This window comes from Cornus florida, unplaced genomic scaffold (genome assembly GCF_030987335.1).
Source record: "Cornus florida cultivar Cherokee Brave unplaced genomic scaffold, ASM3098733v1 CherokeeBrave_3.0.0_Hap2_Chr08, whole genome shotgun sequence".
Classification (NCBI taxonomy): domain Eukaryota; kingdom Viridiplantae; phylum Streptophyta; class Magnoliopsida; order Cornales; family Cornaceae; genus Cornus; species Cornus florida.
This window is the reverse complement of record NW_026775578.1, coordinates 26,553,246-26,697,424: the sequence shown is the minus strand read 5'-3', so window position 1 is coordinate 26,697,424 and position 144,179 is coordinate 26,553,246. Positions and strand designations below refer to the sequence as shown.

Sequence of the window (144,179 nt, the reverse complement as noted above, 5' to 3'; positions counted from 1 at the left end):
TACACAAATAATATGGAATTTTTTTATTTTTTATTTTATATAGGTCACAGTTTGCAACAAATAGTTGTTGCTAGGAAATTGCTTACTTGTGTTAGAGAAGTAGGATGTCAAGGACATGGAGGTAAGACGGAACACCTAAATAAAGAAGAGGTGCACGATGTATGTGGACAAGTTGTAGCTAGTTGACTTTTGATTAATTGAATTACTGATTGACTTTCTATATCAGTAAGTTTGTCATTGATCAAAATATAGGGATTAAGTTGCAGAGTTAGCTTTTGATGATGCTCCAAATTAAACAATGGGTGCAAATAAAAGCTGGTGGTACCAGACTAATGGTAGTTTCTGTATACAAATCGGTAGGAGGATGAAAAGACTGAGGTTCACAACTCTTAGTTCTTTATTTATCCTGGTGAAAATATGATGCTTCACGGAATGAAGCAGATGTTTGGAGAACAGGCAGAAGAAGGGACACAATGCTTTTGTTTCAAAGTCTAGTATCTATTAGACAATCCAAATGGACCATTAGAGATCAATAGATCCTTGTAGTTATCTTTATACTGAAGTGGAAATGACAGCATTTTTCCACAGATTTCGTTGAGGGTTTGCTGATTCTACGGAAGGGTCAGGATTCTGGTTGGGGGATTGCTTGACTGATAAAATTAAATCAACATCATTTTGTCTATTTTGGAACTGGTAAGATGTTACTTCATATGAATAGTACAGATCATGAGACGGCTTAGATGGATAGATGTGGTGATTCACACTTTGCATTAAGTTTCGTCTGGTGGAAGTAATAGAGAGGAGGATGGTTTTTTCAACCGATATGGTAATTGAACCTTTGGTGGTTATTGCGAAGTCAGTTAGGTTTTAGCATGTGTAAAAAAAAAATAACACTTGCTGTTACCAAGGAAATTGAAGAGGTCAACTTAGAATATTGGAGCTGACCTTGGAGGAGGTGGTACCTTACTCAGATGAGCTTAGGGTACTGAAGGAGGATTAGTGGTTTTTCTTAATGATGCTAGGAAGGTCGGAGTGACTGAGATGTAAAATTCATAAATTTTTACAGTGTAGTCAAATGGTTAAGAGTTGCATCACAACATACAATGTTAGTTTTGGTAAGCGGTATGGATAAAGGCATGTACATAACTGTCCCCATGTGTATCACTTGTTTGTAAGGTGAAAATGGATACTTGGGTATCATTGAAGGTTTTGGCCACTTCCTATTTCAAAATGGGAGTAGGACTAATCAGGAATGGATGGTTGGTAAAAATTACCGACATTGGTTGGAATTTTAATTCCATATGGATTAAGAGTGGTGGATAGAGCACATTCGCTTGTGGACATTACCTCTAGTAGTATTTACTTGGGAGTTTCTTAACAATTCTACATTGCAGTGATAATGGAGTTATAGCATGTGGTTATTTATTATAGTATATAAACGATACTATGTTAGAGGAATTTTCTAAAGGTGTTGAAGTAATAACTTTGTTTTGCATCTCTAGACGGGACATTTGGTCGAGACATTATCTTTGATCATGGAGGATATGCTTAGGACATATATCCTAGGTTTTCATGGGTAATTGAAAGTGTTACTTTGCTTTTCAGTTATTATCGGTGCTATTGTTGGCACAAGGAGGTTAGTGTGACAACGTTTGGGGTTTTGGATATTATGTAGTGCAGATCTCTCACTTGTTAGTCTGATATGGAAGCGAGGTTATATATTTAGGCCTTGACTTTATTTTAGGATACATTGGAGTGAAATACTCTCTTTTGTAGAGGATTGCGCGCGGTTTGAAGGCGGCAGTCGGATTTTCTAAATGGTTGAACTCGTGTATCCGAGTTTTCTATCAGGAAATGGTTGGTTGGGATGTCTTCCGTATAGGAAGCAATGTACTTCTTGGAGGAAGGTCAGTTTTACCTTTTAAATTGACTTTTCACGGATTTTGTTTATCAGTTTAGGCAGTAGCCTATAATTTATCATTATTAACTTATTAAGTGCTGCCAGCCTCGGAATTTTGTGCGTCTTTAGAGGATTATGGATTTATACCCTGGTATAGATACCGAATGCAATATAATTGGAGTCCCCGAGTCATTTTGTCGACCGTCGGGATTAAATTCTTTGGAATAGGGTTATCCTTTAGTGCGTGTTAGGTAGGGTCATCACAATGAGGTTGAGTCTACTTAGAAATAGGAGGATGTCATTCGCTCATAGTTTCCTAAAATCAAAGAAGAAGGTAAGAGTGAATTCCGAGGACAGGATTCCTTTTGTTAGGGGGGAAGAATGTAATACCCCTAATTTTAGGAAGGATAATTTTGGGATTTTAATTTATGATTTTAGATTTTTATTGCATTTTTAAGAATTATGTGCTTATTTGCTTAATTGAATAATTGTAAATTTATTTTATTATTTGCTTAATTGATTAATTGTAAATTTAATTTAAGTTAATTGTTTAGTTGTATATTTTTAAATTACATGTTTAATTGTTATGTAATTTGCTTAGTTAACTAATTGGTGTTTTTGCTGACGTGTTTTATTTTACGGCTTGTATAATTTATTTGTGTTAAATCTGTATGCTTAGGTGGGTGTGATTGGTTTAAGTTTTGTATGTGTCGTATATAGTTTAGGTTTAGGGTTTTACTTTATAAAGTTGTGGTAGCCAACGTATAGTTTGGTTGGAATTAGAAGTAGGGTTAATAACAGCCTATGTATATAGAAAAATATATGCCTGCTAGGGTTGGAAAACCCTATTCACGTAGTAGGGATTTGAGAGATAAACAGAGAGGGTTTTAAGTGATTGATAAAGGGAGTTGCTCATGGGTTGAACCAAGAAGCAACAGAGGAAGAGAACAGTGATCAGAGAAGGAGAACTGTCTTGGGGTTGCCGGAACTTAGAGACGGTGGTTTGGGTTTCAAAACTGAAACCGAAGGCAAGTTTGATTCTATCTCCTTCCTGCAAACTTGTGTTCTGTGCATTCTATATAGTCTCCAAGAATCTAATTTAAATTTTAAAATGGATGTTGATGCATAATGAATCGAGCTGCAAACTATTTTTACGTTTTATGTAACTGTAATTATTTTCTTGCATAAACCGTTTCGATTTTGTTTTAAATTTTTTTCAATTAATTTATAGTAGAATTTGAGGAGTTTCTAGGATTGTTAGGACTTGGATTGAACCTAAAATCTTTTAAAAAATTAGGACAGACAACTGGAACTTCGCTGGAAGCGAAGAAGAAGACCAAAGGCGGAGAAGCTGAGGTCTCAAGGATAGAGTCGGCTCCCTAAGGGAGGGAGCTGGCTCCTTAGGTGAGAGAGTCGGCTCTCCATGAGGGAGAGCTAGCTCTGGAAGCTTGAGAGCCGGCTCCTATGATGGGGGAGCCGGCTCCCTTGGTTAGTGCAACCCTACGGGTGTTTTCTGAAGGTTTTTGGGTTCCAGGGGCTTGAATATGATTTTTGGAAAGTGAATGGGGGTTTTAAATGTTTAAAATTAACCTGTTAAACCCTTAAAATAGTTTGTATATGTTAGTGGGCTAATCTTAAGAGACATCATGAAAAATAAACATACAATTGGCATGCTATCAAGGAAGGAGGAATATTTAATTGGCTAGTTTGTTTTAGCAACTTAAATGGACTGGTAAGAAATTATTTATGGGATGTTATATAAATGATATATGTAATTTAATGAAGGCCAGAAAGATTGGTTTAGGATATGGTTATAATCATTATGAGCTTTAGATACTAAGTTACATGCTGTCAGGAGTTGAGCAAGTTTTACTCGCTGGTTTTGTTTTAACCAATTTAAATGGATTAGTATAAAAATACTATTGGGAATTCATATAATATGCAGTTTAGACTACTGAGTGTCATTATATCATGCACAGGATTTATAGTTAAGGATTAAATGGGCGTTGTGAGATTTAAATTGTAACTTGTATGCCGTCAAGGGTTGAGGAGGATTTAATTGCTTGTTTTAATTTAGCAAATTAAATGGATTAGTATGAAGGTATTTTTTGTAATTATAGTATAATGTACTCAGTTTATGATTCTGAATATCATTATATTATGCCATGGATGTTAATTGATGAACTGTTTTAATTTATGTTCTGTCAATTATATGGATATGGATGGTTTAAATTGTTTATCATTACTTTAGCAATTTAAACAGAGGTTCTATGATTATAATCATATACTGGATGCATAATAAGATCTTGTCTATATTTGATTTCTATTATATTTATCTCTGGATGTATTTAATATTCATTTAAGTGTGCATCATTTATATATCATATGCATTATATGCACCGGCATAGGACGGTGGCATATTGGGAATGGGTTAGATCAAAACGCTAAGTCCTACCTATTCATACATACAGAATGGATTAACTAAAACAGTTAAATCCTAAATGGATGCATGTCCTGTCAACTAAAACAATTGAACGACATAACGGATGTTAGTTTTATTTTTCTGTATTAGGAATGATTTATATATATACTTATGGTACTGTGATATGAGCTTAAATCTCAGGATCATGGTTAGGGTACGTATATCGCAAAGGATGGGTAACTGGATATTGCTGATGTTCCCTGATAGGTCTAGGTGTACATGGTCACTGTAAAGTGTGATTTATATGTTACCTTCTATGCAGGCTTTACTACACTATAGGCTAGTGAGCATCCTAAAGTGTGTATGTTTATTTATGTGGACTATTTCAGTTATTGCTGAGCTGTCTAGGATGTATCTGCATATCGAGTTTATATATGGATTGAAGTAGGATGGAACTTGCATGTGGGCCTGACCCACTCTTATTTTTCAGGTATTCGTCAGTACCAGGCTTAAGCTTGATCGTGATGAAGCAGATATAGTCACTCACTCTTCCGACTACGTAGGACTTCTTTTCATATTTTAGTTTTAGGTTTTGGTTCTGTAATTATTTTCTTTTGGAATTATTAGGAGTCCACTGGATGAATTCCCGAGTTGTACATATTGGAAAGATTGAATTATATTAATCTAATGTTTTGGAGGATTTTTTATATTTAGAATTCTTTTCATCGTATTATTTTATTTTTAATTCTTTTGTACTCTTGCTTATTTACATATTAATTGTTTGGTATCCCTCGGATCTGTGCTCGAACTTGATCACCCGTGGCTCTAGAATCGAGGAGTATCACAATATATATTGAATTTGACAGAAATATGATTGTGCAGTGTAAAGCTATTATACTAGCTTCTGATTGATTTTTCAGTATTTCTTTGCTTTTTTTTGCTTTGAAATAATTTGTATGGAGATGATTATTCAAGTATACATGAAGTATTTGAAACCTTTGTGTGGAGGGAAAAATCCCCCTACCAATAAATATCAGCCACGTCATTTAATAAGTCATGACCTATTTCTCCTAGGCCACATGATTTTTAAGCCCAGCCTAACGAAGCCCAAAAGAACTATCATAAGCCCAACACCAGATTAACTCTATATATCTTCAGTCAAATATGCAGCTAGGATAAAGATTATCCATGATTCGGATCAAGTCAATTACGTTATCAAGGGAGCCTCACAAGGAAGAATCTATATGAAGCAAGTACCCTGTATAGAAAAAAAACTTCACATGAAAGAATTTTATACGAAAAAATAATCTTATATAGAAGAAAAGCCTTACAAGGAACATAATAACGAAGGATAATGGTGAATAAAACGTGACGAACAAGTAAGAAGAGCCTTACTATAATTTATCATTTAATCTTGTATAAATATAGGCATGAATTTTCAATAAAGATTATCGACAAATTCTCTGAATATCTATTGCTTATGGTTTTTATTATTTTATTGAGTGTTTTGCTTTTATTCTTCAATTTATTATAATTGACGAATTTTTGCACCTACACTTTGGCGCCGTCTGTGTGAAGCGTATAGAAATATACCCCCACTAGTGATTAATTGCTTATTTTGTGTTACTACATTCCGGGATGTCAACTGAAGGTGCCGCAGATAGTCAACAAATAGAACTAATGCAAAAGATATGAGAAGAGTTCCTGTAGTAATTTGAGGCACTCAGACAGGCGAATGGAGTCAGCACAGCTCAGATCACCTTGCTACAACAACGAAATGATTTTCTCCAGACAGCCATGGAACAAATCACCACTCAACCACCATCTGGCAACGTCACCTTGCCGAATAAGACCCCGGGAGTCCTTCTCAACCATGTTGCGCTTGCGGAGGCCGGGGTCGAAGGAGTCCTTGCCAATCTCATACTATTACCAAAAGCCGAAGTCAACGATGGTGAACAAAGGCAGAGGAACGAAGTGAAAGCTTCAGAGAGCCATCCCATTCAGCAGACACAAGATGAACAGGTTTAATCCACACAAAGGCCTATGATGTTACTGAATGGAGCCTTAGGAACCTTTAATGAGAAAAAAACTCCTGAGGATCCGGACGCCAATAGAGATGGCCAAAGAACACAAGGATTCTTTGATGAAGACTCCATTCATAGACGAAATAAATTATGTTAAGAGACCAAAGAAGTTTACCATACCCGTCTTCATATAATTTAATGATACGAGGGATCTTTCCCATCACTTGGATCATTATTCACAGAAGATGGCAATGGATAATCATAATGATCCATTCATGTGCAAGGTGTTCCCAACCAGCCTAACGGGAGTAGCTCTAGAGTGGTTCAAAAACAGGCCCTACAGATTAATCTCGAACTATGAAATTTTGGGCACTATGTTCTTAGCACAATACTGTGGCAATAAGAAGCAAAAGAAGATTATCGCTAGTCTCTTCACTATTAGGTAGAAGAGGGGAGAACCTCTTTAGGATTTCTTATCTAGGTATAACATGGAAGTCTCTGCACTGTCATCCAGCAACAGTTGTGGAGGCATTCAAGATTGTTATGATTCAAGGGTCTATGTTTCACACTTCCTTGGTTAAGTACTCTTCTGAAGACATGCAAACTCTCAACGCCAGGGCACAGACCTACATCCAACTTGAGGAAAACATAGCCAATAGATCTCAGCATGCTACCCTCGTTATGGTGGAAAATAAACCCCGAGAGAAAGCTTCAGGTTCCAAGATTCAGAAGGGTCAACAATCATCAATGCCAACAGTCCAACCATCAAAGAAGAAACAAAGAGTTAATGAAAAGCTAACCCCTCTCCGAACAACCTTGGCACGATTATTCCAAGAGAATAAGGCAAGGTTCATGGCCCCTCAGCCAATCAGATAACCTTTTGAACAGAGAGACAAAAGTTAGCATAGTGCTTATCATAGAGATTATGGGTATATTAATAATGATTGCAGGATCCTCTGAAGATAAGTGGAATCCATGATAGCTAAAGGAGACCTAGCAGAATACATTGGGCCGAAGGAATAGCCAAAGCTGAAGGAGGTCAATTCTAGGAAGGCCGAGGGCAATCAAGTAAAAGTCATCCATACGATGTATAGAAAGTCCGAAGAAGATCAGGAACAAGAAGAAGTTTATCGCTCCAGACTTAGTGTGATACCCCTCGATTCTAGAGCCACGTGTGATCAAGTCCGAGCATATATCCGAGGGATACCAAACAATTAAGTATATAAATAAGCATGGATTACAAAAAGAAATAAGAATAAATAAATAATTAAGCTAAAAGAAATCTAAATGATAATCATTGAATTAATAAATAAATAATTCTCCAAATATAAATTACTTCAAATACTTTGATTATAACTCGGGAATCCATCAAGTCGACCCTTAATAAAAATCCCAACCAAATAATTGAAATAAAAGAAGTCCAAAAACTAAATCATGAAGAAAATCCTACATAGAGTCGAAAGAGTGAATAATACTGTCTCTGCTCAGCACGATCAATCTCTGAGACTGGAACTATCGAACACCTGAAAAACAATAGTGGGTCAGGCCTACGAACAAGTTCTATACTACTACAATCCAAACAGAGACCCGATATATATATACATCCTAGACAACTCAACAATAGCTATATAGTCCATATATATATATACACACACAAACACTAAGGGACTCTCACTGGACTATAAAGCGGTCTCAACCTGACTAGTAGGTAACATGCAAAATGCACCTGAAGTGGGCATGAGTACTTAAACCTAACAGGGTACACCACTAACCATCATAGCCAGCTATGCATCCCACTACATATACGCTCCCTAACCATTGATCCCGAGACTTAAACTCATATCATGGCATCATAATCATATATATAAATCTATCCAAGACTATGGTATGTCATTTAACTGTTCGTTAACCTAACACAAATATAAGTAGGACTTAACATTGTAGTTAATCCATTCCCTTTTACCAGATTAGGTGGGATTTAACATTTTGAGTTAATCCGTCTATAATATGCCACCGTCCCATACGGGTGCATATAATCCACATGATCCAATAATTGATGAAATACATAAAAATAATACATCAATTAAATTCAGAAAATAAGCATAATAATTTTCAGATAGCCAACTATGCTTATTACACTACTGAAATATGATTAACACTATTTAATCATACATAGAAAAAATTGCTAGCACACTAGTAAGCAATTAAATCATTTATATTCAATAATCAACATGCAAATTTACTTTTAAAAATTCATGTTATTCAATTCCTTAGCATATTAATGTAAATCATGCTTCCAAGTATTTTTTTTACATGTCTATAACGGTTATTTAAATCATTCATAGCAATTTAAACAGCTTAGAAATATTCCAAATAGCCAAACAAAACCAAATCACGTCAAAATTCCATCTCCAGCAAAGGGAGCCACCTCCATTCCAATGGAACCGCCTCCATTCTAAATGGAGTTGCCTCCACTCCTATTATTCTCCATCTTTTTCATTTTCGGCAAGTTCTAATCCCTTTGTCCTCCATTACTAAGGTTCCTAGGGGTCTGAACTATGTCCCAAAACATCCCCATAATTTATATAAATCCAGTATGCATCATTAATATAGATTAAAACACATATTCATGCAACAAAATTCAAGATCAATCAATTTCAAATAAAATAACATAATGTTGTTTTAATTCTGAATTAGATGCATACAAGACCAATTTTAATATCTGATTAAATCTTGGAAATTACCTAGACATGTGCAAAACACAAGTCTAGGGGAAGAAGTAAGAGAAATAACTTGTCTTAGGTTTCAGTTTGAAACCTTAACCATTTTCTCTGATTATTTCGATAACTCCTTAACTGCCATTAAACTCCTCTGCTTCTCCTGGTTCAACCACAAGCAGACCTTCTTCCTTCCTCCTTGATTCGACCTTCAATCTATGACCAATACCTTAACTTGTTCTCTCAATTTTCTCTCAAACCTCGCTGTATATCACTCAGCCTCTATGTGTACGTAAATAAGGTTTTTAACCCTTGGCAGACATATAATGATATATATATAAGCAAATAAAAATAACCCTAATCATATTCATTTTCTAAATCTATTATAAGAAAAAGGAATAAAGGAAAAATAAAATAATATATATATATATATATAATTATATGTATATATATACGTGATATACTATATAATTTATAATTATATGTATATATAACTTACTATCCTGACTACTATTATTACTACTGACAATAAATAATAATAATAATAATAATACTATATCTTTAAATGCATATATACACAAATATATATATATATATATATATATATATATATATATATATATATATATACACACACACATATATACAACCATCCATATATGGGTAAATATCTGTACCCATAACCACTCATATCTAAGTAGTCCATGTGACCCAATTGGGTGGTCCATTACTACTATCCAAGCCTAACTCCTTTAAAATAAAAATAAACAAAATAAATATTTAATTTAAACAATTAATTATAACTAAATACTTAGCATACATCATGTAATCACATTATTTAATTAACCAAAATTATTCAAATAAAACAACAAATAAACAATTAGACAATGATTTCAATTTCGCAAGTAACCAATTAGCCAAATAATCACATAATCAAATAAAAATGCAATTAAATAATTAATTAAATACTGAGATTATCCTTTTAAAATTAGGGGTATTACATTCTTCTCCCCGAACAAAAGGAATTCCGTTCTCGGAATTCACTTTTACCTTCTTCCATTATTTCAGGAAAGTGCGAGTGAATGACATCCTCCCGTTCCCAAGTAGACTCAGCCTCAGTATGGTAACTCCATTGAACACGCATAAGGTATAACCTTATTGCGAAGAATTTGATCCCGACGGTTGACAATACGACACGGTGGCTCCACATATGTCGCATCCAGTTACAATTCAATCTCACTAACATCGATATGCTGATAACGATCCTCATCGCGTAGAAATCTCCGCAATATGGAAACATGAAACACATTGTGCATATGATCTAAATGATCCGGAAGTGTTAACCGATAAGCTACAGCACCAACTCGATCTGTAATTATGAATGGACTGACAAACCGTGGTAATAACTTTCTTTTCCTCCCAAAGTGCATTACTCCTTTCATAGGAGACACTTTGAGAAGAACCTGATCTCCAACCTGAAATTCCAATGCATGAGTATGATAATCGGCATAACTTTTCTAGGGAAAGCGAATGTGGTGGCGGATGCACTCAGTCGCCGACCTGTTGGTAGTCTTTCTGCTTTATTCACCACTGAATGGAATGCTCTGAGGAATGTGGATGAGTTGTCGAATGCTTTTATGGCTTACTTGGTGGTCACACCTTCCATCATTCGCAACGTTTTGCAAGCACAACTCACGGATCAACAGTGTTTCGACAAGGTTGCAGAGATAGCTGCTGGGGAAGTTCCATTTTACTATGTTGGGACTGACAGAGGCTTGAGGTACAAGGGATGCTTTGTGATACGTTCTGCTGACAATTTGAGGAAGGATGTGATCACTGAAACTCATTACTCTGAGTTTTCTGTTCATCCAGGAGGAGACAAGATGTATCAGGATATAAAACGGCAGTTTTGGTAGGCAGGTACGAAGAGGGATATTGCTTTATTTGTCTCTCAGTGTATTACTTGTCAGATGGTCAATTGATCATCAGAGGCCGCCAGGAGCTCTACAGCCACTGCCGATACCAGAGTGGAAATTGGAGAGCATTTCTATGGATTTTGTGGAAGGGTTGCCAAATTCTTTCAAGGATCACAATTTTATTTGGGTTATCGTGGACAGACTAACGAAATCAGCTCATTTTTTGCCTATTCGTACTGACTTCACTTCGGAGCAATTGGCGAGACTTTACATTACTGAGATTATGAAATTGTATGGCATTCCCTTGTCCATTATATAGGACAGGGATTCAAGCTTTGTGTTTGGATTTTGGAAGAGTTTTCAGCAGGCTTTGGGTACAGAGTTGCCTCTTAGCACTACTTAGCATCCTCAGACTGATGGACAGACTGAGAGGGCGAATCAGATCATGGAAGATATGCTTCGGGCGTATGTTCTTGATTTCAAGGGCCACTGGAAGGATTACTTACCACTTGTGGAGTTTGCATACAACAATAGTTTCCAGAAGACTATTGGAATGGCACCATTTAATGCATTGTACGGCCGACCATGTCGATCGCCTATTTGTTGGATGGAGGTTGGGAGAGCAGATTCTTGGGTCTTAGTTCATTAAGGATGTTTCTGAGAAGGTGGCTCTTATTCGTGATCGTATGAACACTGCGCAGTATAGGCAGAAGAGTTATGCCAATCGTCGTACTCATGTTTTGGAGTTTCAGGTTGAGGATCAAGGTCTACTCAAAGTGTTGCCTATGAAAGGTGTTATGCACTTTGGAAAGAAAGAGAAGTTGTACCCACGGTTTGTCGGTCCTTTCATGATTACGGATCGAGTTGGAGCTGTCGCTTATCGGTTGGCACTTTCGGATAATTTGGATCGAGTGCACAACGTGTTTTATGTTTCTATGTTGCGGAAATTTCAAGGAGACGAGGATCGGTACCAGCATATCGATGTTGGGGAGATTGAATTATAGCCGGATGCAACTTATTTGGAGTCACCGTGTTAAATTGTCGATCATCGGGATCAAATCCTTCGTAATAAAGTTTTTTCTTTGGTGCGTGTTCTATGGAGTCATCACAATGAGGCTGAGTCCACTTGGGAGCGGGAGGATGTCTTTCGCTCGCAGTTTCCTAAAATATGGGATGAAAGTAGGAGCGGATTTCGAGGACGAAATTCCTTTTATTAGGGGGGAATAATGTAATACCCCTAATTTTAAATGGAAAGTCCTAGTATTTATTTAATTATTTATTGCATTTTTAATTTAGTTCATTTTTTTTTTTTTGGTTGTGTGTTGTTTGAATTAAGTGTGACATTATTTAAATGACTTATTTTATTTAATTGCTTTATTTAAATTCTTTATTTAATTGTTATTTAATTGGGTTTCGTTTTGTTTTAATTGACGACTTATTATTTAATGGTGGTTTTGTGAATTAATTAATTAATTATTAAATTGTATTTTATTTTTCTGTTTTTCGTTAATTGAACTTAGGGTTTTGTTTTATTTTTCTTTAGCCGACTTAGTTTTCCTGTCTAGTATTAGGACTAGAATTAGGGTAACCTTAATCCTATAAATATATACATTAATGTTCTACCTAGGGTTTTAGAACCTAAACACGTCTGTGGAGGCAGAGAGAGAGAACAAAGGAAGGTTTACAGTAGTCGGAGTTCGCCGGAGAATTTAGGAAGCAACGGTGCAAGGTTTCAAACTGAGACCTAAAGGCAAGTTCTAATCCTATCTCTTTTCCTTTGGCTCGTATTCTTTGCATGTCTAATACACACTAGGGAAAGATTACAGATTAAAATTAAACTACGTTTTCATGTCTCTGTGTTTTAATACTACTCGTAGTCGTAAGATTTGGTATTACTTGTTTTGAGGTTTTCTTGTATAACTTCTATTTCTAAATTCTTGAAAATTGAGGTATGAAGAGTTTATTAGATCTAAAACGTGTTAGGACACACTGGAATTAATTTAGGTTGCAAGATTTTTGCTAAAATAATGGATGTTCATGCATGATTAAATTACGCATATTTAATCCTTTTTGCAAAACTTATGTGTAAACTGATTTTGGTAATTGAACAAAAAGGATTTTAATGGGTTTTGGAACATGTTGGAACTCAGTTTAGAGACATAGAAGTCTTAGGAGTGGAGGACAGTTCATTAGAAACACGCCGGATGTGGAAAGGATGAAGGAACAGAGGGAGACGGCTTATAGTTTTGAGAGAGCAGGGTCTTGGAGCCAAAGAGCCGCCTCTAATGTTAAAAGAGCAGGCTCTTCTTTTAGAAGAGCGGGCTCCAAAATGAAAAGAGCAGGCTCTTTCTTTTATAGAGTTGGCTCTTCCCTCGGGTGTTCGTTTTTCAATTTTTCTGCGACTGTGTGGGCTACAGAACTAAGATTTTGGGATTTTCAGATTCTGTTGGAAGCTGTATTGGAGTATTTAGAGATGTTCTAAGCCCTATTAAAGTTTCTGAGAGTAGCGTGATCCAAAATAATTCCACTGGAGTTTGGACTTGAACCGTAGACAATTGTTAATTAAACTAGTTTACTGTTCTTGGATAGAAATGATTTTAAATTTCATAAAATCTTACATAGAATTTTCTTATGTAAGTTTCTCTATTAATCATGTTCTAGTGTTAGGAAAATAAGCATGTGAATATTTAAATTCTGATATGTTTATTTGAAATTAGATCAGTTTACTGTTTCTGGATTGGATAATACTTTAAATTGCTTAAATCTTTGGATGGCAATTCTTAGTAATGGTTTGATAGTTAATTGTGTACAGTGTTATTAAACTAAGCATGTGAACTCTTATATTTTGTTTATGCTTAGTTGGAGTTAATTGGTTTACATGTATGACTGGTGGAATCAATTAATGTATTTTGCAGAGTAGTTTTGATTAAGACTGTTAATTTATGAAATTTTAGCGGCCTTGATATGGAACAGTTGATGCTTATATTTATTTATTATGCTATCGATTGTGGATGTTATGGATCAGTTGGTATGTGCTTTGATTATATGCTTTATCAACTACTGGATGGATTGGATTGTATACACCGGTATGGGACGGTAACATACTAGGTTTGGATTAGCTCAAAGTGCTAAATTCTACCTATTTTGGAATAAGGGTACGGATTATAAAAACATAATTCTCCTTATATTTAAGTCTGTGCGGTTGAATAAGCTGAACGACTTACTAGATCTTTTATATAAGCCTGTGCGGTTGAATAAGTTAAACGACTTACTGGATTTCTTATATAAGTCTGTGCGGTTGAAAAAGCTGAACGACTTACTGGATTTCCTATGAATGGATAGGAACGGATTTTAAATATATTATTATGATACCGTGACTTGAGCTTGAGTCTCAGAGTCAACGGTTAGGGAGCGTATATACAATAGGATGCGTAGCTGGCTATGCTGGTTGAGGTGTACCCTGTTAGGCTTAGGTAGTCATGCCCACTCAACTGCATTTTGCATGTTGCCTTCTACTCAGGTTGAGACCCGTATCATAGTCCAGCGAGAGTCCATAGTGTGGATATATATATGTAAATGACTTATATAGTTGTTGTTGAGTTGGTTAGAGTGTATATGCGTATCGAGTCTCTACTTGGATTGTAGTAGGTTAGAACTTGTTCGTGGGCCTGACCCACTCCTATTTTTCAGGTGTACATCAGTTCCAGGCTTGAGCTTATTCGTACTGAGCAGAGACGGTCACTCATTCTTCTGACGATGTAGGATCTCTCTCTATCGTTGAATTATGGATTTCTTCTAGTTTTATTTAAGTTTGATTTTCTTATTAGGGGTCCACTGGATGGATTCCCAAGTTGTACCCTTGGAGGTTTTGGAGTTGGATCATTATTATCCGGGTTTTTAATTATTTAATTTTAAAGAATTTTATATTTTAGATTTCTTTCAGCTTAAACTATTATTTCTTAATTCGCTTGGTAATCAGTGTTCGGTTTAAAATATTAATTGTTTGATATTCCCTCGGGTTTGGGCCTGGGCCTGATCCACCCGTGTCTCGGATCCGAGGGGTATCACAGTTGGTATCAAAGCAATCCTGGTTCAAGTGTCTCTAGGATGTTTCGTATTATGACTTCTGTGTAACGTTCTCCCTTGTTTAGAGCTTTAAGATTAGGATTCGTTGAATTCCTTTACGGTCCGTTTACAATTGTACTGATGTCTATCTTTCTATGTTAATGGTATGGTTAATGCTGGAAGAGGACAGAACATGAACAGTCGACAGAGGAGATTGGCACGTAGGTAGCAAGAACGCCTGTGGCGTCGGCAAAGGGGGGAAGAGTAGCAAATGCCTAGGTTTCAGGAGGAAGATAGTCAGTTGCAGATAGAGCATGAGGAAGTTCAGCATACTTAGGAGTCTCAGCATCAGGCCTACAGTCTGGGCAGTAATCCAGAGTTTTCTCCTCAACTAGTGTACATCATTACTCAGGCTATAGCTGCAGTTGTAGCAACTGCATTTCAGAATCAGTCACACATGCAGTGGACACTCGAAGTAGAACCAGTGGTGCAGGATATGGTTCAAGTTCATTGTTTTGGCTATGAAGAGGATGGGCATACATCCAATCAGTGTCCTGGGTTAGCTCAGTGACAATAGAATGGGGGACCACCTGCAGGACGGGATCAGCCACAGGCTAACCAGCAGAAGAGGCCGTTCGGTATTTTTAAGTGTACTTGCTATACTTGTGGAGAGTACGGCCACACTACTAGGCAGTGCCCTAAATGAGGAGATTTCAGGCCATCCAAGCAAGAGGGTACCGGATCACAAGGAGGAAGACTAGGTTAAGAGTAATAATTATTGCTAATAGTAGGGGAGATTTTAATAATGTGGTACGAATGTGATCCCGTATAGTGGTATTTTATTAAAGGATATTTTACAATTATTTATCCTTTGGAGGTTTATGATCCAAAGACGTTCTTAATAAAGCGAACTAACGGTTTTGGCTATTTTTGTGTGTTTTGTGATGGCATTTTTGTGATTTATACGAATATGCTTCTATTAAGCTGTATTAGAATGTGTATGTTGGGATCATAAATGTCTATCACAGTGGAGTGATGGTTTTACTCAGGCAAACTGATATTTACCTGTGGTACATTATGTTGAGACAGGATGATTACCAAGGAGTTTATAAACAAACTTATGTAAATCAATATGGTAGGTTTGGTTTAGAAGGAGGCATTCCCAGGATAGAATAATAATCTCAAAAAAATATAGGATGATTATGGAGCATTTCGTTTTACCTTATGTGTTTTGCTCTACGAAGTATTTAGAAACATGGGATTTTCATGGATTGGTTGGTGACACACATATGCAGTAGACCTCAGGCTATTTCAACATTGTTGGGCAATACTGCCATTTTTCATGAGAGTGATGTGCCTATGACACTAGATATTGGTAGACTAGGATTTATAGCCAATCTCTTGTCCTGGACATGCACACTTAGGATGGGATACTTGGGATGGATTGGTTATCACTGCCATGCTCAAGTCATTTGTTTTGGATGGGTCTATTGTGGTTATCATACCTAGTCAGGACGTTTACATTGTTGCTATGCCACGTTTTAATGGGGACACTAGCACCTATTTGTTTCAGATAGAGTAGGAAACGGAGGGGGGATTATTGTATCTTTGGATAGCATACCAGTTGTACAGGACTTCCCGGATGTATTTCAGGAGATTCCAGGGTTGTCGACTAGTCGCGAGATCGACTTTGTTATAGTCTTAGCTCTGGGCACTACACCTATTGTTAGGGCACCAAATAGGATGGCGCCAGTGGAGATGCGAGAGCCGAGGGATCAGATTTAGCAATTACTCAGCCAGGGTTTTACTCGTAGGAGTACTTCACCCTGGGGAGTACCAGTTCTGTTTGTGAAGAAGAATGATGATTCATTTCGGCTGTGTATAGATTACAGGGAGTTGAATAAGGTTACCATTCATAACAATTACCCTTTACCCAGGATTGATGATCTTTTTGATCAATTGAGGGGAGCTACTTATTTCTTTAAGATTAATCTACGGTTTGGATATCAACAACTTCGGGTTCGGGAGCAAGATGTTCCGAGGACAGCGTTTCTCACTAGATATGGATCTTATGAGTTTCGTGTGATGCTGTTCGGGTTGACTAATGTACCAGCGATTTTCTTGGATTTAATGAACAGAGTCTTCAGGGCTTACTTGGATCAATTTTTCATTGTCTTCATAGATGACATTTTGATTTACTCGAGGTCAGAGGACGACCATGCTAGACATCTACGGATTATGTTGCAAACACTTCGTGAGCACCAGTTGTATGCCAAGTTCAAGAAGTGTGAATTTTGGTAACGGGAGGTGAAGTTTCTGGGTCATGTGGTGTCAGAAAGGGGAATAGGAGTGGATCCAGCCAAGGTTTCAGCAGTGGTTGAGTGGGGATAGCCTACTTCACCTACCGAAATTCGGAGTTTCCTCGGTTTGGCAGGATATTACAGGTGGTTCTTCTAGGGGTTCTTAAAGATAGCAGGACCACTCACTCATCTAACTAAGAAGTGTGTACGATTCGTGTAGGATGAACATTGTCAGAAAGCTTTTGATAAGCTGAAGACTAAGTTGACTTATGCACCGGTTTTGTCTACCCCACAGAGTGGGATAGAGTATCTGGTCTACACGGATGCATCGTTGCAGGGTCTTGGATGTGTTTTGATGCAGGAGGTACGACCGATTTCGTATGGATTTCGGAAGCTTAAGCCTCATGAGCTTAATTATCTAACACATGATTTGAAGTTGACAGTTATGGTCTTTGCCTTACGTAGTTGGAGGCATTATCTGTTGGGTGAGTCCTTTAGATTATTCAGCGATCACAAGAGTCTGCAATATTTGTTCACTCAGCGGGAGCTGAATATGAGACAGTGTAGGTGGTTAGAGTTTGTGAAAGACTATCACTTTTCTATACAGTACCATCTAGGGAAAGCAAATGTGGTGGCGGATGCACTCAGTCACTGACCTGTTGGTAGTCTTTCTGCTTTATTCACCACTGAGTGGAATGCTTTAAGGAATGTGGATGAGTTATCGAATGCTTTTATGGCTTACTTGGTGGTTACACCTTCCATCATTCGAAAGGTTTTGCAAGCACAACTCACGAATCAGCAGTATATTGACAAGGTTGTTGAGATAGCTGCTTGGGAAGTTCCAATTTACTATGTTGGGACTGACAGAGGCTTGAGGCATAAGGGACGCTTTGTGGTACCTTCTGCTAACAATTTGAGGAAGGATGTGATCACTGAAACTCATCACTTTGAGTTTTCTGTTCATCTAGGAGGAGACAAGATGTATCAGGATATGAAACGGCAGTTTTGGTGGGCAGGTATGAAGAGGGATATTGCTTTATTTGTCTCTCAGTGTAGTACTTGTCAGATGATCAATTGATCATTAGAGGCCGCTAGGAGCTCTACAGCCACTGCCGATACCAGAGTGAAAATGGGAGAGCATTTCTATGGATTTTTTGGAAGGGTTGCCAAATTCCTTCAAGGATCACAATTCCATTTGGGTTATCGTGGACAGACTAACGAAATCAGCTCGTTTTTTGCCTATTCGTACTGACTTCACTTCGGAGCAGTTGGCAAGGCTTTACATTACTGAGATTGTGAAGTTGCATGGCATTCCCTTGTCCATTATATTGGACAGGGATTCAAGCTTTGTGTCTGGATTTTGAAAGAGTTTTCAGCAAGCTTTGGGTACAGAGTTGCCTCTTAGCATTACTTAGCATCCTCAGACTGAGAGGGTGAATCAGATCATGGAAGATATGCTTCGAGCGTATGTTCTTGATTTCAAGGGCCACTGGAAGGAATACTTACCACTTGCAGAGTTTGCATACAATAATAGTTCTCAGAAGACTATTGGTATGGCACCATTTAAGGTATTGTACGGCTGACCATGTCAATCGCTTATTTGTTGGATGGAGGTTAGGAGAGCAGATTCTTGGGTCCTAGTTCATTAAGGATGCTTTTGAGAAGATCGCTCTTATTTGGGATCGTATGCACACTGCGCAGTATAAGCAGAAGAGTTATGTCAATCGTCACACTCATGCTTTGGAGTTTCAGGTTGAGGATCAAGGTCTACTCAAAGTGTCACCTGTGAAAGGTGTTATGCGCTTTGGGAAGGAAGAGAAGTTGCACCCATGGTTTGTCGGTCCTTTCATGATTACGGATCGAGTTGGAGTTGTCGCTTATCGGTTGGCACTTCCGTATAATTTAGATCACGTGCACAATGTGTTTTATGTTTCCATGTTGCGGAAATTGTTGCGAGACGAGGATCGATACCAGCATATCGATGTTGGGGAGATTGAGTTACAGCCGGATGCAACTTATTTGGAGTCACCGTGTAGAATTGTTGATCGTCGGGATCAAATCCTTCGTAATAAGGTTATTCCTTTGGTGCGTGTTCCGTGGAGTCATCACAATGAGGCTGAGTCCACTTAGGAGCGGGAGGATGTCTTTCACTCGTAGTTTCCTAAAATATGGAATGAAAGTAGGAGCGAAGTTCGAGGACGAAATTCCTTTTGTTATGGGGGAAGAATGTAATGCCCCTAATTTTAAAAGGATAGTCTTAGTATTTATTTATTTGTTTATTGCATTTTTAATTTAGTTAATTGTTTTTTTTTTTTTTTTTTTTTTTTTTTTTTTTTTTTTTTTTTTTTGTTGTGTGTTGTTTGAATTAAGTGTGACTTTATTTAAATGACTTATTTTATTTAATTGCTTTATTTAAATTCTTTATTTAATTGTTATTTAATTGGGTTTTGTTTTGTTTTAATTGACAACTTATTATTTAATGGTGGTTTTGTGAATTAATTAATTAATTATTAAATTGTATTTTATTTTTCTGTTTTTCGTTAATTGAACTTAGGGTTTTGTTTTATTTTTCTTTAGCCGACTTAGTTTCCTATCTAGTATTAGGACTAGAATTAGGGTAACCTTAATCCTATAAATACATAAATTAAGGTTCTACTTAGGGTTTTAGAACCTAAACATGTCTGTGGAGGGAGAGAGAGAGAGAACAGAGGAAGGTTTACAGTTGTTGGAGTTTGCCGGAGAATTTAGGAAGCAACAGTGTAAGGTTTCAAACTGAGACCTAAAGGCAAGTTCTAATCTTATCTCTTTTCCTTTGGCCCGTGTTCTTTGCATGTCTAATACAACTCCAGGGAAAGATTACAGATTAAAATTAAACTACGTTTTCATGTCTCTGTGTTTTCATACTGCTCGTAGTCGTAAGATTTGGTATTACTTTTTTTTTGAGGTTTTCTTGTATAACTTCTTTTTCTAAATTCTTGAAAATTGAGGTATGAAGAGTTTATTAGATCTAAAACATGTTGGGACACACTGGAATTAATTTAGGTTGCAAGACTTTTGCTAAAACAGTGGATGTTCATGCATGATTAAATTACGCGTATTTAATCCTTTTTGCAAAACTTATGTTTAAACTGATTTTGGTAATTGAACAAAAAGGATTTTAATGGGTTCTGGAACATGTTGGAACTCAGTTTAGAGACATAGAGGTCTTAGGAGTGGAGGACAGTTCATCAGAAACACGCCGGACGTGGAAAGGATGAAGGAACAGAGGGAGACGGCTCACAGTTTTGAGAGAGCAGGCTCTTGGAGCCAAAGAGCGGCCTCTAATGTTAAAAGAGCAGGCTTTTCTTTTAGAAGAGCAGGCTCCAAAATGAAAAGAGCAAGCTCTTTCTTTTATAGAGCTGGCTCTTCCCTCGGGTGTTCGTTTTTCAATTTTTCTGCGACTGTGTGGGCTACAGAATTAAGATTTCGGGATTTTCAAATTCTGTTGGAAGCTGTATTAGAGTATTTAGAGATGTTCTAAGCCCTATTAAAGTTTCAAAGAGTAGGGTGAACCAAAATAATTCAACCGGAGTTTGGACTTGAACCGTAGACAATTGTTAATTAAACTAGTTTACTGTTCTTGGATGGAAAAGATTTTAAATTTCATAAAATCTTACACCGAATTTTCTTGTGTAAGTTTCTCTATTAATCATGTTCTACTGTTAGGAAAAGAAGCATGTGAATATTTAAATTCTAATATGTTTATTTCGAATTAGATCAGTTTACTGTTTCTGGATGGATAGTACTTTAAATTGCTTAAATCTTAGGATGGCAATTCTTAGTAATGGTTTGATAGTTAATTGTGTACAGTGTTATTAAACTAAGCATGTGAACTCTTATATTCTGTTTATGCTTACTTGGAGTTAATTGGTTTACATGTATGACCGGTGGAATCAATTAATGTATTTTGCAAAGTAGTTTTGATTAAGACTGCTAATTTATGAAATTTTAGCAGCCTTGATAAGGAATAGTTGATGCTAATATTTATTTATTATGCTATCGATTGTGGATGTTATGGATCAATTGGTATGTGCTTTGATTATATGCTTTATCAACTACTGGATGGATTGGATTGTATGCACCAGTATGGGACGGTGACATACTAGGTTTGGATTAGCTCAAAGTGCTAAATTTTACTTATTTTGGAATAAGGGTACGGATTATAAAAACATAATTCTCCTTATATTTAAGTCTATGCGGTTGAATAAGCTGAACGACTTACTGGATTTCTTATATAAGTCTGTGCGGTTGAAGAAACTGAACGACTTACTAGATTTCCTATGGATGGATAGGAACGGATTTTAAATATATTATTATGATACCGTGACTTGAGCTTGAGTCTCAGAGTCAACGGTTAGGGTGCGTATATGCAATAGGATGCGTAGCTGGCTATGCTGGTTGAGGTGTACCCTGTTAGGCTTAGGTAGTCATGCCCACTCAGGTGCATTTTGCATGTTGCCTTTTACTTAGGTTGAGACCCGTATCATAGTCCAGCGAGAGTCTATAGTGTGCATATATATATATCTACATAACTTATATAGTTATTATTGAGTTAGTTAGAGCGTATATGCGTATCGAGTCTCTACTTGGATTGCAGTAGGTTAGAACTTGTTCGAGGGCCTGACCCACTTCTATTTTTTAGGTGTACGTCAGTTCCAGGCTTGACTTTGTTCGTGCTGAGCAGAGGCGGTCACTCATTCTTCCGATAATGTAGGATCTCTCTCTATGGTTTAATTATGGATTTCTTCTATTTTTATTTGAGTTTGATTTTCTTATTAGGGGTCCACTGGATGGATTCCCGAGTTGTACCCTTAGAGGTTTTGGAGTTGGATTATTATTATTCGGGTTTTTAAGTATTTAATATTAAAGGATTTTAGATTTTAGATTTTTTTCAGCTTAAACTATTATTTCTTAATTCGCTTTGCAATCTGTCTTCGGTTTAAAATATTAATTGTTTGATATTCCCTCGGGTTTAGGCCTAGGCCTGATCAACTCGTGTCTCGGATCCAAGGGTTATCACACTTAATAATTGATCTGCTGTGAAAATATCATAAAGTACCTTAGGAGAACCAATAATCTCATACTCATTTATGGATGTGATGATGTGGTTGCAGTTGGGTATGCTAGTTGTATTTTTAAATTAGATGTAAATATTATAAGGTTCATAACGTGGTGTATGTTCACTCAATGGAAGGGAAATCAGTTGGTAGATTGTTAAGCATATTTCAACTGCTGACTCAAACCTGAAGGTGGAGTACATTGTAATGGTTGTGACTTATATAAATATATATATACATATATATATATATATATATACACACACACACACATACATTTAAAGGAAAAGATTTTTAGTGGCGTGGGACCCACCACTATACCTTATAAATTAAAATGACCACAAGGTCATTAACTAATCCCAGCCTCTCTCTTCTCAGTTCGTCATTCTCTCTACGCCTTGTATCAGTTTAATTTTTTTTCTTTTTTTTTCCTCCATTTAAGCCTAGAATCAAGCTTTATCTTTGAGAATTTGATCATGCCATTTAAAGCAAAGTTAATGAGCACGTCGAGACCTTCATTTTGATCGGAGCAATTTCTAGTTTGGAGTACTTTTGAAATTTCAAATTTTGGGTCTAATTTGGGGCTTTTCATCTATTTTAAGGTAGGGCTGTTATAACCCACAAATTGTTTGATTTCAGTGAGTTATCTCCTTAAATTTGGCCCAAGCATGATTTTATTGTATTAATCTTGTTATAATCATGAGATAATTTATGTGTTGTATGTGTTTTATGTGTTAAGTGGCAAGTTAAGATGAGTTGTTATGAAAATGTGAGCTTAGTTATTTAAGTTAATTGCTACACTTGTTATGATGATATGATTGTTAAATTGAGAAATTGATGCAGAGTATCAAATTATTTTTGAAAGCATGCAAGCATGATGTATATGAAATGGATTTACGCTTTGTATGCAAAATAATAATAATAATAATAATAAAATGTTGAAGGGAAGCATGAATTACCTATTTTAGAGATTTAATTTGCAAAGTATGTGTGAATTTCTATGGTTGAATTCATGATTAGGAGCATGAAGCATTCATGCATCCATTGGGAAAGGAAAAATGGGAAAAATGTTTTGAAAGCAAATAAATTTTGGGAAAATGTTTTTGAAAAGTGTTGCGAAAACTCGGACGCTTTGAAGGCGCCTAGTGGTCCATGGTGTTAGTGTGATCTAGAGGGGGTTAGAGAGAGACTCTAGTATGGTTGAGCTACCCAGACGACACCATAGAGGTGCCATGTGGTCGGGGAAGACTAGCCAACCCCTCCCTCGTGACGCCTTGGAGGTGCCTTGGGTCGAATTACACTAAAGGTTTGGAATTTAAAACAGAAATGTTTTGGAAACAGGGAACGACATGAGCATGGCATTGCACTTCATTGGCATACATGGTGTATTTGTGACTTGGATGACATTTGTGTTTATATTGGATGTTTGTGGTTATGGTTTACATCCCCGGTATAGTATGATCCCGTTCTTTTATTTTCTATTCTATACGTGGATTCACGGGGTCATAAGAGGTGTGTCTTAGACACTTCCTACTGAGCTTATGCTCACCCCTTTATTATTAACATTTTTTAGGGCACGGAAGGGAAGTGGCGGACGACACTCCTCCACAGGTTTTGATGGGTTAGTAGACTATTTGACTTATTTTGTAACTATGATCTCATATTATTATTATTATTACTATTATTATTATCTTATAAACCTTGGGATGACACGTATATTATGTATTGCTATAGGAAAGAATGGTAACGTCTTTTGTTGACTTTGGGTTTGGGTAAGGACTCGGTTAGCAATTCGGACCCTCGGGTTCAGGTCGTTACAAATTTGGTATCAGAGCGATGGTTCGAAAACCATTAGGATGACGGGTAGAGGCCTACCTAAGGTTATGTGGAAGATGGATTGAATTGTTTCTGTGCTTATGTGTTAAAGTGTTTGCTGTTTGAGAAACTTGCTTATTTGATTAAGTGCTTATGTGTTTACGGTTTTTAAAAGGCATGCTTATTTGCTAAGTGTTCACATGCTTATGTGTTTAGTTGCTAAAATGTGTGTTATATGGCGATGACGGTGAAATGTATAAATAGTTAAAAATATATTGATTATGATATGATCACAAGTGTGATTTAGGTGATAACGACAAATGGTAGGCACAGTGTATGTAGTTTTATTTTAAATGTTAATGTGACAAGTAGCAAGCACGGTAGGTGTAAGTATGTCTTGTATGTATTGTGACGGTTATTTAGGCGTGGTTAAGCAAGTATAAATAATAATAATAATAATAATAATAATAATAATAAATAAATAAATAAATAAAAGACGGGGTGTTTAAAATTTTTTGTATGATGGGACATAATTATATCTTGGTATGGGGTACGGTTATTATGCATTCGGTTGGGTACGGGATGGTTGCTAGTACGGTAGAGGACTTGTTGCGGCATTAATGGTTGTGTGAGTTCTGACCTGACTAGGCGAGGAGCTCGGTTGCTCAAGGGTTGTTGGGTATCGGTTTTTATCGAACTAATGGCATAGGTCTTTAGCTCATGGATCGAGCTATTCGATGCATGGTTGCTTCATTTTTCTTCTTGTTTTTGGGGTGTAATGCTTGGGGCATAGCACAGTGCAATGTCTGGGGTGAGACGTACAAGTTTCAGGTGTTAGCGTGGGGGTTTTTGTGATTGTGGAGGTCAGGTGTGCACTGTGAGGGAGAGGTATGACCTTAGGGGGTTAGTATTTTTAACTTGGGTCACGGTTTGGTACTGAGGTTCTCTTCGAGTCGGTTTATGGTGAGTGTGATAGAGGTTGTTTGAGTCACGAATGTAGTCTATGGGATGTAGATGTGTATCTTTTGGTACGGTCTAATGAGGCGTGTTGGTTCTGACTGTCGTGGGTACTTGTTGGATTTTGTAGGTCTGGGGTGATATAGGACCGGTTGCAGGGTGTGGAGTATTTTGTGTCTTGTAAGAGTCTGTTTTGGAGACTGGGTTGTCAAGGAGTGATTCTCATTTTGGATAGTTATCTGAGCATGTTTTGGGTAATTAACTCTGAGTGAGTTGATTACATAGTTCGGTGGATGAGTGGGGTTATAGGTTGTTACGGTTGTCAAGAAAGTCTTGAGGTAGTGAATAGTGGTTAGTTTTAGTTGTGTAGAGCAGGATTGCACTATAAGGCAGGTTGTATGGGGTCATTGAGGTGCTCGGTCATTTACGGATGAAGTGATTGATGGTAGGTACAGTGTTACTAAATAGGTTGTATTCTAGGATTTGAAAGCTGTGGACTGCAGTTGGATTTTATGTTATGTCTGAGGTATCAGAAGATTGTGCTTGGTGTTTGAGGATTCAGAAAGGTAGACTGATGATTAGAATGATTGGGACGAGGTTGATTTGTGGGTTTAGTTGTTAGCCCCATCTGACCTTTGTTGGGGCCAAGGGTGTTCTGAGGAACGACGAAGAGGGGAGGTAATGGTGTTAAACTTAGGGTATTAAGTTTTATTGTTTAGGCATGTAGATCACCTTAGAAAGAGTGGTATAAGTAGTTGGTTAGGTATTAATGATTGATTGCATAGTTAGTGGTTTTGAGAAGATTATTAGGTGTTGAGCATTTTGAGATTGTGCCCATTTTATTTTAAGGATTTGTCGGCATGGCATTGCTGTATGAAGGTTCTTTCCTAATGGTAAATAGTGGTTGTTATGGGGGGAGTATCGAGAGGAATAGTTATTTCTTGTTTTGATGGTGTTACCTTAAGGATGTTTGAAGAAGAATCACTTAGTTGTGGCTTGATGGTCTGGTAGGGTGATAGGTTTGAACTGTTGTTTCGAATTAGTGGTAGTAGAGGCGTTATGGTGTGATGTTTAGCATTGATGAGCATAATGGTTTCAAGTATGATATGAGGATGGATTAGAATTATGAGTGTTGTTATATGTTGTCAGGTAGGTGATCGGATTGTGAGCCAATTGAGGTGATTATGGACGGCTTAGTTTTTAGAACTAGTGAGAGTGGTGTTACCTAATAGGCACCTTTTTCTTTTGAGGAGTCAGTGGATTGTTGTGACTGAGGTCACGGGTCTTGTGAGCATGGAATTTGAGGGAGTGTTACCCAGAAAGGTAGAGAGGGAATGGATGGTAAAGTGTTGTTTTATGGCATAGAGGTTGTCGGTTAAGAGTGACTGATTCTAAGTAGAACAGGACGTGTTATCCAAAGGGCTGTGATTGTTTCTAGTGTTAGTGTGCCCTGAACGTCGATGCTCTTACCTGATTGGTTTTGATTAGCAGGGGTATCGCGGTGTATAGTATACGAGGTTTCTGTATTGATAAAGCATGACGATTCTGTTAGTGGTGAGGTTGCCTGGAATCGAGGTCGTAGTCCCATGTGTGTTTCCAGTTAGTTCTTCTCCTTGTGTGCAGGGAGTTCATTTCGTCTCAGGTGAGATTGGGTGTCCATGGTTAGACGATTGGTGAGCAGCGTGTGATAGGGTGTTGGGTGGATTCAAGTTCGAATGGTTAGTCTCTTATGAGAGCGGGGTCGTTACCCTTTCCATTTGCTCTAGTCCTGGCAAGGACGTCGTTTATCATGAGTCTTGTTCTCCGTTTATGAGTTGTGCGCGTCCGTGGGTGGACGGACCAGTGTGTAGTTGTTATGTTATTAGAGTTCATTGATAAAGGTTTGGTTAGTTTGGTCGACTCACTCCCACGAAGGGAGATAAAGTCGTTGGTTTTTTGTAACGCTTGTTTTGGGAGTGGTCTTAATCGGTGGAATGTGAGGCACGAGTTGCCAAATAGGAATTGTGTTTCCGGTGTTTGGTACTAGCAGAGATGGCTAGGGAATGTGTATTGAATAGCGGTTTGAGGATAATTAGGTGATGTAATATGAGTCATGTACTCGGAAGTTTTTATAGGCGTTTGATTCGAGCAGTGCCTTGAGGACAAGTGTCGATGTTGTCTTAGAATTTCGTGACTAGAGAAAGTGAATGTGTGATTCTATTAAGGAATAATAGCAATGATTGACTTTGGTTTTGAGATCTCAGGCATGAAATAGTTACATTGTGTGTTTTGACGAGGTAAGAATTGAATCAAGTAATGCTATGGAGTTGTTTATCTATTATGGGTGTTAAGAGGAGATTAGAGATCTTTTATGCTAGTTGATGACTGAGGTATTTGGTGCCGTATTGCTTTTAGCTTTTTATGGTTGTTTGATTAAAGTATGATTGGGATTTTTAGAGCAGGTATATGACTGTATAGTTGTTGAGGTTATGTAGGATGATGGATTGATAGTGAGTGGATCTCATGGTTATCTTATGGACTGTGTAAGAGTGTGTTTGAGGTTAGACCTGAGGACAAAAACGATGTCTGTGTTGAGACCGAATTGATGACGAGAATGGCCTGGCCAACCATTTCTCCTGAATCAGTCCATCTCTAGCACGATGTTGGGTCAAAGGTTAATGATTGTTTTAATGTGCCACGGACACTGAGATCCTGGTAACATGTGTTATGTCGGCATGATGGTGTGGATTAGGGTGGTTAGTCTCGGGTGACGAGGTGTGTTAGGTAGGACCAAGTATCCGATAAAGGTTTGTGGTGCAACCATTGATTATCGAGGATCTCGTTTTGAGGATTTGTGTCCAGGATACATGATAGTACGTTTTATTATTCTGGTGACTCATGATTATGTAGTCATTGGGAAATCTGTTGTTTTGTCTTCTTGAAGTTTTCTAGTGTAATGATTGTCGAATATTGCGGTTGGTGGTTTGTGTTAAGTGGCGAGTGTTGGTTTGATAGAGATGTGTAGATTTGAGTTAAGCTTGATTGTGAGATGGACGGGGTTCCTCATTTGGAGTCTTGTGTGTTCTTTAGAGGATGATTTGGGCTTAGACGTTGTCATGTTCGGTGGTCGGGCGACCACTCTTCTTTCAGGCTTTGGAGCCATTTGTGGCAGTGTTGAGTGGACCGATGTCTATTTTGAGTTGAGTATTGTGTAGAGCGTATCAGTTGGTTTTGTGTTGCAAAGTTGTGAAAAATGAGTACCCTCATAGGGTGGTGAGTATTGGGTTTCAGTGGCAGTGGTTTCTGATTGCCTGGTGAAGTCCGGTGTCAAAGGCAATAATGTTGGTGAGTTCATGGTCCTGTGGTTTGGTGAGGTGTTTCTTAGGAAGGTCTATGGTTATGAGCCTCATTTTTTAAGGAGGGTAGATTTCGAGGACGAAATCTTTTAAGGAGGGTAGATTGTAATGGTTGTGACTTATATATATATATATATATATATATATATATATATATTTATATTTATATTTACATTTAAAGGAAAAGATTTTTTGTGGCGTGGGACCCGCCACTATACCTTATTAATTAAAATGACCACAAGGTCATTAACTGATCCCAACCTTTTTCTACTCAGTTTGTCATTCTTTCTTAGCCTTGTATGAGTTTAAATTTTTTTTTTCCCCCCTCCATTTAAGCTTAAAATCAAGCTTTATCTTTGATAATTTGATCATGCCACTTAAAGCAAAGTTGATGAGTGCGTTGAGACCTTCGTTTTGATCGGAGCAATTTCTAGTTTGGAGCACTTTTGAAATTTCAAATTTTGGGTCTAATTTGGGGCTTTTCATCTATTTTCAGGTAGGGGTGTTCTAACCCACAAATTCTTTGATTTCAGTGAGTTATCTCCTTAAATTTGGCCCAAGCATGATTTTATTGTATTAATCTTGTTATAATCATGAGATAATTTATGTGTTGTATGTGCTTTATGTGTTAAGTGGCAAGCTAAGATGAGTTGTTATGAAAATGTGAGCTTGGTTATTTAAGTTAATTGCTACACTTGTTATGATGACATGATTGTTAAATTGAGAAATTGATGTAGAGTATTAAATTATTTTTGAAAGCATGCAAGCATGATGTATATGAAATGGATTTACGCTTTGTATGCAAAATAATAATAATAATAATAAGAATAAGAATAATAATAAAATGTTAAAGGGAAGCATGAATTACCTATTTTAAAGATTTAATTTGCAAAGCATGTGTGAAATTCTATGGTTGAATTCACGATTAGGAGCATGAAGCATTCATGCATCCATTGGGAAAGGAAAAATGGGAAAAATGTTTTGAAAGCAAATAAAATGATTTTGGGAAAATGTTTTTGAAAAGTGTTGTGAAAACCCAGACGCCTAGGAGGCGCTTAGTGGTCCATGGTGTTAATGTGATCTAAAGGGTGTTCGAGAGAGACTCTAGTGTTGAGCTACCAAAACGACGCCATGGAGGTGCCATATGGTCGGGGAAGACTAGCTAACCCCTCCCTTGTGACGCCGTGGAGGTGCCTTAGGTCGAATTACACTGACGGTTTGGAATTTGAAACAGAAATGTTTCGGAAACGGGGAGCGACATGAGCATGGCATTGCACTTCATTGGCATACATGGTGTATTTGTGACTTGGATGACATTTGTGTTTATATTGGTTGTTGAGGTTATGGTTTACATCCCTAGTATAATATGATCCCGTTTTCTTGTTTTCTATTCTATATGTGGATTCACAGGGTCATAAGAGGTGTGTCTTAGACACTTCCTACTGAGCTTATGTTCACCCCTTTATTATTAATATTTTTCAGGACACGGAAGGGAAGTGGCGGGCGACGCTCCTCCACAGGTTTTAATGGGTTAGTGGACTGTTTGACCTATTTTGTAGCTATGATTTCATATTATTATTATTATTACTATTATTATTATCTTATAGACTCTGGTATGACACGTATATTATGTATTGCCATAGGAAAGAATGGTAACGTCTTTTGTTGACCTCGGGTTTGGGTAAGGACCCCGTTAGCGATTCGGATCCTCGAGTTCGGGTCGTTACAATATTACAGCCTTAAAGGCAGCAAAGGAAGCCTTTTGGTTTGATCTCACCGATTTAGAGGTTGTGGAGCATACTAGCCTGCCTATTGAGCTATATTGCGACAATAGTGCAGAAGTAGCCCAAACCAATGATCCAAGGCTCCATAGAGGAATAAGGTACATTGATAGGAAGTATCATGTCTTACATGATACTGTCCGGCAAGAAAATGTACTCATGGCTAGAACATTGCATTAGAACACAACTTTGTTAATCCATTAACAAAGGTGTCATCGATCAATAGTTTTGATTGTCACCTGGATAACATTGGAGTTAGATGCAATTAGAATTGGCAATGAGGGCAAGTGGGAGCTATTGGGATTTATATGCCCTTGCATAGTGAATTTCTAATTGGATTAAAGTGACATATGTTCCTAAAATATCTGAAATATTTATGCTTTATACAATTGGTGAATTCAATGTATTATATTTCGATTCATTATGGAATTGATAGTGTCCACTTGATTACAAGAGATATTTATATATGTATGTGATGGCGATCAATACATGAATATAAATAGTAATTATAAATAGTTCATAGTCGGTGATTATGGATGGACTCATTATTAACTAAGACTTGAACTGGATCCGCATTAGGTTGAGATATATTGCGAGAGCCGTCGTATGCAATTGTTCACTATCACCGTCATGGTTTTGACTCTTAAGCATGAGAGAAGTATATACTCTTTTATTAATTAGTAATTACTTTGATTTGTTCAGCGGAATCTTCGGAATCCTTAGACCAGTACTTCGGGTAATTATGTAATTAATAGTTAGAGGGTTATATTTTCAATATTTGCATCATTGCTACTTGTATTTATTTTGTTTTGATTATGGTTGATCACAAAGTAAATTCGAAGGCCTTCATGTGTTTTTAGACAAAATGATTTATTATATATTTATTTATTTATATTATTATTTTTGTCAAACAAATGTTTTATTGTGATCAAGCCGGAAATAATCAAAGATACCAAAATAAATATATTAATTAAGTAATCGGATTGATAACTTTATTTATCCAATAATTAATTATGTATAGGGGGTCAAAGTGCAATATTGACTTAAACGTTATTTATTATTTAATTGGAGTTCAATTAATTTTTTTTAGTGGAGTAGAAATTAATTTATGAATTAATTTAATTGAGTCAATGGATCGGGCTAATTATTAATTCATTATAACCAAGAAAATAATAAGTCCAAAGGATTTTCACTCTTAACCCAACTTGATATTGGAATTCTATTAGATTTGAGATATGTGAATTATATAGATTGAGAAGGATTTATTGTTTCATTTCCTTATCTTTATGTTGCCTATATATGCATGGTCCATATATATTTTATGGTGTGACTTTTGGAAGAAAAAGGAATATATTTTCTTTCTCTAGAATTTTAAGGTTAGTGTTCTCTTCTAATGGAGGCTCCCATAAGCGTAACTTTCTAAAGTCATCCATGAAGGCTTATGGGTGATTCCTAAAGGCAAGACCATTAACAAGAAGATGGAGATCTAAGGAGGAGGCATGTAGGAAAGGGATTTACAATAAGTGAGAACATTCACTTTAGAGGAGAGATTTAAGGTTTACTCAAACCTTGATGTAAGTTTTCTATCCTTAAATTGAATGGATTATCATAATCTTTATGCATAAAACTTGTCTCTATATATGAATCAAGATCTTTATTTGAAAAATCCTTATAAAGTTTTAAAAATTTTCGTTTCCTCAACAGTGGTATCAGAGCTAAATTTGATTCATGTATAGAGTTCATATTTTTTATTGAAGAAAATCATCATTCATGGATCCAAATTTATTATATGCATATGTATATATTTATATATGATCACGATGTATATATATTTGTAATTTGATGATGTTGATGTATGCTTGGCCATGGATGAAACTTATAGGTTAATTGAACGTAATTTTATCTTTGGATGAATGTAATTAAGGCTTTGATTTAGCCACTTGAAAGTTCAACGATGTAATTTTATTTTTTTTCCATTGTATGTCAAATTGTAAAATTTATTTAAAGCCATGTAATCGATCAGCTTTTCGATGCATCAAACGCCTTTTACAGTGCTTCCTTTCAAATTCTTCAACAATGGCTTTGAGGGTCTGGAACACCTCTCTGTTAGCACTCGTTGACATCGCAAAAGAGCAACACCCTCTGGTGCCTAGTTTTCTGTATCTCATACGAGACTTGTTTCTCAATAGTAAAAAAGCCATATAGTATTTAAGAAGTTCTCTTAATTTCTTTAACAAATCATGGCCAATCATCATCCGCAATTCTGGACAGCCTATAATTCTCTGAAAAAGTATAAAACATTGTCCATCACGAACAAAAGAGCCAAGTCAACGTAATCATAGTGTTGGGACTTGACAATCAATTTGTGTACTAATTTATGAATTATCCAGATTAAATGGAGTGCCAACGGTGTTTGCCACTCAACTTCTACATCGTCCATATCAATAATCGGCTCATCATCCATATACTTCAAATCTGTCGATGGCTTAGATACAATTAACAAAGTTAAAGATTGCTTGTACTCAGAGACCCGAATGGTATAGTCCATCACATACCTAGTCGAGCTGTGAATAGTCCCACCCGGAACCAAAATTGTTGATTGCTCATGGCACATTTCTTTCTCTAGCTGCAATAGAGTCCCTTGATTACTTCCTTGAGCTGAGAAAGTATCTCAACAGCCCGGATTCAAAAAGGTGACTCAGCAACCTTGATTTCAATAGGTTCCGCTGATTTTGATTGAAAAAGAACGTCCATTTCCGGCGGAAGATCTGACAATGCTTTGTGGAGGTCTATAAATTTGAACAGCCTCTGTGGCGATAGACGACTAGTACTTATGGCATCCACAAAGTCAAATAACTGAACTGTGGCATCTCTAACTATTTCAGTATAACAGATATCAACTGCAACAGTTTCAAGACTGGCAAAAATTTCCTAACAGAGTTGTCTCTCTTTGGGAAAGAAAATTTGAACGCAAAACTTGGCCGCACATATCTACTGTCTGATCTTCACCTCCAACACTAGCCACTCCAACCTCCAAATTTCTTGAATGCTCAATTTCTCAATGCCAAGGCATTGAAAACACGCGCCTACTATATCCTTCCTTACTCTCCTGTAAACCTGAACGCACTGAACAGAGTCCATCCTTTCAACAATACTCTGGAGATCATTGATTTCTTCTTCAGATGGCACAATATCGTAGTCTAAGTAATCCTCTTCAACTAATTCATAGGCTTCATAGCTAATGCCATCAGTTACTGAACTCGAAGAAGTTGAATAGCTCGGATTGATGTTGCCAGTCCCAGTCAGAATGTTGACAAACTCCTCCTCAAGCCGGGCCATGGCTTTCTTGAGCACACTGTTGGCCTTGCTCTAGTCATCAGCAGGCACAGCCGTCAATTCATCCAGCGGTGGATCTCATCAACGGCTCACAAGTACTGATTTATCTCATTGTGATCTTCTCCATCAAACATCATGTGTCCTCTCGCATCACTTACATCCCATTGCAAAATTATCTTCACAGCTGACCAGGGCGGAGTCAGGATTTTGAGGTTGGGGAGCCAAAATTATAAACAACATTACCTAGCTAGAACTTTGGAAAAAATATATATATATTACATAGGCAAAAATATTTTACTATTTATTATATTTATATAAAAATATATCTATTTAAACTTTTTTTAATTTATTTAAATAAAAAAAACTAGTTATTTAAAGAAATTTTTTATCAAACTTTCTGAACAAACACAAATAAAATTTATGCCAAAATTATAAAAAAATTCAATTAAATAACTCTCTTTATTTACCGAAAAGGGAAAAAAAAAACACAAATAACTTGAAAAAAATGTAACAATTGAAAATTTAACAAAACAATAACAATGATAAAAAAAATAATAATAAAAAAAAAGAAAAAAAAAATACACACAAACAAATTAATAAAATAAAATTTAGATTCTTAAATTATCGATTTTTGTTGATATTCAAAACTTCAAATGAAATTTTTGTTCTTGATTTTGTAAAAATTAATTTCTTATAAAATTCTTATAAAAGCTTTTCAATAAAAATGAAAAAAAAAAGGTGATGGAAAGAATCATGTATGAGATGGAATTTTAGAATAATAAGGTTATAGAAAGAATCGTGCTTGTAGTCACATTATGGAAAAAACAGTATTTGAGTTGAAATTTTAAGAAAATCACATTAAATTTTTATGTAAATTAATTTTTATCGGGATTCTATAGTCGTTAATTAAACCACTATATAAACTATCTTTTGTTAAATTCTAATTAAAGAAATAATTTTTTTTTTCTTAGGGGGGCCAAGTATCAATTTTATACTATATATACTATATTATTTTATTTTTACCTATACTAAAAAAAAAATTTCCAAAAAATTAGGGGGGGCCATGGCCCCTGCCGGCCCCCCCTTCCCTCCGCCCCTGCAGCTGACTCGTATGAAGCCACAACATTGTCTGGAGTTTCCATTGTAAGAGCAGTTTCAACTACAGTTATGTGTTTAAATTATACAAACTCAGAGAAATGGCAATGTATATAGAAGTTATAACCTGTGGTCTTATCTTATTGGTAAAGGGAAAAGAATGGAAACAAGACTACGGAGTTTGCAAGAAAGATTCTAGGAAAGAGTGGAGGAAATGAATAGTGAACAAGAGATTTTGTCAGCATCTAATAAAAAGGGAACAAGGTTTTTTAATTTTTTATTTTGGCAAATAAAAAGGAACAAAGATGTTTTTCTTGTTTGATTGTGACCTTTTTATTATCAAATACACAAGCAAATGTTCTGTTCCCAAATACTAATTAACCAGTTTGTAGGGGGAAAGATAGAAGAATGGAATAAATTTAAGGTAGGACAAAAATGAAGCTTTTTCTTGGATGGTTTGGTTTAAGGATAAAGTAGTTTAATAATTCATTATAACGATCAAATAGAAGTGAAAAGTAGGGGTATAAGTATTACTAATGTAATGTTTGTGATATATATATATAATGTTAAAAGAAATAAAGTTAATGGGCCCCATCAATACTTTAGACACCACAAAAGGGCCTAAAGGCCTTTGACTAGACTGCTTTTTCTCTCTCTCTCCCGCGTCCAATTCCAATAGCTTCTTTTCCTTTTCTTTTCTTTTTAATTTTAAGCTTTGATTCCTCCTTCCATACTTAGTATTTTTGAGTGTCGTTTGCGGCAAATCAAAGAACACGACGAGATTTAGTTATGAGTACCAACAATTTTAGTTTTGGTGCACTTTAGGGAGTTCAAAATTCTAGGGTTCTTGGGCTCAAATTAGGAGTTTTAATCAATTTGAGGTAGGAGTGCTCTAATCCACTAATTCTTGCATTTCTTGTGAATTTTTCCCCTTAATTTGACTTAAGCATGCTTACTTTTAATTTTTTTGTGATTATGTTTATTAGGGTTATTTATATTGATGGTGATAAATGTGTGTTATGTGCTAATTGTGCTTATTAGTATAATGATTTTTAACTTGTAAAGAAGCATGCTTAGTGTTTGTTTGTTTTCATGATTTTCAATTGCTATGACAATTTATGTTATGAGTATGGAAATGAATTTGTGAATTGTATATTTAAATTACTAGTAAAATGAGAAATAAGAATATGAGTTGTCCATTTTTAGTAACTTATTAATTTATTGAAAAATGTATGTAGAAACTTTATGGTTGAATTGATGAAATGAAATAGAAGCATTTATGCATCCATTGGGAAGAAATAGGGAGGAAAATGTTTTAAAATAAATGAAATTTATTTTTGGAAAAAAAATATATATATATATTTTAAAGGAGTTTGCGAAAACCGGACGCCCAGGAGGCACCTAGTGGTCCGTGATGTTAGTGTAGTCTAGAAGGGAGTATGGTTGAGTTAACTAGGCCGGATGCGACGCCTTGGAGGTGTCTTGTGGTCATGGATAGTTAGTCAACCCTCCATTCGTGACGCCTTGGAGGTGCCTTGGGTTGGATTACACTAACGATTTTGGAAGTTGAAACGGAAATGTTTCGGAAAATAGGGAGTGATATGTGCATGACATTGTACTTAATAACACTGTGGTAAACTTGTGATTGGTTGATATTTGTTACATACTTGTTATTGTATTTGAGAATGTGCGTTTCCCTATAGCATGATCCCGTTCACTTTTTATCTATTCATTGTATGGATTCATGGGGATATAAGAAGTGTGTCTTAGACACTTCCTACTGAGCTTATGCTCACCCTATTATTTTTTAACATTTTTTCAGGATATGGAAAAGAGGTGGTGGACGACGGTCCACCATAGGTTTAGACGAACTGAAAGACCCAATTTAATTTGTTATATTTTGTATTAGACTCTAGTATTTTGTAAATGTAATATTAACTACCTTGTGAAACTTTAGTTTAATTAGTATAATGTTATAAGTTATGAACTTTTCAATTCTTACTATATTTTAGACTGTAAATTGATGTAACTAAAGTGTATCCCTTGTTTGGATGAGATGGAGGAACGGGACTTCTGTATGTATGTAGTTATTTTGGGAATGTAATATAATATCTGTATTGTGCGTTGGGACAGAATGTGTTAGATTTAAGGCCCAGTGAGGTCATTGCGTTTATTTTTTGTATTTCAACAGGTCGTAGATGGACTTTTTCTGCGAAGGTCATGCCGAAATTTTATATTTTTTTCATTATTATTTTGGTATCCTTTTGGGGCGTTACAACTAAAACTAAAACTAACAAGAAGGAGAGAATGTAAGAAAAGTTTAATGATATTTGATTAAAATGCATTAGGCAAAGCACAAATATTACTCCAATTCACAAAAACAAAAAAAAAAAAAAAAAAAAAAAAAAAAAATACCTATACCATTCAAACTAACTCTATTATCCAGGAAATTTACACAACATTCTCAAACAGAAATAAAAGCACGAGAAGTTTAAAATAACAGAGTCAGAGATACAGAAATCAACACACAAGTTGTTCCCATGTCCAATATACAAGCAGCTGCATCAGATATCATAAATAAGCAGAATAGCAATGCTGAGCGGGCAAATAAATTTATTGCACCCAACAAACAAGTAATGCATGTAACACAAGAATGGGCATTATTGTAACAAAGTTAAGAGAACAGAGACATCACAACAACAAAAGGAAACAAATTCAAGACATAGAGCATAATAGACACTAAAAGTGGAGTAAATGTAACTGAATTAGCCGCTTGAACATTTCTTCTGCTCATGCAATACATATACATGTCAAAAGGGCTGGCAATTAATGCCCCCACCTGAAGAGTGTCCAAACAATCTAATAGGTACAGTTAACATATGATATATGACAGATATATTTATAGATCGACTATTATTTTCTAGAATAGGTAGCAACAAGAAATGGCATAAAATATGATTAAGACAGTAACAAGTTAATGTATTCTTTAAGCACTCAAAACAATACTGGCAGATGAAATGAAGTAACAGAGCTTAAAATGAATTCAACCTAGAATTTTGTTAAGCAAATGGTTTCTAATGGGACAAGACTGGGGAGGTACTAGTGAAAGGAGACCTCTATAGCAAGTTCCACCAGCATATATTTTGAATGAATAAAATTGTACAAAATCCTCCATAAATTTCAATAGTGATGCAATAGAGATACAGTTTGTACCTGTGGTTCAAAGGACGCATACACCATAAAAATAAAAGGAACAACAATTATAGATCATTCATCAATTTGATCAAACAATGGAACATTTAAGGTTCCGAAATAGTCAAAATTTTCCCAAGCTGTGTTACTGTGGCACATAACAAGTGACATGTGATGTCAAAATTGAGAGTGTTATTCAACTAAAATGAATTTTTCCTGGATCGTATTTAATAATCTCCACCAACCTATGGCTATTTCATTCATGTAGCAGACTAGAATATGAAGAGCAAAGATATTGTTTTACCCATGGCTATTTCATTCACGTAACTTGGTATAATATGAAGAGCAAAGATATTGTTTTTCTAATCCATTACACCTCAGTAAAAGTAAAAAAGATTATAAACATTAACATATGCTTACCTGCCTCTTGGAAAAGACTGATACCAAAAGCCAAACCCCCAAAAATAGAGCACTTTCCTGATTGTGTACATCAACACCATTGCAGTTGGAATATGTAAACTTAAGGCATAATCGAGCGGTCCAGGTCAAAACCTTGAGGGGCCATGAGCTTTTCATTGACTATGATGTTTTTGAGGCGGTTGATTAACCTATTTGGGCTGGATGTTCGCATAGGGTCAGGGTCAAGGTCTAGCAAATTTTTTAAGAAAACCAGATTCAGAAATTTTAAATTTGGATATTTCTTTTCATAAAATTAAAAAATTTCATGTTATATATATATGTCTGTGTGTGTGTGTGTGTGTATATATATATATTAAATATGACATATACGTAATTTTCGAATGTTATGGATTTGCAAATTGTGAAATTACATATCAAGTATGATATATTAAATAAAACATGTGATATATCAATATATGTATTACGCATATAACAAAATGTAAAATATGTGAAATTCATTTCAAATTTAGGTTAAATGGATTTTTTTTACCTAAAAATCTAAATGATGTGTTTGTCAAATATAATTAAGTGATAAATTTGTGCTCTTATAATCTGCTAAAAGTTATAATTCCAGACTTTTTTTTCCTGGACAATAGGAAAAAAATTATTTACAATCAAATTTGGCAGCCTCAACCAGGCAATAAGCTAATAATTACTACAACAAATCACGTAAACTTTTTCCAAAACTGCAGGCTTTCTGAAACCATGACATGTTGAAGGCGAAACATGCCCACTGGTAAACTAAGTAAACAACTCGTAGGCACTTAAACAAACTAAAATTGCTCACAATCTAAGTAAAGAGGACAAGAAAACAAAGAAATGGTATCAAAAGAAACATCTTACATTTGGAACAGATAGAAAAACAAGTGAGAGAAAATAAACACAGAGCTCTCACAACTGTAATAAGTAGAATGCATTATAAATTCTAATACAAAAAACCAGGTGACTATAAACCGCTCTACGGACCTTTATCTTCCTGTGCACAATACCGTGCTGTGCACAGGAGAGCATCTGGGTCCAGGTTCATCTCTGAACAAGGGAAATGTAGACTATGTGCTTATTGTCATTTCTTGTTCAATTGATCATAGACAACGGGACACCATTACAAACTTAGCATAAGAAAACCATACTATATTAGTACCCTAAGAATTAAGTCTAGTACAAATTTTTAACACTGTAACTAACTAACCACAGTAAGGGCAAAAGACTTATCTGGAGATAAAATCCAGCACCAAATCTGCAAACCCAAAAGCATTCGAACTATTATCATGAGGAGGATCTTCTGGTGTGTTTTCCAAAACTAACGACCCTTCCTATTTGTAAGTATGGATCAGCTTCTCGATGCATTAAGCGCCAGGTCAAGCTGCATCAATTTTGTTAGACTACTGCCAACTTCGTTAAGCATGGCCCTGCGGGTCCTGCGCATCTCTCTCAAAGCAATCCTTGACATCCCAGAAGAGCAGCACCCACTGGTGCCTAGTTTCTCCTGTCTCATACTGGATTCGATTCTCAATGTTGAAACTCTCACATATTGGATTAAAAGTCTATATAATTTGTTTAACAAATGATTGCCAATCATCATCCTCAATTCTGGACAGCCTATAATTTTCTGAAGAAGGTAAAGAACATTGTCCACCATGAACGAAAGAGCCAAGTCGATATCATCGTGGTGTTTGGACTTGACATTCAACTGGCGTACTAAATTCTGAATAATCCAAATTAAATGGAGTGCCAACGGAGTTTGCCCCTCAACTTCTATATAGTCCATATGAATAATCGTCTCATCATCCAAATATTTCAAATATGTTGATGGCTTAGATACAATTATTGAAGTTAAAGATTGTTTGTACTCGGAGACCCGAATGGTATAGTCCATCACATACCTAGTCAAGCTGTGAATAATCCTACCAGGAACCAAAATTGTTGACTGCTCATGACACACTTCTTTCTCTAGCTGCAATAGAGTCCCTCTGACTGCTTCCTTGAGCTGAGAAAGTATCTCAACAGTCCGGATTTGAATAGGTGACTCAACAACCTTGATTTCAATAGGTTCTGCTGATTTTGATTGAAAAAGAGCGTCCACTTCCGGCAGAAGATCTGACAATGCTTCGTGGAGGTCTATAAATTTGAACAGCCTCTCTGGCGACAGACGACTAGTACTTATGGCATCCACAAAGTCAAATAACTGAACTGTGGCATCTCTAACTATTTCCGTAAAACAGTAATCAATTGCAACAGTTTCAAGACTTGCAAGGATTTGCTCACAGAGTTGCTTCTCTTTGGGAAAGAAAATTCGAACACAAAACTTGGCTACATGTATCCACTGTCTGATCTTCACCTCCAACACTTGCCACTCCAACCTCCAGATTTCTCGAATGCTCAATTTCTCGATGCCAAGACGTTGAAAACACACATCCACTATACCCTTCCTTACTCTCCTGTAAACCTGAACGCACTGAACAGAGTCCATCCTTTCAGCAATACTCCGGAGATCATTTATTTCTTCTTCAGATGGTACAATTTCGTAGTCTAAGTAATCCTCTTCAACTAATTCATAGTTAATGCTATCAGTTACTGAACTCGAAGAAGTTGGATAGCTCGGGTGGATGTTGCCAGTCCCGGTCAAGATGTTGACGAACTCCTCCTCAAGCCGGGCCATGGCTTTCTCAAGCACACTGTTGGTCTTGCTCTTACTCTTGTCATCATCAGACACAGTCGTCAATTCCATCGAACGGTGGATCTCATCAACGGCTCGCAAGTACTGATTTATCCCATTGTGATCTTCTCCATCAAACATCTTTTGTCCTCTCGCAGTGCTAACATCCCATTGCAAAATTATCTTCACAGCTGACTCGTATGAAGCCACAACATTGTCTGGAGTTTCCATTCCAAGAGCAGTTTCAACTACAGTCTTGGTTCTAGTTCTTCAGATTATAAGAACTCAGAAACCTGGCAGTGTATATATAAGGTATAATCTGTGGTCTTCTCTTATCGGTAAAGGGAAAAGAATGGAGACAAGACTGCGGAGTTTGCAAGAAAGATTCTAGGAAAGAGTGGGGAAAATGAAAAGTGAACAAGAGATTTTGTCAGCATCTAATAGAAAGGGAACAAGGTTTTTTAATTTTGGTAAATAAAAAGGAACAAAGTTGCTTTCCTCGTTTGATTGTGAATTTTTTCTTCTTATTCTTAGTATCAAAGACAATCAATACCAACTCTCTCTCAACAAATGTTCGGTTCCCAAAAATGAATAGATGATTAACCAGTACGTGTGGGGAAAGATAGAAGAATGGAATAAACTTAAGGAAAGACAAAAAAATAAAGCTTTTTCATGTACGGTTTGGTTGAAGAATAATGGAGTTTAATACTTCATTATAATGATCAAATAGAAGTGAAAAGTAGAGGTATAGACTTATAGTTAAAACTAATAACAAAAGGGAGAATGTGAGAAAAAAATGACGATATTTGATGAAAAAGAATCAGGCATAGCACAAATATTACTCCAGTAACATATATTTGGTCCTATGTCCTCACTACTCTATAAAAAAAGTATCCCATTTAAACTAGCTCTACTATCTACGAAATTTAACAACATTCGATGCAAATACTAGTCGAACACAGAACTTCAAGTCTATTGCAGATTCGGTTGAAGGTCCTGCTCTGATACCATGAGAAATTGCGCAGAGAAGAAGAGAGAAGAAATCTAGTCGTGTATATTTGATTGTTACGTAAAGAGTACAATACAATACATAATAATATAATAAGCCCTAAACTAATAAACTAAGGAAGGGACAATACTACCCGCAACAATAAAAATAAATCCTACTCTAACAATTCTCAAACAGATATCGTAATGTCAGCAGAATAGCAAAAGATAAATTTAGTGCAGACAAGAAATACACCTAACACAAGAAAGGGCATCGTTGTAACAAAGTTAGAGAACAGACATGCATCATAAATTAATACAACAAAAAGGAAACAAATTCAAGACATGGTGCATAATAGACCTGAAGAGTGTCCTAACAATCTAATAGTTATTGTTCACATGTGATGTATAACAGTCATCTCTTATAAATCGATTATTATTTCTTAGAATAGGTAGCAGGAAGAAATGACATAAAAATGACGACGACAATAACATATAAATTCTTTTTAGCACTGAAATCATACCATAATAGGAAATGCAGTAATAGAGAAAACTAGTATGAATTCAACCTAGAATTTTGTTAAGCAAAAGGTTTCTAATGGAACAAGACCGGGGAGCTAACACTAGCAAAAAGAGACGTCTGTGGCAAGATCCACTAGCATATATTTTGAAGGAGATGGAGTCATAATTATCTTCTGAATAATGTTTAATGAATCAAAATAATCCATCCAAAAGAGAAACCGAACGCTCCCATCCACTGGATGGTTGATGTGGGATCGAAACCATCCAATGACTGGCAAATGTTCGGTTTCCCATTGCTTGGCCTGTAGTAGGTATTCAGTTCCTCTGCTTTCGGGATCAGCACTATGGCTTTTTTTTGCATAGGGTCGGGTTTCAAAGATTTTTGACAGACGTTTGACAAAGACCATCCAATATGGGGGTAGGTCTAGCCTAAGTCCAATAATTTAGTTGCAAGTTTAATTTGCAATTGTTAAATAAATTTAAAAAAAAAAAGTCATGTATTTCATAATTTGGTATTTTTTTGTGAAAATTAAAAAATTTCGAGTTATATATACGGAGTATATGGTAGTCTAAATAATCATCTTCAACTACTTCAAAACCAACACTAGCATCATTCACTGAACCATCATCTGGCAAATAAAAAAAGCACATGAAATTTAAATTTACACTGCGCAGAAATATTTTATAGTAATTTTATTACACTTTCTAGGATATAAAGATGGTATTAGTATTTACCCTCAACCTAAAGCTTTCCCAAAGAAAAAGAAAAACGACAAACAAAAAAGGAAAAGAAGAAGTAGAGTTAATGGTTCGGTCACGTGGTGATCCGACCCGTTGAGATGCGGTGCATGTTCAACCTGCCACATCTGGGTTAATAATTCGTCCCATCCATACTCGACCCAATCTGCAGTCCACATCTGGGTTAATAATTTGTCCCATCTATACGTGACAGGATAAGGCATTTCGGGCGGCGGCGCCATTGAAAGCGGCAGCGGCGGCGGGGGCTTTAGCTTCGCCATCTTTTCAACCTTGCACCCACTACAAGTGAACCATTTCTTGACATTCTTCTTTTTCTTCTGGCCTTCAGCCTTTTGGGCTCCTCTTTTTTCTCGTAGTTTATTAGGCTTTTTGTGCTCAGTCTTGGGGACACTTTCCTGAAATCCAAGGAAATAATAAATGTAAGAGCAGGAGATCAAGCTCAATAATTTAGGTTTCAAGAAATATTGAAGTCATAACTAAGTTAAAAATAAAAGAAAACAAGTAGAGTGGAAGGTCCGGCAAGGATTTAAGCAAGAGAAAATTACCACTATGTCCTACTTTTCTCATAAATGACAAATAAGTCCCAAAAGGTCTACTTTTAAAATTGTTTTCCATTTAGCTTATATACCACTCAACTTTGCACTCATACCTTTACCAAAATAGATCTGAAATTTTGAAATTATAATTTCTATCCAAAAAAATGATATGGAAGCCAAAATTTTCTATTTGACTATTTAAACATTTCTACAAATTTTTTATTACTTTTATGTTTTTATTTTCAAAATAATTAGTCTAATTCTTAAGAGGATAAAATTTTATTAAACTCAATAAAAAGAAATTATAATATCTTATTAATTTTTCATATAATTTTTAATTTTTGAATATTATAAATGATTTTTATAAATTCTACAAAAGTTTTTGTAATTCAACTATAACTAAATATATTATAATTTTAATTGATAATATAATATTTATTAATCAATTAAAACATAAAAGAACACTTATCAAAAAAAAAAAAAAAAAATTAAAACATAAAAGAACATATAGAAACAACAAAACATGTAAAAAAAAGGAAAATGAAAAAAAAAAAAATAATAGAGGAGAAAAAAAAAAAAAAAAAAAAAAAAAAAAAAAAAAAAAAAAAAGGTACTACACATCAATTTTAGAATAGAACCTATAATTGCAAAACTTTATTTCTATTCGGTTAGGGTATAAGTAGAAAATTGAGTGGTTTAGAACTTCAATGGAAAATGATATCAAGAGTAAGAGATATTGGTCGTATAAAAAATTTAAGAACTTATTTGTCTTTTTAGAAGAAAAATTAGGACTTTGTAGTTTGTAGTAATTTTCTCTTTAAATAACCCAAGAGTTGACTACAATAAAAAAATTAACAACTAAAATGGAGAACAAGTAATGTTCTAACTAAAGCCATAAAATAATGTATGTCATGTGATAGATGAATCATGCAAGTTCTTTATTTTGTAGATAAGATTAAACTTTCGAAATTATTATTTTTTTTTCAAAATTGATTTTTTGTTTCAGAAGTTACTCAATTTGATGCTCATGTAGCGAAAGTGAGAAAAATTAGGGATGGCAAGAGTAGACTTAGATAGTAATTAGGGATGGCAAGAGTAGACTTAGATAGTTTGGATACATACATCAGAAACCTAATGACGCCGCCAATTAAACAAGTGTAATACTAGTTGTCACAGAAAGTAAGAGAAGGAGAAGAAAAACAAAAACAACATGAGATAAGATTATTAAAAATGACTTCAAAAGGTTAAACAGTGTCTGCAAAAAAATGAGGCAGAAAAAATTTGTGACCGTGCCTACTCATATAGAATTAAGTCAAGTATGATAATGAACAACGTACTGAATTTGACGGTATATTAAATTGCAACTTCAAATTTTCTTCCTTGGAGTCGAAAAATTCCAAGAGCGCACCCTCAAGGTCCTCAGCCGAGTATTTGATGTAGGTTTCAGAGTGCTTTTCACTCTCTACATGGCTCCTGAAAAGAACGAGAAATGACCTATAAGCTGGGATCAACTCTTCCGCTATCGACATACGAAGCTCTTCCCGAAGCTGCATATCCGGTATCAACCACGTTGCTTGAGTCCTGGTAGCCTCCTCAAACATGGCATTGAAGGTCTTAAACTTTTCTCTGAAAAAGCTCCTAGTCCTAGACACCCCAGAAGAGAAGCTCCTACCGGTACCTAATCCCTTGTATTTCAAACAGGACAAAATCTCCGACCAGGTAGCACCACTATAGCTACTCTGTGCCTGTTGGACCTTTCCGATTAATTTCCTTGCGTAATCATCACCAATCATCATCCGCAGTTCTGGACAATCTTTGATACTCTGAACAATGTAGTGAACATTGTTCATCATGAACAAATGACCCAAGGTGTCATCTTCGTAGAGTTTGGACTTGAATTCCAATTTGCAAACTAGAATCTCAATGATCCAAATTAAATGGAGCTCCAATGAAGTACTTTGCCCTTCAAATGCCGTGAAGTCCATATCAGGAATCATCTGATCATCAGAATATCTCAAATTTGTTGATGGTTTGGATACAATTAATGAAGTTAATGACTCCTTGTAATCAGAGATCTGAATGGTATATCTCATCACATACTTAGTCAAGCTGTGAATATCCCCACCCGGATCCAAGAATGTTGATAGCTCATGACACACTGCATTCTCCAATTGCGCTAGAATCCCTCTGATTGCCTCCGCGAGCTGAGAAAGTATCTCAAAAGCTCGGATTCGAATAGGTTCCCCTGTTTTCAACTGAAAGAGAGTGTTCACATCTGGCAAAAGCTCCGACAAGGCCTTGTGGATGTCTAAGAATTTGAACAGCTTCTCTGGCGAAGGACGACTAGTACTTATGGCTTCCACAAAGTCAAATACCTGAATTGCCACATCTTTAACTGTTTCTATAAAACATAAATCAGTTCCATGGGCTCCAAAGATTTGTTCAATGAGTTGTTTCTCTTTTGGAAAGAGAATTCGTACACAAACCCTCGCTGCACGTTTCCACTGTCTGATCTTCACCACCGCCAAGTCCCACTCTATCCTCCGGACGTCTTCAATGCTTAATTTTTCAACGCCTAGACGTCGAAAACGTGCGTCCAGTATACCCTTCCTTACTCTAGTGTAAACATTAACACGCTGAACAGATTTCATTCTTCCTGCAACACTCCGGAGATCACTGATTTCTTCCTCAAAAAGTGGAATATCGTAGTCTAAATAATCATCTTCAAGTAATTCATAGCTACTGCTATCAGTTATCGAACTAGAACAAATTGAACACATTGGACTACTACGGCACATCTCAATCAACATGTAGACAAACTGCTGTTCGAGCTGAGCCATGGCTATCTCCATCACACTGTTGGCCTTGCTCTTGTCATCGTCGGACATGGTGGTCAGTTCCATCCGGCGGTGGATCTCATCAACGGCATGAAAGTACTGATTTATCTCATCTCTATCTCCTCTGTCAGAGATCATTTGTCCTCTCGCTGCACTTGCACCCCATTGCAAAATTATTTTCACGGCCGATTCATATGCAGCCTCAACATTTTCTGGAGTCCCCATTATAGGACTAGCTTCAACTATAAGTTCCAATTCATCAAATTATTAGAAATCAGAGAACTGCTAATGGATCTGTAGTTATCACCTATGGTCTTCTCTTCTTGGTCAAGGGGCCTGCATGAAGTGATCACTAGTCATGGTCTATGGCAGCATCACTGGCAATGCAGAACCACAGACTGTTCTGGTACGGACAAATATAATATCTCATATCATTTAGCCAAGCAGATGCAGTCACCTAGATTCATTGTTTTTACAATTAAGATCATTATGATATCCATCAAGTTCATTGTCCGATTCTGCCATTAACATATGATGTATAACAGTCATGTTATAGATTAATTACTATTTCGTAGAAAATGGCATAAAAAATGACAACTACAATAACAAATTTTATAAATTCTTTTACGTACTCAAGTAGTAACAGAAAATGAAATATACAGTAACAGAGAAAACCAATATGAATTCAACCTATATTTTTGAAGGAGATGGAATCCTAATTATTTTTATTGAATGCGTAAAATTGTACAAAATGCTCAATAAATTGTATAAATTCAATATCAATGCAACAGAGAAGTAATTAAATTAATTGTGCTTAATAATCACGGCAAATATTATGCACATCAGGAGTCTGGACTATGAGTGCAAGACTCAAACTAAACAATGAAGTTGTCCAAGGATCGTCTAGTTGAGCTATTAATATATCAAATTGCTCACCATCACAGCCGATACATGTAGCTAGCACTTTGGGTTCATAATACACATAAACAATATGTAACGACCGCAAATCCTACAGTCCAAATCACTAATCGGGTCCTTACCCGAACCCGAGGTCGTTTAAGGGCACTATGGTTAATTCCAAGGTCGATACATAATATACGTGGCTTAAAATAATAATAATAGTAATAATAATAAGATCACAATTACAAAAGATGTCAAAACAGTTCACTAACCCATCTAAACTTGTGGATGAGCGTCGTCCGCTATTTCCTTCCCGTAACCTGAAAAATGTTAAAGTAATGAGGTGAGCCCGCCGCTCAGTAGGATGTGTCTAATTCACACCTCTTAATGACCCCGTGAATCCATACAAAGCATAGGATAAAAGAAGTACGAGATCATGCTACAGGGAATATCACAGCAATAACAGCCACAAGTATATGTACAGGTCATCCAACCACAAAATACACAGTGTATGCCAATGAAATGCAATATCATTATGACGTTTTCGATTTTCGGCAATTTTCATTTTTCTAGAATTTAGTCGTCGCAAGGGCATTTTTGTCCTTTCACATTTTTGCGTACGAGATTTTTAGTTGGGTCCATTTGCATTGTGTGTAATTTAATTTCTATGATTATGTGGTGTTTACTTGGTGGTGCATGTAATTAAATGTGGGTGAGGTGGATAATGAAAGTAAAAGAAAAAGGGAAAAGAAAATAAAATTGGTGGGACCCACGATTAACCACATAAGTGGTCTAGAAACCTATTTTGGCTTCCTCATTTTTCTCTCTCCCGTAACCCTCCATTTCTCTCTTCTCTTCTTCATTCTTTTTTCTTTTCCATTTTGTTACCAAACTTTGAGTTCGGATTCCTATCTCATTACTTAGAGATTTTGGATACCGTTTGAGGCAAATCGGAGAGCACGGCGAGCTCTACGCTTGAGTACCAACAAATTCAGATTTGGTGCCTCCTAAGGATTTCGAAATTCTTAACCCATTTCTAGGGTTTTGCTCATTTTGAGGCAGGGGCTTCCTAATTCACATTATTCATGCACCTTTGTGAGTTATTCTACTTGAATTGTGTTATAACATGCTTATTGGTATTAATTGAAGCCTAAAATGTCTTGATTGTATATATGTGAATATGTGAAGACTTGTCTTGATTGTGTTATATGAGAAACATGCTTATATAATGAGTTTTATGCCTATTGTATTGTTCACATACTAAGAATGGTGTATGAAAGCATGCCCTATTGTATTTTGTGATAGTCCTTTATTGTCTAAATATTAAAAGTATGAGAACATGCTTACTTGTGTTGTGTCAAATTCCTTATTTTCATAGTATTGTGATCATGAGACAAGCATGTACACCATTGGGTTGCATGAAGGGAAGAAATTGTTTTTGAAATGAAAATGGGGAGTTTTGGGAAAGAATATTTTGATGAAAGTGTTTTGGAAAACTCGGTCGCTGCGGAGTCACCAACGGGCCGGTAGGTTAATGTAACCTAGAGGGAACTAGGGAGATTGCCCTAGCGTGGTTGAGCTATCTGGGTCCCATAATGACGCTGTGGAGTCACCAAAGGTCAGGGACAGTAGTCAATCCTTCTCTCGGCGCTGCGAAGTCACCAAAGGGGGTTACATTAACAGTTTGAAAGCGATGATTCAAATTGTGAAAATGGGGAGCGACATCGGCATACATTGCATCTCCATTGCATCTTTATTATTTGTGTTGAGAATGATAACCATGTTGTATTTTTCCTATGTTGAATTGAGGATGATAACCATGTTGTATTTTTCCTATGTTGAATGACCCCAACTCCTATTGGCCTATTCTTTGTTTTGGATTCACGCGGTCTCATGAGGTGCGTCTTAGGCGCCACCTACTGAGCAAATTGCTCACCCCACTATATTATTATATTTTTTAGGTCATGGCAAGAAAATGGCGGATGAGAATCCTCCGAAAGCTTGAAAGTTGTTAGAAGATGATTTTTTTGCTATTTTGTATTTGGCCATTACATGTATAATCATAGTTTTTGGAGAATGTAAATAAGTTTGCAATTATGGCCATTGGAAAATGTAATTAAGTATTACTCACTCAAAATTAGTTTTGTGTATTTTAAGTAACTTGTTGTAAATTACGTTATGAACGTGGTGGTTGTTATTACAATTTGATGTTGAAGTATATCTTAATTTATGTACGTAAAGGTAATGGCGTGGGTGGTTGAGCATCAAGTGTTTGGTTTTTCTTTGACAGTGGCAACCGAGTCTGGATAACCCAAACCAATCGACATGTGGCATCCCATACGTCGACCGGTATCCTGATAGTAAGTATTTTGAACGTGAATGACCCAAACCAGTCGACATATGGCTCCCATACGTGGACCGGTATCTTACAGTGTGGTAATCTTGTACATGTTCCAAACCAGTCGACGTATGGCTTCTCATACATCGACCGGTATCACGTTCCAAACCAGTCGACGTATGGCTCCATACGTCGACCGGTATCTTGGCAGTGGGTTTTCCCACTGTTCATACCCAAACCGGTCGACGTTACCAGTCGACGTATGGTGTGGAAACGTCGACCGGTTTATGCCACTCAAGTAGTATGTATTTAATTTCCCAAATTACACTTTGGCACCCACTTGAAGTTGTAAATAATTATTTTATGACCCACTAAAATGCCATAATTATTTTAACCCCCGAAAGGACTATATTGCCCGAACCTTGTTTTATTTACTATATGATATAAGTTAATGACCGTTGTACCCTTGAGTCTCAATTTATTGAATTGTGGTAAATTACCATTTTGCCCTTTTCGGGCTTGATATTTAAATTTAATGTGAAAAGACCGTTTTACCCTCAGATGATTTTGGGTCGGGTAAGGACCCGTTTAATGATCCGGATCCATGAGGACTTGGGTCGTTACAATCATGCCAATGTCACTCTCCATTTCTGAAACAATTCCGTTTCATCATTCCAAACCGTTAATGCAGCCCGACCCATAGCACTTCTATGGCGCCACGAGGGAAGGATTGACTATCTATCCCCGACCACATGGCACCTCCATGGCGTCGTTCTGGGCCTAAGTAGCTCAACCACATTAGGGTCTTTCCCTAATTCTCTCTAGATCACATTAACGTCACTAATCACCAGGCACCTTTTAGGCATCCAAGTTTTCGCAAAAACCCTTTTCAAAATATTTTTCCCAAAATAATTTCCATTTGCTTTTCAAAACATTTTCCCCTTTTCTTTTCTAATGGAATGCATGAATACTTCGTGCTTCCCAAATGTCATAATTTTATATAATCCAACCTTACAACGTTGCATGCTTAACAAGGAAATTCTCATAAAAATATAACATGCTCATTAACAACCAAATTTCAGTAGCTAAGCATAAGGGATAAAAACACAATCACCTACTTCTCAAATCAATTCAACAAACCACATATACACATACCACTACACATAAAACACACATGGATAAACAACTTATATATATATATATATATATATGTAACTTTATAACAAATTCTCAAGAAATAATCACAATTAAGCATGTTATAGATCATATCTAGAAAAATGAGTATCTAGAATCAAAGAGATCATAAATTAGAACACATCTACCTCAATTAGAAGAAAAAGCTCTAAATTAAACCCAAAATTCGAAATCTCAAATGGTGGCCAAACAACACTTTGCTCCAATCAAAACGAAGATTTCGACGCGCTCATCAACTTTGTCTTAAGTGATAAAACCAAATTCCAAGTAGAAGGGGGAGAATCATGGCCTTAAAGTTTGGAAAAAAAAAAAAATGAAAAAGAAATATGGAGAGAGGATGAGAAGAAATGGCCATAATTTCAGCATGTGGTCATTTGAAATACTAATGTCAAGGGTGGGTTCCGCCTGCCTCCAAAAAAATTAATTTTGTCTCATTTGCCTATATACATGTATACATGCTATAAACTTATTTAATTACAGACCGACACAATCACGCACTAAATAAATAATTATGAAACGCAACGGTCACGAAAGATAATTTCCGTGCACGACAGTTTGGGTATATCGGGTCCCACTTGGGATCTTTCGGTCCGAAAAATAAAAAAAAATGTCGAAATGGCAATCAATATATTTTTAAGAATACTGAACTCAAGGAAATGCTTCAATCAACTTTAAGAACTCTCTAGACACACTCCCACAGTGTTTGGCACGCAAAATGAGACAATAATTAAAATAATTTAAAATTTTGAAAAAATTTCAAAAAATAAAAAATTTCAAAAATTAGAAATATTACACCATAACAATATATATATATATAGGTCATACATCAAATTGATCAATCAATGGAACATTTTATTCCGAAAGAATCAAATTTCCCCAAGTTGTGTTATTGTCGCTTGTCACAGATATCAAGTAATATGTGATATTAAAAATGAGTGTTTTTCTACTCAAAAAAAATGCTGAGTAGAATATGCAGAGCAAATATATTATTTTTGCAATCCATTACCCTCTCAGTAAAAGTAAAAAGATTAAAACCATTAACATATGCTTACCTGCCTCTGATGCCAAAAGACAAACCCCTAATAGGCCGCTTTCCTGATTGTGTACATCAACACCATTACAGTTGGAGTATTAAACTTAAGGCACAATCAAGGGGTCCAGATCAGAACCTTGCCGAACAGTGAGCTTGTCATTGACTATGATATTTTTTAGGCTGTTGATTAGCCTATTTGGGCTAGACTTTTGCATAGGGTCAGGGTGGGGGCAAGGTCTAGCAAATTATTATTATTATTATTTTCAATAAAAAATAAAAAAAAATTCAGAAATTGCAAATTTTGATATTTTTTAAAAAAATATTTTGTTTTTGAGTCATATATTATATTAAATATTATATATCTTCCATAAGATATATAATATTTAATATATTTCAAATATATATTTACAAATATATAATTTTCGAATTTTATGGATTTGCAAAATCTGAAATTACATGTCAAATATGATACATTAAATAAAACATGTGATATATCACTATATGTATTACATATTTAATAAAATGTAAATTATGGTGAAACATTTCAAATTTAGGTTAAATGTAATTTTTACCTAAAAATCTAATTGATATATTTGTCAAATATAAATAAGGGATAAATCTTTGCTCTTATAATCTTATGTATGGTGAAAAGTTATAGTTTCAGATTTTTTTCCCGCTAATAGGAAAAAAAATTATTTACAATCAAATTCAGCAGCCTCAACCAGGCAATGAGCAAATAAATCACTCCGGCCTAACAAAGATCACATAAACATTTTCCAAAATTGCAAGCTTTCCTAAACTATGATATGTAACGAAGGCCAAACATGCCCTCCAGTAAAGTAGCATGTATGCACTTAAACAAACTAAAGTCGTTCACAATCTCAGTACAGACAAGAAAACAAAGAAATGGTATCAAAAGAAACTTCTTACATTTGGAAAGAATAGAAAAACAAGTGAGAAAATAAACACAGAGCTCTCACAACTGTAATAAGTAGAATGCATTACAAACTCTTAATATAAACCACTCTACCAACCTTCATCTTCCTGTGCACAGTACCGTGCATGTTGCGCACAGGAGAGGATTCTGGTTCATCTCTAAACAAGGAGAATGTAGACTGCGGTTGTCTTACAAACTTAGCATAAGAAAACCATACTATATTAGTACTCTAAGAATTAAGTATAGTCCAAACTTTTAACATTGTAATTAACCAACCACAGTAAGGGCCAAAGACTCATCTGAAGATTAAATCCAGCACTGCAAAAATTGGTGATCCCCCAAAAGCTTATAAACTATTGTCATGAGGAGTATGCCTTCCAAAACTCATGACCCTTCGTATTTGAATCGAGTACAAGCCTTAGAGTTAGAGGACATGAAATGACCTGTAAGCTGGGATCAGCTTGTCGATGCATCAAACGCCGCCTTTAAAGTACATCCTTTCATATTCTTCAACCATGGCTTTGAGGATCTTGAGCATCTCTTTGTTAGTACTCGTTGACATCCCAGAAGAGCAGCACCCACTGGTACCTAGTTATTTGTATCTCATCATACAGGATTTGATTCTCGATATTGAAACTTTCATATAGTAGATAAGAAGTTATTTTAATTTGTTTAACAAATCATAGCCTGCAACGACCCGAACCTGTAAGTTCGAACCGTTAGCCACGTCCTTACCCAAACCCGAGATCAGTAAAGATATAATGGTCATTTCCTGTGCTCAAGGGTAATTTTCAATCCATTGCATAGCTTAAAGCACCCTAAAATCACAGCCCAACAAGTAAGGATCAAAACACTAGTCAAAGGGGAAGGGGTCAGCTGACAGAGTATAATCGTTCAGCACATGGTCGATCGGTCTAAAATACATGGTCGATCGTTCTGACCTCGGACGGTTCGGTCATTTTGACCTCAGACGGTTCGGTCGTTCTGACCTCGGATGGTTTGGTCAGCCGAAGGAAAGGTTCGGCCCTTCTGAAAGAAAGGTTCAGCCGTTATGAAGGAAAGGTTGGGCCCTCGGCCTTTCCGAACTTGGGGTTTCGGTCGGCTGATAGAGATGGTCAGTCGGCCGAAACGATGATACTAGAAGTGCAACTCTCTAGAATGGCTAGAAGGGCACTATCGGTCGGCTGATATTCCCTGTCAGCCGGCCGACTGGCCCAAGAATGCTGCTGTTTGCAGCTGATAACACTCGAAACTGGACTCATGAGAGCCGACTTTGCATAAAGACCTGAAACACAACCAATTCCGAAATTCACGGCGAACAATACACGACATCCCACAGTTATAAACAACAATAGCTTATCGCAAATTATAATATTATTTCTCATCCATTACAAAAATGCCAACATATTTTCAAGTTCACAAGAAAAACTGTCATGTGGTTATATTTACATTACAAAATGAATATACTTTTTTGGGGCAAAACTGATGCCAAAAGCCAGCCCTCAATAGGTCACTTAAGGCATAATCGAGCGGTGCAGATCAAAACCTTGAGGGACCGTGAGCTTGTCACTGATTGCTTAGACTATAATTAACTAACCACATGTAGTAAGGCCGGAGACTCATCTGGAGATTAAATCCAGCACCAAATCTGCAAAAATTGTTGGATCCCCCAAAAGCGCACAAACTATTTTCATAAAGAGCCCCTTCCTGTTTGAATCAACTACAAGCCTCAGAGGCCAAGAAATGACATGTAAACTGGGATCAGCTTGTCGATGCATCAAATGCCTTTTACAGTACTTCCTTTCATATTCTTCAACAATGGCTTTGAGGGTCCCGAACACCTCGCTGTTAGCACTCATTGACATCCCAGAAGAGCAGCACCTTTTGGTGCCTAGTTTTCTGTATCTCATACGAGACTTGATTCTCAATAGTAAAACTGCCATATAGTATTTAAGAAGTTCTCTTAATTTCTTTAACAAATCACAGCCAATCACCATCCACAATTCTGGACAGCCTTTAATTCTCTGAAAAATGTATAAAACATTGTCCATTACAAACAAAAGAGCTAAGTCAACGTAATCGTAGTGTTTGGACTTGACAATCAATTTGTGTACTAAATTATGAATTATCCAAATTAAATGGAGTGCCAACGGCTTTTGCCCCTCAACTTCTACATAGTCCATATCAATAATCGTCTCATCATCCAAATATTTCAAACCCGTTGATGGCTTAGATACAATTAACCAAGTTAAAGATTGCTTTTACTTGGAGATCCTAATGGTATAGTCCATCACATACCTAGTCAAGCTGTGAATAGTCCCACCTGGAACCAAAATTGTTGATTGCTCATGGCCTATTTCTTTCTCTAGCTGCAAAAGAGTCCCTCTGATTACTTCCTTGAGCTGAGAAAGTATCTCAACAGCTCAGATTTGAAAAGGTGACTCAGCAACCTTGATTTCAATAGGTTCCGCTGATTTTGATTGAAAAAGAATGTCCACTTCCAGCAGAAGATCTGACAATGCTTCGTGCAGGTCTATAAATTTGAACAGCCTCTCTAGCGATAGACGACTAGTACCTATGGCATCCACATGTAGACTCTAATTAATTTGTGTTAAGCCATTAATTACAATTTTACATAAATCTCATATCTTAGAACTTCATAATTTTCACATATCTATGATGCATAAATAAATACTAGTTAGATATACATACCTCTATTCATGATATCAAACCTTGTTGAGATTAAATCCAATATCCAGATCCTTTAACCACAAACCAATCTGCAACTCTGATCAACAGGCAAAGGCGGAAACTGGTTTTTCTCTCTTGGCCTTTTACACACATAAAACTTTCTCGTGTTGTATCGTTAATCGTACATAATTGATGGAGTATATGCACTTTTATATAGGCAGAGAAAGGACTAGTTTTCCTTTTTAGTAACATAATTCTACTTTCCATCAAAGTAAGAAATAAGAAAGAAAAACACTTCTCCAATAAGTAATTACCAAAAAGGTAATTATAAGTTGACCATAAATAAATAATATTAATTGATATCTATTTACTTAGCCACCAAATAATATGTCACATGTCCAAATCATGTGGGCCACAATTAAATAAATAATCTTATATTCTCCCACTTGGTATATATGATAACTTCTGTAGTGGTTTAGTAAAATAGTCATTAATGTGCACCATAAATCAAATTAAGGTATTAAGTTGGTCATCATAAATACCATAGTAAACAAACTACCAATGTGAGTCATAGCGGTTGTATGTCCCTAAATGACACAGTCCATTCCATGTACTACAACACTAGTAACCTATTCAATATAGTTTATAAATGAGAAGTATCAATAATGATCTAACAATAATGTATTTTCCAAGACTATTCCTATTACCACTTATTAAAGCAATACGTACATGTACATTAACTAATAGGAAATATCATAAACACATTTAATGAGCGCAAAATGTCAAATATATATAAGCACTGTTAAGCAATTCACAATTAAAAAATAATCATCATTGACTACATTCAAGACTCATTCTTTTAACATATTTCATAAATGTCTTGGGTGGTAGTCTATTCGTTAATGGGTTGCAATCATAAGTTGTGTGCTTATATATTCAATAGACATTTATTATTTCTAAACATCTTCTTTAATGATAAAGTATTTCAACTTTAGAATACCTATCATTTTTTATACAAGAAGATCAACAATTGCAGCATAAATTTTCAGCAATCTGAAAATAGTACTCATAACTCTAAATCCTGAAATAAATTCTGCAATAATAAATTGTAGCCTCAAAGCATGCTACAAATTAAAAATTCATAATAGACAAAGTAATAAAAAAAATTACTTTATACTTTTTCATATTATTGTTCTTCCAGCCAAAAGAAACAAATAACCAATTAAAAAATGTCTTCCTAAGTGTAAGCATATAATCTTTTATCACATACCAACTTGTATATACATCAAACTCTATAATATATGCATAAAGAATATTTTTCGTTTCTTTACCTTCTACCTAACTCATTCTTTGGGATTGCATTAGGCTAACTTTATCCCCTTTTTATGCATGGAACAATACTAGTTGAATAATGTTTCATACCAAATCTTTCTAGAACTCTTTCAATATATGTTTTCTGAGACAATACTAAAAATTTTCGTGACCTATCATGAAATAATTCTATTCCTATCATGTAGGATGCCTCATCCATATCTTTCATTTCAAAGTTCTTAGTGATAACCTTTATTTTCATATAATAAACTAAGATCACTACTGGCAAATAAAATATCATCAATATATAGAATCAGAAATATAAACTTACTCCTACTAACCTTCTAGTATATACACTGATTAACAGTGTTTTCCTTAAAATCAAAAGAAATAATGGTATCATTAAACTTAATATACCATTGTTAGAAAGCTTGTTTAAATCCATATATTGGCATCTTAAGTTTACAGACCATGAATTCTTTACTCTCTAATGTGAAGCCTTCAGGTTGTTCTATAAGGGCTTTCTCTTATAAACTCTCTTTCATAAAAGTTGTATTCACATCAATTTGATGTAACTATAAATTATAATAAGCTACTAATGCCATGATATTTTAAAAGATTCCTTCTTAGATACTGGAGAGAAGGTTTCTTTATAATCTCTTCATTCATGGCACCAATCCATTTAGTAAAATAATTTTTGTTAATGGTTTGTGAATGTGTAACCGGATCCGTATATATCTCACTATTTATCAAAATCAAATTCTTGTAGATATATCACATAGTCATCCAGAATAGCAGAACTCCTTTCTTTTTGAGATCGTCTTAATGTTATTCCTTATGATTCTTTTACAATCTATTCATTGGTGACAATCTCATTATAGAATTGTTGATCATTTAATTGTTCTTCGTTGTTATACGGTTCAACAACTTAAGGAACAATTTTTTCTTTAGAACTTATGGGTAAAGAGATTTGTACCCTAACTTCTGGAATGATCAAATTCTTATTTTTATCACTCCCACTGACTTCACCATTCTTAATGAATCTGTCATTACCAGTTTCAATAATTATCGTATTATGTTTAGGACAGTAAAACTTGTACCCTTTAGATTACTTAATATCCATAACATTATAGGCAACAAGAAATTACTTAACATACTCCTAACCATATCTATAAAAGTACGATTACGCCTTTCAGCTACACGCTTCTGCTGTGACATGTATAGCAAAGTGTATTGAATATAAATGCCATACATTTGAAGGAGTTTAGTAAACGGTTAGAGTTTTAACCCATTCCATCATACTTTCCATAATATTCACCACCTCTATATGACCTTATGATTTTCACTTTTCTATCTAGTTGCCTTTCAACCTCAATTATGTATACTTCAAGAGTATTACTTGAGGTTTTTTATGAAACAAATAGATATATCCATAGCGTGAAAAAATTAACTATAAAGGCAATAAAATACTTTTCTCCACCAAAAGATGAAACATCAGAAAGTCTATAAATGTCTGTATGAATAATTTTAAGAAGCCATATACTTATTGTGGCTCATTTCTTTGTGTGTTTTGGTTTGTTTACCATTAATACAATCTACACACACACCAAAATCAGTAAAGTTTAGATTCAAAAGAATCGCATCATTTACTAATTTTCCTAACCTTTCACTAGATATTGACCTAGTCTTTTGTGCCACAAGAAAGATAAATTTTCTATTAATTGAGCTACGCTTAATTCTAACATTATGATGCAAGATCAAAAGGTTTTTAATAAATAAACTATCAAGTTTGAATTTACAGAAATCATCAATAATAATACCATAACTCACAAATTAGAATTTCTTGAATAAACATCATTATCAAATTTAAATGAAAAACCATTAACATAAAGTTTTGAAATAAAATCAAATTATGGGAAATTGAATAAACGTAAAAAGTTTAAAAATAATTTTAATAAAATCCATTGTCTAACATTAAACATAATGTCACAATGATTTTAACAAAACTTTTTTCCAATTATCATAAATAAGAAATTCTTATTTGAATTTGTGATTTAGGCCATATGAAATTCTTGCATCTATTAGAAATATAAACATTAGTACTTAAGTCAACCTATCATGTATTAGAAAGAATTTCAATAAGTAATTCGAAATATATAAAAGCTAAAAGCTAACCATTCTTTGTCGAATCATTCTTTATATTTTATGTAATCTTTCTAAAAGTGTTCAATACATTAATGATACTTTTACATTATTACAGTCCTTTCTTTTAGTAAATTGACCTAAATCTTTTAATTTTGGGTGTTGCTCACTTAATACCTTTTCAGGCTTATTCCCAAAATTTATTTATAACTTCTTGAGTCATTAGATGAACATAATGATTACTTTGCTACTTAAGCCTTGTCTCCTCCTAAATTAACATAATGGTCAATTAAATCACTTTCCACTTGCCTTAATAGTGTTAATTCGAAATGACCCGTACTGAATAAACAAGAAATTGAGAATAAATTTAATGAGAAATTTCTCATCCATAATCATTCCTAAGATTCTCAATTTTGTAGCAACATTAGTCATCTTAAGAACATACTCATACATAGTAAGAGTACCAACAAAATTGCATAGTAGTGATATAAATAAATAATTTTCGCTTTAGATATTTTTCTACAATACGAAAACATTCTTTTATTCAAATATTCCTTAGCACTATCACTATGGGGAACAATTATTCGCATACTCATAATGCTTAATCTACTCGATCTCTCCCAAACTTTATGGAGAATCTTTTCTCCCTCACTGTCTTTATCAGTAATAACAGTAGGTTTCTCAGTTTAAAATACTAAGTCAAGATTTAACACATCTAAATTTTGAACTCAACTTACTCATTCCATAATGAGAAGTTAGTCCTATTGATAATCAGAACAGATGTAGCATGCGCATTAGGAGATATAATAAAACAAATATAATAAGATAAAATGTTCACAATAATAATACTTTGAATTAACAACACGTTTATATAACTTAAAAATATAAATACAATGTATAACTATAGTATCCCTTTGGGTGGCAACTATAAAATACTAATAATGATATTTATTTGTATTTATATGTATACCTTCATTGGTGATGCATTATTTAATTAAATAGATAAGTTACCTTTGGATATCCTATATCTACCTAATTAAAAAATATATGCAATCCCTTAATTTTCATTTAATCACTTGAAAATAAATTCCCTCTAGAGAATTATTTCTCATAATTAAATAAACTCAATATTCATGAATATCACAAAAAATAATAAGCATCATAATTCATGAAATATTGCAATTATGTTTGCTACTAAAATTAATATTCATTAACCATTATGGTTAGGCCACTTTGGTAGCTACCAACCTTTACATAATATGAATATTAAATTAGATAGTAACTAATTTATGATTAATTATATCTACTACAAAAATTAATATTCATCAATCATTATGATTGGGCCACTTTTGTAACTACCAATCTTCACATATTATGAATATTAAATTAGATAAAGATTAATTCATCATTAATTATGTTTACTATTATGATTAATACTCATCAATCATCATAGTTAGGCCACTTTGGTAGTTACTAACCCTCACATAATATGAATATTAAATTATCTAGTGACATATTCATCATTAAGTTATCCATTTAACATTATACACACATACTCATGCTGATATATCCAAGTTTAGATAGATAGATTCGATCCTAGAAATTTAATAGTCAAAAAATTTAATAAAAATATCTTTTTACTTTATATATATAATAAAATATATTATTTTTATTTTCAGACTCAAAGATCATAATTGAATCAATTTAAAATTGATTCTCCATCATGTATGTATGTATGGATACAAAATAATTATTTATTATTTGCATGTCCATTAAAGTTAAATTAAATTTCTAAACTAACACATTATTCTAGAAATTTAAATTTTTAATAAAATAAATAAATATACATATTTTGTGTACTCAATAATTTATTAAATTTTTAAATAATTAATAAAATATAATCTGTATAATCATCAAACTGTAATTGATATAGAGATTGACTTCATTAAAAAGGTAACAAACAAAATAAACACTTTTCAATTCATATCATGTACGAAAATTGAGGCATTAATCAAAACTAAATTCCTTTATAATAATTTACATAAAAGATGTAAAAGCATATCAGTCAATCAATGGTGGACAAAGCTTAATTAAATGAATCAACTACATCAGCACATTCAGATACATACATATATATTATACAATAATTTAATTTTACTTTTATTTATACAACTTTAAAGGAAAATAATGGGTTCCTAAACATTAGCTCTGATACCACATGTAAACTCTAATTAATTTGTGTTAAGCCATTAATCACAAATTTACATGAATCCCATATCTTAAAACTTTATAATTTTCACATATCTATAATGCATAAATAAATACTAGTTAGATATACATACCTCTATTCATAATATTAAAAACATGTTGAGATTAAATTCAATGTCTAGATCCTTTAACCACAAACCAATCTGCAAATCCGATCAACAGGCAAAGGTGGAAATTGGTTTCTCTCTCTTGGCCTTTTGCACACATAAAACTTTCTCGTGTTATATCGTTAATCATACATAATTGATGGAGTATATGCACTTTTATATAGGCAGAGAGAGGACCAGTTTTCCTTTTTAGTAACATAATTCTACTTTCCATCAAAGTAAGAAATAAGAAAGAAAAACACTTCTCTAATAAGTAATTACCAAAAAGGTAATTATAAGTTGACTATAAATAAATAATATTAATTGATATCTATTTACTTAGCCACCAAGTAATATGTCACATGTCCAAATCATGTGGGCCACAATTAAATAAATAATCTTACACCACAAAGTCAAATAACTGAACTGTGGCATCTCTAACTATTTCCGTAAAATAGAAATCAACTGCAACAGTTTCAAGACTTGCAAAGATTTGCTCACAGAGTTGTTTCTCTTTCGGAAAGAAAATTCAAACACAAAACTTAGCCGCACGTATCTAGTGTCTGATCTTCACCTCCAACACTTGCCACTCCAACCTCCAAATTTCTTGAATGCTCAATTTCTTGATGCCAAGGCGTTGAAAACACGCGTCCACTATATCCTTCCGTACTCTCCTGTAAACCTGAACGCACTGAACAGAGTCCATCCTTTCAGTAATACTCTGGAGATCATTGATTTCTTCTTCAAATGGCACAATATCGAAGTCTAAGTAATTCTCTTCAACTAATTCATAGCTAATGCTATCAGTTACTGAACTCGAACAAGTTGAATAGCTGGGACTGATGTTGCCTGTCCCGGTCAGAATGTTGACAAACTCCTCCTTGAGCCAGGCCATGGCTTTTTTGAGCACACTGTTGGCCTTGCTTTTGTCATCATCAGGCACGGTCGTCAATTCCATCCGGCTGTGGATCTCATCAACGGCTCGCAAGTGCTGATTTATCTCATTATGATCTTCTCCATCAAACATCATGTGTCTTCTCGTAGCATTTACATCCCATTGCAAAATTATCTTCACAGCTCACTCGTATGAAGCCACAACATTGTCTAGAGTTTCCATTGTAAGAGCAGTTTCAACTACAGTTATGTGTTCTAAATCTTCAAATTATACAAACTCGGAGAAATGGCAATGTATATATAAGTTATAACATGTGGTTTTCTCTTATTGGTAAAGGGAAAATAATAGAAATAAGACTACGGAGTTTGCAAGAAAGGTTCTAGGAAAGAGTTGTGATACCCCCCGGATTTCCGAATGCGGGTTGGCCAGGCCCACGCCCGAATACCCGAGGATATCAAAACAAATTGATAATAAACGAACACAGAGTACAAAAAAATAAAAAAGAATAAATAAAATGCTGACAAGAAACTAAAATGATAATCTAATAATAAACCTCAGAATATATTTCCATTAATTAATAAACTCTTCTGATACAATTGATCCTCCAAAATACAACTCGGGAATCTATACTGTGTGGACCCCTAGAAAATCCAAACTAAACAAATGACAGCAATAATCTTCTAAATCAGGAAACTGAATCATAAAGGAACTCCTATGTAGCATCGGAAGAATGAAGTAGACTGATCCCTGCTCAGCACGAACAACCTCTAGTCCTGACGAACACCTGAAAAATAATAGTGGGTCAGGCCCACAAACAAGTTCTACTCTACTACAGTCCAAGCAGAGATTCGATACACGTATACATCCTAGTCAATCCAACAGTAACTAGTAGTCCGTATATATATATATATATATATATATATATATATATATACACACTAAAGGAACCTCACTAGACTATAGGTTGTCTCAACCTGAATAGTAGGCAACATACAAAACGCACATATAGTGGGCATGAGTACCTAGACCTACCAGAGTACACAACTACACTATATCTAGTTACACATCCCTGGTGATATACGCGTCCTAACCATTGATCTTGAGATTCAAGCTCATATCATGGCACCATACTTATATATATATAATCTAGTAACCATCCTATCCAATATAAATTAATCCTCCATAAGTCATTCAACTTGTTCAGCTGACCTGACTTGAATATAAGTAGGACTTAACATTTTAGTTAATCCATTCCCTTATATAATAAGTTAATCCTGCATAAGTCATTCAACTTGTTCAGCTGACCTGACTTAAATATAAGTAGGACTTAACATTTTAGTTAATCCATTCCCTTATATAAAATAGGTAGGACTTAACTGATAAGTTAATCCATCCCTAGAATGCTACCGTCCCATACCGGTGCATTAAACCACACAATCGAACAATTGATGTAACAATTAAGGAAATACATCAAACATTCCATAAATAACTATGATAAATATGATATCAAGTTATCACATAATATGAATGACTTATTATTTCTTTAAACTTCCTATATCATATGTCCTACACAAACTGAATCTTATACATGATGATATTTTATTATACCGTTAAATAAGGATTCTCTATATCCAATTCATCCTACACATTTAATCTCAATTGTTAAAACATATTAAAAGATTAAATTCATTCGTTTGTTTAAAACATTCAAATAGCAAGCATCATTATGATTGGGTCTATTTAAATTTATTTAAACCCAAACCTAGTTCCTATTTAATATTCAGGAATCCTAGGCATGTTTCTACGTTCCATAATTCCACAGATATGAAATATACATAATTTAAACATGTAAAAATTCACACCGGAAATCAAATCAAAATCATGTATTTATCAATTCATAACACAAGAACAGATATGAACCAAATTCATAAAACCTATGTTCTAATCCAATTAAACATGTATAATTATTTAATTTTATGTGTTTAATAAATCCTAAAATTTCCTAGGCATGCATAGAAACACGAATCAAAGGGAAAGAGATAGAAGAAGAATAATTAAATAAAATATATACATTAGATTATTTATTAATACTAAAGTTACCATAATATTAAAAGGTAACTTAAAACATGTAACGTATATAATCTATCTATATCCTCATTAAATAAATAAAATATATACATCAGATTATTTATTTATACTAAAGTTACCATAATATTAAAAAGTAACTTAAAACATGTTACGTATATAATCTATCTGTATGCTCATTAAATAAATAAAATATATACATCAGATTATTTATTTATGCTAAAGTTACCATAATATTAAAAAGGTAACTTAAAACATGTTACGTATAAAATATATGTATATCCTTATTATATAAATATATAAAATATATACATCAGATTATTTATTAATACTAAAGTTACTATAATATTAATAAATTACTTTCCTTTTTATATATATGTATATACATATATATCTATATATATACATATATAACTATCTATGGGTAATTATCCATACCCATCCAATCTTCTATCCAAGTAGTTCATGGGACCCAATTAGTTAGCCAATTATCACTAACCATAACCATAAAATAAAATAAAATAAAATATTTAATAATTTAATTTACAATTAATCAAATACATCATTTAAGCACACAATCTAATTAAACAAATAATACAAATAACACCTAAACAAAATACAAATAACACATAGATAAGTAGCCAATTAATCAAGTAACACTTAATTCAATTAAACACATAAACAATTAGTCAAATAATCAATTAAACAATTAAAAAAAATAAAAAATAAAAAAATAAATACCGAAACTATCTTTTTAAAATTAAGGGTATTACAAGAGTGAAGAAAATGAATAGTGAACAAGAGATTTTGTCAGTATCTAATAAAAAGGGAACATGTTTTTTAATTTTTTATTTTGGTAAATAAAAAGGAACGAAGTTGTTTTCCTTGTTTGATTGTGACCTTTTTATTATCAAATACACAAGCAAATGTTCTGTTCCCAAATATAATTAACCAGTTTGTCGAGGAAAGATAGAAGAATGGAATAAATTTAAGGCAAGACAAAAATGAAGCTTTTTCTTGTATGGTTTGGTTGAAGGATAATGTAGTTTAATGCTTCATTATATCGATAAAATTGAAGTGAAAAGTAGAGGTATAAGTACAACTAAAACTAAAACTAACAGCAAAGAGAGAATGTAAGAAAAGATTGATGATATTTGATTAAAAAGCATTAGGCAAAGCACAAATATTACTCCAGTTCAACGTATATTTTGGTCCTATGCCCTCACTGCAAAAAAAAAAAAAAAAAACTATCCCATTCAAACTAACTCTATTGTCCAGGAAATTTACACAACATTCTCAAGCAGAAATAAAAGCACAAGAAATTTAAAATAACAGAGTCAGAGATACAGAAATCAACACACAAGTTGTTCCCATGTCCTATATACAAGCAACTGCATCAGATGTCATAAATCAGCAGAATAGCAATGCTGAGCGAGCAAATAAATTTATTGCACCCAATAAACAAGTAATACACCTAACACAAAAATGGACATTATTGTAACAAAGTTAGAGAACAAAGAGACATCACAACAACAAAAGGAAACAACTTCAAGACATAGCGTATAATAGACACTAAAAGTGGAGTAAATGTAACTCAATTAGCTGCTTGAACATTTCTTATGTCTGAAGCAGAGATATAGAAATCAACACACAAGTTATCAACTGAAGCCGCCAAGAATGTAGGAACTAACTCAGCTCCATTTACAACAAAGAAATGAGTTCATTGCCTGAATCTGCCAATTCTTATGTCTTTTATACAGACAAGCTGCATCCGATATCATAATGTCAGCAGAATAGCAAAAGATAAATTTAGTGCAGAAAAGAAATACACCTAACACAAGAAAGGGCATCATTGTAACAAAGTTAGAGAACAGATATGCATCATAAATTAATACAACAAAAAGGAAACAAATTCAAGACATGGTGCATAATAGACCTGAAGAGTGTTCTAACAATCTAATTGTAATGTTATGCTTTAATATTATTATTATTATTATTATATATATATATATATATATATATAATAAATGGAAAAGTTAGTGGGCCACCCTTATCATAAGTGACCAAGGGTCATTTACAGACCCATTTGTTCAATCAGCATTTTCTCTCGCGACTGCTCTCTCTCTCTCTCTCTCGGCTTTCTTCTTTTTCTTTTTGTTTTCCTTTCACAAAAGCTTTGATTAATCTTCAATACTTAGTGATTTTGGATGCCGTTTACGGCAAATTGAAGCCCACGACGAGATCTTCAAATCCATGCCAACAATTTCAGCTTTTGGCCACTCTAGGAAGTCTGAAAATTGAGAACCATTTTGAGGGTTTGAGGTGAAAAATGGGGCTTTTTGCATATAATTGAGGTAGGGGTTCCTAATTTACTTTTTCTTGCTCCTTTGTGAATCATCTTATTTGATTTGTTGTCAAGCATGTTAGATTGTGTTAGTTTTTCCTTAAAATGATCATATTGTTGTAATGAGATATGTGTCTATATGTTTTAATTGGTGTTACATGAAATATATGCTTATATGAATTTAATTCCATGTCTTACTTGTTTAATTACCATGCTAGAATTTTGTTAAAGGAAGTATGTTATTTTTTTTGAAACTACTTGTGAAGCATGCTAAATAATCAAATCTTAAAATTGGCATGTGATGATAAATGTTGCTATGACCAAAAAGGCATGAAACATCTATGTATTTCATTGGGAAAGAGATGGAAACATGAATTTGACAAAAAAATAATAAATAAAAATAAATAAAAATATATACATATATATTTTTGGGAAAGAATTTTGAAAAGAATTTTGTAAAAAAAACCCGGCCGCCTAGGAGTTGCCTAGAGACCGCGGCGTTAGTGAGGCCTAGAGGGGACTAGGGAGACCGCCCTAGTGTGGTTGAGTTACCTGGACCCCAAATGACGCCATGGAGTTACCATGGGTCAGAGACAGTGACCAATCCTTCTCTCGTGCGGCCATAGAGTTGCCATGGGATGGGTTCACTAACGGTTTGGATATGATAATGGAAATGGTTTTGGGAAAATGGGGAGTGACATTGCATGGCACGACATTTCAGTGCATGGCATATTTATTTGTGGTGTTGAATTAATGATGTCGTATTGTAGTTATACTTTTACTCTTGGCATGGTATGATCCCAATTTCCTTATTCCTTTTCATTGAGTGGATTCACGAGGTCTCAAGAGGTGTGCCTTAGGCGCTACCTACTGAGTAATTTTGCTCAGGTAGATGACAATCCCCTGCAAACTTGAAGAAGATTAGGAGTTGTATTTTGTTATCTTTTGTATCTTAACCCATTTTTTTGTATTGTCTCAAACTATGTAAAAGAGTTTATTTTTGCAAATCATGGCCCTGTAACATAACTAAGATACTTGATTTATTTTTGTTGTAAACTGAGACCATGTAAATGCGTAAGTTGAAGGGGATGACGATGATGGGTTAATTTGGAGATGGTTGTTGATGTTGTGGTATTAGGGAATGCATTATATTTCTTTTATGTTGTGGTATTAGGGAATGCATTATATTTCTTTTGTGTGTTGGGACAGATTGGATAGGTCTTGAAAAGCCGTTGTTTTTTTTTTCTTCATATGAACAGGTTGTTGTAGGACCATTTTTAGCGGAGGTCATGCCGAAATTTTTTTTAAATTTTTTTATTATTTTTGGTATTCAGTTTAGGATCGTTACACTAATAGTTATTGTTAACATGTGATGTCTAACAGTCATCTCTAATAAATCGATTATTATTTCTTAGAATAGGTAGTAGGAAGAAATGGCATAAAAATGACGACGGTGACAATAACATATAAATTCTTTTTAGCACTGAAATAATACCAGAATAGGAAATGCAGTAATAGAGAAAACTAATATGAATTCAACCTAGAATTTTGTTAAGCAAAAGGTTTCTAATGGAACAACACCGGGGAGCTAACACTAGCGAAAAGAGACGTCTGTGGCAAGATCCACTAGCATATATTTTGAAGGAGATGGAGTCATAATTATCTTCTGAATAATGTTTAACTAATCAAAATAATCCATCCAAAAGAGAAACCGAACGCTCCCATCCACTGGATGGTTGATGTGGGATCGAAACCATCCAATGACTGGCAAACGTTTGGTTTCCCATTGCTTGGCCTGTAGTAGGTATCCGGTTTACTGCTTTAGCGATCAGCACTATGGCTTTCAACATAAATGCTTTCAATTTCAATCAATCTGTAGTTGATAGTCAAGGCCGTGTAATTAATACTTGGATTGATATCATTAACCGTGCTAACCTTGGTATGGAAGTTATGCATGAACGTAATGCTCGTAACTTCCTTCTAGACCTAGCTGCTATTGAAGCTCCATCTACAAATGGATAATACTTTTTCTTGGGTTATTTTGGTTAGCATATCAGTTCTCTTATTTTATTGAATGGGTAATAATGAACAAAATCCTGGATAAAATTCAATATCAATGTAGCAGATAAGTAATTAAATTAATAGAGCTTGATAGTCATGGCAAATAGTATGCACATTAGGAGTCTGGACTATGAGTGCATCCAAACAATGAAGTAGAGCATGCTGGTTTAGCTATTAATAGATTCAATTGGTCACAATCACAGCACATATAGATAGCACATGGTATTCAGTGGACAAAAACGCCATATATATATATAGACACAGAGGTAATACATCAATTCGATCAATCAATGGAACATTTAAAAATTCAGAAACAGCCAATTTTTTCGTAAGCTGTGTTATTGTACTACATGGTACATATCATATGACATGTGACATCAAAACTGAGAATGTTTTTATACTCGAAGAAAATTTTGCTGGATTGGATTTAATAATTTCCACCGAGCTATGGGTAGTTCATTCATGTAGCTGAGAGTAGAATATGGAGAGCAAAGATATTATCTCTCAGTAAAAAGATTAAAACCATATTAACATATGCTTTACCTGCTTCTCTGGAAAAATAAAAAAATGATGCCAAATGCCAAACTCCCAAAGGACCACTCCACTTGCCTGATTGTGTACATCAACACCGTTGCTGTCAGTCGGAGCATGTAAACCTATAAGGCATGATCAAGCAGTCGAGGTCAACGCTTGGGCTTGTGGATTGACGGAGATATTTTTGAGGGTGTTGATTAGTCTAGTTGGACTGGGCTTTTCTTGCATAGGGCCGGGTTCCAAAGATTTTTGCCAGACATTTGACGTTGACCATCCAATAGCATCCAATCTGGGGCTAGGTCTAGCCTAAGTCCAATAATTTACTTGCAAGTTTAATTTGCAATTGTTAAATAATTTTTTTTCATTTTTTATTTTTAAAAAGATCAGATATTTCAGAATTTGGTATATATATATATATATATATATATATATATATCTGGTAGTCTAAATAATCATCTTCAACGACTTCAAAGCTAACACTATCATCATTCATAGAACCATCATACAAGATTGTCTAGGACGCACAAATAAAAAAAGCACATGAAATTTAAATTTACACTGCAAATCGGGATGCAGAAATATTTTATGGTAAATTTTATTACACTTTCTAGGATATAAAGATGGTATTAGTATTTACCCTAAACCTAAAGCTTTCCCAAAGAAAAAGAAAAAGGACAAACAAAAAAGGAAAAGAAGAAGTAGAGTTAATGGTTCGGGCACACGGTGATCCGACCCGTTGCGACCCGTTGCATGTTCAACCTGCCACATCTGGGTTAATAATTCGTCCCATCCAAACTGGTTCCACACATACTTGACCCAATCCGCAGTCCCCCGAACAAGTTCAGCCGGCCGCGCATTGAAATGCACCCACTACAAATGAACCATTTCTTGACATTCTTCTTGTTTGCTAGCTTATACTTGTGCTTAGTCTTGGGGACACTTCCCTGAAATCCAAGGAAATAATAAATGTAAAAGCAGGAGATCAAGCTCAATAATTTAGGTTTCAAGAAATATTGAAGTGATAACTAAGTTAAAAATAAAAGAAAACATGTAGAGTTGAAGGTCCAGCAAGGATTTAAACAAGAAAAAATTACCACTGTGTCCTGCTTTTTCTTTTAAATGACAAATAAGTCCTATAAGTTCTATTTTTAAAATTGTTTTCCATTTAAGTTATATACCACTCAACTTTGCACTCATACCTTTACCACAATAGATCTGAAATTTTGAAATTATAATTTCTATCCAAAAAATGATATGGAAGCCAAAATTTTCTATTTGACTATTTAAACATTTCTACAAATTTTCTATTACTTTTATGTTTTTATTTTCAAAATAATTAGTATAATTCTTAAAAGGATAAAATTTTATCAAACTCAATAAAAAGAAATTATAATATCTTATTAATTTTTAATTTTTGAATATTATAAATGATTTTCATAAATTCTACAAAAGTTTTTGGAATTCAACTATAATTTAATTTATTATAATTTTAATTGATAATATAATATTTATTAATCAATTAAAACATAAAATAACATATAGAAATAACAAAACATGTAAAAAAAGGAAAATTAAAAATAAAAAAATAAAAGAGGAGAAGCAGAAAAAAAAGTTATTACACATCAATTTTAGAATAGAACCTATGATTGCAAAACTTTATTTCTATTTAGTAAGGGTATAAGTGAAAAATTGAGTGGTTTAGAAGAAAATGATATCAAATGTAAGAGATATTGGTCGTATAAAAAATTTAAGAACTTATTTGTCTTTTTAGAAGAAACATTAGGACTTTGTAGTAATTTTTTGTTTAAACAACCTAGGAGTATACTCCAATAAATAAAAAAAACAATAATAATAAAATAACAACTAAAATGGAGAACAAGTAATGTTCTAACTAAAGCCATAAAATAATGTATGTCATATGATAGATGGATGAATCATGCTAGTTCTTTGTTTTGCAGATAAGATTAGACTTCTCATTTTTATTTTTATTTTCAAAATTGATTTTTTGTTTCCGAATTTAGTGAATTTGACGCTTATGTGGAATATGAAAATGAATGACTGGTTTGACTAGAAGAGTTAGGGTTACAATCAAGGTGAGGGAAAAATTAAGAATGATAGGAGTAGACTTAGATGGTTTGGACACATACATTAGACACCTAATAATGTGCCAATTAAACAAGTGTAATATTAATTGTCATCTAAAAAAGAGAGAGAAGGAAACCAAAAACAACATGAGATAAGATTATTAAAAATGATTTTGAAAGGTTAAATACAGCAGAAAAAATTTATAACCCTACCTACTTATATAGAATTAAGGCAAGGATGATAATGAACAACTTACTGAATTTGAGGCAATGTTAAACCACAACTTCAAATTTTCTTCCTTGGAGCCGAAAAATTCCAAGAGCGCACTCTCAAGGTCCTCAGCCGAGTAATTGATGTAGGTTTCAGAGTGCTTTTCACTCACTACATGGCTCCTGAAAAGAAGAAGAAATGACCTATAGGCTGGGATCAACTCTTCCGATATCGACATACGAAGCTCTTCCCGAAGCTGCTTATCCGGTATCAACCACGTTGCTTGAGTCCTGTGAACCTCCTCAAAGATGGCATTGAAGGTCTTGAACTTTTCTCTGAAAAAGCTTCTAGTGCTAGACACCCCAGAAGAGAAGCTCCTACCGGTACCTAATCCCTCATATCTCAAACATGACAAAATCTCCGACCAGGTAGCACTACTGTAGCTACTCTGTGTCTGTTGGACCTTTCCGATTAATTTCGTTGCGTAATCATCGCCAATCATCATCCGCAGTTCCGGACAGTCTTTGATGCTCTGAACAATGTAATGAACATTGTTCATCATGAACAAATGACCCAAGGTGTCATCTTCGTAGAGTTTGGACTTGAATTCCAATTTGCAAACTAGAATCTCAATGATCCAAATTAAATGGAGCTCCAATGGAGTACTTCGCCCTTCAAATGCCGTGAAGTCCATATCAGGAATCATCTGATCATCATAATCTCTCAAATTTGTTGATGGTTTGGATACAATTAATGAAGTTAACGACTCCTTGTAATCAGAGATCTGAATGGTATATCTCATCACATACTTAGTCAAGCTGTGAATATCCCCACTCGGATCCAAGAATGTTGATAGCTCATGACACACTGCATTCTCCAATTGCGCAAGAATCCCTCTAATTGCCTCCGCGAGCTGAGAAAGTATCTCAAAAGCTCGGATTCGAATAGGTTCCCCTGTTTTAAACTGAAAGAGAGTGTTCACATCTGGCAAAAGCTCCGACAAGGCCTCGTGGAGGTCTAAGAATTTGAACAGCTTCTCCGGCGAAGGACGACTAGTACTTATGGCTTCCACAAAGTCAAATACCTGAATTGCCACATCGTTAACTGTTTCTATAAAACATAATTCAGTTCCATGAGCTCCAAAGATTTGTTCAGTGAGTTGTTTCTCTTTCGGAAAGAGAACTCGTACACAAACCCTCGCTGCACGTATCCACTGTCTGATCTTCACCCCCAACAAGTCCCACTCTATCCTCCGGACGTCTTCAAAGCTTAATTTTTTAACGCCTAGACGTCGAAAACGTACGTCCAGTATACCCTTCCTTACTCTAGTGTAAACATTAACGCGCTGAACAGATTTCATTCTTCCGGCAAAACTCCGGAGATCACTGATTTCTTTCTCAGAAAGCGGAATATCGTAGTCTAAATAATCCTCTTCAAGTAATTCATAGCTAATGCTATCAGTTACTGAACTAGAACAAATTGAACACATTGGACTACTATGGCATATCTCAATCAACATGTTGACGAACTGCTGTTCGAGCTGAGCCATGGCTATCTCCATCACACTGTTGGCCTTGCTCTTGTCATCATCGGACACGGTGGTCAGTTCCATCCAGCGGTGGATCTCATCAACGGCATGAAGGTACTGATTTATCTCTTCGCTATCTCCTCTGTCAAAGATCATTTTTCCTCTCGCTGCACTTGCATCCCATTGCAAAATTATTTTCACAGCCGATTCATATGCAACCTCAACATTTTCTGGAGTCCCCATTATAGGACAAGCTTCAACTATAAGTTCCAATTCATCAAATTATTAGAACTCAGAGAACTGCTAATGGATCTGTAGTTATCACCTATGGCCTTCTCTTCTTGGTCAAGGGGCAAAGATTGGAGAGAACTTGAAGAAAGTGAGAGGAAGGTGTGGGAAAAAGAAAAGAATAGTCAGTCAACTAAAAAAACAAAAAATGTAACAAGTTGGTTTCCTCATTTGACTGTGTTTTGTTTTTCTTATTTTTTAATATCAAATTAAAAAGTAAATACCAACACTCTCAATAAAATATTCCAAAATAATATTCAGTCTCCTGATCTCAATCTATAAACAAATATGAAAACTGTAAAAGCTGTATAGAGATTGAAGTAAAACTTGGAAACATTTCCACTCACAAGGCATTCTCCCAGGCTCAGTTCCTTCTCAAGCTCTTCCATTAAATTTTCAATACTGCATGAAGTGATCACTAGTCATGGTCTATGACAGCCTCACTGGCAATGCAGAACCATAGATCAATTATTGTTTCCTAGAATAGGTAAAAGGAAGAAATGGCATAAAAAAAATATGACTACTACATACAACAAATTTCATGAATTCCTCTAAGCACTCAAATATTACCAAAAAATGAAACAAAGTAGCAGGGGAAAGCTAATATGAATTCAACCTAAAAATTGGTTAAGCAAATGGCTTCTAATGGAACAAGACTGGGGAGGTAAATAGGTAATACTAGTGAAAGGAGACCTCAATAGCAAAATCTGCCGGCACACATAATGATGGAATAAAATTGTACAAAATCCTCAATAAATTTCAATATTGATGCAACAGATACAGATAGTACCTGTACGTGGTTCAAAGGACACATACATCATAACAATAATTTAAACAAAAAAAGGAACAACAATTATATAGATCATATATCAATTTGCTCAAACAATGGAACATTTAACATTCTAAAACAGTCAATTTTTTGACATATGCTTACCTGTCTCCCTGAAAAACTCAGGCCTAAAGCCAAATCCCCAATGGGCCCCTTTTCTGATTTTGTACGTCAACACCGTTGCGGTCCGAGTTTGTAAATCTTAGAGCATCTCCAATCCAAAGCTAAAAGGCCTGTTATTTCTAAAATATAGTAAGGAGACTTCAAAATGGCTCTCCAATGCAATGCTAAAAGGGCTGCCAATTTTTAACTTTGCCAAAAGTTTTGCCAATTGTAGCTTGTGTTACCTAGACTCGTCGTTTCCGGCGAGGGTGTCCGTGTCGACACGACACGACACCAACATGGACTCGGGGTCCGATCTTGTACGGTCAAGATCGGACATGGCCATTGAAGAAAACCCTTGTTTCAGTGGTCGGAAATTATGGTCGAAAATTTCTGGTTTCATCGCGTTTTCAGGAAGAGGTTTTGGAGAAGATGAGGGTTCTTCACGCGTTGGTTTTGCATAGAAACCTACCCTATTTGGAGCGTCACTTGACACCACTCACGCGAGCCTGTCATTGTCGAGAAACATAATAGAGTGTGTGTATATATATATATGGTAGTATATATATATATATGATTGTATTATAAATATCTATATATATATAATTATTTAGTGGGTTACCAGTTGTAACCCACTAACCATGTACATGTTGACCATGTACACGTGGACCGACATAAAAAAAACAGGTGTAATTTTACATTTTTGACCTTATAATTTATGATGGAAAAATTAGAAAAGATTGGGTAGGATTCAGTTATAGGATTTTTGTTCTTTCTTCCTCTTGTGTGTGATTGTGTGTATACATATCTATGGTATTCTTTTTTTTCGATTTTTTTTTTTTTTTTTTGACAAGAATGACCTAATTTATTACTCTTCTTATATTTGTAAGTTAATACAATTATGTAATTTTGTACTCATGAAAAATCTTTTCCCCAGTTTTATTTTATTTTTTGTTTTTCCCTTTATGTTTTTTTCAGAGTTCATATTGCCGGCCAGTCGTGCAAGAAACACTGTGAGATCACCATCGCCCAGGGAGCATTGTAAGAGGGATTCATTGGATTCGGCCGGACTCAATATTTTAATTCTAACTTCTCACCGGAATCTGTGGATTCCGACCGGAATCATTCTTATTAAACATGGAGTAGTAAAATAAACTATGAGAAATTTGAGTTCCATTGATTCCAATTTGAATCCATGATTAATTTAGTTTGATTTTGAAATTATTGAGTTCATAAAATTACAACAATGAATGTAAATAAAAATAAAAAATAAAAAAAAAATAAAAATAAAACTTTGAAGAGAAAAAAATTATGATTTAATTGACTAAAGGGAAATAGGAATGTAACTTTTTTTTTTAAGAAAAAAGGAAATTATAGGAATTTGAAGAGTAAAAGAAGGAAAAAAAAAAAAAAGGAAATAAGAAATAATTTTAGTAAATGAAGATTTTAGATACAAAGGACCATAAGTAAAAGATCAAATTATGATTTAATTGACGAAAGGGAAATAGGAATGTAACTTTTTTTTTAAGAAAAAAGGAAATTATAGGAATTTGAAGAGTAAAAGAAGGGGAAAAAAAAAAAAAAGGAAATAAGAAATAATTTTAGTAAATGAAGATTTTAGATATAAAGGACAATAATTAAAAGATCAAATTATGATTTAATTGACCAAAGGGAAATAGGAATGTAACCTTTTTTTTTTTTTTTTTTTAAGAAAAAAGGAAATTATAGGAATTTGAAGAGTAAAAGAATAGGAAAAAAAAAAGGAAATAAGAAATAATTTTAGTAAATGAAGATTTTAGATATAAAGGACAATAATTAAAAGAACAAATTATGATTTAATTGACGAAAGGGAAATAGGAATGTAGCCCTTTTTTTTTTTTGAAGAAAAAAGGAAATTATAGGGATTTGAAGAGTAAAAGAAGGGGGGGGGGGGGGGGGGAAAGGAAATAAGAAATAATTTTAGTAAATGAAGATTTTAGATATAAAGGACAATAATTAAAAGATCAGACTTATTTGCTTTGACTTTTCAAAATGGATGACTAATATAGGAAATCTAAAAATAATGTTGTCTAAAATAATAAAAGGTTTTTCCCATAATTAAATCTCATAAATCCATTAAAAAGGGTAAATAAATACTCATGCATTTTTTATATAACTTTCATATAAAAAATATTGAAAGTAAACTAATTTCACATTAATTACTAATCATGTTTGAGGTTTATAAATATTCTAAAAAATATTATATACATTATATTTAAATTAATTAACTTTTTATCCCATATTTAAAGCTCGTATCTTACCCACTCACTTATTGCTAAGAAAATTATATAATTTTCTTATTACTCATTAATCATGTTTAAGGGTATAAATATCCTACAAAAAAATTTAAATTTATATTACTTAAGTTTCTTTTCTATTTAAATCTCACATACCCATTTATTAGTAAAATAATTATATAAATAATTACACATTAAATTATTTATTTTGTTTACAAAAATATTAGAATAAAATTAAGTATTTAACTAAAAAAAAGCTTATATTTAAGTATTTAACTATATAATTCACATTGAATTATATTTGTCCTAATTAAACACATTGAATTATATTTGTCCTAATTAAACACATTGAATTAAGGAAGCTTTGGGAAAAAAATAAAAAAATTAAGGAGGTTATAATAGTATAGTAATCCTACATGACTATATAATTAAGGATAGTGATAGATGGACCGATAATTTTGGCAGAATATACATGGCAATCCAGGTAAGCAACTTTAACAATTAAAAAAAGGAAAGAAAATAAAAGGGGAAACAATATATGCATCCACAAATTCATCTTTCCCAGGCTGTCATTCTAAGCTAAGTATCTGATAGTTATCAAATCTCTCCCTCTTTGTTTCGTCTCTTCAAACAATATTTCTTACCTTTTGATTTTTAAAGTATGGTTGCAATTTCATATCATATATCATATTCTTATATATTTATATATATTGTATCATATGTGTAATTTTTTTTTTTAAGGTAAATATGTGTATTTATTTATTTGATTATATTGTTCATTCACAGTCTTTAAAAAAATTTCAAAGAGATATTAGAGAGAGAAATAGAATGAGAAAAAGAAAGAAAGGAGAGAGAAGAGATGAGAGAGAGAGAGATGAAAATGGCTTAGCTGGTTGAAATGACATATGAGAGAGTAATCGGTCAAATACTTCGATTGAAATATCATTTTTCTATAATTAAATACATGAAATTAAGAAGGCTACACTAATATAGTGATCCTATTTCCTATATAACTATATAATTTAACACGTGTAATTAAAAATCTCACACTAATATAGTGATCTATATATAACTATATAATTAAACGCATTGAATTATGGAGGCTATATATACTAGTATAGTGATTCTATATAATTATATAATTTAACACATGTAATTATATGATTTATATCTATATAATGAAACACATTGAATTAAGGAGGTTATACTATTAGTATAGTGATCATTATATATATATATATATATATATATATATATAATGATCGATCCTATATAACTATGTAATTAAATAAGGCTTAATTTAATTACTAATTAATTATAATTTAAGTTGTTAATTACATGAATGTAGTCATTCTCATAAGAACTAGTAATTCAATACGAACTAGTAGTTCCATAGCAACTAATTACAACCTTCGGTAGTCATATCATCAAATTGGAGGCTGAGAAGATTTTTTTGCATACAATGATACAAGTTATGTACAAGTGTACAACTGACAAGGTTTTATATATTGCAAAAAATACCATATTGGAGGCGGGAGTTTCTTTTGCATTTAATGCATACAAGACAAGGGTTTGAAAAGTTGAAATCCAATGTATATGTGGCTGTGGCCCGTGGGTTTGGTGGAGTGCATGGAGATTGGAGACGATGGAGTGTTAGACTCATTATACTCTACCAAACTCTTATTTCTCGGACACCACATCTCTCTCATTTGCTGAAAGTCAGATAAACATTGAGCTTCAACAACAATAATCTCATCTGCAAAACGGAAGAAGAACAGGTATATACTCAAATCAAATGGTTGGTTTTTTATTCCTCTAAGTATTTTTTGATTTCAACAATAATCTCATCTTCAAATAGGGAACAAAAACACGTTTATACTCAAATCAATTGGCTGGTTTTTATTCCTCAAACTTTGAGCTTCAACAAAAATCTCATCTACAAATAGGGAACAAGAACAGGTATATACTCAAATCTATTGGCTGGTTTTTATTCCTCAAGTATTTTTTGATTTTAAGTTTCAAAGTAATGGCCGGACTGCCAAGTTGGTGCTGCTAAGTTGTTAACATACATCTGAAGTATTTCGTATTTTCTCATTCTCTTGTTGGTGCTGCTAAGTTGTTGCTCCCTTAATGCATCAGTAATATACTAACAAATTAAAAATTACATTTAGTGTGTAGAATTATATTTATTGCTTATGTGTACTTTGTTTATTTTTTTTATTACTTTGTATACATTCTTTATTTTCTAGATGTCTGCCAAAAGGAAAGGGAAGGTAAACCTAAGACCATCAAAAGCTCAAAGAACTGAATTTGATGACAAACCACTATGGAATCATGTGAAAGTTCTTAGCCTACCAACACGTGGAGGTGGAAATAAAAATTGGTGTTGCAATTATTGCAACAAAAAGGTTATAGGATCATATTCAAAAGTCAAGGGTCATTTATTGAAGATTCCTAATCAAGGGGTTGAAGCTTGCAAGTCTATAAGCAATGATGTATTTGAAGCACTAAAGAAGGAACATGTGCAATCTGAAAGCAAAAGGGCACAACAGGAATTGAATGTGAGAAAGAAGGAAGAGTATTTATCATTGCCTGAAGGATCAGATTTATTGCAATGCAAAAAAAAAGAAAGGGATTAGCTCCAGGAGGTCTAGAAAATTCATTTAATGTAGCACAAAGAGATGAAGCAGATAAACAGGCTGCTAGCATGTTCTACGCATCTGCCTTATCCTTCAACTTCGCAAGGTGCCCTCACTTCAGAAAATATTCACTCACATTAGCCAATAGCAAGTTATCTGGCTATACACCTCCAACATTCAACAGATTACGAACAACATTGCTGGCCCAAGAGAAGGCACATATTAATCGAAAGCTCCAATCGATAAAAGATAGCTGGAAAAAGAAAGGCATGTCCCTTTGTTTAGATGGGTGGTCCGATAGACAAAGGAGGCCACTAATAAATGTAACGGCTATATCAGTAGGTGGTGCTATGTTCTTGAAGGCAGTTGATGCAAGTGGCAACATAAAAGAAGCTGAGTATGTAACAAATTTGTTTATACCAGTGATCAAAGATGTGGGAGAACACAATGTTGTTTAGATCATTACTGATAATGGGAGTAACTTTAAGGCTGCTGGGGGTATAATTGAGAGTACATATCCTCACATCTTTTGGACTCCATGTGTTGTGCATTGCCTAAATTTGGCACTAAAAAGCATTTGTGAACTATCTGAAACCTCACCTCAATATACTCATTGTAAATGGATTATTGATTTGGTGAGTAGTGTTCAAAATATAAGAAATTTCATTGTTAACCATGGCATGGTACTCTCAATTTTCAATACTTACTTGGAATTGGGTTTACTAAGGGTAGCGGAAACAAGATTTGCATCAAGCATAATCATGGCAAAACGTTTGAAAGAAGTGAAGGATGCACTTGAGAAGATGGTGATGGATCCAACTTGGAGAAGGCTTCTAAAAAGAGATGGAAAGTCAGCAATTGAAATCAAGGCTAGGGAAGTTAAAAAATGCATTGTGAGTGACAGTTGGTGGGATGACTTGGAATATCTCTTGGAATTTACTGAACCTATTGTTGATTTTTTAAGGTTAGAAGACACTGATGCCCCTGTTCTCCATTTGATTTATGATATGTGGGACACAATGATTGAGAAAGTTAAATTCAGAATATTTGCTCATGATAAACAAGATATGCTGACTGGCCAATCAAATTTCTTTGATGTCATTCACAATATATTGGAAACAAGATGGAATAAAAGCAACAATCCACTGCATTGTATGGCTCATTTATTGGTTTCTAAGTACTACACTGAAGCTTGGATTAGAGGTGGAAGTGATGGAGTTCCACGGCTCTTACCACATGAAGATCAAGAGGTCTCTTTGAATAGAAGTAAATGTTTCAAACAATTATTTAGCAATCAAGATGATCTTTGGAAAGTTTATATTGAATATGGAGCTTTTTTAAGTGGATCCGGTTACTTCAATGAGCCTCATGTTATTGATGCAAAATTGTATGAGGAACCAATTTCATGGTGGGCAAATCATGGTTCTTTAACACCAATGTTACAAGCTTTAGCATTCAAGCTTCTTTCACAGCTTGCATCATCATCTTGTTGTGAAAGAAATTGGAGTACATATTCTCTTATTCAAAGCTTCAAAAGAAATAGATTGACTACAAGTAGAGCTGATGATTTGGTCTTTGTACATTGCAACCTCCGTCTCATGTCAAGAAAGAAGAATGAATACAAACTACTTAATGAATTTTTTTTTTTTTTTTACATCAATGTTAATTTATTTTGTTTAATAGGTGGTGATAAGTTTGATATTGATGGTAATACTCTTGGGGAACTTGCTGAACTTTCCATCAATGAGCCAGAGTTAGAGCTTATAACATTTGATGATGCATTTGAAGAAGGGCAAGAGGCTGTCTTAGGGGCTGAAGTTAAACCACTTGAAGAATTCCAACAAGGAATGATGGATTGAAGAAAAAGAAATGAAGCAGTTCAAAGATAAAAGAACCATACCTTGGCTTTTGAGTTTTGATTTTTGCTTTTCTAGTTTAATTTTTTGAGTTGTTGAACTTAAATGTTGTCTTGTTTCCAAGTTGCCAACTTGTCTGTTACTCTGTTAGTAACTTAGTACTTGGGTCAGTGCTTGGTAATAATGTAATAGTATACTTTGAATGTGTCTATGACTTTATGATATAAATTATATAATTGTAGTTTAAACTTTGAACTTTTAAAGTCCTTAATTTACTCTTAACTTCTCAAGTCTTTAACAGGTGAAAGTGAATGATATACTCATTTAGGCATTTAGGCTATTTAGCAACCAGCAGGTATGCTTCTCTATCCTTATGCTTAACAATTTAGCATCTGTTTATTTTTTTTAATAAGTTCACAACATAAGATAAATTTCAATTTAATATTTCAGGTGCAAACTTGCAAAGTGCGGATTATGCAAGTGTGATTAGTGGTGATATACTGATATGTAATTGAAGGCTAAAGTCACTAAAGTATTCTGGTGCAGTGCAACTGTACAAGTGCAAGTGTGGGAATTTAGTATTCAGTATTCACAGAATCACAATAAAGTGATAAACCAATAAGGTACTTATAAGTTATAATTATATAATTTATATCATACTAAATTACTAATATACTGTCATGTATCATGCATTCATGTATGGTTGTATGCCTAACTGCCTATATATATGTCTTTAATACTCCAATATACTATTTTCTATGCCGTGTCCAAGTACCCGTGTCCGAGTTTTGGACACTTTTATTCCGTGTCCCCGTGTCCTATAATTTAATAGATAGATGGATTCGACCTCTAGACACGTACCCGAGTCCGTAAGAAATAGCTATTGCTATTTCAGAGAGAGAGAGAAAAAAAAAAAGAAAGAGGGAGGGAGGGGTTCTCAGATTTGGCATATATATATATATATTTTTTTAAAAAGATCATAAAAAATTTCACCAAATAATATTTAATTTGCAAAACAAGAATTACAGACCTTGATTAAAAAAGGTAAACAAAAATCGAACCTCTTTCTCAATGGGTTTGGTGAAGAGATTCTCGGCCTTTGATGTCAAGAAGGAAGAGAGCAGAGGTCGCCCTTGCCATGGATTAGTTGATTTAGAAAATAATTACAGAGAATTACAGAGCTTCATTAGTTGATTTAGAAAAAAAAATTAAATCAAAATCCATACATACAAGTTAGCAGTTGCAAAAAGAGAGAGAGGGAGGCAAACTTGAGAGGTGAGAGCCAACAACTGAAGCTTGCAAATGGCGAACCTGAACTGAAACAACGAGAGGAGGCAATTTCAGAGCTGAGAACGAGAATAGAGATGGAGGCGATTGGGGAGGCTGAAATGATTTGCCCTAAAAATATATATGGCTATTTGGGAGGCTGAAATGATTTGCCCTAAATATATATATATATTTAATAATAATATAATCAAATATATATAATATACATATATATATATATATATATATATATAATATAAATTTCCTAAAAAGAAAAAAGAATTATATAAAAAAAATTATATAATAATATAATCAAATAAATAAAATTTATACATATATATATATATATATATATTTTTTTTTTTGGGTCCTTTTTTGATCAAATATTTTAGATTTTTGATTCTTTTTAATTAAGTTTAATTTTAGTTTCCTTCTACTGTTTACAACTTGACTTGGAATGTGTCTAATATTAACATTACTGATGCAAATATATATGGCGGGAATGGTAGTTGAAAAAGAATAGTGGTTGTGTTAAAAATTAGCATTTTTATCATTGGAGCAGAATTGTTAAAATATAGCATTTTGACACTGTAGCACTGTCAAAATATAGATTTGGTATTCGAATTTGGCATTTTTGCATGGGAGATGCTCTAAGTATGAATATGATCGAGCCGTCCGGTCAAAACTTTGAGACACCGCGTGTTTGTCATTGACCGGGATAGTTTTGACTTTTGAGGCTATTGATTACCTTATTTGGGCTGGGATTTTGTGTAGGGTAGGGTTTCAATATTTATGTAAATTGATGACAATATCATAAAATATTCTGTTTAATTTGATTGTGCACTCTATATTATTTTTTATTTTTAATCTATTTGTAGGTTTAATTTGTAATTTATTATTTTTTCTATTAAAAAAATAAAATTTCAGATTTTGATTCTTTTTCTTTTTGAAAACTAATTTTTGTTTTTTAGTTAATATACTTTTCAATATATATTTTATGGAATTTCAAACTTTGAAATTAGATATAAAAAATGATGTATTTAATAAATCATGTGATATTATGTATTACGTATTTAAGAAAATGTGAATTACAGTGAAATACATTTTCAAATTTAGGTTAAGTAAAAATCTAATTGATATTTTTGTCAAATATAAATTGATAAATTTGTGCTCTTATATATAAATCCACAGTTTAGCGACTACCCAAAATACACAGTTTATTGACCTTAAAGGATCTCTGGTAAATCAAAATAATAAAAAATAAAGACAAATGTGCATTATAGTTTGGCCTTGAAGGATCTCTGGTAAATCAAAATAATCAAAAATAAAGACAAATGTCCATTATTCCCTCATGATTAAGAATTATTCACTATAGCACTCGTAAATAAAAATTGCTGCAACGGTTATCGTAATACATGTAGTTTTGAATCCTCCACTTGATGACCGTGACAAGCCACCATATAGAAACCAACATTTACATTCGTTTAGATAAAATGCTCAATTCTACACAGAATATGAACAATGTATCTGATTATGTAAACTGATGATTTATATCTCCTATTCTACTCCCTCAATGCATCTAAATCATCCTAACATAATGAGTGCACACTTAATTCATTTCTCAAAGTGATACAAGCATTCCCTGCTGCACAATATCAGATTTATTTAAATATTAATCACTATCCATAAGGCGACTTTGCAGAGCATACAATCCCAAAAATACAATCGTATGGAACAAATTTTGCATCTTCAATAAGACACGAGTCACACGACCCATCCTGTTTGAATCTACTGCACGCACCATCCATGTCAGATGAACTTTTCCAATTAATTTATTTGCAAAATCATCGCCAATAATCATCCTCAATTTTGGACAGTCTCTAATTCTCTGAGCAATGTAATGGACATTGTTCATCATGAACAAATGAGCATCTTCATAGTTCTCGGACTTGACATTCAATTTGCATACTAAAATCTCAATGATCCAAATTAAATGGAGTGCCAATGGAGTTTGTCCCTCGACTTCTATAAATTCCATATCAATGGTCGTCTTATCATCGTCGGAATATTTCAAATCTGTTGATGGCTTAGATACAATCAATGAAGTTAAGGATTGCTTGTAATCAGAGATGCGAGTAATATAGTCCATCACATACCTAGTCAAGCTGTGAATAGTTTCATCTGGAATCAGATTCGCTGACGACTCATGACACAAATCATTCTCCAGTTGCAATAGACTCCTTCTTACTGCATCCGCGAGCCTTAAAAGTATCTCAACAGCCCGGATTCGAAAGGGCGATTCAACAACCTCAATTTCAATAGGTTCTGTTGACTTTGATTGAAAAAGATTGTTCAGCTCCGGCATAAGATCCAACAACGCCTCATGGAGGTCTAAAAATTTGAACCTCTCCGGTGATCGAAGACTACTACTTATCACTTCTACAAAGTCAAATAATTGAACCATGACATCTCTAACTATTTCAATAAAACAGAAATCAACTACGAGAGTTCCATGACTTTGAAAGATTTGGTCACAGAGTTGCTTTTCTTTGGGAAAGAAAATTTGAACACAAAACTTGGCTGCACGTATCCACTGTTTGATCTTCACCTCCAACACATCCCACACCAACCTCCAGACAGCTTGAATGCTCAATTTCTCGATGCCAAGACGTTGAAAACACAAGTAGACTGTACCCTTCCTTACTCTCCCGTAAACCTCAACGCACTGAACAAAGTCCATCCTTTCAGCAAGACTCTGGAGATCATTGATTTCTTCTTCAGATGGGATAATATCATAGTCTAAGTAATCATCTTCAACTAATTCATAGCTAACACTATCATCACTTATTGAACTAGAACTAGTGGAATACCTTGCAGTGCTATGGCCGGTCCTGGTCAAGATGTAGCCAAACTCCTCCTCCAGCCGAACCATGGCTATCTTGATCGCGCTGTTGTAATCCGCCATTGTCATCAAAGATTCCATCCCGTCGTGGATCTCATCAACGGCCTGCAAGTACCAATTTATCTCATTGCGGTCTCCTCTGCCAAAGATCATTTTTCCTCTGGCTGCACTTGCATCTCATTGCAAAATGATCTTCGCGGCAGATTCATAAGCAGCCTCAACGTTTTCTGAAGTTCCCATTGCAAGACAAGCTTCAATTACACTTCAAGTTCTAATTCAGCAACTTATAAGAACTCAGAGAACAGGCGATTAATGGATATCCTTAAGTTATCATCTATATATGGTATTCTCTTATCGATAAAAGGAAAGGACTGGAAGAAGACTCAAGGAAGTTCCACGAAATCAAACTCATTTTTTCTTCAAGAGTTATTGCTGATAGTGAAAGAGGAACTACAAAGACCCCCTTCCTATTCACACCTTTCAACAGAACACAATTTAGTCTTTGAATGAAAATTGATGGACCCAGTCAATCATGGAAGGAAGAATAGGAGCAACTAGATCTACCAAATGCAAAGACAAATAAACAAAAAAATGCATAGAATGCAACCAATTAGAAAGCAGCACATTGAACTACACTCTACCAATAGATTTCATTGACCAATGCAAATAGTTTTTGATGACTGATATCGTGGATGAAGGAAAGAATCAAGATCTCGCTATATACAAAGATTAAAATTGTAAGAGCTATATAGAGATTGAAGTAAAACTTAATTGCAAACATTTCACCAACAAGGCATTAAGCTCATGGGCTGTACCACCTCGCTTCGCCAATGAAGAAGAGGTAGTGAAAGGCCAAATATTGAAATAGAGCATGCTGGTTGCAGTAGCTAAATTGTCAAAGGATCATCTGGTTAAGCTATAAATAGATTAAGTTGCTCGCTATCAAAGCAGATATAGGTACCTAGCACTTGGGGATCAGAGGACACAAAGACTCCTTTTTTTTTTTTTTCTTTTTTTCAAAATAGGGAACAACAGTTATAGTTCATACATCAATTTGATCAATCAATGGAACATTAAAACTTCCGAAGTCAATTTTTTCCCAAGCTAGGTTATTGTCGCTCATATCAAGTGACGTGTGATGTCAAAATTGAGTGTGTTTTTCAACTCTAAGGATTTTTTTCTGGATAGCATTTAATAATTTCCACTACATTTGGCTATTTTATTCATGTAGCTGAGTTGAACATGAAGAGCAAAGAATCAGAGATATTCTTTTCCCAATCCATTACAACTCAGTAAAAGTAAAAAGATTAAAACCACTACCATATGCTTACCTGCCTCTCCCAAAAAAATGATGCCAAAAGCCAGCCCCCAATAGGCCACTAAAGGCATAATCGAGCGGTGCAGATCAAAACCTTGAGGGACCCTGAGCTTGTCATTGATGGCTTAGACTGTAATTAACTAACCACATGCAGTAAGGGCCGGAGACTCATCTGGAGATTAAATCCAGCACCAAATCTGCAAAAATTGTTGGATCCCCCAAAAGCACACAAACTATTTTCATGAAGAGTATCTTCAGTGTCTTCCAAAACTCACATCCCCTTCCTGTTTGAATCAACTACAAGCCTCAGAGGCCAACAAATGACATGTAAACTGGGATCAGCTTGTCGATGCATCAAATGCCTTTTACAGTACTTCCTTTCACATTCTTCAACAATGGCTTTGAGGGTCTTGAACACCTCTCTGTTAGCACTCATTGACATCCCAGAAGAGCAGCACCCTCTGGTGCCTAGTTTTCTGTATGTCATACGAGACTTGATTCTCAATAGTAAAACTGCCATATAGTATTTAAGAAGTTCTCTTAATTCCTTTAACAAATCACGGCCAATCATCATCCGCATTTCTGGACAGCCTTTCTCTGAAAAATGTATAAAACATTGTCCACCACGAACAAAAAGAGCCAAGTCAACGTAATCATAGTGTTTGGACTTGACAGTCAATTTGTGTACTAAATTATGAATTATCCAAATTAAATGGAGTGCAAACGGGGTTTGGCCCTCAAATTCTACATAGTCCATATCAATAATCGTCTCATCATCCAAATATTTCAAATCTGTTTACAATTAACAAAGTTAAAGATTGTTTGTACTCGGAGATCCTAATGGTATAGTCCATCACATACCTAGTCAAGCTGTGAATAGTCCCACCCAGAACCAAAATTGTTGATTGCTAATGGCACATTTCTTTCTCTAGCTGCAATAGAGTCCCTCTGACTACTTCCTTGAGCTGAGAAAGTATCTCAACAGCCCGGATTCGAAAAGGTGACTCAGCAACCTTGATTTCAATAGGTTCCGCTGATTTTGATTGAAAAAGAACATCCACTTCCGGCAGAAGATCTGACAATGCTTCGTGGAGGTCTATAAATTTGAACAGCCTCTCTGGTGATAGACGACTAGTACCTATGGCATCCACAAAGTCAGATAACTGAACTGTGGCATCTCTAACTATTTCCGTAAGACAGAAATCAACTGCAACAGTTTGAAGACCTCCAAAGATTTGCTCACAGAGTTGTTTCTCTTTTGGAAAGAAAATTCGAACATAAAACTTGGCCGCACGTATCCAGTGTCTGATCTTCACCTCCAACACTTGCCACTCCAACCTCCAAATTTCTTAAATGCTCAATTTCTCGATGCCAAGGCGTTGAAAACACGCGTCCACTATATCCTTCCTTACTCTCCTGTAAACCTGAACGCACTGAACAGAATCCATCCTTTCAGCAATACTCTGGAGATCATTGATTTCTTCTTCAGATGGCACAATATCGTAGTCTAGGTAATCCTCTTCAAATAATTCATAGCTAATGCTATCAGTTACTGAACTCGAACAAGTTGAATAGCTCGGACTGATGTTGCCTGTCCCGGTCAGAATGTTGACAAACTCCTCCTCGAGCCGGGCCATGGCTTTCTTGAGCACACTGTTGGCCTTGCTTGTCATCATCAGGCACAGTCGTTAATTCCATCCAGCAGCGGATCTCATCAATGGCTCGCAAGTACTGATTTATCTCATTGTGATCTTCTCCATCAAACATCATGTGTCCTCTCGTAGCACTTACATCCCATTGCAAAATTATCTTCACAGCTGACTCGAATGAAGCCACAACATTGTCTGGAGTTTCCATTGTAAGAGCAGTTTCAACTATGGTTCTGTGTTCTAATTCTTCAAATTATTTAAACTCAGAGAAATGGCAATGTATATGTAAGTTATAACCTGTGGTCTTGTCTCATTGGTAAAGGGAAAAGAATGGAAACAAGACTACAGAGTTTGCAAGAAAGATTCTAGGAAAGAGTGGAGAAAATGAATAGTGAACAAGAGATTTTGTCAGCATCTAATAAAAAGGGAACAAGGTTTTTTAATTTTTTATTTTGGTAAATAAAAAGGAACAAAGATGTTTTTCTTGTTTAATTGTGACCTTTTTATTATCAAATACACAAGCAAATGTTCTGTTCCCAAATACTAATTAACCAGTTTGTAGGGGAAAGATAGAAGAATGGAATAAATTTAAGGTAAGACAAAAATGAAGCTTTTTCTTGTATGGTTTGGTTGAAGGATAATGTAGTTTAATACTTCATTATAACAATCAAATAGAAGTGAAAAGTAGGGGTATAAGTATTACTAAAACTAAAACTAACAACAAAGAGAGAATGTAAGAAAAGTTTGATGATATTTGATTAAAAAGCATTAGGCAAAGCACAAATATTACTCCAGTTCAAAAAAAAAAAAAAAAAAAACTGTAATGACCCGAAAAGATACCAAAATAATAATAAAAATCTATAAAAATTTTGGCATGACCTCCGCAGAAAATGTCCCTCAACAACCTGTTGAAATACAAAAAAAATAAATGCAGTGGCCTCACTGGGCCTTAAATCTAACTTATCATGTCCCAACGCACAATTCAGATATTATACTACATTCCCAAAATAGTTACATACATATAAAAGTCTCGTTCCTCCATCTCATCCAAACATGGAACCCACTTAAGTTTCATCAAATTACAGTCCATAAAATATAGCTAGAATTAAAAGTCCATAGCTAACAACATTATACTAATTAAACTAAAGTATCACAAGGTAGTTAATATTACATTTACAAAATAGTAGAGTCTAATACAAAAGATAACAAAATAGAATGGGTTTTTAAGCTCATCTAAACCTGTGGTGGACCGTCGTCCGCCACCTCTTTTCCATATCCTGAAAAAATGTTAAAAATAAGGGGGTGAGCATAAGCTTAGTAAGAAGTCTCTAAGACACACTTCTTATGTCCCCGTGAATCCATACAATGAATACCCGTGAATCCATACAATGAATAGATAAAAAGTGAACGGGATCATGCCATCGGAAAACACCCATTCTCAACCACAATAACAAGTATATAACAAATATCAACCAATCACAAATTTACCACGATGTCATAAAGTGCAATGTTATGCAAATGTCACTCCCCATTTCCGAAACAATTCCGTTTCAACAATTAAACCGTTAGTGTAGTCCGACCTAAGGCACCTCCATGGCGTCACGAAAGGAAGGTTGGTTAATTATCCACGATCACAAAGCACCTCCAAGGCGTCGCATCCGGCCTAGTTAACTCAACTACATTCCCTTCTAGACTACACCAACATCACAGACCACTAGGCGCCTCCTAAGCGTCCGGTTTTCACAACACTTTTAGAAAATATTTTCCCCAAAATAATTTTATTTGTTCTAACAATTATTTTTCCCCTTTTCTCTTTCCCAATGGATGCATGAATACTTCATGCTTCAAATCATTAATTTAACTATATGTTTTCGCACATTTCCATTTACATTATCATCACAATTTAATGAAAATTTCTAAACATTCCTTTCCTTTATTTATTTATTTATTTATAACCATTGCATCCATTTTTCTTCAAGACAATAAATAAATAAATAATCATGAAAACATACAACACATCAAACACTAAGCATGCTCATTTACCGTAATGAAAATAGATATGTATATGAACTCAAATAACACAAGGAGCACAATTATCATTGTAATTACAAAGAACTACAACAACAACAAGTTAAGTAATTAAAATTTAGCATGCTTATAATCAAATTTAAGGGGAAAAATTCACCAAAGGCAAAGAAATTGTAGATTAGAACACCCCTACCTCAAATTGATGAAAACCCCCAATTTGAGCCCAAGAACCCTAGAATTTCGAACTCCTTGGAGTGCACCAAATGATGATTGGTTCCTATCAAATTGACAGCCTCGACGAGCTCAACAACTTTGCTTCACAATGTTCTACTAAATTTCAAAGGAATAGAGCTAGATCAAGCTTTGAATGGTGAAAGCAAAAATAAAACAAATATTTCAGAGAGAGAACATGGAAACTGCCGAGAGAGAGAATTAAAATGTGTATTTGTAATGGCCTTATGGCCTTTTTGATGTTTTTAATATAGTGGTGGGGCCCACTTTTTTTATTTCTTTTTCTTTTAACATTAATTATATATATATACATATATATCACAACATTACATTCTCCCCAACTTTAAAAGATTTCGTTCCCGAAATCAGGCCATACCTAAGAGAGAAAACAACTTTGGATACTTGGAGCGAATCTCCTGTTCGAGCTCCCAAGTAGCCTCCTCAACTCCATGATGCTTCCAAAGAACCTTTACCAACGATATCGTCTTTTTCCTCAACACCTTCTGTTGTGTGTCAAGAATCTGAACTGGTCCCTCCTCGTAGGAAACATCCTCATCAATGTCCACATCAACCCAACTCAAAATATGAGACGGATCTGGCTCGTACTTCCGTAGCATCGACACATGAAAGACATTATGAACCTTGTCCATATGTGGTGGCAATGCTAGTCTGTAGGCAACCTCTCCTACGCGGTCTAAGATCTCAAAAGGTTTAATAAATCGTGGCGACAACTTGCCACTCTTCCCGAACCTCATCAACCCCTTCCTTGGAGAAACTTGAAGAAAAACATGGTCTCCCACCTCAAATGATAGCGGTCGTCTCCGCCTATCTGCATAACTCTTCTGTCGGCTCTGAGCTGTAAGCAATCTCTGTCTGATCAGCTTAATCTTTTCGGTAGTGAGTACAATGTCGGGTCCAAAGGCGGTTGTCTTGCCCACCTCAGTCCAACAGACAGGAGACCTATAAGGTCTACCATACAATGCCTCAAATGGAGCCATCTGAATACTCGTCTGATAACTATTGTTGTAGGCAAACCCAATAAGTGGAAGGTGATGCTCCCAACTACCACCCAAGTTAAGTACACAGGCTCGAAGCATATCCTCCAAGATCTGGATGGTACGCTCCGACTGGCCGTCCGTCTGTGGATGAAATGCAGTACTAAGGTGCAACGCTGAGCCAAACATTGCTTGAAGTCCTTCCCAGAACTTCGAGGTGAACTTAGCATCCCTATCCGACACAATAGCCACTGGAATTCCGTGCAATCTCACAATCTCTTTCACATAAAGTACACCAAGTGTCTCTGCGTCATCTATTGCCTTAATAGGCAAGAAGTGAGCTGTCTTGGTCAATCTATCGATAATGACCCATACGGCTTCATTTCCCCTCCGTGACCTAGGAAGACCTGTCACAAAATCCATTGCAATCTCCTCCCATTTCCACTGCGCTACTGGCAACGGCTGCAATAAACCAGCTGGTCTCTGGTGCTCGGTTTTCACCTGCTGACAGGTAAGGCACTTAGCTACAAACTGTGCAACATCCTTCTTCATTCCATTCCACCAATACTGACGTCTCAGATTGTGATACATTTTGGTACCACCTGGATGAACTGCAAAGCGGGAAGTATGAAACTCCCGTAAGACGTCCTCACGACAAACTGTAGGAACAACCAACAAACCTTTAAACCGTAGACCTCCATCTGCATGTAAGGTCCAATCCTTCACGGTCTCGCCACTGGAGATCAAAGTGTAAATGGCATCCAAATCTGAATCCTGTCTCTGTGACTCAATCACTCGTCTAACAAGAGTGAGTTGAGCCACGAGAGTAAACAAGAATGCTGACTCACTGCCATTATCATCATCATCAAAACAATACAATCCCATTTCAGCCAAATCTTTCAGCATCTTCCATTTTCGAATGGCTAAACTAGCCAAAGTCCCACGAGATTTCCGGCTTAAAGCATCAGCTACCACATTTGCCTTGCCAGGATGATACTGTAAATCAAAGTTATAGTCTTTTAAGAATTCAACCCGTCGTCTCTGTCTGTTGTTCAAGTCCTTTTGGGAGAAAAGTTACTTGAGACTCTTGTGGTCCGAGAACATCTCAAATTTCTCACCATACAAATAGTGTCTCCAACACTTCAAAGCAAATACAACTACCGCTAACTCTAAGTCATGAGTAGGGTAATTAAGCTCGTGAGTCTTCAACTGTCGAGACCCATAAGCCACTACTCTATCATCTTGCATCAGTACACAACCCAAACCATCACGTAAGGCGTCACAATAGATCACATAACCCAAGCCACGCTCAGGTATCACTAACACCAGAGCCGTAGTCAACCTTGATTTTAACTCTTGAAAGGATGACTCACAGGCCTCATTCTATGCAAATTTGATCCCTTTCCTGGTCAATCTGGTCATAGGAGCTGCCAAACGGGAAAAATCCTTCACAAATCTCCGATAATAACCCGTTAGGCTAAGGAAACTCTGGATCTCAAAGACATTCTTAGGTTGCTCCCAACTCAAAACTACCTCTATTTTTGAAGGATCAACTGAAACCCCACCTTCCGAGACAACATCTCCCAAAAATTTCACCTCTTGTAGCCAAAACTTACACTTTCTAGACTTGGCGTACAAATGGTGCTCCCGTAGAATCTGCAACACTATACCCAAATGGACCTCGTGCTCCTCCCGACTCCGTGAATACACAAGAATATCATCCACGAAAACTACCACAAACTGATCCAAGTAGTCATGGAAGACACGGTTCATTAAATCCATGAATGCAGCCGGCGCATTGGTTAAACCAAAAGGCATAACAAGAAACTCGTAATGTCCATACCGCGTACGGAACGCGGTCTTTGGAATATCCTCCTCTCTAACCCGTAATTAATAATAGCCTGACCTCAAGTCAATCTTCGAAAAATAACTGGCTCCCCTCAACTGATCAAATAAATCATCTATCCTTGGGAAAGGATACTTGTTCTTGATGGTGGCATGATTCAATTTTCGGTAATCAATGCACAACCTCAAAAAACCATCTTTCTTCTTAGCGAACAAGACCGGTGCACCCTACGGTGACAAACTCGGTCGTATAAAGCATTTCACTCTTAAATCATCAAGTTGCTTTTTCAATTCTTCTAATTCAATCGGTGCCATATGATACGGTGCCATAGAGATTGGCGCGGTACCAGGCATCAAATCAATAGCAAATTCCACCTCTCGGTGTAGAGGCAACTTAGTCAAGTCCTCCGGAAACACATCCAAAAAATCACGCACAACCGCTTGATAATCAACCCCATAAAACTCAACGTCATCATCGGCGAAAAGACTAGCCAAGAAGAATGTCTGCCGATCTCGACCCCTAACACTATAAAATGAATGAGTGAGAGGATCACACCGATCTCCCATAAAACAGAAACAATCCCCATCCGGGGTACACACTGAAACTATGCCCCTGAAACAATCAATGACAGCTCTGAAGGATGACAACCAGTCCATCCCAAGAATGACGTCAAATCCCGTCATCTCGAGAAGGATGAGATCGAACTCAAGAACACGTTCGGCAATTGTGATGGAACAACTCCTACAAACTTTACTAAGAGCAACTGAACCCCCGATAGACGTGTCAACATAAAGCGGTTTGTCTAACTGACAGACCTCTAAACCCAATACCCGTACAAATGATGAAGTAATGAATGAATAAGAAGCACCGGAATCAAATAATACACGAGCCCAAGAATGGGACACAAGAAACATACCCCTGACAACTGAAGAACTAGATGGTGACTCGGCTGGAGTGAGTGCAAACACGCGACCCTGGGTTCTCTGCCCCTGGAAACTGCCTGCCTGATAGCCAGACTGCTGAGTAGGTGCACTCGAAGAAGCTCCCCTACCAGGTCGAGAACTCTGGGCTGACATAGCTGGCTGAGACGGCTGAGGTGATGGTGGTAGTCGAAACCCTGACTGAACTGTGGCAGACTGCATCTGCCTCTACTGTGAACCTCCACCTCTGCCCAAACCACTGCCCCGCTGTGGATAATCTTTCACCCTATGGCCCTGCTGGCCATACCTGAAACATCCACCAGACGCCACCTGAATCTGAGTACACTGGCACTTGTGATGCCCTGGCTGCCCACACTTGAAACAAATCATCTGAGCTACCTGTGTTTGAGTGCATTGGGACTTGTAATGTCCCAACTGCCCGCATCTAAAACAAGTAACATTCGGTCTAGACGACCCCATGGACACTGAAGCTGTTGGTGCAGATCTGACTGGCTGCTGTCCCCTGAACCCTGACTGCTTATGCTTTTGCTTCTTACTTGATTGACCTTCGGAGAAAGTACTCAAACCCCTGTTGTGCTTGTAGGACTCCCTGATAGCCTTGTTGTCCTTGCTCTCAGCCTCAACCACTAAAGCCTTTCGTACTGCTTTTGCATACTCTGTCGGTTCTGAAGCAGCTACAATTGGCCTAATGGTAAGATCAAGGCCATCAACAAATTTCTCTATCTTTCCTTCTTCATCATTAGTAATTCCCAGTGCAAATCTCAAAAGTGATGTAAACTTGTTTTCATACTCTGTAACTGTCATACTTCCTTGCTTTAACCCATCAAACTCCTTCCCTCCGCTTAGGCGTCGGAAAGTACTTCTCATAATACAACTTCTTGAATGTAGCATATGTCATAGTATCCAGATTATGGGTGTGAGAAACGGTCTTCCACCAAATCTCAGCATCGCCCACAAAATTGTAAGTAGCCAATGTAATCTTCAACTTGTCCGTTGCCAAATTCATGGCATTAATATGCTTCTCCACCCTATCCATGAAACTATCCGCAACAAGCGGATCTGGACCGCCCTCAAACAAAGTTGGCATCAATTTCACAAACTTTGCAATGTGGTAAAGAGTATCATCTAACTCATTTTTCTTTGGAGGTGGTGGTGGTGGTGCCGGTGGTGGCACAAACTGTGACAATGACGCACTTGTCGGTCAATATGCATCAAAAATAGCCTCCTGAACGGGTAACCTCAACTGCTCCCTATTTATCTGAAAAGGTGGGTCGACGGTCCCCCTCGTTTGTCCCTCTCTTGGTGGGACCAAATCACGCAATAAGATATCTTCCTCAACTTGCTCCTGATCCCTTTCTACGAGATTAGAGCTAGAACTTTCCCCAGGATCCCTTCGTGTTGGCATGAAGCTATAAGAAAAAGAAACGGATCAATTACGATGACACTAAAATACGCACGAGAACGGAGTCCTCACACAAATGACTTGACAAGAATGGAAACACATAAACACCTTCCATACTTCCAAAATACCCAACTAAGGATAAACATAATCATAATAATATACAACAACATTAACCACTTAACACGTAATGATATAAGTATTTAAACAATTAAACATGCCTTTCAAATAATTAAACACCTTAACACATAAACATATAAGCATGCAATCACGTAAGCAATTAAACAAGTAAGCAAATAACTCAAACTCCCCATGCAATCCTAGGTAGGCCTCTACCCGTCGTCCTAATGGTATTCGAACCATCGCTCTGATACCAAATTTGTAACGACCCGAAAAGATACCAAAATAATAATAAAAATGTATAAAAATTTTGGCATGACTTCCGCAGAAAATGTCCCTCAACAACCTGTTGAAATATAAAAAAATAAATGCAGTGGCCTCACTGTGCCTTAAATCTAACTTATCATGTCCCAACGCACAATTCAGATATTATACTACATTCCCAAAATGGTTACATACATACAAAAGTCCCGTTCCTCCATCTCATCCAAACATGGAACCCACTTAAGTTACATCAAATTACAGTCCATAAAATGTAGCTAGAATTAAAAGTCCATAGCTTACAACATTATACTAATTAAACTAAAGTGTCACAAGATAGTTAATATTACATTTACAAAATATTAGAGTCTAATACAAAAGATAATAAAATAGAATGGGTCTTCAAGCTCATCTAAACCTGTGGTGGACCGTCGTCCGCCACCTCTTTTCCATATCCTGAAAAAATGTTAAAAATAAGGGGGTGAGCATAAGCTCAGTAGGAAGTGTCTAAGACATACTTCTTATGTCCCCGTGAATCCATACAATGAATAGATAAAAAGTGAACGGGATCATGCCATCGGAAAACACCCATTCTCAACCACAATAACAAGTATATAACAAATATCAACCAATCACAAATTTACCACGATGTCATGAAATGCAATGTTATGCAAATATCACTCCCTATTTTTGAAACAATTCCTTTTCAACAACCAAACCGTTAGTGTAGTCCGACCCAAGGCACCTCCATGGCATCACGAAAGGAAGGTTGGTTAACTATCCACGACCACAAGGCACCTCTAAGGCATCGCATCCGGCCTAGTTAACTCAACTACATTCCCTTCTAGACTACACCAACATCACGGACCACTGTAACGACCCTCACCCTGGTCAGGGTGAGGGTCGTTACAAATGGTATCAGAGCCTGACCCAGCCGAAAGTGTGGCCAACGAGGACGTTGGGCCCCAAAGGGGGGTGATTGTGGCGACCTTGTGGGCGGGTGTGTGTGAGCGTGTGCAGGGGGCACTAGTAGGCTACTACCCTGGGCAAGCTGCAGGTGCACAATCCCACATCGTCTGGGTGTGGATGGGGCAAGTGCTATATGTAGATTCAACACCCTTCTATGACACAACGCGTTTTAAAGCCGTGATGGCCGTGAACCCATCAGAACTCTGTAGTTAAGCGTGCTTAACTTGGAGTAGTACCAGGATGGGTGACCCCCTGGGAAGTCTCTGGTCTGGGTAAGCCAAAAGCGGACAATATTGTGTCTGGCGAGGGTGAGGGTCGTTACAAGGCGCCTCCTAGGTGTCCGGTTTTCGCAACACTTTTAGAAAATATTTTCCCCAAAACAATTTTATTTGTTCTAACAATTATTTTTCCCCCTTTCTCTTTCCCAATGGATGCATGAATACTTCATGCTTCAAATCATTAATTTAACTATATATTTTCACACATTTCCATTTACATTATCATCACAATTTAATGAAAATTTCTAAACATTCCTTTCCTTTATTTATTTATAACCATAGTATCCATTTTTCTTCAAGACAATAAATAAATAAATAATCATGGAAACATACAACACATCAAACACTAAGCATGCTCATTTACCGTAATGAAAATAAACATGTATACGAACTTAAATAACACAAGGAGCACAATTATCATTGTAATTACAAAGAACTACAGCAACAACAAGCTAAGTAATTAAAATTTAGCATGCTTAGAATCAAATTTAAGGGGAAAAATTCACCAAAGGCCAAGAAATTGTAGATTAGAACACCCCTACCTCAAATTGATGAAAACTCCCAATTTGAGCCCAAGAACCCTAGAATTTCGAACTCCTTGGAGTGCACCAAATGATGATTGGTTCCTATCAAATTGACGGCCTCGACGAGCTCAACAACTTTGCTTCACAATGTCCTACCAAATTTCAAAGGAATAGAACTAGATCAAGCTTTGAATGGTGAAAGCAAAAATAAAACAAATATTCCAGAGAGAGAACATGGAAACTGCTGAGAGAGAGAATTGAAATGTGTATCTGTAATGGCCTTATGGCCTTTTTGATGTTTTTAATATAGTGGTGGGGCCCACTTGTTTTATTTCTTTTTCTTTTAACATTAATTATATATATATACATATATATCACAACATTATAAAAACTATACCATTCAAAGTAACTCTATTATCCAGGAAATTTACACAACATTCTCAAACAGAAATAAAAGCACAAGAAATTTAAAATAATAGAGTCAGAGATACAGAAATCAACACACAAGTTGTTCCCATGTCCTATATACAAGCAGCTGCATCAGATATCATAAATAAGCAGAACAGCAATGCTGAGCGGGCAAATAAATTTATTGCACCCAACAAACAAGTAATGCATGTAACACTAGAATCGGCATTATTGTAACAAAGTTAAGAGAACAGAGACATCACAACAACAAAAGGAAACAAATTCAAGACATAGCGCATAATAGAAACTAAAAGTGGAGTAAATGTAACTGAATTAGCCACTTGAACATTTCTTCTGCTCATGCAATACATATACATGTCAAAAGGGCTGGCAATTAATGCCCCCACCTGAAGAGTCTCCAAACAATCTAATAGGTACTGTTAACATATGATGTATAACAGATATATTTATAGGTCGACTATCATTTTCTAGAATAGGTAGCAAGAAGAAATGGCATAAAATATGCTTAACATAGTAACAAGTTAATGTATTCTTTAAGCACTCAAAACAATACTGGCAAATGAAATGAAGTAACCGAGAGCTTAAAATGAATTTAACGTAGAATTTTGTTAAGCAAATGGTTTCTAATGGGACAAGACAGGGGAGGTACTAGTGAAAGGAGACCTCTATAGCAAGTTCCACCAGCATATATTTTGAATGAATAAAATTATACAAAATCCTCCGTAAATTTCAATATTGATGCAATAGAGATACAAGTAGTACCTGTGGTTCAAAGGACACATACACCATAAAAATAAAAGGAGCAACAATTATAGATCATACATCAATTTGATCAAACAATGGAACATTTAAGATTCCGAAACAATCAAAATTTTCCCAAGCTGTGTTATTGTGGCACATAACAAGTGACATGTGATGTCAAAATTGAGAGTTATTCTGCTAAAATGAATTTTTCCTGGATCGTACGTATTTAATAATCTCCACCAACCTATGGCTATTTCATTCATGTAGCAGAGTAGAATATGAAGAGCAAAGATATTGTTTTACCCATGGCTATTTCATTCACGTAACTTGGTATAATATGAAGAGCAAAGATATTGTTTTTCTAATCCATTACACCTCAGTAAAAGTAAAAAAGATTATAAACATTAACAGATGCTTACCTGCCTCTCGGAAAAGACTGATGCCAAAAGCCAAACCCCCAAAAATAGAGCACTTTCTGATTGTGTGCATCAACACCATTGCAGTTGGAATGTAACGACCCTAGCTGATGCCAAAATAAAAAAAAAAAAATTCGGCATAACCTCTCCTAAAAATGGGCCTACCACAAGCTGTTTAAATGCATTTTTAATCTGTCCCAACACAATAAACATATAATACATTCTAACATCCCTTTCATCCATTCACCATGCTTTAACTTAGTTCATTTTATAGTGGTACAACCACATACTATATCATCCGAATATCATAATTACAGTCCACAAAATATAAGATTAATATCAAATGTCCATATTTTACAACATTTAGACAACTCATACAAAAGTTATAGCCCAGAGGTATAATTATAATAATAAGAGTCCACAAACCTCTATACCAAATATAACAAACTAAAATTTTACAAAAATAAGGGACTTAATACAAAAATAGCAAAAAAGAAGTCTTCTAATCCAAATTAGACCGTGGTGGAAAGTCATCCGCCACTTCTTTCCCGTTTCCTGAAAAAAAATTATTAAATACTAGAGTGAGCATAAAGCTCAGTAGGTAGCACTTAAGACACGCATCTTGTGTCCTTGTGAATCCATACAAAGAATAGATCAATAGGAATGAGGATCATACAAAGTCGGGATAATACAATATTCCAACCAACTCAAATACGAATAATGCAATGCCATGAAATGCAAAATGCATGCCGATGTCGCTCCCTATTTTCATTTCCAAAACCATTACTTTCAAACTATTAATGTAACCCCCTTTGGTGACTTCGCAGCGCCGAGAGAAAGATTGGCTACTGTCCCTGACCTTTGGTGACTCCGCAGCGTCATTATGGGGCCCAGATAGCTCAACCACGCTAGGGCAATCTCCCTAGTTCCCTCTAGGTTACATTAACCTACCGGCCCGTTGGTGACTCCGTAGCAACCGGGTTTTATCAAAACATTTTCATCAATACATTCTTTCCCAAAACTTCCCATTTTCTTTTCAAAATCAATTTTTTCCATTCCTTGCCCAATGTAAATGCATAGATGCATTTATGTCATGCCAATGTTCATCATCTCACAATTAGCTCAAATTTAATTAGCTAACACAATTCATAAGTACTTCTAAGGAAGCTATAACATGCTTTTACACAATAGAAATAGCATAATGGAATTATAAATTCAACACTTAGGCATATCCTTTATACATCATTTCTAGTATATTAGCAACACAATGAACACAAAACTCAACATATAACATGCTTCTATATACAATCAAGTTAACATATAATCATACAAATTCACATATTCTCAATTAAGTCAATTTAAACAAAAATCAAAGCAACTAAGCATGCTAAGACAAAATTCAAGTAGATTAATTCACTAAAGCACAAGAACTTCATGGATTAAGGACCCCTGCCTCCAAAATGTGAAAAACCCTCAAAATGGGTTTCAAAATTCGAAGGCCAAAGGGAGCACCAAATCTGGAATTGCTTGTACTGATGCGTAAAGTTCGTCGTGGGCTTCGTTTTGCCTTAAACGGCACTTAAATCCGGCAAGTATTGAAGTTGGAATCAAGATTTGAAGGCTTGAAACAAAAAGAAAAGAAAAATGAAATGGAAATGAAGGAGAAGGAGAGACTTACGGGGAGAGAGAAAGAGTGAGAGAGAGGATGTGGTCTCAAGACCACTTTTGAGGTTAGTGGTGGGCCCCGCGAATTTCTTTTTCTTTTCTTTTTTTCTTTTGCTTTAATTCCTATACCACACACACCTATACAAGTGCACCACCACAAAATGCTACATAAGTCACATGAAAATAAATGCACCAAATACAATTGGACTCAACCAAAATCCCGCGCGTAAAAGTGAAATGACCAAAATACCCTTGCAGCAACAAAATTCCAGAAAATTGAAAAATGCTGAAAATTGGAAACGTTACAATCTACCCTCCTTAAAGAGATTTCGTCCTCGAAATCTACCATCCTTAAAAGAAGGAGGCCCACGACCAGAGTCTTTCTGAGAACACCACACAAAATCCTGAGACTAAGAACCCAATCAACCATATTGCCCTTGACACCAGCGCCAACAGGCAATCACACACTGTAGTCAGAAAACCCAATGATCACAGCCCATGAGGGAACTCGTCGCTCACAAAATCATACACAAAACCCACTAAATCCTATACTCGACTTAAGACCAACACTGATCTCCTCTACACCGCTACATAATACTTCGGAGCTCGAAGAAGAATGGTCACAAGACCCCTGAACATGACAGCATCCTAACACACTCATCCTTCTAAAGGGCAACCTAGACCCCAAATGAGAAATCTCATCCAACGCACAGTCAAACTCAAACCCAATTTACACATCACTGTCCAACCAATACTTGTCATCTAACGTACGGCTATACAACTACATAATTATACAATAACCACCAATCACACCAATCGATAATTATCATACGGATCAATCCTCAAGATAACTAAACGATGTATCCTCCAACAATTATTTAATCATGAGTCACCAAAACAATAAAATGTATTACTCTGTATTCTGAACACAAATCCTCAAAACGAGATTCTCTATTATCAATGATTGTACTACTAACTTGTTAATAAGCACCCAATACCGCCTGACACTTTCCGTCACCCAAGATAAATCAGGTAAGTTCACGTCGTCACACCAACACAACGTACAGTACCATACTTTCACTATCACTAACAAGTCAGAATGATTATTGACCTTTGACCCGACATCGTGCCAAGGAAGGATTGACTTAGGAGAAATGGTTGGCCAGGCCATTCTCATCCTCAATCCGACCTCGACACAGACATCGTTCCTGTCCTCAGGTCTAAACCTCAAACGCAACCCTATACAGTCCACAAGACAACCATAAGGTCCATTCTCTAATCAATCCATCGCTCTACATAACCTCAATAACCATATAGTCATAAAACGATATGCTAAAAGTAACATGACAATCATTCCTCGATTACACAATCATAACAAGCCAAAGTAACACATCGCCAATACCAAAATCATCAATCAACCTAAAAGCCTTTCAGTCACCTCATAACACCCACAACACGTAATCCACATCATAACATCATTCAATTCAATTCTAACCTTATCAAAACACTCACTACGATCATTTCATGCCGAAAACCTCAAAACCAAAGTCAATCATTCCTATTATTCCTCAATAAGATCATACATTCTCCCTCTAGCTACTTAGCACTCAAACGATACCAACATTTATCCTCAAGACATTACTAGAATCAATCACTTCTAAAAACATGCAATACATGAGTCATATCACATCACCTAATCATCCTCATATTGCCATTCACGACACACTCCTTAGCCATCACTGATAGCACTAAACATCGGAGGCACAGTCCCTATTCAGCAACCCGTGCCTCGCATTCCACTAATCAAAACCATTCTCAAAACAAACACTACCAAACCAAAACTATACATTCCTCCGTGGAAGTAAGTCAACCCTCTTTAATCAGAATCTTAATCAATGAACTCTAACGGCGCAACACTCGCTCACAAATCCGTCCATCCACGGACGCGCACAACACCTAGACAGAGACAAGACAAACAACAAACGACGTCCTTGCCAGGACTAGAACAAACGGAAAGGGTAACAAGCCCCGCTCTTACAAGAGACCAACAACTCGCACCTGCATGAACCAAACACCCTATCACACACTACTTACCAGTCGTCTAACAATGGACACCCAACCTCACCTGAGAGGAAATGAACTCCCTACGCATAAGGGAAAGAACCAACTGGACGCACATACGGAACTATAACCTTGATTCTAGGCGACCTCGCCATAACAGACCGTCACACACTCTTTCAACGCAAATACCTCCATATGATACATCGCGATACTTATGCCAACCAAAACCAACTAGACAAGAGCACCCACTTTTTCTACATGCTAACACTAGGAACCATCATTGTACGTTGGACACCGCGTCCAATCCTAATCGATAATCTCCCAAACAGAAGCTCTATGAAATACAACGACACCTGATCACCTTTTCCATCTCTACCCTTTTGAAGTCGACACTGCCTCAATCATTGTAAACGCAAGACCCGCGACCTCAATCACAATAACCCACTGAATCTTCCAAAAGAAATAGGTGCCTATAAGACAACACCACTTTAGCTGGTTCTAAAAACTAAGCTGTCCACCATCACCTCGATTGATGCACTATCCCATCACATATCTGTCAGTATATGACAATACTCATAATTTTCAACCCACATTCGAATCATACCTCGAACCATTATACTCATCACTGTAAATTATCACGCCATAGTGTCTCTACTGCCACTCATTCGAAACAACGGTTCAAACCTACCAACCCGCCAAACCACTAAGCCACTATGACCAAAGAACAGACATTACTCTCGATACTCCCTATAATGATCACTACCTATTACTAGAAAGGAGCTTCAAAACCAATGAATCCTCAAAACTAAAATGAGCATTAAACCCAAAATACTCAACACCCAACTGTCACCTCAATATCATCAATGACACCATCAATCATTAATGCTTAACTGATAACTTAATCTACTCAACACCCAAAATGAGCATGAAACCCAAAATACTCAACACCCAACTATCACCTCAATATCATCAATGACACCATCAATCATTAACGCTTAACCGACAACTTAATCTATTCCTTCTAAGGTGATCGACGTGCCTAAACAAGAAAAACTCATGTCCTAGGTTCAACATCATTACTATAACCATCACTATCTCCATTACCCGTTAGATCAAACACTTACCCAAAAGAAAACACCGATAAGAGCCAAGTCTCTCTCAAACCAATCCTTGACATCCCAGAAGAGCAGCACCCACTGGTGCCTAGTTTCTTTCGTCTCATACTGGATTCGATTCTCAATGTTGAAACTCTCACATAGTGGATTAAAAATCTATATAATTTGTGTAACAAATGATTGCCAACCATCATCCTCAATTCTGGACAGCCTATAATTTTCTGAAGAATGTAAAGAGCATTGTCCACCATGAACGAAAAAGCCAAGTCGACATCATCGTGGTGGTTGGACTCGACATTCAACTGGCGTACTAAATTCTGAATAATCCAAATTAAATGGAGTGCCAACGGAGTTTGCCCCTCAACTTCTATATAGTCCATATGAATAATCGTCTCATCATCAAAATATTTCAAATATGTTGATGGCTTAGATACAATTATTGAAGTTAAAGAGTGCTTGTACTCGGAGACCCAAATGGTATAATCCATCACATACCTAGTCAAGCTGTGAATAATCCCACTAGGAACCAAAATTGTTGACTGCTTATGACACACTTCTTTCTCTAGTTGCAATAGAGTCCCTTTGACTGCTTCCTTGAGCTGAGAAAGTATCTCAACAGCTCGGATTTGAATAGGTGACTCAACAACCTCGATTTCAATAGGTTCTGCTGATTTTGATTGAAAAAGAGTGTCCACTTCAGGTAGAAGATCTGACAATGCTTCGTGGAGGTCTATAAATTTGAACAGCCTCTCTGGCGATAGACGACTAGTACTTATGGCATCCACAAAGTCAAATAACTGAACTGTGGCATCTCTAACTATTTCCGTAAAACAGTAATCAATTGCAACAGTTTCAAGACTTGCAAGGATTTGCTCACAGAGTTGCTTCTCTTTGGGAAAGAAAATTTGAACACAAAACTTGGCTGCATGTATCCACTGTCTGATCTTCACCTCCAACACTTGCCATTCCAACCTCCAAATTTGTTGAATGCTCAATTTCTCGATGCCAAGACGTTGGAAACACACATCCACTATACCCTTCCTTACTCTCCTGTAAACCTGAACGCACTGAACAGAGTCCATCCTTTCAGCAATACTCCGGAGATCATTTATTTCTTCTTCAGATGGTACAATATCGTAGTCTAAGTAATCCTCTTCAACTAATTCATAGTTAATGCTATCAGTTACTGAACTCGAAGAAGTTGAATAGCTCGGATGGATGTTGCCAGTCCCGGTCAAGATGTTGACGAACTCCTCTTCAAGCCGGGCCATGGCTTTCTCAAGCACACTGTTGGTCTTGCTCTTACTCTTGTCATCATCAAACACAGTCGTCAATTCCATCGAACGGTGGATCTCATCAACGGCTCGCAAGTACTGATTTATCCCATTGTGATCTTCTCCATCAAACATCTTTTGTCCTCTCGCAGTGCTAACATCCCATTGCAAAATTATCTTCACAGCTGACTCGTATGAAGCCACAACATTGTCTGGAGTTTCCATTCCAAGAGCAGTTTCAACTACAGTATTGGTTCTAGTTCTTCAGATTATAAGAACTCAGAAACCTGGAAGTGTATATATAAGGTATAATCTATGGTCTTCTCTTATTGGTAAAGGGAAAAGAATGGAGACAAGACTGCGGAGTTTGCAAGAAAGATTCTAGGAAAGAGTGGGGAAAATGAAAAGTGAACAAGAGATTTTGTCAGCATCTAATAGAAAGAGAACAAGGTTTTTTAATTTTTTAATTTTGGTAAATAAAAAGGAACAAAGTTGCTTTCCTCGTTTGATTGTGAATTTTTTTCTTCTTATTCTTAGTATCAAAGACAATCAATACCAACTCTCTCTCAACAAATGTTCTGTTCCCAAAGATGAATAGATGATTAACCAGTACGTGTGGGAAAGATAGAAGAATGGAATAAACTTAAGGAAAGACAAAAAACAAATCTTTTTCTTGTATGGTTTGGTTGAAGAATAATGTAATTTAATACTTCATTAGAATGATCAAATAGAAGTGAAAAGTAGAGGTATAGACTTATGGTTAAAACTAATAACAAAAGGGAGAATGTGAGAAAAAATTGACGATATTTGATGAAAAAGCATTAGGCATAGCACAAATATTACTCCAGCAACATATATTTGGTCCTATGTCCTCACTACAACATAAAAAAGCTATCCCATTCAAACTAACTCTACTATCTACGAAATTTAACAACATTCGATGCAAATACTAGTCGAACACAGAACTTCAAGTCTATTGCAGATACGATTGAAGGTCCTGCTCTGATACCATGAGAATATTGCGCAGAGAAGAAGAGAGAAGAAATGTAGTCATGTATATTTGATTGTTACGTAAAGAGTACAATACATTACATAATAATATAATAAGCCCTAAACTAATAAAATAAGGAAGCGATAATACTACCTGCAACAATAAAAATAAATCCGACTCTAACTATTCTCAAACAGAAATAGAAGCACAATAAATTTAAAATAACCGAGTCAGAGATACAGAAATCAACACACAAGTTATCAACTGAAACAGCCAAGAATGTAGGAACTAACTCAGCTCCATTTACAACAAAGAAATGAGTTCATTGCCTGAATCTGCCAATTCTTATGTCTTTTATGCATACAAGCTGCATCCGATATCATAATGTCAGCAGAATAGCATAAGATAAATTTAGTGCAGACAAGAAATACACCTAACACAAGAAAGGGCATCATTGTACCAAAGTTAGAGAACAGATATGCATCATAAATTAATACAACAAAAACGAAACAAATTCAAGACATGGTGCATAATAGACCTGAAGAGTGTCCTAACAATCTAATTGTTATTGTTAACATGTGATGTATAATAGTCATCTCTTATAAATCGATTATTATTTCTTAGAATAGGTAGCAGGAAGAAATGGCATAAAAATGACGACAACAATAACATATAAATTCTTTTTAGCACTGAAATAATACCAGAATAGGAAATGCAGTAATAGAGAAAACTAATATGAATTCAACCTAGAATTTTGTTAAGCAGAAGGTTTCTAATGGAACAAGACCGGGGAGCTAACACTAGCAAAAAGAGACATCTGTAGCAAGATCCACTAGCATATATTTTGAAGGAAATGGAGTCATAATTATCTTCTGAATAATGTTTAACTAATCAAAATAATCCATCCAAATGAGAAACCGAACGCTCCCATCCACTAGATGGTTGATGTGGGATCGAAGCCATCCAATGACTGGCAAACGTTCGGTTTCCCATTGCTTGGCCTGTAGTAGGTATCCGGTTCACTGCTTTAGGGATCAGCACTATGGCTTTCAACATAAATGGTTTCAATTTCAACCAATCTGTAGTTGATAGTCAAGGCCGTATAATTAATACTTGGACTGATATCATTAACCGTGCTAACCTTGGTATGGAAGTTATGCACGAAGGTAATGCTCATAACTTCCTTCTAGACCTAGCTGCCATTGAAGCTCCATCTACAAATGGATAATACTTTTTCTTGGGTTATTTTGGTTAGCATATCAGTTCTCTTATTTTATTTAATGGGTAATAATGAACAAAATCCTGGATAAAATTCAATATCAATGCAGCAGATAAGAAATTAAATTACTAGAGCTTGATAGTCATGGCAAATAGTATGCACATTAGGAGTCTGGACTATGAGTGCATCCAAACAATGAAGTAGAGCATGCTGGTTTAGCTATTAATGGATTAAATTGCTCACAATCACAGCACATATAGATAGCACTTGGGGTTCAGTGGACACAAACACCATATAAATAAATATATATATATATATATACAGGTCATACATCAATTTGATCAATCAAATAATCAATGGAACAATTAAAAATTCAGAAACAGCCAATTTTTTTTTTTTCCTAAGCTGTTTTACTGTACTACATAGTACATATCATATGACATGTGACATCAAAACTGAGGATGTTTTTATAGTCGAAGAAAATTTTGCTGGATTGGATTTAATAATTTCCACCGAGCTGCTAGTTCATTCATGTATGTAGCTGAGAGTGGAATATGAAGAGCAAATATATTATCTCTCAGTAAAAAGTAAAAAGTAAAAAGATTAAAACCACATTAACATATGCTTACCTGCTTTCTCTGAAAAAAAATGATGCCAAAAGCCAAACTCCCAAAGGACCACTCCACCCACGTGCCTGATTGTGTACATCAACACCGTTGCACTCGGAGCATGTAAACCTACAAGGCATGATCAAGAAGTCGAAGTTGTGGATTGACGGGGATATTTTTGAGGGTTTTGATTAGTCTATTTGGATTGGGCTTTTTTGCATAGGGTCGGGTTTCAAAGATTTTTGACAGACGTTTGACAATGACCATCCAATATGGGGGTAGGTCTAGCCTAAGTCCAATAATTTACTTGCAAGTTTAATTTGCAATTGTTAAATAAATTTTTTTTAAAAAAGTCACATATTTCAGAATTTGGTATTTTTTTTTGTGAAAATTAAAAAATTTCAGAGTTATATATTGTGATGTTTCCAATTTTCAACAATTTTTATTTTTTTGGAATTTCGTCACCGCGAGGGCATTTCTGTCTTTTCACGTTTTCGTACGGGATTTTAGCTAGGTTCATTTGCATTTTGTGTATTTTAATTTGTGTGATTCATATTGTATTTGTGTGGTGGTGCATTATATATAAAAGTTATGATGTAGAATTAAAAGTAAAAGAAAAAGGAAAAGTCAAAAAAAAAAAAAAAAAAAAAAAATGGTGGTGGGATCCACCACCCACTTAGTTGGTGGTCTAGAGACCACACTTGGTTTTTAATTTTTCTCTCTCCCGTGAGTCTCTCTCTCTTCTTATTCCCTTAAATTTTTTTTTTCCATTCTCATAAGCAAACTTTGAATCTTGATTTCTCTCTCAATATTTGGAAATTTTGGGTGCCGTTTGAGGCAAAACGAAGAGCACGGCGAGCTCTACGCGTGAATAGCAACAATTTCATATTTGGTGCTCCCTTTGGATTTCGAAATTGGAGACCCATTTTAAGGGTTTTGCATCAAACTTGAGGTAGGGGTTCTTAATTCATGTTATCTTGTTCCTTGGTGAATTATATCTCCAAAAATGTTGCAAACATGTTTAGTTTGAATGCTAACTATTTTAAAGATCTTCTAAGTGTCGTTTAGAAAATACATGATTATGTATATGAGTTGTTTGGTGTGAAAAGTATGCTTAGATGTTGTTTGGTTATGTGTAATGTGTTGATAAATTACTTAAGATGATGACAATGGAATATGCTTAATTGTGTAGTGTAATTCTCTAAATTCTATGACATTGAAAGCATGGGACATACTGATGTGCATTATCATTGGGTTCTTATGAAGGAAATTGTTTTGAAATGGAAATGGGAATTTTGGGGAAAATGTTTTTGATGAATTGATTTTGTGAAAACCCGGTCGCCGCGGCGGTACCAAAGGGCCGTAGGGTTAATATAGCCTAGAGGGAATTAGGGAGATTGCTCTAACGTGGTTGAGCTAACTAGGCCCAAAATGACATCGAGGGGGTACCAAGGGTTAGGGAGACTAGCCAATCCTTCTCTTATGTGGTTGCAGGGTCATCAAAGGGCGGGTTATATTAACCGTTTGAAAGTGATGGTTTTGGAATGAAAATGGGGAGTGACATTGGCATGCATTGCATTTCATTGCATTGCATTGGTTGTATTGAATTTGTTATTATGTTGTGTATTCCCGACGTGATATGACCCCATTTCCCATTGCTCTATTCTTTGTATGAATTCACAGGGATACAAGAGACATATCTTAAGTGCCACCTGCTGAGCTTTTGCTCACCCTATTATATTTATTATTTTTCAGGTCATGGAAAGGAATTGGCGGATGATAATCTACCGCAAGCTTGAAAGTTGTTAGAAGACCATTTTTGCTATTTTGTACATAGGCCATTCTATGTATACTTATTGTTTTGGGATTGTAACTAAGTTGACATACATGGCCTTGTAATTCAAGCATAAGCTTTAACTTTTATTTGATGTAAAAGGAACTAATGTACTCATTGTGAATATCTCCATGAAGTTGTAGCAAGTGATGTTGTAAGATGATTAATTGATGGCTTATTAGTTTATGTTTGTTGAATGTCTCATATTTGATGGTTTTGTCTGGGTTTGGGTTGTTTTAAAAGTCCCCTCAGCCATATTAGTTCATTTCTAAGCATAGCAGGTCAGTATCAGGATACAGGGCTCGAAGAAGCCACTTCGGTCAACCGAAATGGTGCATCGGTCGACCGAACCCCTCTTACTAACCCTCAGGATCTCTTATTTCAGTCGACCGAAATAGGGTTCGGTCGACCGAACCATCCTCATGCTCTCAGTACTTTACCTTCGGTCGACCGATGGAGGGTTTCGGTCGACCTGTTCTTGAAGGTCGGCTTCGGCTGACCGAAGCTCCACTTCGGTCGATCGAAATGCACCTGCTCTGGGGTTCTTTGCTCTTTCCTCTTCGGTATCCTTCTTTTAACCTCTGGGATTCATGTTGAAACCATGTGACAACATAGGGATGATCCTAAGGGTGATGTTTCAAAGCTTGAAATGATGGGTTTGACATAGATGACCTCAGGTTCGAGTAAGGACCCGGCTAACGGTTCGGACCCCCGGGTTCAGGTCATTACAAAGAATGGTATCAGAGCCATGGTTCGAAAATCTTTAGGACGTCGGGTAGAGGCCTACATAGGATTGCATAGGAGGTTGATTGCATTATTTATGTGACTAATTGCTACTTGCTTATTACTTGAAGAAGCATGCTTAACTGCTTATGTGATTACGTGCTTACATGTTTATGTTAAGATGTTTCTTGCATAGTTTTACATGCTAAGTGTCGTTACGGCATCATTTCATGTTGAGTCATCCACAGTGTGTCTTAGTGTTATGTTTTTGAACCATTTTCTCGTTTTATAGCACGATGTCATGACGTGAGGAAATCAGGGAACTTGGCCCTAGGCTTACTAGGGGTGATGTTGGCGAGAGCTCTAGCTCTAATTCGAAGGAGCTAAATGATGATGACACACTTCTCAGGGGTTTGATTCCCCTAAGAGTTGTCCCTACAAGGAGGGATAATGTTGAAGCACCCGTAGAAGTGGGTAAAGATTCTGCGGCACTAGAGTTGAATCGTTTGTTATAAGGTGCCTTGAGGGCAACAATTGCTGCTCAGTCGCAGTTGGCACCACAACCTATAGTTCAAGTTGAGGAGACGCCAGCTCAGAAGCGTCTTAAGATCATTAAGGGGTTTTCTCAGTTGATACCGGTTATATTTGAGGGCGGTGCGGATCCAATGGTAGCAAACGACTACATGGATTAAGTTGAAACTCAGTTGGTCTCAATGTATGTGACAGAGGATCACTTGAAAATCATCCTAGCAACTTACAAGTTTGCTAAGGACACTAAGCTTTGGTGGAAGTCAGTTATGAGTCGGTATAAAGTGGAGGAGATGAGTTGGGACAAGTTCAAAGAGCTGTTTTACGAGAAGTATTTTCTGATTTCTAAAAGATAGGAGTTAAAAGACCAGTTTTTTTGGCTTTATTTAAGGCAATATGTCAGTGGCAGAGTATGAGAACAAATTCACTTCACTTTCTCGCTTTGCTCCGGAAATGGTGAGAGATGAAGTTGACAAGACTCGGAAGTTTGTTTCAGGTCTTGATGACAGAATAAGGCCGTTGATAACGACACAGTTCATCAAGGTTTATTCTGAAGCAGTAGAGAGGGCCTTGATGCATGAGGCTGATATCAAGGATAAGGATGCTAGAAGAGAATAGTGGAAGCAAAAGAGGGGTGCAGGGCCATCTTCAGAAGGATCTTTTTGGAAGAAGAACAGGGGTAGTTCTTTTCAGTTTCAGGGGCAACAATCTGTACGATGTGCTCCTACCATTCCTATGCCAGCTGGATCTGACAAGAGTGGATTCGTATGTTTTTAGTGTCAACAGCTTGGGCATTACAAGTCCAGTTGTCCCATGAGATCGTATTCAGTTTTTTCAGCTCCAAAGGCTTACTATGGGTGTGGCCAGTAGGGTTACTTGATTCGAGATTGTCTTAGTCAGGGAGTAGGCACTGGCAGTGGCAGAGGGTCACGACAAAGGCCGTCACAATCGGTTACAGTTCAGTCAAGTTTTAGGCCACCGCCACTACCACAGCCTATTATGTCTTCTTAGGGTTCACGATCCATTAGGAGGGATGCTCCTACTGTGCCAGCGCAGTAGTCCGGCATTCAGGGTGACAGTTCTTAGGCATAGGCACCGCAGGGCCATGTCTTTGCACTTGCACCGGCTGATGCATCTTCTGGACCATCAGTTCTTCAAGGTATCTTTCCAGTGTTTGGTTCTTGGGCTCGCATTCTTTTTGACTCTGGTGCATCTCATTCCTTCATATCATCATCATTTGCACTTGCATCGGGGTTAGAGGTTAGTTTCACCGATTAGGCGTTGTGTGTTGATACGCCAGTTGGGGTTTCAGTGTCTTTGAGCTGAGTTGTGAGCGATTGTTCCATTATGATAGCCGGGCGGACTTTTGTGTTTGACCTTATCCTCCTGGAGATGACTAGCTTTGATGTCATTCTCGAGATGGATTGGTTAGCTTTCTTTCATGCCATGATTAATTGTTTTAGAAGAAGAGTTACAGTTTGCACTCCTGAGGGAGATTATTTCTTTTATGGGAGATTGGATTGATTCCCATCTTTCATCATTGAATGGAATTCGTGAACGAAGTCGTGGAGATTATTTCTTGGCTAGTCTTTTGGCCAAAGAAGATGATGTTATGCGAGAAGACTATCCGGAGGTAGTTCGTGATTTTCTGGACGTGTTTCTAGAGGATTTGACAGAGTTGCCTCCACACTGAGAAGTGGAGTTTACTATTGACTTGATGCCCGGTACCGCGCCGATTTCTATGGCACTATATTGTATAGCACTAGTTGAGTTGGAAGAGTTGAAGAAATAACTTGATGATCTGAGGATGAAAGGTTTCATCTGACCGAGTGTGTTACCGTGGGGCGCACCGGTCTTATTCGCTAAGAAGAAAGATGGTTCTTTGAGGTTGTGCATTGATTATCGGAAGTTGAATCATGCCACCATCAAGAACAAATATCCTTTACCAAGGATAGATGATTTATTTGATCAGTTGAGGGGAGCCAGTTGCTTATCGAAAATTAACTTGAGGTCTGGCTATTATCAGTTGCGGATTAGGGATGAGGATATCCCGAAGACAGCGTTCCGTACACAGTATAGACACTATGAGTTCCTTGTTATGCCTTTCGGCTTGACTAATGCGCCAGCGGCATTCATGGACTTGATGAACCGCGTCTTTCATGATTACTTGGACCAGTTTGTGGTAGTTTTCGTGGATGACATTCTTGTGTACTCACGGACTCGGGAGGAGCACGAGGTCCATTTGAGTGTTGTATTATAGATTTTGCGAGAACACCAATTGTATGCCAAATATGAGAAGTGTGAGTTTTGGCTACAAGAAGTGAAGTTTTTGGGATACATTGTTTCAGAAGGTGGAGTGTCAGTTGATCCATCAAAGATAGAATCTGTTTTGAATTGGGAGCAACCCAAGAATGTTTTTGAGATCCGGAATTTCCTTGGCCTAGCGGGTTACTATCGGAGATTTGTGAAAGATTTCTCCCGTTTGGCAGCGTCTAAGACCCGTTTGACCCGGAAAGGGATCAAGTTTGTATGGAATGAAGCCTGTGAGTCATCTTTTTAGGAATTGAAGACAAGGTTGACTACGGCTCCAATGTTGGTGATACCTGAGCGTGGCCTGGGTTATGTGATCTATTATGATGCTTTACGTGATGGGTTTGGATGCGTGCTGATACAGGATGGTAGAGTAGTGACTTATGGGTCTCGACAGTTAAAGACTCATGAGTACAACTACCCTACTCATGATCTGGAGTTAGAGGTAGTCGTGTTTGCCTTGAAGTGTTGGAGACACTACTTATATGGTGAAAGGTTTGAAGTGTTTTCAGACCACAAGAGTCTCAAGTACCTTTTCTCCCAAAAGGACTTGAACAACAGACAGAGACGATGGGTTGAATTCTTGGAAGATTACAATTTTGATTTGCAGTATCATCCAGGCAAGGCAAATGTGGTAGCAGATGCCTTAAGCCGAAAATCTCATGGAATTTTGGCCGGATTAGCTATTCGGAAATGGAAGATGCTTAATGATCTGGCGGAGATGGGATTGTACTGTGTTGATGATGATGGTTGCGGTGAATCGGCGTTCTTATTTAGTCTTATGGCTTAGCTTACTCTTGTTGTAAGAGTGATTGAGTCACAGAGACAAGACTCAGATTTAGAAGCCATCTACGCTTTAATCTCCAGTGGTGAGACAGTGAAAGATTGGACCTTGCATGCAGATGGGGGTCTACGGTTCAGGGGTTTGTTGGTGGTTCCCATAGCTTATCGAGAGGACATCTTACGGGAGTTTCACACTTCTCGCTTTACAGTTCATCCAGGTGGTACTAAGATATATCACAATTTGAGAAGTCAGTATTGGTGGAACGGGATGAAGAAGGATGTTGCACAATTTGTGGCAAAGTGCCTTACCTGTCAACAGGTGAAGGCTGAGCATCAGAGACCGACATGTTTGTTGCAACCATTGCCTGTAACGCAATGGAAATGGGAACATATCGCTATGGATTTTGTGACAGGTCTTCCAAGGTCACGGAGAGGCAACGAGGACTTATGGGTCATCATTGATAGATTGACCAAGACGGCTCACTTTTTGCCTGTTAAGGAAACAGATGATGTAGAGGCACTTGGTAATCTTTACGTGAAGGAGCTTATAAGGTTACCTAGAGTTCCAGTAACCATTGTCTCAAAAAGGGATGCCAAGTTCACTTCGAAGTTCTGGGAGGGACTTCAAGAAGCGTTTGGTTCAGCATTGCATCTTAGTACGGTATTCCATCCATAGACAGACGGCCAGTCGGAGTTAACTATCCAGATCTTGAAAGATATGCTTCGGGCATGTGTGCTTGACTTAGGTGGTAGTTGGGAAGATCATCTACCGCTTATTGAGTTTGCCTACAACAACAGTTATCAGGCGAGCATCGAGATAGCTCCATTTAAGGCTTTGTACGGAAGACCTTAAAGGTCTCCAGTTTGTTGGACTGAGGTGGGCGAGATAGCCGCCTTAGGACCCAATATTGTACACGAGACTACCGAAAAGATTAAGTTGATTAGACAGAGATTGCTCATAGCTTAGAGCCGACAAAAGAACTATGCAGATAAGCAGAGACAACCGCTATCTTTTGAGGTAGGAGACCATGTTTTTCTGAGGGTTTCTCCACGGAAGGGTTTGATAAGGTTCGGGAAGAGTGGCAAGTTGTCGCCACGATTCATTGAACCGTTTGAGGTTTTGAACCGTGTAGGAGAAGTTGCCTACAGACTTACTTTGCCACCACAGATGGACAGGGTTCACAATGTTCTTCATGTGTCAATGCTACGGAAGTACGAACCAGATCCATCTCACATTTTGAGTTAGGTTGATGTGGACATTGATGAAGATGTCTCTTATGAAGAGGGACCAGTGCAGATCCTTGACACATGACAAAAGATGTTAATGGGCAAGACGATGCAGTTAGTAAAAGTTCTTTGGAGACACCACGGAGTCGAGGAGGCTACTTGGGAGCTTGAACAGCAGGTTCGCACCAGGTACTCAGAGTTGTTTTCTTCCCCAGGTATGGCTTGATTTCGGGGATGAAATCCTTTTAAATTGAGGAGATTGTGATGTTTTCAATTTTCAGCATTTTTCATTTTTCTGGAATTTCGTCGCTATGAGGGCATTTCTGTTTTTTCACGTTTTCGTACTGGATTTTAGTTAGGTCCATTTGCATTTTGTGCATTTTAATTTGTGTGATTCATATAGTATTTGTGTGGTGGTGCATTATATATAAAAGTTGTGGTGTAGAATTAAAAGTAAAAGAAAAAGGAAAAGTCAAAAAAAAAAAAAAAAATACATGGTGGTGGGACCTACCACCCACTAACTTGGTGGTCTAGAGACCACACTTGGTCTCTAATTTTCCTCTTTCCCGTAAGTCTTTCTCTCTTCTCATTTCCTTGCAATTTTTTTTCCATTCTCACAAGCAAACTTTGAATCTTGATTTCTCTCTCAATACTTGGAAATTTTGGGTGCCGTTTGAGGCAAAACGAAGAGCACGACGAGCTCTATGCGTGAATAGCAACAATTTCAAATTTGGTGCTCCCTTTGGATTTTGAAATTGGAGACCCATTTTAAGGGTTTTGTATCAAACTTGAGGTAGGGGTTCTTAATTCATGTTATCTTGTTCCTTAGTGAATTATATCTCCTAAAATGTTGCAAGCATGCTTAGTTTGAATGTTAACTATTTTAAAAATCTTCTAAGTGTTGTTTAGAAAATATATGATTATGTATATGAGTTGTTTGGTGTGAAAAGCATGCTTAGATGTTGTTTGGTTATGTGTAATGTGTTGATAAATTACTTGAGATGATGATAATGGAGTATACTTAATTGTATAGTGTAATTTCTCTAAATTCTATGACATTGAAAGCATGGGACATACTCATGTGCATTATCAATGGATTCTCATGAAGGAAATTGTTTTGAAATGGAAATGGGAATTTTAGGGAAAATGTTTTTGATGAATTGGTTTTGTGAAATTCGAGTCACCGCAGGGGTACCAAAGGGGCAGGTGTACCAAAGGGCCGGAGGGTTAATATAGCCTAGAGGGAACTAGGGAGATTGCCCTGGCGTGGTTGAGCTAGCTGGGTCCAAAATGACGCCGCAGGGGTACCAAGGGTCAAGGACACTAGCCAATCCTTCTCTCGTGTCGCTGCGGGGTCACCAAAGGGCAGGTTATATTAACCGTTTGAAAGTGATGGTTTTAGAATGAAAATGGGGAGTGACATTGGTATGCATTGCATTTCATTGCATTGCATTGGTTATATTGAATTTGTTATTATGTTGTGTATTCCCGACATGATATGACCCCATTTCCCATTGCTCTATTCTTTGTATGGATTCACGGGGACACAAGAGACGTGTCTTAAGTGCCACCTGCTGACCTTTTGCTCACCCCATTATATTTATTATTTTTCAGGTCATGGAAATGAATTGGCGGATGATAATCCACCGCAAGCTTGAAAGTTGTTAGAAGACCATTTTTACTATTTTGTACTTAGGATATTCTATGTATACTTATTGTTTTGAGATTGTAACTAAGTTGACATACATGGCCTTGTAATTCAAGCATGAGCTTTAACTTTTATTTGATGTAAATGGAATTAATGTACTCATTGTGAATATCTCCATGAAGTTGTAGCAAGTGATGTTGTAAGATGATTAATTGATGGCCTATTAGTTTACGTTTGTTGAATGTCTCATATTTGATGGTTTTGTCCAGGTTTGGGTTGTTTTAAAAGTTCCCTCAGCTATATTAGTTCATTTCTAAGCATAGCAGGTCAGTTTCAGGATACAGGGCTCGAAGAAGCCGCTTCGGTCGACCGAAATGGTGTATCGGTTGACCGAACTCCTCTTGTTGACCCTTGGGATCTCTTATTTCGGTCGACCGAAATAAGGTTCGGTCGACCGAACCATCCTCATGCTCATAGTACTTCACATTCGGTCGACCGATGGAGGGTTTCGGTCGATCGGTTCTTGAAGGTCTGCTTCGGCCGATCGAAGCTCCACTTCGGTTGACCGAAGTGCACCTGCTCTGGGGTTCTTTGCTCTTTCCTCTTTGGTATCCTTGTTGTAACCTCTGGGATTCGTGTTGAAACCATGTGACAACATAGAGATGATCTTAAGGGTGATGTTTCGAAGCTTGAAATGATGGGTTTGACATAAATGACCTCAGGTTCGAGTAAGGACCAGGCTAACAGTTCAGACCCCCGGGTTCGGGTCGTTACATATATACGGAGTATATCCTAGTCTAAATGATCATCTTCAACTACTTCAAAACTAACACTAACATCATTTACTGAACCATCATCTGGCAAATAAAAAAAGCACATAGAAATTTAAATTTACACTGCGCAGAAATATTTTATAGTAATTTTATTACACTTTCTAGGATATAAAGATGGTATTAGTATTTACCCTCAACCTAAAGCTTTTCCAAAGAAAAAGAAAAAGGACAAACAAAAAAGGAAAAGAAGAAGTAGAGTTAATGGTTCGGTCACGTGGTGATCCGACCCGTTGAGATGCGGTACATGTTCAACCTGCCACATCTGGGTTAATATTTCGTTCCATCCGTACTTGACGAAATATGCTGTCCATGACTTTTTGCTTGTAGTTTTTTAGCTTATTATGCTTGTGCTCAGTCTTAGGGACACGTTCCTGAAATCCAAAGAAATAATAAATGTAAGAGTAGGAGATCAAGCTCAACAATTTAGATTTTAAGAAATATTGAAGTGATAACCAAGGGTGTGTTTAGTAACTCAAAACATTTTTTGTTTTCTGTTGTCAATCCTTAAAAAAGAAAAACAAACACAAACATCATGTTTAGTAATTTGTTTTTGTTTCCTCTTAATGAAAACATTTTTCATTTTTATGAAAGAAAGAGAAAACATCAAAATGATGTTTCCTGTGTTTTTTCACTGTAACAGAGAAAACGTTTTCACCATTGTTTCCCTCATTTTTTACACAATAACTGACATTACTTTTCCATTAATACACAACCACTGACATTACTCCATTAGTACTTTTATATTCTATATATATACATTAAACAAAATCAATTTTTATATTCTATATATATACATAATACAACTGTACGCCCTATATATATATATATATATATATATATATATATATATATATATATTCCTTTTTCTAATTGTTATACATGTATTGGTTGTGGTTTGTTTTCAGATTTTTTGTAATATACATGTATATATATAATCTATTTTTATATTCTATATATATACATTATACAATTATACGCTTATCATGCCCTATATATATATATATATATATTCCTTTTTAGATTATATCTTTTATTGTGATTGAAAGTTAGATTTTGATAGATGGATGAAAAAATAAATTAAAAAAAGTCTCCAAAAAAAAGTAAATTAAAAAAATCTCCAAAAAAAAGTAAAAATTTGTAACAAATGTTTTACCAAACACTGTTTTTTGTTTTTTGTTATTAAAATTGTGGCAACATCAAAGGTTACTAAACGTTATTTTTGCTTTCTATTTTTACTTCGAAAAACAAAATTATGTTTTTGTTTCTTTGCGACTGCAAAAACAGAAAACGAAAACATTACTAAACGAACCCCAAGTTAAAAATAAAAGAAAACAAGTAGAGTGGAAGGTCCAACAAGGATTTAAACAAGATAAAATTACCACTATGTCCTACTTTTTCTTATAAATGACAAATAAGTCCTATAAGTTCTACTTTTAAAATTGTTTTTCCATTTAGGTTATATATCACTCAACTTTGCACTCATACCTTTACCAAAATAGATCTGAAATTATAATTTCTATCCAAAAAAAATGATATGGAAGCCAAAATTTTCTATTTGACTATTTAAACATTTCTACAAATTTTCTATTACTTTTATGTTTTTATTTTCAAAATAATTAGTCTAATTCTTAAGAGGATAAAATTTTATTAAACTCAATAAAAAGAAATTATAATATCTTATTAATTTTTAATTTTTGAATATTATAAATGATTTTCATAAATTCTACAAAAGTTTTGTAATTCAACTATAACTAAATGTATTATAATTTTAATTGATAATATAATATATATTAATCAATTAAAACATAAAAGAACACTTATCAAAAAAAAAAAAAAAAAAAATTCAAACATAAAAGAACATATAGAAACAACAAAACATGTAAAAAAAAAGGAAAATGAAAAAAATAAAATAAAAGAGGAGAAGAAGGAAAAGGAAAAAAAAAAAAAAAAAGAGTACTGCACATCAATTTTAGAATAGAACCTATAATTGCATAACTTTATTTCTATTCGGTAAGGGTATAAGTAGAAAATTGAGTGGTTTAAAACTTCAATGGAAAATGATATCAAGAGTAAGAGATATTGGTCGTATAAAAAATTTAAGAACTTATTTGTCTTTTTAGAAGAAAAACTAGGACTTTGTAGTTTGTAGTAATTTTCTCTTTAAATAACCTAAGAGTTGACTACAATAAAAAATAACAACTAAAATGGAGAACAAGTAATGTTCTAACTAAAGCCATAAAATATTGTATGTCATATGATAGATGAATCATGCAAGTTCTTTATTTTGCAGAAAAGATTAGACTTCCGATTTTTTTTTTCAAAATTGATTTTTTGTTTCAGAAGTTACTGAATTCGATGCTTATGTTGCGGATACGAGATTATGAAGATAAATGAGTGGTGTGACTAGAAGAGTCAGGGTCACAATCAAAGTGAGAAAAATTAGGGATGGCAAGAGTACTTAGATGGGTTGGACACATACATCAGATACCTAATGATGCGCCAATTAAACAAGTGTAATACTAGTTGTCACAGAAAGTAAGAGAAGGAGAAGGAAAAGGAAAACAAAAACAACATGGGATAAGATTCTTAAAAATGACTTCAAAAGGTTAAATACAGTCTACAATATAACATTTAGTAAAAAAAAAAAAAAAAAAATGGGTAGAGACAGAAAAAATTTGTGACCGTACCTACCCATACAGAATTAAGGCAAGTATGATGATGAACAACTTACTGAATTTGATGTTATATTAAACCGCAACTTCAAATTTTCTTCCTTGGAGTCGAAAAATTCCAAGAGCGCACCCTCAAGGTCCTCAACCGAGTATCTGATGTAGGTTTCAGAGTGTTTTTCACTCTCTACATGGCTCCTGAAAAGAACAAGAAATGACCTATAAGCTGGGATCAACTCTTCCGATATCGACATACGAAGCTCTTCCCGAAGCTGCATATCCGGTATCAAACACGTTGCTTGAGTCCTGGTAGCCTCCTCAAACATGGCATTGAAGGTCTTAAACTTTTCTCTGAAAAAGCTCCTAGTCCTAGACACCCCAGAAGAGAAGCTCCTACCGGTACCTAATCCCTTGTATTTCAAACAGGACAAAATCTCCGACCAGGTAGCACCACTATAGCTACTCTGTGCCTGTTGGACCTTTCCGATTAATTTCCTTGCGTAATCATCACCAATCATCATCCGCAGTTCTGGACAATCTTTGATACTCTGAACAATGTAGTGAACATTGTTCATCATGAACAAATGACCCAAGGTGTCATCTTCGTAGAGTTTGGACTTGAATTCCAATTTGCAAACTAGAATCTCAATGATCCAAATTAAATGGAGCTCCAATGGAGTACTTTGCCCTTCAAATGCCGTGAAGTCCATATCAGGAATCATCTGATCATCAGAATATATCAAATTTGTTGATGGTTTGGATACAATTAATGAAGTTAATGACTCCTTGTAATCAGAGATCTGAATGGTATATCTCATCACATACTTAGTCAAGCTGTGAATATCCCCACCCGGATCCAAGAATGTTGATAGCTCATGACACACTGCATTCTCCAATTGCGCTAGAATCCCTCTGATTGCCTCCGCGAGCTGAGAAAGTATCTCAAAAGCTCGGATTCGAATAGGTTCCCCTGTTTTCAACTGAAAGAGAGTGTTCACATCTGGCAAAAGCTCCGACAAGGCCTTGTGGATGTCTAAGAATTTGAACAGCTTCTCTGGCGAAGGACGACTAGTACTTATGGCTTCCACAAAGTCAAATACCTGAATTGCCACATCTTTAACTGTTTCTATAAAACATAAATCAGTTCCATGAGCCCCAAAGATTTGTTCAGTGAGTTGTTTCTCTTTCGGAAAGAGAATTCTTACACAAACCCTCGCCGCACGTATCCACTGTCTGATCTTCACCCCCAACAAGTCCCACTCTATCCTCCGGACGTCTTCAGTGCTTAATTTTTCAACGCCTAGGCATCGAAAACGTGCGTCCAGTATACCCTTCCATACTCTAGTGTAAACATTAACACGCTGAACAGATTTCATTCTTCGGGCAACACTTTGGAGATAACTGATTTCTTCCTCAACAAGTGGAATATCGTAGTCTAAATAATCATCTTCAAGTAATTCATAGCTAATGCTATCAGTTATTGAACTAGAACAAATTGAACACATTGGACTACTACGGCACATCTCAATCAACATGTTGACAAACTGCTGTTCGAGCTGAGCCATGGCTATCTCCATCACACTGTTGGCCTTGCTCTTGTCATCATCGGACATGGTGGTCAGTTCCATCCGGCGGTGGGTCTCATCAACGGCATGAAAGTACTGATTTATCTCATTGCTATCTCCTCTGTCAAAGATCATTTTTCCTCTCGCTGCACTTGCATCCCCTTGCAAAATTATTTTCACAGCCGATTCATATGCAACCTCAACATTTTCTGGAGTCCCCATTATAGGACAAGCTTCAACTATAAGTTCCAATTCATCAAATTATTAGAACTCAGAGAACTGGTAATGGATCTGTAGTTATCATGTAATGTTTGTGCCTTTATATATATATGCCTATGTGTGCGGTGTGTATTAAAAGAAAAAAAAAAAAAAGAAAGAGAAAAAGAAATTAGAAAAAGAGAGGTGGGACCCACGTCCCTTTTAAATGAATTAAGAGACCAAGTTAGTCTCTGTTCTCTTTCTCTCTCTTTCTCCCGACTGCTGCTCTCGGCTCCTTCTCTTTTTCTTTTTTCTTTTTTTTTCACTTCAAGCTTTAACCCTTGATTACTCTCTCAATCCTTGCCGGATTTAGGTGCCGTTTGAGACAAAACGACGAGTGTGACGAGCTCTACGTTCTAGTACCAGCAATTCCAGTTTTGCTACCTTCCTTGGAGCTCGAATTTGAGGACCCATTTTCTAGGGTTTTGGTGCAATCTTGAAGTAGGGGCATCTTAATCCACTCTCTTCTTGTTCCATTGTGAGTTATGCTCTTTTGTTGTGCTAGACATGCTAAATTTGAGAATTAATTGCTTCAATGAGGTGTAAGTGATGTTTAAAAAAAATTCATGTCTTAGGGTTATGACTTGTCTATGTGAAAAACATGTATAGATGATGGCTTTGTGGTGTTTTTTGTGAATTACACCTCTTTTATGTGCTAACATGCTTTACTTGGGGATTAATTGTGTTAATGATTATTTTAATGTTGTCTAGAGAAATGTATGTTTATGCACATGTGATGTATTATGTGAAAAGCTTGCCTATGTGTTGAGTTTATGTCCACCATGTGTAAACTTGCTGAAAGTGATGTATGAGACCATGCTTAATTGTATTGTGCCAAAATTTCACATTGTCATGATATTGAGATTATATGTACATTCTTGGACATGTCGTTGGGATGCATGAAATGGGAGAATTTGTCTTGAAATGAAAATGAGGAATTTTTGGGAGATGATAGTTTTTGTGAAATGGTTTTGATAAACCCGGTCGCTGCGGGGTTACCAACGGGCCGGAGGTTAATATAGCCTAGAGGGGACTAGGGAGTCGCCCTAGTGTGGTTGAGCTAGCTGGGCCCCATAATGACGCCGCGGGGTTACCAAGGGTCAGGGACACTAGCCAATCCTCCTCTCGTATCGCGGCGGGGTTACCAAAGGGCGGACTGTATTAACGTTTGAAAGTGATGGTTTTGAGAATGAAAATAGGGAGTGTCATTGACATGCATTGTATTTCATTTCATTGCATTGCATTGTTTATACTTGGAATTGACTTGTATGTTGTATTTGATCCCCTACGTTGTATGATCCCTATCTCCCATTGGCCTATGCTTTGCTTGAATTCACAAGAACACAAGATTTGTGTCTTAAATGTCACCTACTGAGCATATAGCTCACCTTACTATTTATACATTTTTTTCAAATCTTGGAAAAGAACCGGTGGACGACAACCCACCTCAAGCTTGAGCGATACTAGAAGCTCACTTTTGTGTCTTTTGTATATCTCCCATTATTTTTGCAAAGCATTAAAAGTGTGAAGGTGTATATGTATATTTTGCAAAAACTTTGTCATGTAATGTAATTAAGGTATTTGATGATATTTTGGATGTGAATTTGATAACATGTAAACCTTATTGATGAATGGGGAGAGTAATACTAGTTTGAAGTATTATTGATGTCATTTGATTGTGTATCATCATCTACTATTGTCGTGAATTCGGAATTTGAGCCATGACAGGTTAAAAATGCAATTAAACAGGTTGTGATAGGCCTATTTTTAGAGGAAGTTATGCCGAATTTTTTGTAAAATTGTTGGCATCAGCTAGGTCGTTACATATCAACTATGGTATTCTCTTCTTGGTCAGGGGGCAAAGATTGGAGAGAACTTGCGGAAAGTGAGGCGAAGAAGAGAATAGTCAACTAAAAAATAAAAAATGGAACAAGTTGGTTTCCTCATTTGACTGTGCTTTGTTTTTCTTATTTTTTAATATCAAATAAAAAAGTAAATACCAACTCTCTCAATAAAATATTCCAAAAGATGAATTCATGGTTAACCAGCTAAAATGTGGAAGCAAAATAATATTCAGTCTCCTGATCTCAATCTATAAACAAATATCAATAACTGTAAGAGCTGTATAGAGATTGAAGTAAAAGTTGGAAACATTTCCACTCACAATGCATTCTCCCAGGCTCGGTTCCTTCTCGAGCTCTTCCATTAGATTTTCAGTACTGCATAAAATTATTTCATTAGATTTTCCATTAGATTCCATTAGATCACTAGTCATGGTCTATGACAGCCTCACTGGCAATGCAGAACCATAGATCAGTTATTATTTCCTAGAATAGGTAGCAGGAAGAAATGGTATAAAAAAAATATGACTACTACATACAACAAATTTTATAAATTCCTTTAAGCACTCAAATATTACCAGAAAATGAAACAAAGTAACAGGGGAAAGCTAATATGAATTCAACCTAGAATTTGGTTAAGCAAATGGTTTCTAATGGAACAAGACTGGGGAGGTAAATAGGTAATACTAGTGAAAGGAGACCTCTATAGCAAAATCTACCAGCACACATAATGATTGAATAAAATTGTACAAAATCCTCAATAAATTTCAATATTGATGCAACAGATACAGGTAGTACCTGTACGTGGTTCAAAGGACACAGACATCATAACAATAATTTTTTTTAAAAAGGAACAACAATTATATCGATCTTATGTCAATTTGCTCAAACAATGGAACAATTAACATTCTAAAACAGTCAATTTTTTAACATATGCTTACCTGTCTCCCTGATAAACTCAGGCTTAAAGCCAAACCCCCAATGGGCCCTTTTCCCAATCATATTGCGCCACCTGTTTACAATTAGTTTTAAATTAAATTGGGCATTGCCCATCAATTTTCGGATATAACCCGTCTTTTTCTCTCTCATCTCTCAAAAAATCCGCAGGCACAGCAATTACAAACCCACAGCCAACACCAATTACAAACCCACTTGCCCACCATCGCCCCCTTCATTCATGGAAACAAAATAATCTGTATTTGGTTGCTGAGTAAGTGCCTCATTCATGGAAACAAAATAATCTGTATTTGGTTTGCAGAGGTGGAACGTTGGGGGAGCGGAGGAGGGAGAGAGTGTAGTCGGTGATGGATAGGGGTTGGGTGGGCGGAGAGGGGCTGCAGATCAGAGAGAGAGAGGGGGAAAGGGCTGCAGATCAGAGGAGGAAGAAGGTGCAAATTAGATGAGAAGGAAAAGAAAAAGAAAAAATAAAAAGACGGGTTATACCCGGAAATTGATGAGCAATGCCCAATTGAATTAAAAAAACGGGTCATCTAATCTGGGTTGGACCCAAGTATGAATATGATCGAGCCGTCTGGTCAAAACTTTGAGACACTGCGTGTTTGTCATTGACCGGGATAGTTTTGACTTTTGAGGCTATTTGGGCTGGGAAGTTGTGTAGGGTAGGGTTTCAATATTTTTAGCGAGACCTTTGCCACCAAGCATCGGAACATTTTTATGTAAATTGGTAACAATATCATAAAATATTCTGTTTAATTTGACTGTCGCACTCTATATCATTTTTTATTTTTAATTTATTTATAAGTTTAATTTGTAATTTATTATTTTTTCTATTAAAAAAATAAAATTTCAGATTTTGACTTTTTTTCTCTTTGAAAACTAAATTTTGTTTTTTAGTTAATATACTTTTCAATACATATTTTATGGAATTTCAAACTTTGAAATTAGATATAAAAATTGATGTATTTAATAAATCATGTGATATATCAATAAATGTATTACGTATTTAAGAAAATGTGAATTACAGTGAAATACACTTTCAAATTTAGGTTAAGTAAAAATCTAATTGATATTTTTGTCAAATATAAATTGATAAATTTGTGCTCTTATATATAAATCCACAGTTTAGCGACTATCCAAAATACACAGTTTATTGACCTTAAAGGATCTCTGGTAAATCAAAATAATCAAAAATAAAGACAAATGTCCATTATTCCCTCAAGATTAAGAATTATTCACTATAGCACTCGTAAATAAAAATTGTTGTAACGGTTATCGTAATACATATCGTTTTGAATCCTCCACTTGATGACCGTGACAAGCCACCATATAGAAACCAACATTTACATTTGTTTAGATAGAATGCTCAATTCTACACTGAATATGAACAATGTATCTGATATGTAAGCTGATGATTTATATCTCATATTCTACTCCCTCAATGCATCTAAATCATCCTAACATAATGAGTGCACACTTAATTCATATACAAGCATTCACGGTATTCACTGCTACACAATATCAGATTTATTTAAATATTAAGCACTATCCATAAGCTGACTTTGCAGAGCATACAATCCCAACAATACGATCGTTTGGAGCAAATTTTGCATCTTCCATAAGACACGGGTCACACGACCCATCCTGTTTGAATCTGCTATGGGCATCATCCATGTCAGATGAACTTTTCCAATTAGTTTATTTGCAAAATCATCGCCAATAATCATCCTCAATTTTGGACAGTCTCTGATTCTCGGGGCAATGTAATGGACATTGTTCATCATGAACAAATGAGCATCTTCATAGTTCACGGACTTGACATTCAATTTGCATACTAAAATCTCAATAATCCAAATTAAATGGAGTGTCAATGGAGTTTGTCCCTCGACTTCTATAAATTCCATATCAATAATCGTTTGATCATCATCGGAATATTTCAAAACTTTTGATGGCTTAGATACAATCAATGAAGTTAAGGATTGCTTGTAATCAGAGATGCGAGTAATATAGTCCATCACATACCTTGTCAAACTGTGAATAGTCTCATCTGGAATCAGATTCGCTGACGACTCATGACACATCATTCTCCAGTTGCAATAGACTCCCTCTTACTGCCTCCGCGAGCCTTAAAAGTATCTCACCAACCCGGATTCGAAAGGGCGATTCAACAACCTCAATTTCAATCGGTTCTGCTGATTTTGATTGAAAAAGATTGTTCAGCTCCGGCATAAGATACAAAAACGCCTCATGCAGGACTAAAAATTTGAACAACCTCTCCGGTGATCGAAGACTACTACTTATGACTTCTACAAAGTCAAATAATTGAACCATGGCATCTCTAACTATTTCAGTAAAACAGAAATCAACTACGACAGTTCCATGACTTTGAAAGATTTGCTCACAGAGTTGCTTTTCTTTGGGAAAGAAAATTCGAACACAAAACTTGGCTGCACGTATCCACTGCTTGATCTTCACCTCCAACACATCCCACACCAACCTCCAGACAGCTTGAATGCTCAATTTATCGATGCCAAGACGTTGAAAACACACGTCCACTGTACCCTTCCTTACTCTCCTGTAAACCTCAACGCACTTAACAGAGTCCATCCTTTCAGCAATACTCCGGAGATCATTGATTTCTTCTACAGATGGTACAATATCATAGTCTAAAAAATCATCTTTTGTGACGAACCTAAACTGATACCATTTTTTTAAAAAAAAAAAAAAAAATTTAAAAAAAAATTGGCATGACCTACCCTAAAAAGGGGTCTACAACTACCTGTTCAAATAAAAAAAACGCAATGGCCCTTCCTGACCTCTCAAGACATATTCAACCTGTCCCAACACACAATACAAATCATACATTCCAACATCCCATTCATCCGTTCATTATACCTCAACATGGTTCATTTCTGTAATGTTTGAGTTTTCTTATACATATATGTGTGTATGTGGTGTTAATTAGAAATAAAAGATAAAGGGAAAATAAAATAAAATAAAATAAATAAAACAAAATAGTGGGACCCACACCACCTAAAAAGGGGTTAGAGACCACCATTGTCTCTCATTTCTCTCACTCTTTCGCAGCTCTCTGTTTCCCTCTTGTTCTTCCTTTTTCTTTTTCTTTTTTTCTTTTACAAGCTTCAATCCAAGATCTCTCCCTCAATACTTAGAATTTTTAAGTGCCGTTTGCGGCAAATTGAAGACCACAACGAAATCTTTAAATTGATCGGAGTAATTTGGTGTTTGGTGCACTCTAGGAGAGTTGGGATCTAGGGCACAAAATTTAGGGGTTTTCTCCTCCTTTGAGGTAGGAGTGTTTAATCCACAATCTCTTAGATTTTGGTGAATTATTTTTCATAATTTGTATTTAATTTGTGTTATTTTTCATATTCGTTATGTGTTGTATATGAGATGTGTATATATACATGTTAGTTGTTATGTGATAAAGAACCATGTTAAATTGATGTTAAATTGCATACCTATTGTGCTTTAAAGTGCTAAATTTTTTTATTTTGGAAACATAATGTAAATTCCTAAAATTATTCCTATGAGTCATGTATATTGTAAATATTTGACTTGTAATAAATAAAAATTTCTTTATTCGTACGTCATTGAAATGCACAAGACATACATGCATTCATTGGGAAAGAATGGAAAAAATTGATTTGAAAGAAACGAAACGGATTTTGGGAAAGAATTTTGAAAAGGATTTTTGTGAAAAACCTAGCCGCCTAGGAGTTGCCTAGGGACCGCGGCATTAGTGAGGCCTAGAGGGGACTAGAGAGATTGCCCTAATGTGGTTGAGTTACTTGGGCCCCAAATGACGCCATGGAGTTGCCATGGGTCAAGGACAGTAGTCAATCCTCCTCTCGTGCCGCCATGGAGTTGCCATGGGACGGGTTCACTAACGGTTTGGAAATGATGATGAAAATGATTTTGGAAAATGGAGAGTGACATTGCATGGCGTGACATATCATTGCATGGCATATATATTTGTGGTATCGGATTAATGATGTGGTATTGTGGTTATATTTCTTTTCCCGGCATGATATGATCCCAATTTCTTCATTCCTATTCATGGTGTGGATTCACGGGGTCTCAAGAGGTGTGCTTTAGGCATTTCCTACTGAGCTTATGGTCACCCCTTCATTTTAACATTTTTCAGGAAACGGAAAAAAAGTTGCGGATGACATTCCACCACAAGCTTAAATTGGATTAGAAGACCTTTTGTTATTTTTGTATCTAAGTTCCACTATTTTTTTGTAGGACTTAGCATAATATATTTTGTACGAAGACTTATGAACTTTTAATATTTTAATTATCCCTATGGGCTTGTAAAGTATGGACATTTGATTTTAATTCTTGTATTTTGGGACTGTAATTATAATACCTGGAATATATAGTTTGTGGTTGTACCACCATGGAGTGTATTATATGGTATTTGTGTTGGGATAGGTTTAAAATGCTTTTAAATAGGTTGTTGTAGAACGATTTTTAGTGGAGATCATGCCAATTTTTTTTTTTTAATTTTGGCATCATTTAGGGTCGTTACAATTTCATAGTGGAACATCCACATACCATTTAATCCAAATTATCATAATTAGTCCCAAAATATATGGTTAAGATCTAAAGTACATGTCTTACAACGTTTGGACAACTTATACTAAAGTTACAGTCCATAATTATAATTACAATAACAAGGGTCTAAAAACCTCTATACCAAATATAACAAACTAAGATTTTACAAAATTATGAGACTTAGTAAAAAAAAAAAAAAAAAAAAAACCTTCTAAATCCAAATTAGGCCTGTGGTGGAACGTCATCCATCACTTCTTTCCCGTTTTTTGAAAAAAAAATTATTAAATAATAGAGTGAGCAATTTGCTCAGTAAGCGGTGCCTAAGACACACCTCTTGTGTCCCCGTGAATCCAAACAAAGAATAGAACAATAAGGGGCGGGGTCATGCTATGTCGAAAAAAACATATACAACATAATAATCAATTTCAACATACACAATGAGATGCTACGGAATGCGATGCATGCCGATGTCGCTCCCCATTTTCAACATCCAAATCCATCACTTTCAAACCGTTAATGTAACCCCCTTCGGTAACTCCTCAGCACTGAGAGAAGGATTAGCTACTGTCCCTGACCGTTGGTACCTCCGCAGCGTCATTTGGGGTCAGATAGCTCAACCACGCTAAGGCAATCTTCCTAGTTCCCCCTAGGTTACATTAACCTACCGGTCCTTTGGTGACTCTGCGGTGACTGGGTTTTTCATAAAACACTTTAATCAAAGCTTCTTTCCCAAAATTCCCCTTTTCATTTTCATTTCAAACACTTTCCTCTTTTTATTCATGTCCAATGTTGTGAAGTGCATGTCACATATTTCTCTAATAATATAAGCGTAAAGGAAATTCATACTACACAATTTAAAATCCACTTTCATAGCAACTTCTAGAAAATTAGTAGACACCGTGGGCATGTAAATTAACATCTAAGTATGCTTTTCACATAAATTCCTCAACACATATAAGCATATATGTCAATTACAACAATTATATCATTTTCAAGGCAATTTAATTCAAATAAAGCATGTTTTACGAGAAATTCTAAAAAAAATTTTATATATGCTTATATACATCATTTCTAGCAATTAGAAATACAAGAGGCATAAGAAATCAACACTTAAACATGCTTTTCACACAAATCAACATGTATATATAAAATCATGAATTTTATACATTACAACAAAATCATTCTAGGATAATTATCATCAATTAGACAAATAACAACAATTACATGAAATTAACTCACAAAGGAATAAGAATATGTGGGTTAGAGACCCCCCTATCTCAATCTAAGCCAAAAACCCCAATTTTCACCTCAAACCCTAAAAATGGGTCTCAATTTTCGGACTTTCTACAGTGGCCAAAAACTAAAATTGCTGGTATGGATTTAAAGGTCTCGTTGTGAGCTTCATTTTGCCGCAAACGGCACTCAAAAATTTCAAAGGATGAAGGAGAAATCTTGGATTGAAGTTGTAGAAGAAAAAAAGATAATTTTTTTTTTTTTTTCCTTTCCAGCGAGAGAGGCTGGTGAATCTGCCAAATGGTGATGGCTTAGCCATTACCTTTATTATAATGCATGTGGGTCCCACCATTTTTTTTTTTCCTTTTTCTTTTTACACCACACAATTACATATATACACATACACACATAATAATAATTTACAACCACATAAAATACATTAAATAAAATGCCTGAAATGCTAACGGACCCGATAAAAATCCCCATATGCAAAAATTCCAATAGCGGGTCCCACACGGGACCATCCGGCTTGAAAAACAAAAAAAAAAATACAAAAATGATAAATCCTGAATTTCAAAGAGTACTGAACTCAATGAAATGTCTTAAACAGCTCACGGACACAACTGGCACACTTTAGAGTATCTGGCATGTAAAACGGTAAAAGACGAAAATGCCCTTGCAACTATAAAAATTCCGAAAAAATGAAAAATAGCAAAAATTGAAAACATCACAATCTACCCTCCTTAAAGAGATTTCATCCTCGAAATCTACCCTCCTTAAAGAAAGAGGCTCACAGCCACACACCTCGCCGAGGAACCTCACACAACCTTGAGATAAGAACTGAACAACCATGTTGCCTTTAACACAGGCACCAATAGGCAATCACACTCTTCCGCCAGAAAGCCCAATGATCATTACCCTATGAGGGTACTCATTACTCACAAGACTTGAAAGAAAAATGGTCACAAGACCCCTGAACATGACAACATGCTATCACAACTCATCCTTCAAAAGACACACTGTACCCCAAACAAAGGACCCCGTCCATCACACAATCAAACCCAAACTCAGATCTACACATCTCTGTCCAACCAATACTCGTCATCCAACTCATAGCTACACCATCACACAATCATACAACAACCATAGATCGCACCAACAAGTAATTATTACACTGATCAACCTCAAGATAACTAAATAATGAATCCCCCAACAACTATACAATCAAGAGTCACCAAACCACTAAAGTGTACCATCCTGTGCCCAAGACTCAAATCCTCAAAATAAGATCTTTAAAAATCAAGCGGATTAGACACTTGGTCCTACCTAACACACCTCGTCACCCGAAACAACTTCCTAAATCCACACGCTTGCACTGTCACAACACCCAATACCATACTTTCACTATTTATGACAACTTGAAACAATCATTGACCTTTGACCTGACATCGTGTTAAAGGGGAATGATTCAGGAGAAATGGTTGGCCAGGCCACTCTTATCATCAATCCAATCTCAACATAGATGTCATTCCTGTCCTCAGGTCCAAACCTCAAACACGGTCTTACACAATCCACAAAACAACTATAAGATCCACTCACTATCCACCCATTGTTATACATAACCTCAATAACTATATAATCATATAACAGCTCTAAGAATCTCAATCATGCCTTAATCACACAATCACAACAACTAAAAGCGACACGACACCAAATGTCATAATCAACCAATCAGCACTAAAGATCCCTAATTTCCTCATAACATCCATACCAGGTAAACAACTCCGTGACATCTTTCAGTTCAATTCTTACTTCTCCAAAACACATAATACAGCTGTCTCATTCCTGAAACCTCAAAACCAAAGTCAATCATTCCTATTATTCCTCAATAGAATCATACATTCACTTTCTCTAATCACAAAATTCTAAAACAACATCGACACTTATCCTCAAGACACTGCACGAATTAAACGCCTATAAAAACATTCAAGTACATGACTCATATCCCATCACTTAATCATCTTTAAACTACAGTTCACAACACATTTCCTAGCCGTCACCTTTAGTACTAAACATCGGAAACACAACCCCTATTCGGTAACCCGTGCCTCGCATCCTACCAGTCAAACCACTCTCAAAACAAAACTCAAGACTCCACCTCCCTCCATAGGAGTGAGTCGACCTATACAACCAACCTTACCGGTGAACTCTGACAACATAACTAACTACACACAGGCCCGTCCATCCACGGACGCGCATAACTCCTAAACGAAGAACAAGACTCATAACAAACGACGCCCTTGCCAGGACTAGAACAAATGGAAAGGCTAATGAACCCCACTCTCACAAGAGATCAACAACTCGCACCTGAATGAACCAAACACCCTGCCACACACTACTCACCAATCGTCCAACCATGGACACCCATTCTCACTTGAGATGAAATAAACTTCCTACGCACCAGAAGGAGAACCAACTAGAAACATATACGAGACTACGACTTCCATTCTAGGAGACCTCGCCACTAACGGATCGTTACACACTATCAACACAAAACCTTGCACATACTTCTCCGCAACACTATGCTAACCGAAATAAATCAGATAAAAGTAGCAACGCCCTCGACATACAAATACTAGGAACCATCACTGTACATTAGACACTGTATCCCATCCTACCCAATAATCTCTCAATGAGAAACTCTATGAAATATAACGATACCTGATCACCTGTTCTACCTCTACCCTTTGAAGGCGACACTACGTCAATCACTGTGCACACTAAACCCGTGACCTCCGTCACAACAACCCACTGACTCTTTAAAAGAAAAAAGGTGCTTATCCGTTAACACCGCTCTCACTGGTTTTAAAGATTAAACTATCCACAATCGTCTCAACTGGCGCACAATCCCATCACATACCTGTCAACACACAACAACACGCATAATTCCTAAACCACATTCGGATCATACCTCAAACCATTATACTTATCAGCACCAAACATCACACCATGACACCATAACACCTCCACTGTCACTCATTCCAATAACCTTTCAACCCTATTATCCCATCAGACCATCAAATCACTACCAAAGGATTTTTTTTTTCCCTCGAACATCTTCAAGATAATATCATTGTAACAAAAGAACGAGCATAACTCTCGCTACTCCCCATAACAACCACTATTTACCACTAGAAAAGAACATCCATACGACAATGCTATGCCAACAAATTCTCAAACAAAAATGAGCACAAAAATCCAGATTACTCAACACCCAACTATTCCCTTAAAACCGCCAACGATGAAGTCAATCACTACTTCCTTCCCAAATATTGAGGTCACCCCTAAACTGACTTACTTTCCAATACGGTAACATCAAGTACTAATACCCCCCATGATCATCCTTCCCAAAATAACTACACAAACTCCAATCCCTTAGAAACAACAAGCCTCCACTACCAACCGCTCATTCAAAAGTGATGCTAACTCGACATGAAAACACACATCACTCATGATACCCTACACCATAGTCAACAATCCTCTACAAGAAAATAAAAATCCTACACGGCAATGCTACAGGAACAATCCCTAAAAGGGACAGCAAACACCACGCCCAAACGATCAACCACATAAACTACACTCTACGACAACTATAAAGCAATGGTCCCTCATTGGTATCTAACTGGACACTTAAGTCATACCTACAACTAACCTATCCGACCAAACAAAAGGGTATACAACTCTTACACCCCCAATACTATCATTTCCCAATCAATCGCTACGATTACCATCCAACACAATGGAATATCCACATCGATTTCATCTGAGTTGTGTGCCCGCAGCTCGCCCAATGTGGTAGCTTTCTGGTGCCACCTGCACACGCTCACGTACACCTGCCCACAAGGCCACAAAACAAAGAAATCAAATAGAACAAGCCACCAAGCCCAAAAGGTCACTCCTCATCCTAGCTCAACACAATCTGTGACCAACACTCTACGGTCACCAAACATCACCGCACTAAACTTCTGCCTTCCTTATTGGAAAATCAAAACAAAAGGTGCAACCTACTCATCTCATCGCCAACTCAAAGTCAACCTCAACTTATATTCTCAAAACGACAATCTAAGAGACAAACCCTCAACTTTAAACATCAGTGAACCTCTAAATAAAAATCCAAATACAAATCTTACTCAACATGTACAGCACTTGAACCTTACAAGTCATACACTACATACCACCTCACGTCCATTGACATCTAATCAACTTTGCTTACACGAAAGGGTCCCATGACTCACACACCATACCCTACTAATCCATCATCCCAAGAGTCCACTCACTACACTGAGAAAACACAACGCAAACTCTCGCCAGTGCAAGAAAATGAGAACTTTCGTCCCGAAAGACACCTAAAATCAAACCCTACCACCGTTACCAGTCTCTATGGAAAGGACTACTAATGGAACCTTATCATTTTAGTATGCTTTAAAAATTTAACCATAGAATTAATCTCATAAACACTGTCACTTATCATTAAATACTTAAGCATGCTTTAATTTAACAAATAATTAACACCTAAGCATGTAAGCAAGTAAGCAATTAGGCATGCTTTTCAAAAAATTTTAAACACTTGGTACATAAACATATAAACATGCAATTCAACTTCCCATGCAATCTTAGGTAGGCCTCTACCCATTGTCCTAATGGTATTCGAACCATTGCTCTGATACCAAATTTGTAACGACCCTAAACTGATACACTTTTTTTTTTTTTTTTTTTAAAAAAAAAAAAAAAGATTTTAAAAAAAATTCGGCATGACCTCTCCTAAAAAGGGGACTACAACCACTTGTTCAAATAAAAAAAACGTAATAGCCCTTCCTGGCCTCTCAAGACATATTTAACATGTCCCAACACATAATACAAATCATACATTCCAACATCCCATTCATCCGTTCATTATACCTCAACATGGTTCATTTCATGGTGGAACATCCACATATCATTTAATCCAAATTATCATAATTAGTCCTAAAATATATGGTTAAGATCTAAAGTACATGTCTTACAACGTTTGGACAACTTATACTAAAGTTATAGTCCATAATTATAATTACAATAACAAGGGTCTACAAACCTCTATACCAAATATAAAAAACTAAGATTTTACAAAATTATGGGACTTAGTACAAAAATAGCAAAAAAAAAAAACTTCTAAATCCAAATTAGGCATGTGGTGGAATGTCATCCGTTACTTCTTTCCCGTTTCCTGAAAAAAAAATTATTAAATAATAAAGTGAGCAATTTGCTCAGCAGGCGGTGCCTAAGACACACCTCTTGTGTCCCCGTGAATCCAAACAAAGAATAAAACAATAAGGGGGGGTCATGCTATGTCGAAAAAAACATATACAACATAATAATCAATTTCAACATACACAATGAGATGCTATGGAATGCGATGCATGCCAATGTCGCTCCCCATTTTTAACATCCAAATCCATCACTTTCAAACCGTTAATGTAACCCCATTCGGTAACTCCTCAGTGCCGAGAGAAGGATTAGCTACTATCCCTGACCGTTAGTACTTCTGTAGTGTCATTTGGGGCATAGATAGCTCAACCACGCTAGGGCAATCTCCCTAATTCCCCCTAGGTTACATTAACCTATCGGCCCTTTGGTGACTCCGTGGTGACCGGGTTTTTCATAAAACACATTAATCAAAGCTTCTTTCCCAAAATTCCCCTTTTCATTTTCATTTCAAACACTTTCCCCTTTCATAGCAACTTTTAGAAATTAGTAGACACCGTGGGCATGTAAATTAACATCTAAGCATGCTTTTCACATAAATTCATCAACACATATAAACATATATTTCAATTACAACAATTATATCAATTTCAAGGCAATTTAATTCAAATAAAGCATGCTTTACAAGAAATTTAAAAAAAAAATTTATATATGCTTACATACATCATTTCTAGCAATTAGAAATACAATAGGCATAAGAAATCAACACTTAAACATGCTTTTCACACAAATCAACATGTATATATAAAATCATGAATTTTGTACATTACAACAAAATCATTCTAGGATAATTATCATCAATTAGACAAATAACAACAATTATATGAAATTAACTCACAAAGGAACAAGAATATGTGGGTTAGAGACCCCCTACCTAAAGCTAAAATTGCTGGTATGGATTTGAAGGTCTCGTTATGAGCTTCATTTTGCCGCAAACGGCACTCAAAAATTCCAAAGAATGAAGGAGAAATCTTGGATTGAAGTTGTAGAAGAAAAAAAGATAATTTTTTTTTTCCCTTTCCAGCGAGAAAGGCTGGTGAATCTGCCGAATGGTGATGGCTTAGCCATTACCTTTGTTATAATGCATGTGGGTCCCACCATTTATTTTATTTTCTTTTTTTCTTTTTTTTTTTCTACACCCCACAATTACATATATACACATAATAATAATTTACAACCACATAAAATACATTAAATAAAATGCCTGAAATGTTAATGGACCCGATAAAAATCCCCGTATGCAAAAATTCCAGTAGCGGGTGCCACACAGGACCATCCGGCCCGAAAAACAAAAAAAAAATGCAAAAATAATAAATCCTGAATTTCAAAGAGTCCTGAACTCAATGAAATGTTCTAAACAGCTCATGGACACAACCGGCACACTCTACAGTGTCCGGCACGTAAAACGGCAAAAGACAAAAATGCCCTTGCAACGACAAAAATTCTGAAAAAATGAAAAATAGCGAAAATTGAAAACATCACATCTTTAACTAATTCATAGCTAACACTATCATCACTTATTGAACTAGAATAAGTGGGATACCTTGGAGTGCTTTGGCCGGTCCTGGTCAAGATGTTGACAAACTCCTCCTCAAGCAAAGCCATGGCAACCTTGATCACGCTCTTATCATCAGACACTAATTCATATGCAGCCTCAACGTTTTCTGGAGTTCCAATTGTAGGACAAGCTTCAACTTCACTTTAAGTCCTAATACAGCAGCTAGTAAAAACCCAGAGAACAGGCAACTAACAATGTGTATCTTTAAGGTCTTCGTTTTTCGGTTGAAGGAAAAGACTGGAAGAAAATTTGTCAAGAAAAGAAATTGCTGACACTGAAAGAAGAACTATAGTCCACCTTACTGTCTTCCCCACCTTTGAACAAAACACAATTTCAGTCATTGAATGCAAATTGATGGACCCACTCAACCATAGGAGGAAGAATAAGAGTCCTTCCTTGCTTTGGATAGCTATGTTACATGAGTTATGTGGGTGTTGCTCGAGTGGGCTAAACCTTAAGTGTCCCACCCTATTATCTTAGGTTCAAGTCTCCTTCCCCCCACTCAACCATGGGAGGAAGAATAAGAGTCTTTCCTTGCTTTGGATAGCTATGTTACATGAGTTATGTGGGTGTTGCTCGAGTGTGCCAAGCATTAAGTGTCCCACCCTATCATCTTAGGTTCAAATCTCCTTCCCCTTAACTCAACTGTAACGACCCTAGCTGATGCCAAATTTAAAAAAATTCGGCATAATCTCCCCTAAAAATGGGCCTTCAACAACCTGTCCAAATACACAAAACACATAAAATCATCTAGCATCCCATTCATCCGTTCATTATACCTTAACATAGTTCCTTTCATGGTGGAACATCCACACACCAATTAATTTAAATTATCATAATTACAGTCCCAAAATACAAGATTAATATTTAAAGTCCCTGTCTTACAACGTGACATGATACAATTGCATGGAAACATATACCATAATTCCACTAGTTTCATTTACATCAAACAAAAGATAAGTTCGTTCTTAAGTTACAAGGCCATGAATACTAACTTAGTTACATTTCCACAACTATAAATATACATAGAACGGTCAAAATACAAAATAGCAAACAACCTTCTAACAACTTTCAAGCTTGAGGTGGATTGTCGTCCACCAGTTCATTTCCAAAACCTGAAAAAAATAATATAAATAGTAGGGTGAGCATAAAGCTCAGCAGGTGACACTTAAGACACATATCTTGTGTCCTTATGAATCCAAACAAACCATAGGCCAATAATAAATGGGGATCATACAATGTCGGGAAATAATACAGCATAACGATTCAATGTCAAATATATCCAATGCAATGGTATGAGATGCAATGCATGCTAGTGTCGCTCCCCATTTTCATAATCCAAAACATCATTTCCAAACTGTTAATACAGCCCGCCCTTTGGTAGTCCCGCCGCGACACGAGAGGAGGATTGGCTAGTGTCCCTGACCCTTGGTAACCCCGCGGTATCATTATGGGGCCCAGCTAGCTCAACCACGCTAGGGCGACTCCCTAGTCCCCTCTAGGCTATATTAACCTCCGGCCCGGTGGTAACCCTGCAGCGACCGGGTTTCGCATAAAACCATTTCATCAAAAACACTTCCCTGAAATTCCCCATATATATTTCAAGAACAATTTCTCCCATTTCATGCAAACCCAATGGTATGTGCATATATCTATGTTCCATACATTCAATGTCATGGCATTTAAAATTCTACACCATAAAATTAAACATTCAACAAGTTCAACATCTCCCAAGTAATTATTAACACATTAAGATACATCAAAATACATTTAAGCATGCTTTACACATAAAACAACTCACATTCAAATACATAAATTTCTCTAGACAACATTTAAAATAATCATTGATACAATTAACTTCTAATTAAGCATGTTTGGCATAACAAATGATTATAACTCACAATGGAACAAGAAGGTAGTGGATTAAGGTGTCCCTACCTCAAATTTGCACAAAACCCTTAAAATGGGTCTTGAATTTCAAACTCCAAGAAGGGCACCAAATCTGGAATTGTTCGTATGGATGCGTAGAGCTCATCGTGGGCTTCGTTTTGCCTCAAATGGCACCTTAATCCGATAAGAGATGAGAGAGAAATTAAGCCTTGAAGCTTGAAACCATAAAAAGAAAAAAAGCCCAGAGAGCTTTTGGAATGGGAGAGAAGCTGATACGCAGAGAAGAAGAAATAAGTCATTATATTGGCTTATAAATCATGTGGGCCCGACAGGTGAATAACATTTTATTTAACTTTAACATATATATATATATATATATATATATATATATAAAGTTAAAAACATTACATTCTCCTTAACTTTAAAAAATATTTCGCCCCCGAAATCAAGCCATACCTGAGAGAGAAAACAACTCTGGATACTTAGAGCGAAACTCCTGTTCGAGCTCCCAAGTAGCCTCCTCGACTCTGTGGTGTCTCCAAAGGACTTTCACCATTGGTATCGTCTTGTTCCTCAACACCTTTTGTTGTGTGTCAAGAATCTGAACTGGTCCTTCCTCGTAGGAAACATCCTCATCAATGTCTACATCAACCCAACTCAAAATGTGAGATGGATCTGGCTCGTACTTCCGTAACATCGATACATGGAAAACATTGTGGACCCTATCCAACTGTGGTGGCAAAGCAAGTCTGTAGGCAACCTCTCCTACACGGTCCAAAATCTCAATTGGTCCAATGAATCGTGGAGACAACTTGCCACTTTTCCCGAATCTCATCAATCCCTTCCGTGGAGAAACCCAAAGAAAAACTTGGTCTCCCACCTCAAAGGATAACGACCGTCTCTGCTTATCTGCATAACTCTTCTTCGGCTCTGAGTTGTAAGTAACCTCTGTCTTATCAACTTAATCTTCTCAGTAGTCTCGAGTACAATGTTAGGTCCTAAGGCGGCTGTCTCGCCTACCTCAGTCCAACAAATAGGAGACCTACAAGGTCTACCATACAACGCCTCAAATGGAGACATCTGAATGCTCGCCTGATAACTGTTGTTGTGGGCAAATTCAATAAGTGGTAGGTGATCCTCCCAACTACCACCCAAGTAAAGCACACATGCCCGAAGCATATCCTCCAAAATTTGGATAGTACGCTCCGACTGACCGTCAGTCTGTGGATGGAAGGCCGTGCTCAGGTGCAACGCTGAGCCAAACGCTACTTGAAGTCCTTCCCAAAACTTCGAAGTGAACTTAGCATCCCTATCTGAAACAATGGTTACTGGAACTCCATGCAACCTTACAATCTCCTTCACATAAAGAACACCAAGCTTCTCTGCATCATCTGTTGCCTTAATAGGCAAAAAGTGAGCCGTCTTGGTCAATCTGTCAATGATGACCCATATGAACGCATTACCCTTTCGTGACCTTGGAAGACCCATCACAAAATCCATAGCAATATGCTCCCATTTCCATTGCGCTACAGGTAATGGTTGCAACAAACCGGCTGGTCTCTGATGCTCGGCCTTCACTTGCTGACAGGTAAGGCATTTAGCCACAAACTGTGCAACATCTTTCTTCATCCTGTTCCACCAATACTGACATCTCAAATTTTGGTACATCTTGGTACCACCTGGATGAAATGCAAAGCGGGAAGTGTGAAACTCCCGTAAGACGTCCTCACGACAAATAGTAGGAACCACCAACAAACCCCTGAACCGTAGACCCCCATCTATATACAAAGCCCAATCTTTCACTGTCTCACCACTGGAGATCAAAGCGTGAATGGCATCTAAATCCGGGTCCTGTCTCTTTGACTCAATCACTCGTACAACAAGAGTAGGTTGAGCTATAAGACTAAACAAGAATGCCGACTCGCTGTCAACATCATCATCAAAATAATACAATCCCATCTCTGCCAAATCCTTAAGCATCTTCCACTTCCGAATAACCAGACAGGCCAAAGTTCCACGAGATTTTCGGCTTAAGGCATCTGCTACCACATTTGCCTTGCCCGGATGATACTGCAAGTCAAAATTATAATCTTCTAAGAATTCAACCCATCTTCTCTGTCTATTGTTTAAGTCCTTTTGGGAGAAAAGGTACTTGAGACTTTTATGATCCGAGTACACCTCGAATCTTTCACCATACAAGTAGTGTCTCCAACACTTCAAAGCAAACACAACTGCCGCTAACTCCAAATCATGAGTAGGGTAGTTGTACTCGTGAGTCTTCAATTGTCGAGACCCATAAGCCACTACTCTACCATCCTGCATCAACATACACCCTAAACCATCACGTGAAGCATCACAATAGATCACATAACCCAAGTCACGCTCAGGTATCACCAACACTGGAGCCGTAGTCAATCTTGTCTTCAATTCCTGGAAAGATGACTCACAGGCTTCATTCCATGCAAACTTAATCCTTTTCCGGGTTAAACGGGCCATAGACGCTGCCAAACGGGAGAAATCTTTCACAAATCTCGGATAGTAACCCGCTAGACCAAGAAAACTACGGATCTTAAACACATTCTTGGGTTGCTCCCAATTCAAAACAGCTTCAATCTTTGATGGATCAACTGACACTCCGCTTTCTGAAACAACATGTCCTAAAAACTTCACCTCTTGTAGCCAAAACTCACATTTCTCATATTTGGCATACAACCGGTGCTCCCGCAAAATCTGTAAAACAATACTAAAATGGATCTCGTGTTCCTCCCGAGATCGTGAGTACACAAGAATGTCATCCACGAAAGCTACCACAAACTGGTCCAAGTAATCGTGAAAGACGCGGTTCATTAAGTCCATGAATGCCGCTGGAGCATTAGTCAAGCCAAAAGGCATAACAAGGAACTCATAGTGTCCATACCGTGTACGGAATGCTGTCTTCGGGATATCCTCATCCCTAACCCGCAACTGATAATAGCCAGACCTCAAGTCAATCTTGGAGAAATAACTGGCTCCCCTCAACTGATCAAATAAATCATCTATCCTTGGCAAAGGATACTTGTTCTTGATGGTGGCGCGATTCAACTTCCGATAATCGATGCACAACCTCAAAGAACCATCTTTCTTCTTAGCAAACAAGACCGGTGCGCCACATGGTGACACACTCGGTCGGATGAAACCTTTCATCCTCAAATCATCAAATTGTCTTTTTAATTCCTCCAATTCAACTGGTGCCATACGATACGGTGCCATAGAAATCGGTGCGGTACCTGGCATTATCTCAATAGAGAACTCCACTTCTCGGTGTGGAGGCAACTCTGTCAAATCCTCCGGAAACACATTCAGAAAATCATGAACAACTGTAGGATAATATTCTTCCACAACATCATCCTCTTCGGCTATAAGGGTAGCCAAAAAGTAATCACCACGACTCCGTCCACGAATTCCATAAAACGATGAAATGTGGGAATCACTCCGATCTCCCACGAAAAAGAAACAGTCTCCCTCGGGAGTACAAACTGTAACCCTTCCTCTGAAACAGTCGATCGTGGCATGAAAAGAAGCTAACCAATCCATCCCAAGAATGACATCAAAGCTAGTCATTTCTAGGAGGATAAGGTCAAACATAAAAGTTCGCCCGGCTATCACAATGGAACAGTCCCTCACGACTCAGCTCAAAGACACTGAAACTCCAACTGGCGTATCAACACATAACGCCCGATCCATAAAACTGACCTCTAACCCCGATGCAAGTGCAAATGATGATGAAATGAAAGAATGAGATGCACCAGAATTAAACAAAACACGGGCCCAAGAACCAAACACTGGAAATATACCTCAGAGAACTGAAGATCC

General features: G+C 36.1%; 7 protein-coding genes and 1 long non-coding RNA gene across 8 annotated transcripts; 2 read left to right on the top strand and 6 right to left on the bottom strand.

Annotated features, from left to right (window-relative positions):
• Positions 1 to 39,740: 39,740 nt before the first annotated feature.
• Positions 39,741 to 41,297, bottom strand: LOC132269928 (exocyst complex component EXO70H1-like). Its single transcript, XM_059771147.1, has one exon. The coding sequence runs from the start codon at positions 41,295 to 41,297 to the stop codon at positions 39,741 to 39,743; it is 1,557 nt and encodes a 518-aa protein (XP_059627130.1).
• Positions 41,298 to 45,135: 3,838 nt separating this feature from the next.
• On the bottom strand, positions 45,136 to 47,077 carry LOC132268536 (exocyst complex component EXO70B1-like). Its single transcript, XM_059769367.1, has one exon. The coding sequence runs from the start codon at positions 46,930 to 46,932 to the stop codon at positions 45,178 to 45,180; it is 1,755 nt and encodes a 584-aa protein (XP_059625350.1). The 5' UTR covers positions 46,933 to 47,077; the 3' UTR covers positions 45,136 to 45,177.
• A 22,561-nt stretch (positions 47,078 to 69,638) lies between these two features.
• On the bottom strand, positions 69,639 to 73,626 carry LOC132268535 (exocyst complex component EXO70A1-like). Its single transcript, XM_059769366.1, has 2 exons — positions 71,868 to 73,626; positions 69,639 to 70,470 (listed from the first exon to the last, which is right to left on the bottom strand). Exons 1-2 carry the CDS (start codon positions 73,590 to 73,592, stop codon positions 70,300 to 70,302), a joined length of 1,896 nt encoding a protein of 631 aa, XP_059625349.1. The 5' UTR covers positions 73,593 to 73,626; the 3' UTR covers positions 69,639 to 70,299.
• Positions 73,627 to 80,244: 6,618 nt separating this feature from the next.
• LOC132269927 (uncharacterized) lies at positions 80,245 to 81,342 on the top strand. The gene is made up of 2 exons (XM_059771146.1): positions 80,245 to 80,989; positions 81,167 to 81,342. The coding sequence occupies exons 1-2, from the start codon at positions 80,245 to 80,247 to the stop codon at positions 81,340 to 81,342; spliced, it is 921 nt and encodes a 306-aa protein (XP_059627129.1).
• Positions 81,343 to 84,277: 2,935 nt separating this feature from the next.
• Positions 84,278 to 85,660, bottom strand: LOC132269925 (exocyst complex component EXO70B1-like). Its single transcript, XM_059771145.1, has one exon. It carries the CDS (start codon positions 85,658 to 85,660, stop codon positions 84,278 to 84,280), a length of 1,383 nt encoding a protein of 460 aa, XP_059627128.1.
• A 9,678-nt stretch (positions 85,661 to 95,338) lies between these two features.
• Positions 95,339 to 105,995, bottom strand: LOC132269924 (exocyst complex component EXO70H1-like). Its single transcript, XM_059771144.1, has 3 exons — positions 104,506 to 105,995; positions 95,825 to 95,924; positions 95,339 to 95,692 (listed from the first exon to the last, which is right to left on the bottom strand). Exons 1-3 carry the CDS (start codon positions 105,993 to 105,995, stop codon positions 95,339 to 95,341), a joined length of 1,944 nt encoding a protein of 647 aa, XP_059627127.1.
• A 12,438-nt stretch (positions 105,996 to 118,433) lies between these two features.
• LOC132269923 (exocyst complex component EXO70B1-like) lies at positions 118,434 to 127,845 on the bottom strand. Its single transcript, XM_059771143.1, has 5 exons — positions 127,340 to 127,845; positions 125,749 to 125,819; positions 121,206 to 122,947; positions 118,728 to 118,845; positions 118,434 to 118,498 (listed from the first exon to the last, which is right to left on the bottom strand). Exons 1-5 carry the CDS (start codon positions 127,843 to 127,845, stop codon positions 118,434 to 118,436), a joined length of 2,502 nt encoding a protein of 833 aa, XP_059627126.1.
• A 453-nt stretch (positions 127,846 to 128,298) lies between these two features.
• LOC132270942 (uncharacterized) lies at positions 128,299 to 130,552 on the top strand. The gene is made up of 2 exons (XR_009469610.1): positions 128,299 to 129,074; positions 129,933 to 130,552. It is a non-coding gene; the product is annotated as an uncharacterized LOC132270942 (long non-coding RNA).
• Positions 130,553 to 144,179: the final 13,627 nt, after the last annotated feature.

Excerpts from the sequence above, each read along its gene's own strand:
- LOC132269928 (XM_059771147.1), bottom strand. The coding sequence starts at position 41,297 with ATGGAAACTCCAGACAATGTTGTGGCTTCATACGAGTCAGCTGTGAAG.
- LOC132268536 (XM_059769367.1), bottom strand. The coding sequence starts at position 46,932 with ATGGGGACTCCAGAAAATGTTGAGGCTGCATATGAATCGGCCGTGAAA.
- LOC132268535 (XM_059769366.1), bottom strand. The coding sequence starts at position 73,592 with ATGGGGACTCCAGAAAATGTTGAGGTTGCATATGAATCGGCTGTGAAA. Across the intron at positions 70,471-71,867 it reads TTAACATTGCCTCAAATTCA|GGAAGTGTCCCCAAGACTAA; the intron begins GTAAGTTGTTCA and ends CTTGGATTTCAG.
- LOC132269927 (XM_059771146.1), top strand. The coding sequence starts at position 80,245 with ATGGCAAAACGTTTGAAAGAAGTGAAGGATGCACTTGAGAAGATGGTG. Across the intron at positions 80,990-81,166 it reads TTGTTGTGAAAGAAATTGGA|GTGGTGATAAGTTTGATATT; the intron begins GTACATATTCTC and ends TTTGTTTAATAG.
- LOC132269925 (XM_059771145.1), bottom strand. The coding sequence starts at position 85,660 with ATGATCTTTGGCAGAGGAGACCGCAATGAGATAAATTGGTACTTGCAG.
- LOC132269924 (XM_059771144.1), bottom strand. The coding sequence starts at position 105,995 with ATGGAAACTCCAGACAATGTTGTGGCTTCATACGAGTCAGCTGTGAAG. Across the intron at positions 95,925-104,505 it reads TTATCGGTGTTTTCTTTTGG|CTTCATGCCAACACGAAGGG; the intron begins GTAAGTGTTTGA and ends TTTTTCTTATAG. Across the intron at positions 95,693-95,824 it reads ATATCTTATTGCGTGATTTG|TTTGTGCCACCACCGGCACC; the intron begins GTCCCACCAAGA and ends TCATTGTCACAG.
- LOC132269923 (XM_059771143.1), bottom strand. The coding sequence starts at position 127,845 with ATGTGTCATGAGTCGTCAGCGAATCTGATTCCAGATGAGACTATTCAC. Across the intron at positions 122,948-125,748 it reads TGAGTTTATCAGGGAGACAG|TTGAAGCTTGTCCTATAATG; the intron begins GTAAGCATATGT and ends TGGAACTTATAG. Across the intron at positions 118,846-121,205 it reads TTAATATAACATCAAATTCA|GAACGTGTCCCTAAGACTGA; the intron begins GTAAGTTGTTCA and ends TTTGGATTTCAG.